General features: G+C 43.8%; 4 protein-coding genes and 1 long non-coding RNA gene across 5 annotated transcripts in view; 3 read left to right on the top strand and 2 right to left on the bottom strand.

Moving 5' to 3' along the window:
* LOC125439819 overlaps positions 1-3148 on the bottom strand; it is a 10151-nt gene extending 7003 nt beyond the window's left edge. The window contains exons 1-2 of the long non-coding RNA XR_007245588.1: positions 3121-3148; positions 138-143 (exon numbers count right to left, since the gene is read on the bottom strand). This is a non-coding gene — a long non-coding RNA (uncharacterized LOC125439819). The remainder of the gene's footprint in view (positions 1-137; positions 144-3120) is intronic.
* Positions 3149-7621: 4473 nt separating this feature from the next.
* On the top strand, positions 7622-18996 carry UCHL1 (ubiquitin C-terminal hydrolase L1). Its single transcript, XM_048510031.1, has 9 exons — positions 7622-7777; positions 8164-8175; positions 9218-9346; positions 10929-11079; positions 12402-12487; positions 13264-13311; positions 13711-13780; positions 16174-16232; positions 18560-18996. Exons 1-9 carry the CDS (start codon positions 7745-7747, stop codon positions 18644-18646), a joined length of 675 nt encoding a protein of 224 aa, XP_048365988.1. The 5' UTR covers positions 7622-7744; the 3' UTR covers positions 18647-18996.
* A 43259-nt stretch (positions 18997-62255) lies between these two features.
* Positions 62256-72374, top strand: GNPDA2 (glucosamine-6-phosphate deaminase 2). Its single transcript, XM_048509193.1, has 6 exons — positions 62256-62472; positions 65877-65978; positions 67263-67445; positions 68867-69051; positions 69220-69394; positions 71048-72374. Exons 1-6 carry the CDS (start codon positions 62349-62351, stop codon positions 71107-71109), a joined length of 831 nt encoding a protein of 276 aa, XP_048365150.1. The 5' UTR covers positions 62256-62348; the 3' UTR covers positions 71110-72374.
* A 1722-nt stretch (positions 72375-74096) lies between these two features.
* Positions 74097-103378, bottom strand: GUF1 (GTP binding elongation factor GUF1). The gene is made up of 18 exons (XM_048509194.1): positions 103064-103378; positions 102091-102505; positions 99332-99443; positions 97725-97873; positions 97018-97098; positions 95286-95363; positions 94849-94932; positions 93341-93405; positions 91481-91684; positions 88618-88702; positions 85169-85329; positions 84818-84950; positions 82259-82402; positions 79830-79963; positions 77954-78055; positions 77387-77506; positions 75407-75443; positions 74097-74415 (listed from the first exon to the last, which is right to left on the bottom strand). The coding sequence occupies exons 2-18, from the start codon at positions 102241-102243 to the stop codon at positions 74278-74280; spliced, it is 1980 nt and encodes a 659-aa protein (XP_048365151.1). The 5' UTR covers positions 102244-102505; positions 103064-103378; the 3' UTR covers positions 74097-74277.
* Positions 103379-113021: 9643 nt separating this feature from the next.
* On the top strand, positions 113022-142223 carry YIPF7 (Yip1 domain family member 7). Its single transcript, XM_048509600.1, has 6 exons — positions 113022-113086; positions 119164-119280; positions 122795-122958; positions 128348-128493; positions 133284-133465; positions 141284-142223. Exons 2-6 carry the CDS (start codon positions 119165-119167, stop codon positions 141444-141446), a joined length of 771 nt encoding a protein of 256 aa, XP_048365557.1. The 5' UTR covers positions 113022-113086; position 119164; the 3' UTR covers positions 141447-142223.
* Positions 142224-144179: the final 1956 nt, after the last annotated feature.

The raw sequence follows: 144179 nt of genomic DNA, 5'->3' as shown, positions 1-144179 counted from the left end.
CACGTCGGGTGAATGGAGCCAGAGCAAGTATATGTCAGACGGTGTTGCGTTCTGTTCATAATTTTGGGGGTCGGGGGATTCCACATGGGGACATCTCTTGTAAGCTGGAAGTTCTGTACAGGCGGGATGGGGTGCACTTGTCACTTTTGGGTATGGATCGGTGGCTCCATAGCCTTAGAATGGCTTTGTATGATTGGCTGAAAGTTTAGGAGGTGATGGTGGGAGCAAGGGGAAGGGTTTTCCCTTCCGTCCTTGCTCCGTGGTGGGTTGCGCATGGGGGATGATCCGCTGGTAGGGGGAGCTGGGGGAGCCTCCAGTCATGGCCACTTCACCGGTCTGGTCTTTGTCTCACTCCAATCTTTCGCTTGGTTTATTCCACCAGCAGCTGGGCTGATGAATTGGTTTGCTCTGGGGAACAGCACTAATGCTGCCCAGATGCTTGGATCACCCCCCCATGCTGCGCCATATAGTTTATCCTATGCTTTCTGTGAATAAAGTTCTTTGACTATGGCCAATTTTCTTATCCACTTAAATTGTGTTGGTGTGCTATTTTGGAAAGGGTAGCTGAGCGGGAAAGGCCTTACATCTACCTGCAAAGGGCACCAGTAGGATCCTAAGCCACTAATAGAAATGAGGCATGGTAGAAAGCTCCATACTGTAAAGCAGACCTTTGTAGGCATACATTTTATATGTGTAGGATTGATTGTGACATCATTTAGCAGGACAACCAGCAGTGACAGATCATGTGTTGGATTGATTATGACATCATTTAGCAGGTCTTGTTGCCACAGTGACAGATATGCTATAATGCTGGCTGTCCTGCTCAGTGTTGTGCTGCCATGCCCTGGATGCTAACATCACTTCCCACCAGAGCCCAGGTCCTGAGGTCATTGCAAGAGGCTGAAACCAGTTCACTGCTACACAAAGCCTGAAGAATGTTAGTGTGAAGGCAGTCTTAGAAAGCAAGACCCCGAGCTAAGGTACATACATTGCTTTCAAACAGTTGGGATTCAGGACAATGGATGCAGGGATGGGTGTTTACTGAACATTGCTGCAGGCCAGGAAGGGGGGGGGGTAGAATGTGCCAGCCGGACACCCAGCACAAGAAGGGTATTGCCCCCAGGAATATGTGGGCTGGTGGACCAGGGAATTTAGCGGCAGAAAACCCCACCATGGGCGCAGGGCCTGGGCTGGCTGGGAGTGACACCTTTCTTCGGGGCCTCTCCGGCACCCTCTTGCAGCTGTCAAACACCATAGGGTCTAGGATAATTCAAGCCCCTACCCTCGGACCAGTTTATAACCCACCAGCTGAAGCGGGGGCTCCCGCCCCTGGTGCTGCTGCAGGTTCAACCATCCCCAGTTCAGTAACCCCAGCAGAAAGTGGGGCCGGAGGAGGCATAGGTCCTTGCGGCGGTCCCGCTCATCCAGGTGATCACCTACTACATCATCTACGGGTGAGTCGTCGGACGAGGATTCAGCTCAGGCCGCCGGGGAGTTATGGGTACAAGGCGAAGGGGTGCCAACTTTGCCCAGCTGGCTGGCCAAGAGACACAGGGTCACGGGTTACAAGCGGTCATCTCTCCCAGATTCATCCGCGGGTATTCCAGCAGGATGGGATTCCAGGGATCCCCCAGGGTCCCATCTCCCCAGAAAGATCAGGGAACGAGCTTTAGATGGGTATTATATAAGATGCCTTAAGCCAGAGGGGGACCAAGGAGTGACCGATTCCCAAACAGATAAAAAGAAAGGCGTCAAAAAGGGTGCTGAACGCACCTTTGAGAACTGGCAGAGGGGGTTTGGAGAGTACTTAGCACTGATTGCGGCAGCGTACCTGTTAAGACCTTGGCATTTAACAGCACACATGAATCATGTGTTAAGAGTCAGGTCATTGGCAGGAGAGGCAGATGCCATATCTTGCAATGATGCGGTCAGGTGGAGCGCGTACCACAAAAGTGTCTTTTGTTGGGATCTGATCCATGACCAAACTTGGATGGTCATGGTTCACCCCACAATAAAAAGACAGGACGAAATTGGTCTTCAGGCAGAAGGGGGTCGCAGACCTTCGGGAAGCAGCAAGGTCCCAGTTAGGTGGCCCTGCTGGGATTTCAACAAAGGAGCCTGTCACAGGAGTAAATGCAAATATGAGCATGTTTGCAGCGGCTGTTTTGGCCCTCACACACACACGGGGACAATGCACCAAAGGGTAATCTCGGCAGCCTTTTTGCTCTGGCCAGAACCCTGGCTCCGGTAGTCTGCAGAAAGACGGCAGCAGCCAGGGAGGAGCAGCCATAGCGCAGAAAGTTTGAAGTTCCCCCAGTCTTATGCTCCTTGGCTCCTTCCCCAGTGCATGTTTCCCTCCTATGTCACTAGTTACGGGATTACCCACAATGCTCTGAAGCAGTTTACTTAGCTAAAGGTTTTTCTGAGGGTTTCCGGATCCCCTTTGAGGGTCCCAGGATCCAATGGTGCGCCAACTGCATTCTGCCCTACTCAACGCATACGAACCTGTTCCTTCTGCTGAAACCGCTAAAGGGAGAATAGGAATTAAACGCAGAAAGCGATTTACACATTGCATTAGAAAGAGACAACTACAGGAAGCTGCTGCAAAATATGCGAAAACCAACCGGCCAGTCCACATACAGGCTGTGAGGAAATATGCTGCATGTCACCCCAAAGTTCGCAAACAGGCTGTAAAGAAGTATGCTGAATGTCACCCCGAAGTTAACAAACAGGCTGTGAAAAAGTATTCCTTGACCAACCCTCACGTTAACCAGACCGCTACAGCCAAATACAATCAAAACAGATTACAGACCACATTATCACCTTGGACTAAGAAACATTTGTCGGGTTTTGAATATGGACATCAGATTGATTACTGTGGAGACAAGGTTATTGATCTCGGCCTTTGATGATCCTGTGCTTGGTGTTGTGCTCTGAAGTGGTGGGATGAGTCCCTAGGAATGTGCTGCAGTGGCGGTACAGTCCAGCTCCCTGCCCTTCAACCCTACCCTGAACCTCTTCACAGCCTTCTCACTCATCAGTATCCAATGGCAGAACATTTTCTTTCTGCTTCCCGGAAATACAACAGCTGCTTCCAAATGACGTCTTTTGGAGCCTGACAGGTGAAAGAGAGCAATTTCATGCCAACATTCAAAGTACACGGACAGGTCTACCTATGGCTAGGAAGCCTCATGGAGGGACCTCAGCAGCCATCATTTCTTCAGATATGCTTTGCTGGGGATGACAACAATGAGAGGGACATTCAATGTGGAATCTACCCAGGTGTTAAGCCCAAACTGGTTAGTCAGCTGCAGAAGCTCCTACACGAACTCAACAAATACATTCTGGAATTCAAGGCTGCGATTGATTCTGTCCCTAAAGACCAGAAGGATTTCCAAGTAGTGATCAATGCCAATCAAAAGCCTTCTGGAGAGCACCGAGGTCGTTTCAATGCCTCCATGACTAAAGAAGCTGCTGCTCTCATTGTCGGCCAGCTTTTCGAGAAAAGAGACATCATTCTCCACAGTAGAGACGGCAAGTTGATGCGGATCAGTGCACCGCTCATACGACACTCTTCAGTATCCTCTGATGTTTTGTAGTGGAGAAGATGGGTATTGCATCAACATACCTAAGCGTGACGTGAAAAGCAAGGCTCCTCTCAAGAAAACCATATCAGCTGCTGAGTTCTACAGCTACAGAATAATGGAGCGTGACGGTGAAGATTGCTACCTGCACCTGTTCCGCAGCCTTTTCAATCAATTCCTGATTGATATGTATGTGAAAATTGAGGCTGAAAGACTAACCTGGATTCGTCAAAACCAGACGACGCTGCAAAGTGAGGAATATGTGCACCATCACAAGAACTGATGCCCAGTCATCAGAGCTTGGCAAAATGGTTGTCTTACTGTCTTCTTTCACTGGAAGGCCCCATTACATGCATGAGCGATCTCAAGATGCTATGACATAGGTGCGTCACTTTGGACGACCTGATTTGTTCATTACATTCACCTGCAATCCGAAGTGGCCAGACATTGTGGAAGTCTTGAAGCAAGGTCAAAAATCTCATGATAGGCATGACATAATTGCTAGGGTTTTCCATGTGAAAGTTAAACATATGATGAAGCTTCTCACTAAAGGTTGCATCTTTGGCCGAACTCCGTGGAATGGCAGAAACGTGGACTCCCCCATGTTCACATTGTTCTGTGGCTGCAGGAGAAGATGAGACCCGAGTCTACTGACAAAGTCATAAGTGCTGAAGTACCCGATCCCCACCTAGACCCAGCCCTCTGTGAGATTATCAAAACGACAATAATCCAGGGCCCATGTGGGTCCCTCAACAAGAATTCATCTTGCATGGTGGATGGCGCCTGCACCAAGAAATACCCCTGGCCCTTTTTGAAGGACACTCAAACAGGACGGCTATCCTCAGTATCGTAGTAGGTCACCGGCAGACGGTGGGTTCACTGTCAACATTAGTGGAGTTGATATCGACAATCGCTGGGTCGTGCCATACAATCCTGTTGTCTCGAACCTTCAAAGCCCATATAAACGTTGAGTGCTGCACTTCAGTAAAATCCATAAAATACATTTGCAAGTATGTTAACAAAGGGTCTGACCAGGCGGCGTTCACCATTGAAGATCTGGACGAGGTGACAAGGTATGAGGCAGGACGATACATAAGCAGCTCTGAGGCAGCTTGGCGTATTCTCTGCTTCCCCATTCAGTAAAGGTTTCCCTCTGTTATGCATCTTGCCATACATCTCAAAAAAGGACAGAGAGTTTATTTCACTTCGGACAACGTTACTGAATGGATCAGCAACCCTCAGAAAACCACACTTCTAGCCTTTTTTGAGTTGTGCACAGTCGATGCCTTTGCAAGGACTCTTCTATATTGTGAAGTTCCAACTTTCTACGTATTGAGAGAAAACCAATTCTGCAAGAGGAAACAAGGGAAACCTGTACCATGTTATCCAGGGGTGAAGAAAGATCAGGTTTTGGGCAGGGTGTACACTGTTCATCATGGCCATTGTAGTCATCCCCGCAGGGTCGTCGCTAAGGAATAGGCGAGACGCGGAGGAGGTTTCATCTGGTGGAGAGCGTCAGCAACAGGAAGCGCGGGATTTCGTGATCCTGACAACTCTGCCCTGTGCTGGTCTCTGGCACCTTTTATTAGGGTTTCATTGTGGGCGTGTAAAGGAGGTGGGTAGGGAGATGAGCGGGAGACCGGGAGACCTGGAGATCATCATGTGATGCATGATCTCACCTGGCTACGTGCGGAGAGGAGCGTAAGCGTCTGAGCCTAATCCTCACCTGGGGGCAAGACCATTGTCCCTGCGCCCGGTGACTGAGCCAGACAGTTCATGACCCGTGACTCATAGGGGGATGAGGAGTGGGGGTGCGGTGCGACCAGAAGGCCGTAGGTCCGTTGGCGTTCCAACGTTCTACCACGGTGCTGCTGGGTCAGCAGTGCATTACTACAGCCATGCTGAGTGCTACTACTTACACCTCCTTCTACACAAAATTCAGGGACCCATGTCATTCACTGCTCTAAGAACTATGGCAGGGTTAATCCACCAGACATTCCAATCTGCATGTAGAGCACTTGGCTTGTTAGAGGACAATGCTCACTGGGACCGCACTTTGGAAGAAGCTTCAATCTCCAAATTTCCTAAAAAAAATTTGTGGGCTGTTTGCCATCATGTTACTGTTTTGCCAAGCAGGAGATCCTCTGAAACTGTGGGAGAAATATCGAGACAACCTTGGAGAAGATGTCAGAAGGCAAATGGAGAGAGAGTGCGGAGATGCTCAATTGGTCCTTGAAATAGCTCACAATCAAACCCTTATCCTTCTTGAGGATATGGTCATAGCCATGTCCGGGAAAACACTCTCACAATTCGGATTTCCACCACCTTCACAAGAGCACGCGCACACAGAGTTTGTCATGTGGAGGGTGGAAACACACACCCCACACACACATCTAGGCTGGCCTGGGCCACTGAGCATGATGTGCGTGCACCGGGTGGCTGTTGCCTGGGGGGGGGGCGCAGAAGAGGCAGAGATGCTAGAGAGGCACAGAGTTGTGTGCGCGGGACTTGCTGGAGGCTAGAGCAGGCTGGCCCTTGCTTGAGCAGGTGGGGCAGAGGAAGAGGGAGCCAACCAGTTTTTTCTAAGCTAAAACCGCAGCATTCAGGTTAAATTGCCGGGTTGGCCCTTTGCGATAAATAAGTGGGGTTTGGGTTGCAATTTGGGCACTCAGTCTCAAAAAGGTTCGCCATCACTGGCATAGCCCATCCCTTCCTTGCAGAGTCCGAAGTCTGCAATCTTCACAAAACTTTCAGTGTCTAACAGTAAGTTATCCAGATTCAAGTCCCAGATTCAAGGAGAAAAAAAGATCAAAACACAATGGTGATTTTGGGATAAACCTTAAGCAGATCTCCTCTGGAGTACATCCTAATTTAATCCATGGCCTTACTCACATGGAAGTGTTAGGGCTGCAGCTTCTGAGTCAATCTGAGAGCGGGGGAAATCATATGAGTTCACCAGAGTCTGTTTGGCCAAGAGCCTACACCGGCCTCTTAAGAATTGCCCCTCGTGATCCTGGGCAGAGAATACCGGGGTGTGTTATGAGTTTTCCAAACTGCCTATTTACTCCTAACGTTTCTCCCGCATCTATGGCAAAAGCTACCAGAAAGCACACAATAGTCAGTTAATTCCGGCTGTGAAAGTCTCTGACAATACAATACTGGAATATGCTTCTTGGGCATTACATTGCTTTGATGGTGCCCTGAAAAATATGGCTTGCTGGAGCAGCTGGGCTAGCCAGTCTGTATTTGCAAGCCTGCCCTCCTTCTTGCCGAAGGTGGCTGACCCATCTATCTCTAGAAGGGCCTATTATTTTTCCTGACCTCCTATGCTTTTTTTGTGGCTGACTGAAATTCAAAAAGTAACATTTTCTTCAGCATGTTTTCTAGAAGAAAAACTTTATCAGCAGAGTTTCTGCATCCCCCTTCCCCAGCAGCTTTTGAATCCGCAGGAACTCCACAATAGTAACTTACAACCCCCATCTGTTTATTTTCCAAGGAACAGCAGACAGCATTTGCAACAGGGTTTGGTCAAGTCATTTTATAAATGCAGCTCCTTTTAGCCAGCTTGTTCCTGTGGGATAAAAACTTGCTCATCTCCAAAAGCAACGCATGGTTTGCAAATGCCCCTGAAGGTTGAGCAAACTTCCCTGAACTGTTGGAGAATCACTTATTAACTATACAGAAGAGTCTGCTTCGTATTTTGCTGATTCCTGCTTTAAGCACCAGGGACGCTGCTTGCTATCACATTCTGCTCCTGTTGATCTCGACAGACTCCCCATGTGGTTTACTAGCAACTTCTACCTAAAGGATCAGCAGACTCAGGACCGTACTAAGCCTCAGCTCTGTTCTGGTGAGCACTCTGCTCCCCTCCAATGCGAAAATTAACGCAAAAGTTGCAAGTGCATAGGTTGCTGGCTTTTTCAAGGAGAAATAAGGGGAAGGGGAAAGGACGAACCATTCCCAAAAGTCAGGGGGTGAACTGCAAGGAACTGATTTCTCCTGGAGTGGTTTTGCCCCAGCTCTTCCCCCCTCCTTCCTGGCAATGAGTCAGCCTGGCGGCATTATATAGCAGTAGGCGGGTGGCAACTCAGCTTCGAGCACGGCGTCCTTTGCAGTTTCCTCTCGCTGTGTTTTGTTAAGCATCAGAGCTTCTCGGAACAATGGTGTGGCAACCCATGGAGATCAACCCAGAGGTAAGGCAAATGGCAATTCTTTGGAAGTCAGTATAACTGGGGAGGAGGCAGGTATTTTTCTAAAAGGGAGGTGCTCACGTGTTGGGGAGAGGAGAACAACAGAAATCCTAGGACTCTTAACTGCTCTTCAGGGGTAAGCGTCTGCTTTCAGCTGTGATGGTTTGAGGTGCCCTAGCAATGAGGGGTGGGGGCTGCTAACAGAAGAGGAGGACTGAAAAGGGTTCTGGGTTATGACTCCCCTGGAAATAAGAGAATGGGGGGGAAAATCTCTCTTTTAAAAGTATGGATTTGAAGCCGATCCTGACAATGGGAGATATGCTGGCCACAAGATGGGAGAGGGCCCCGCCCTTAGATAGGCTGACCGCTCTTATGCTTCTCTGTTCCAGATGCTGAACAAAGTGAGTGGCTATCCAGACTCCGGGAAGAATCAGATGCTCTTCTGCTAGATGGGCGTTTCCTCGCTCTCCGTTGCCTTCTGCTCCTTTTCCACAAAGCTCCTGCAGAGCTGCAAAGGGGGTGTCGAGGAAGCGACTGCATTTTGGACTCTTGCTCATCTTGCTCAACTCCTTCCCAGTGTTGGAAGTGGGCGGATTGGTGACTTGGGAAAAGGGGAGACGGTTGGGGGTGACGCCTCTCCCCCCGGGAAGCCTTAGGAAGCTGTCTGGCTGTTCTCGGGACGGGCAGCAGGTGGCGGTGCTGCCGCACGTTTTGTGCTGTGTCACACTGGAGCTATTGCTCGAAAGAGGGTCTGAGGATGATGGAAGGTCTGGCTGGAAAAGCCTCTTCTGTGTGTCTCCTCCTTTCTTTCCTACAGGAGTAGAGGGGCTTTTGCCCTTCACTGCTGGAAGACAGAAGAATTGCATCCTTTGTCCTGTGGATAGGACCTGACTCTTTCCCATAAGAACCTACTGACAATGTGGGCAGAGTCTCCTCCTTAAACATACCCCCCTTTCTATATGAGTGCTATTTCCAGCCCCTCCAGTACCACAACCACTCATCTGCCTACAGGCCACATGTTTTCCAATAGTTTACCTTGTGGGGAAAAACAAAGGTTCAGTATCTTACTGTTAACTGGGTGTGGTGGAGTACCAGCTTTTCCCTGTAGCTGTTGGGGTTTGGTACATAGCTGGGATATTTTGCAATTGCTCACAGGCTTCAAATGGCCTTGACACCTGCTTGGTATAACGTCAGAGGCTGAAAAGACACTTTGGAGTCCAGTCATACACAAACACAGCCTCCAATCCAAGACAGGTCAAGTTCACAATGTCGATTACTTGCCTTCGAGGACAAATGAATCAAGGTGGCTCAGGACTATCAACACTTCCTTGGACAAAATCTTTCCACGAGATGTGGTTCTGATCCACAGGAATGATAGCCATGTTTGGGAATGATGCTCTTATGTTTCTGGGCTCAGCACAGTGTCTTTCTCCTACCTTGCAGGTGCTGACTCGTCTAGGAGTGAGTCCGAACTGGCGGTTTGTGGATGTGCTAGGGTTTGAGGAAGATTCCTTGAACTCGGTGCCCAACCCTACTTGTGCACTGTTGCTGCTCTTTCCCCTTACTGCTCAGGTGAGTATAAAGTCCTGAACAACCCACTAGATAACATTTATAGCCCTCTTTTCACCCCACGTGGCTTAAAGAAATTCCCACCCATTTCACCCTGAAAACCACCTTGTGAGACAAGGGAGGCTGAGTTTGTGTGACTGGTCTAAGGTCACCAAGTAAGTTTCTATGATGGTGAGCCAGTGTGGGGTAGCGGTTAAGAGCACATGGACTCTAATCTGAAGAACCATGATTCCTAACTCCTCCACATGAACAGAGTTGAACCAGGTTTGTTTCCCCACTTTTACACATAAAGCCTATTGGGTGACCTTGGGCTAGGCACAGTTCTCTCAGAACTCTTTAAGTCCTGTCTACCCCACAAGGTGTTTGTTGTGGGGAGAGGAAGGGAAGGAGTTTGAAAGCTGCTTTGAATCTCAAAGCAATCAATATAGTTTCCCAACATAAACATTAAGCTTAGGATGAGCTCACTTGCTTGGGAGTGGGGGCATCACCCCAGAATTATGCATAATGGTCAAAAAGCTGGAGTGGGATGGCCTAATTCCTTCAGTCTAGGACAGCGATGGCAAACCTATGGCACGGGTGCCAGAGGTGGCACTCAGAGCCCTCTCTGTGGGCACACGCAAACAGAGTGCCCCCCCCCCCCACATCTAGGCTGACCTGGGCCGCTGGGCTTGATTATTAGCATTAAGCCTAAGACCTAGTTTTGGGGAAGTAGTGTAGGTAACCCTGTTAAGCGCTGTTAAACCCCACTGATTTTCATGCAAAGAACTAAAGCACGATCCTTTACCTGGGAGTAAGCTCAGTTGCTGGCAATGGGGCTTGCTTCGGAGTAAACCCTCCTAGGGTCATGATTCACCCGTTGGAAGAGTTGCACAGTTGCTTCAAAGCAAAGCCACCGACTACCACCAAGCTTACGCCTGAGTATCGCACACCTTGGAGCCAACCGTTTTTTTCTAAACGAAAACCTCAGTATTCAGGTTAAATTGCCATGTTGGCACTTTGTGATAAATCAGTGGGTTTTGGGTTGCAATTTGGGCACTCGGTCTCAAAAAGGTTTGCCATCGCTGGTCTAGGACATGAAGGCGGCTTTGTAACATCAAGAATTCCAGTGTGAAGTGACCTAAAGCAGAGACGAGGTGTGAAAATGTATCCTTCAAGCTTCAATTATCCCAACTGGCAGATAAGCTCATGTGATTCTAGTCATGTGACTTCAACAGTTGACTCTTGCTTGACTGAACGAAGCCGGCACTTGCAAAATCCTAACAGGTTTGCTATTGGCAGCCTCTGCACGGTGACTCTTCCTTGGTGGTCTCCCAGCCATATACCAACTAGGGCAGCCCCGGCTTAGCATCTGAGAACTGATGAAATCAGACCAGACTGGGCCATCCAGGTCAGGGATCCCCTCTTCTTAGGGGCAAACAAATGCACTGTCATGGATATGTGGATCCATGCATGGCATGAATGGGTTGCAGGTTTCCCAACCACATTAGGGGGAAATTCCTGCATACAAAACATGCGGCGTGCTAACCTGTTAACTGTTTCAGTTTGCTTGGAAATACTACACAACTATGTTTTTGGATTTATTTAGCATGAGAACTTCAGAAAAAAGCAGATTGAAGAAACTAAAGGTCAAGAAGTGAACTCCAAAGTCTATTTCCTGAAGCAGACTGCCAGCAATTCTTGCGGCACAGTTGGCCTTATACATGCGATAGCCAACAATCAAGATAAAATATCATTTGGTAAGTACTGTCTGCAAACCAGTACAAAGCTGCTGGACTTTAGACAGATGCCAGATGGGGGGGGGGAGGGGGGATTCAAATAATTTAACAACTGGTTCTGGTGGTGGGATTCAAATAATTTAACAACTGGTTGTATACAAGCACCATTTAAACAACCGGTTCTGCCAAAGTAGTGCAAACCTGCTGAATTCCACCCCGGGGGGGGGGGGGGCAGTTTCCGGAGACAAGCCTTAATAGGTCCTGGGTCCCCAGTGTGGGAGATAAGGTTCCTTTTTTTTTTGCTCTTGCTAAGTACTGCATCTGAACTAAGCTAGGCTGCCCAGACCAGGTATTTACTTATTTATATCCCACTTTTGCCCCCAATGGGGACCCAAAGCAGTTTACAATACCACTCCCCTCGCAAAAAGAAACAAGACAAGGGGGGAAATTCTGTGTGGAAATTCTCTTCGATCCCTCCCCTCCTCCAGTTCTAGGCTTCAATCCTCCAGCTGAGCCCAAAGGACAAGATTCCCAAAGTTTGTGTTTCTGGGCGTGCTGAGGACTTAAATACCTGTAAGCAGAGCAGAAACAAGTTCAGCCAGATCTTATCCAGCTGATGCTAGCCAGCTAGTAGGCTCTTCCCCACTTCCAGAGATTGTCTGCTCAAGATGAAGAGGCTGAGAATTTTCTAATATGACTACCTGAGTAGCGAGAAATAGAAAGACTCTAAGTTAGCCGTCTTCCAGGTGGGTCTAGCGCTCTTCTGGAATAGAGAGATCACTCCCTCAGGAGAAATGGCAGTTTCAAAGAGCAGACTCCGTGGCATCACATATCCCAAAATCTTCAGGAATTTCCTGAGCCAGAGTTGGCAAACTTATCTATCATACTGCAGAGATGTAGTTATGGGCTGCAAAGAGGGCTTGGCTTAGAGGAGGAAGAATGATACAAACTTGAAGCGTTGTGGTAGAATGGGAGTAAACTGAGGGGGCATTATGCTTGGGTCACAAATAGAAAGAATTAAATTTTTACCTCTAGCTTCAAAATAAACCTTGCATAAAGAATGGACAAGGTTGCCATACACCCCCTAAGTCACTGGCAACCCAGAAGAGCTTCATGCAAGTTTTATGAACTAATAATTCTTGTGTTTGAGAAGAACTTAGGTGGAATGACTAGTGCACAGAACCTTGCAAAGATCTGTGCAGCATCTATGCAACAATGCTGACTGTAGATTGTATAATAAAAGATGAAAAATACAGATGTATTGGAGGCTTGCAAAGGTATCAGAAGTCTGTTCCCGCCTCCTGTATTACTGCACTTATGTACATTTGTTTCATTATTTCCAGACAAAGGCTCTGCCCTAAAGGAGTTCCTCAGTGCAACAGCAGATCTTTCTCCAGATGAGAGGGCAAAACGACTTGAGAATAACAAGGTACGCACCTGGATGACTTGGGTGGTAGAACGTTAATAGCATCTAGCCCAGACCTGGGCATTATACGGCCCGCGGGCCACATCCGGCCCGCCGGATGACCCTGACTGCCCCCCCCCCCCGCCTTGCTGGAGAGCGAGGCGCCTTTGAAAGCCCCACAGAAGCCAGCAACCAAGGCAACCGGCTTCTGTGGGGCTTTCAAAAGCACCAGTCGATGAAAAAAGTAGGTCAAGGGACTTAAGTCTCCCCACTTGCTTGATTGTCACATTGGACAACTATGCAGGTAGGTTAAGCCTGTGATTCTTTGTGCCAAATAGTGTTGTATGCAGAACTGTTGCCACTGATTCCAAGTTGATCTGTGCACCTGTCTGTCACTTATCAGCCCCTATTATGCAGAATTGAGTTCAGCCTTTTGGCCCGGCCCTCCACAATATTTTCTGTTTCTTATGCGGCTCCATGGAAAAAATAATTGCCCACCCCTGATCTAGCCCCTGCTTTAATTCTAAATTCCTTAATTATAGGCTGTTGTGGCATTCTCTGATATCCAGGCTGTGTGGCCATGGTCTGGTAGGTTTTTCCCCTTAACATTTCTCCGGCATCTATGCTTGACATCTTCAGAGGCAGGTCATGGTAAGATGTGTTTCTCTCTGTGGCCCAGTGTGAAGGCCTCAGACACTCAGCCCAGAAAACCCACACCAACCAGTTGATTTTGGCCATGGAAGCCTTTGGTGATACATTGCACTGATATACTTTACACTTTCCTTCTCTCTCTTCTCCAGGCCATTCAAGAAGTCCACAATGCAGTAGCACAGGAAGGACAATGCCGGGTAAATGAACCCTCAATCAGAGAAATAAACATGATGCCATGCCTACCAAGGGTGCTTGCAAAGAAAATGGATCATAATACTCCTTGTCTCTAGATTCCGTATTGTCTTTAATCTGTGCTAAGGGTAACATGAACAGTTTTTTTGAAAAGAGTAGAAAAACACATCTGCTGTCAAGATGTGTCATGGTTGGAGGAATTCACAAAATGTATGAGTGGGAGATATCTCAAGCTCACATTCAGAATATGAGGAAAAGTTGCATGTTGACGCTGTATAAGCAAAGAAGTGTGGTAATCATGCTACTTACTAGCGTGGAAATACCGCAAAAGAACAGCCAAAAAAAGTCACCTGTATACGTTCTGTGCTGGTGTAACTACACTCCTCAATTTTCTCTTCCCTTAGGTTGAAGATGATAAAGTGAACTTCCATTTCGTTCTTTTTGCAAGTGTTGATGGCCACCTCTATGAACTGGGTAGGTTTGTCTAAAATTTATTTTTGGCTAACAGTAACAGCTTTGTTTCTCACAGGACTAAATCCTGGATACTCGGTGTATCCCTCAACTGCTAAATTGCAGTCAATGGGAGGTCTGCTTCATATTGTCTATGTGAATGGTCAAAAGAGCTGTCCAACTGGCCAGCCAAATATGGTTAAATGTTGGCCTGGGAGGACTGAGGGTCTATGAGAACATTAAAAAATATTGGAAAGGTTTTATACATAGATCATTAACAACAGTTAAAGGTTATGTCTCTTAAAAATGAGGTGGGATTATTATAATATAACAGCCCTGGGTAACATTTTTATAAGTGTGAATGACTCATAGTACAGTTCCATGCTTATATTCAGGGAGAGCTTTTCACTTAGAAACAACTGCAAAAAAACCAAGAGCAACTGTTAAATGTCATTCTTTTAAAGCCAGTGGGCTGCTTCTTCCTGCCTGGAGATGCACTTTTGATAGGAAATCAAATGAGAAGTTTTGCTACGGCTGCTAGGATTGTTCTCCCAAACCAACTCTAGCAGGAGTTGATGGGAATCCTAGTCCATGAACATCTGAAGAGCCAAAGTTGGTCACCTCTGCCCTAAGCTATGGGGCTTAGGAGTCAGCAGTTCTTCCTCATGTGCTTAATAATAAGCAGTTCCATAATGTACTTTTTAAAGAAGCTAAGCTTCTACATACACAATGGCAGCTTTGGAGTCACCAGAATTTTGGCAATCATTGGCATGTCAGCCCGATTTCAGGAGCCAGATCTTCAACCAACATATCTGAAGTTTAGGCCTTGTCCGTGCCCATAAATCAGTCAACAAAGGTGTGTCCTGAATGTGTGTTGTGAGACGGAGCAATCCTAAGCAGGCCTACTCAGAAGTAAATACCATGCTATTCAATGGGGCTTACTCCCAGGAAAGTGTCTTTAGAATTGCAGCCTGAATCTGTGTTGGTAGTAGCAGTCTGAGTAAAAGAGGAATTTCCTTCTGCCTTAGAGGCAGCAATACTTCCATGATCTGTATTTTGCATGAGTAGGTTCCAAAGTCGGTGGCCTTCCGGTAGCTCTCTTTAATACCCCCCACCCAAAGAGCCAACTCCCTTGAGCATACCTTTTTCAACATAAAGACGACAGGAGATCTGATAATTCATCTGCCATTTCCTGGACCATCTTTGTTCTATCTAGAATGTTCCATTTGAGTCCTAGAGCCTTGGGGAGAGAAGTAGGGAGGCCCCAGGATTCAAACAGAGTATTCTAGAACAAAGACAGCCAAGACAATGGCAGATGAATTCTCAAATCTTCTGTCATCTTTATGTTGAAAAAGGTATCGAGTGAGCCTATACCCTCTAAAACAGTCCTTGATTCAAGCAGCCAAAAGATTCAGGCCAACCCCTTTGGGGTGAAAGAGATTTTCTCTGAAGCTCTCCACATCCTGTGTTCAGAATATGGTCCTACATTGTTATCATCTGGTTCCCAGTATGAACATTTGTTAAAAATTAAATGACTTCTTGACAGGCTACTCGGAGAATGGCAATGTGATTTTGCAGAATGCGAATACAGACACCCACATTTCAAACTTGTTCCACATATTTTTTGCAGCAAGCTAAAGTTGCAAGAAGGGGGTAAGGGACTAATCCTTTTGTAATTGAAAGCCAGCATAGTGTAGCAGTTAAGATCCTTTTATCTTCAAGAACCAGTGTAGCGTAGTGGTTTAGAGCAGGTGGACTCTAATCTGGAGAATTGGGTTTGATTCCCCACTCCTCCACACGCTTAGCAGACTTTTATCTAGTGAACTGGGTTTGTTTCCCACTCCTCCACAAAAATCCTGCTGGGTGACCTTAGACTAGTCACAGCTGGTTCAGAACTCTCCCATCCCCACCTACCTCACAAGGTGTCTGTTGTGGGGAGGGGAAGGGAAATGAATTTAAAAGCCACCTCAATGAGGGGAAGGGAAATGAATTTAAAAGCCACCTTACAGGAGAGAAAGGTGGAGTATAAATCCAAATTCTTCTTCCTTTTCTTTTATTGCTTACAATTTTTCACTCCCAATTCCCTGCTCAATAGCCACAGAATTACAAGAAATAGGGGGGGAGGGGGTAAAAGGACATATACTACGAGAGAGCAGCAAGTTAAATTAGAAGCCTTTTCTTCTGACTGGAACATCTGGTAGCCAGGTGGGATGAGACGATTGGGTGGTAATGGAGTATCCAAGCTGGAAAATGCAGAGTTCACCTGTTGCTCTGCTGTGAAGCAGTCCCACAATCTTCCCCTCTCAGATGCTGACTAAATGTAGGCTTTTCTTCTGCCAACCACTTAACAAGAAACCCTCTCTACAGCAAATTCTTATGGTTCACTGGTATAAACCTGCTCCACATATTCCTTTCAGATGGACGACTGCCTTTCCCCATAGACCATGGAGCTAGTTCAGATAGTACCCTGCTGAAGGTAAGTTCTTTTTTCTAAGTGAATGCATCACTAGTCAATTTTATTTCCTGGCCAACAGCTAAGTTCCAAACTGTGATTGTATCATTCCTTTGATCTCCATATTTTGCTCATATATTTCCCTTCTGAAAACAAATGGGAGAATATGTCGTTTCATCAGAGAGAGATGGAGTCAGAGAGCTTTAAAACTGAGGGAGTAATTCCCATCAAGTCTACGTGGAACAAAGTCCCACTTTATTCAATGAATCCCACGAAACTATGGGCGTTTCCCCACTTGCCACGACCCCCCTATGCCGCGCGCTACTCTCAGCGTGCGTCATTTCTGGCACGCGCCCGGGCTTCCCCACGAGCACGGGGTCATCAAAAGGCACAGTTTGGAAGAGCGGCAGGAATGACGCGCACTGAGGGGGCGCAATGGCGGCAGCGTCGGGGCGGCTGCGTTGTTGCCGTCCCTGTAGTGGGGAGTGCCGGGGGACCCAGCGCTACTTGCCTACAGTAGCGCACAGCTACTGGTAAGTGGGAAAACGCCCTATATTTAGGTTTGCAGTCAGGCAACCCAATCCAGACAGGGGCAGGGAAGTGAGGCACAGGCAGGAGGAAAACTGTGAAATCCTTCTGCCCTTGAGAAACCCCATAGGACAGAGGTCTGGAACCTGCGGCTCTCCAGATGTTCATGGACTACAAATCCCAATTGGCCATGCTGGCACAGGCTGTTGGGAATTGTAGTTCATGAACATCTGGAGAGCTGCAGGTTGCAGACTCCTGCCATAGGTGAAAGGAAGTTGTGCTACAAAAACTATGGCACAAGTCTAGAGCCAGCTGCCGTGGCGTCCAAGGGCGAAAGCTGCCTGCAGTCATCTCCATCCCTGGGTCAACCTCTGGAATGCCCCCTTCTCTGTCAGCATACAATTCTATGCCAGATGGGTCCCGCAGCCACCTGTACTTCCACACTTTTACTACGAATAGTTGAAAAGTTCCACTAAAACCAAACATGTTGGGTCTTGCTTCATTAGAGCTAGAATTCACTCTGACCTTGCTTACTGAAATTCATACCAGGCACAACCACGTTCTGAAAAATTATTCTTCAAGGTCCTACCTGTTCTGACAATGAAAGGGGATTATCTAGTTAATGAGCCAGCTCTACTTCTTGTTTGCATTAATAACTTCGTCAGAAATGTTGTATTTTACATTTTAAATAACTTTATGGTGTGCATTTTAACAGTTTTGTACCACTGGAGAAGGCTCATTGGCCAAAATGTGTTTGGTTTTAATGGCGTTTTAAAAATCGTTTGTAATGTATTAGTTATGCTAATTTATCACATGTAGCCATTAAGTATTCATTCTGTTATTAGGCTTTTTGTTAACCTTTCTAGTTATCTGGCTTTTCTGAGCTGAAGTTTTTCTTTCCCTTTCTGTTTTGTTAAAATGAACACACATCTTCAGTGAAGGGATAGTCAGAGAGCCAGCATGGTGTAGTGGCTAAGAGCTGTGGACTCTAATCTAGAGAACTGGGTTTGATTTCTCACTCCTCCACCTGAAGACTGCTGGGTAGCCTTGAGCCAGTCACAGTTCTCTCAGGATTCTCTCAGTCCACATGGAGGCAGGCAATGGCAAAGCACCTACAAACATCTCTCACCTTGAAAACTTTTCGGGGTCAGGATAAGTCAGCTATGACGTGATGGCACTTTCCACAGCCACTTGTGAGAACTCTGTGCTTCAGGCTTCATATTAATCTACGTAGCTAAATCAGTGTTTTACCTTCACTTGGGTGACTGAGGCTAGCCTGATGTCTCCAGATCTTTGTCATGCGGAGGAAGGCAAAAGCAAACTACCTCTTAACATCTTTTGCCTTGAAAGCCCTCCTGAAGAAGAAGAGGAGGAGTTTGGATTTATATCCCCCCTTTCTCTCCTGTAGGAAACTCAAAGGGGCTTACAATCTCCTTGCCCTTCCCCCCTCACAACAAACACCCTGTGAGGTGGGTGGGGCTGAGAGAGCTCTGAAAAGCTGTGCCTAGCCCAAGGTCACCCAGCTGGCGTGTATGGGAGTGCACAGGCTAATCTGAATTCCCCAGATAAGCCTCCACAGCTCAGGCGGCAGAGCGGGGAATCAAACCCGGTTCCTCCAGATTAGAATGCACCTGCTCTTAACCACTACACCACTGCTGCTGCTCCCTGACTTGATGAGACTTTACACACATGCATGTTGGTGTTTTAACCAGGTAGCTCACTTTGCCAAGTGGCTCCCCAAAACGTCCTGTGCTCCAAGGTCACAATGACTGCTTAATCTCCTGCATGGAACACCAAGTTTCTAATTCTATGTTCCCTCTCAGGCCTCTGCAAAGATCTGCCGGCAATTCACAGAGCGTGAGCAAGGAGAGGTCCGCTTCTCTGCTGTAGCCTTGTGCAAGTCCGCGTGAAGAAGCTGAGAAGAACTAGTCTTGTAGCCCAACCCGAAAAGCAGATAAAACCTTTCAAAGCTTTAGTACTTGTCCCATGACAGCTGTTCTTGGTCCAGTTTAAAAATTCTCTTGCTGAAACTGTTAGCACCCCTCCACACACACACACAGTAGCAGCTTCTGTGGCTCTTGTCCTAAAGGTTACGCTCAAAATTTTCCACACTTCAGCTGCATCAGACGTTGAGGCTCTCGACTTCTAATGCATTCAAGAACACTTTCCATGGGGCTTATTTGACTTGTGCCTCCCAAGTTTCAGTTGCTGTGAATTACTGAAGACATCACACGAATAAACCTCTTCTTGCCTCTCAAAATGCAGTGTCTTTCTTGCTGATGTTGGATCTGTGAATGTTCGAAAGTAACAACTGCTATATTCTGTTTCACAGTTGGTCAATTGAGGTGCAGCGGTTGAGAAAATCGTACACTTCCGCATTATATAGTTCCAAATGAATATTATCATTCATTTTTACACACTGCTGCTGTCAAAACCATTACTTTTGTGCATTATTGAGCATGGTACTTTGATACAAAAGCATTTATGCCCAAACGTATTTTAACTTTCAAATGGACTTGGGCGGGGGGGGGGGGGGTACCCAGGTGGAGAATTCTACAGCAAAGAAGGTCCAGCATGCTTTATTCTGTGGTGGAGGAATATGCTATCTGCTCATATTTTTATGTGGACCAGTGTATAGTAAAGGGGGGCGGGGTCGGTCCACATTGCTCCTATTGACACAGAAGTATTTATGGGTGTTTTGCAGCTAGACAAGCCTGCAGCAGCTCCCATTAAGAACAAGGGTAAATAAAACAAACCAGCCCCATCCACCCCATTTTTAAAGGCAGAGCTAACTAAAGACACTAGAACAATAATTATGTCAAAAGTCTTCTCTCAGGTTCGCTGCTTTATAAGAGTTCTGCACCAGCTAAGAGGGACTTCCAACCCACCACGTTTTATCTGGTTTCCAGAAACTCAATGAATATATTTGCTTTGAAAGAAAAAAAACATTACTTCTCCCGAGGAAGACTACTCTGAAAACGCACTTTGAAATGTGCGAGGCGTTTGGGAAGTATTTATAATATGGAGAATGATTGTTCTTTACGAAACATTAATGGAATGAAATTTGAAGCTCATCATTTGACCATGCTCTACGCATAAAGTTTAAAAGTATTGAAGATACGGACTATTTATTTGGTTGAAGCATTTTTCATGCACTATTGAATTTGATATTGGATTACATTATCGGATGAATTTACTTGAAAATATAATTAATTTGTATGAAATGTGTTTGTTGGAATACATAATAAGAGGGAAAGAATATACGTGTATATAACTAGTGCCTTCACTTATTCGGTGCGTGACACGATTATTTGGTTTCTTCTCAGAAACAAGATAGTACCACCTAGTGGGCACCCTATAGCAGCTCCAAGTATTCAGCTGTTGCCTGCATTCTGCATTGTTGTCCTATATTTGGCCAGCATTCCTATTTTTGAAATGCAGAATTGAATACAGAAGATCAAGGAGTTGCCACCATTCTGGCTTTTATTTTGTAATCCTCACTGTTCACTGCAGAAATTAATTAGTTCTTTTTCAACCATAGCCTACCCAATATGACAGTCTTGGTCCTGCTAAAGCTTGCCTTTCCCCTATCATTTAGGCAGAGGCGTAGCAAGGGGGAAAAGTGCCCAGTGCACTGGTGCATCCTCCGCCCCTGCCACGCCAATGTCTGCCCGTCATGCCCTCGCCACGCCCCCACAAGTGCGCACGTCCGGTGCGTCCCCCCCACCCCTTTGGAGCTACACCTCTGCATTTAGGGAGCAAGCCTAAGAAGGTCTACTCAGGAGTAAGTCTCATGTTCTTCAATGAGGCTTTAAAATTATTTGATCAATAAAGTTACAGAAATGGAAAAGAAAGTTAAAATAAAAAATGAATAAACGTGGGCAAACATAATGATGTTAACAATAATAAAAGATTAAAAAAGCAAAAAGACTAACGAAAAGAAAAGCAAAGATAGAGGAGAAGCTGTTTCCAAGAGCTCAATGCCACACTCACACTGCTGATTCTGGGGGTTTTCAAAACTAGTGGGTCTAAAATCCAGATCCTTCCAGTGCCCCTGCCAAATATGAAGGTCCCCGATATCTGGGGAGCCGAGAGCTAAGAAAAACTTGCTCTGTAGCCGGCAAAAATAGCCCCTATTATGAATGCGTAGTCTAAGAGCACTCAAAGGCTCAACATGAGTGAAACACCATTACACCAGAACTGTTTGTTATCCAAGAAAGTGTCTTCATGACTATAGTTTTAGTCTATCCCCGCACTTTACTGGAATCGAGCTGAGTTCGAGCGTGGTTCCCTGAAAATGTAATAGTTCCCAACTGGAGTCGGAAATTTGACCGTTACACGGGGCGAAGCTGGTACAAAACCATGTTCCCAGTGGTTGTGCGGAGCACGTAGGTCGCATGCAGTTCGAACTTAGGTCGATAACACAAGTGCGGAATCGACCTGAGGGTTCTTGCCCTCAGTTCCAGTATATGTAGAGTGTGCCGTGGGCGGTCTGAGCTAGTGGCGGAAACTAGGGTTGTTGGGGAAAACGAAACTGAAACATACTGGGGGTTACAGGAAATTAAACCTGGTCCTGACAAGAGGAATCTGACCTAGGAGGAAAAGATAACTCAGACTGACCCCATCAGGGGGGTGGGGCCTGGGAATTGATAAAACTGATGGGAACAGAGGGGCAAACATTCTTTCTGCTGGGTCACTGAAGGGAGCAGACCTCTTGCCCAGACTATGGAGATAGCAGCCATTTTTGGACCATGTGCTCGCCCAAGAAGCTCACTCGGCCTTCCAGGTTATGAAAACTCTGTGAGAATTGTAACTTTCTAAGCTTTAAGAGCCCCCCTCCCCAATTTTAACAACTGCTAGGGTATGTTTAGATTAAGGGATGGAGGATTTGCGTTTATATCTAATTTGTTTTGGAAACCCTTGCTGATCTTGATTGGCACAGGGCAAGGTCCTGTCCACAGAGCAAAAGCTCTGACCGGTTACAAAAATAACCATCCAAAAGCTTCTTCAGTGTTCAGAGATTTATTGTTTTCTTTCAATTCTGCGCAGAAGAGGGAACTCTCCTCTGTTAGCAACAGGGAGGAGCTTCAAGGGGCTGTTGCTTGCGTTACAAAATTTATACCCTCTTACAAACATCCTTCCTTGTCTTCTGACCATTGGTTTGAGTCAAGAAGACGTACAGACCTGGTCATCTCATCCCACCTTTTACCACACCTTGCCCATTCCCATATTTGGTGAAACTTAAGTAAAAAAACCTTATGTAAAAGGTTTCTATAACAACTACTGGTTTCTATTTTACCTTTATCTGTATTTGTGAGCTTCTGCTAATTCCTTATCTCCTTGGTGGGGCCCTGTTTACCCAAACCACCTGAAAAACTCTAATCTAAGAAAGCCTCTGACCACAGTAGGAATCAGTGTCGCCCTTTTCCCAGAGAGTAACTTGTGCTTTCCCCTTTACCAAGTGACAAGGGTATACAGCCAAACCTGGTTCACACACCCACTTGCGATGATTATGGGCTAACCAAGTGCTCAGCAGCAACAGTGGAATTTACCTTGCCATTAGGCTTGGAGTTTTGGGTAACCCGAATCTCTGATTTGGCCCGAATCTGGCCTATTCTGACATATTCGGGCTACATGGGGCCCTCCTAAACAAGGAATCCCCACTCCCTGGGATTCCCCACCTTGCCCCAACAAGAATCTTCCTCAATATCTACCTTGTTTACATTGCTGTATGTGTGTGAGGACTCTCTTGTGTGATTGGCGCTCTGCTTAGGTGGTTCTCTGCTGTGCTTCAGTCTGAAGCAGGAAAGCTGTGGATGAAGGGGAAAAGATAACTTTAAGACTTGATTCTCCTGTGTCAAGACTCCTCCTTACAGGAGAGAAGGGAGTGGGGAAATTTCCCAACTCTGCTTGTTCTATTGACCTGGCTTCAGCAGGTCGCAGACTCAGTCCATTCCATTGCTTTTGTTGTTGTTTTTAATTTGTTGCCAGGAAAACGTAGAACACAGTAGGAGGGGAAAAGTTTAAACCAGCCAATGAAGCGTGAGTGTAACTGCTCAACACTGCTCCTTGGCCAATCAGGGAACGTTTTTATTCCCTGGGATTCTGGTAGCCTGCCTAACCACCCTGGCCAAAACAATTGCATGGGTGCTGGCCCATCTAGCTCATTCTGTGCCAAACAACTTATAGAGACAGTTCAAGACAGCCTTGAAATTGTTTCCTCCTCCTATCTGGTGACTGGAAAGCTTGCCTTCATGGGACATGCCAGCCAATCCGGCAGAGAAGGACATCTGGGAGAAGACAGCGAAGAGTTTGACTTAACAAACCAAACCAATTTGATTGTTCTGCTTTTACTAACAGTTGACTTAAAAACTTATTGTTTTCTTGTTGATGCTTGCCTTGGTATGGGGGAGGTGCTGTGGGGTGGGGAGGAGGGAGGTTAAACCACCAAAGGCTTATTAGAGTTCACCCTGTAAGTTGTTTCATTCATTGTTTCACTGTTCTGGTTTCTCTGTGTGTGTGTGTGTGTGGAGGGAGAGGTGAGCTTAGGCCTTAGGCCTAGGCCACAGACCTGCCTTACTATGGAAACACTGTGATTTTGTGATTTTACATTGTTCTCAGAGGTAGGATTCAGCCGGTTCACAACAGTTCTGTTGAACTGGTTGTTAAATTTTTCTCAGTTCGGCGAACCGGTTGTTAATCTCACCTGTCCGACCAATTTTTTTGTGTGTGCCGTTGCCCGTTAGTGGCATGAGACACATTTTTAAACTGAATATCCAATGAAATCCCGTTTGGAATGGGGAAGGGGCATACAGCACCTCAGTAGCGAGAGGAGTGGGTCTGCGCCTGGGCTAACAGGGGAAAGTGGGCATGTTTCATGCTGAAGTGGTCAGAGGCAGAGGTTATGAAGAACACAAGGAGATTATTGAGCTGGTTCCTGCCTGGCTATTAAAGTAAGTAACTCTTGGGACTTCCAGTTTGGCTAGAGTTCCGATAAGATGCATCCAGTAGGGCTGCTGTAAAACCCTTCAATTATCAGAACAATCCGAGAGATTTGGGGTTCACTTTGACCCCATAATAGGGGGGAGAACTACGATAAAAGGTGGAAGAGTCTAGTTCCGAGGTGCGAGAAGTGCGAAGGGCCGAGGAACAGCTTTCCATATGAACACATTGGAAGGGGTAAAGCAAGGAACGAAAGCCAAACTGAGTGATACAAGAACAAAGCTGCAAAATACGAAAACTCACTCCAACCTTTAAGAGAAATACAACCAATTGAACATGAACTTAGTGGGAAACTAACCATCAGTGACGTTTTCTGTTTCACTGAGCCACCAAGACTCTGGAGGAGAGCCGGCAGCCTAGGCACAGTTGAGAGGCAAGCAAGTAAGACAAAAGTGGATGATTTGGGGGTTGGGTGAAAGCTGTAAACAGAGAAATGTAAAAAGCTGTTTCAGTGTTTCTAGTTACTGACTACTGTAACCCTAGCCTTCATCCCCTGCCTTATAAAATATTGAAGTTCATATTATCTCTCAATACTATGTGCTGCTAAATGCCAGTTTCCATGTTTGTATGGGTGGATAGCAGAGTGTCCCAGCCAAGAGCAAGCCTAAGGCAAAACAGCCTGTTTTCAGAAAGTTAATCTATGAGTTACTCCAGTCGATTATCTGGACGTCTCATAACAAGCTACTAACGTTACACACATTGTCCTTATTTTACAATTACGTCTCATAACAAGGACATGCATCTTTGATTATCTTACCCTACCAGAATACTTCATTGACATAATGGAATCTGCACATCTCCTGAACACCACACCTCGCTAAGCTGTTTTTGGAAGCTCCCTGATACTGTGCTTTTGAGAAAACGTGTCTCCATACCATTGCTTTCTCCCTGCATGTCCTCAACCTACTGATATAATTTCCCTAATATCAATCAATCCCTTCCTAATCTGATGCCTCAGCCAAATTTGAATAACCTCAGTGGAGGCTCCAAAGAGTTACTCTGCATAAAGCCATTCTGTGCTTCCTGATTCAATCTAAGAGCAATTGACTCCATTGTCCTGGTACTTAGAATAATAGAGCTTTTTGATTAGCTCAAGCCAGCAAGTCCAGCATGGAAATTCAAAGTAAAACGAAACCTAAGCTTGAAGTTCCCGCCAAACCAGCGATCCACCCTATAAAAGAGCTACACACCTTAAGCTCAGTGCTCAATACTGGCTTGCACCTCTCTTGGTCTAGTTAGGTTGAGACACGATATCGTCCTTCGCCTGGATTCAGATGCTGGTCATTTGAATCCTTGCCTTCTACAAGATCTTCTTCAGCTGAATCTACGTAATGTATGATCCCCGCTTCCCCAACTCCCTGCGCTATCATCCAACCTATCTTCTCCTCCCTGTTTATATCCTAGGAACTGTGTGTATGTGCATTGACTTCTTACTGTGTGATTGCTTGCACACAATATTTATATAAAATATTTAAACTACAATTTGGTCTTTTGTGAATTCTCTGCAGATACGTTTCAAGCTGTTTCTGGTATACATAGTCTAAAAAGATCCCCTCCCAGCCTGCCTCTCGTATTGCCAAGCCGAGTAATTCCCCATTGCTCTGTAAAAATATAGTTCATAACTGTTAAGCTGGGTAACAGATTTGGTGGAGAATTCAGCGGGAAAGACCTGGTTCACCAGTTGGAGTAAGTGGACGCACGACTCCCCTGGGAATCAGATGTAAGAAATTGGCTTTGAAACCTCTGCAAGAGCTTTATTGAACTCTGTGTGTGTGTGTGCGTCTAGAGACGCAAAAAGGGAATTCTGTGTGGTTTTTCCTTCATCTCCTGATCTGCCTTGTCAAGACGCCCACAGCTGGCCACTAGCTCCGACAATGAGCCAGTCCGTATTGCAAGTGGGCGAGTCACAGATCGTATCCTGGCAATCTCTGCCGTGGGTGGTAGAAAACCATACTTTAGTCTAGGGGGTTGCGCGCGGAAGGGACAATCATACGGTTAGGGACCCTTTTTTTTGTGTTACAGCTAACTTGTCCTCCCTTCCCCTCCCCATTTTGAGAAAGGATCCATAGTGCTTGTTTTATTTCATGGTTGCCTGTAATTTCCGCCCGAAAGGCGAAGTACACAATAGAAAGAGAAAACCGCGAGCTGTGCTTAACTTTAAAATTTGAAAATCCGAGAGTCCGAAAGTCCATGAATCTTTTAAATTCCGCCCAAAAGGCGAAGTACAGTCGTCTGGACTGTAAAATTCCGAGAAAAAATAGTTTGTTTGTTCCGAGAATCTTTTTAGTTTAGCCCGATAAACAAGGTCCGATAGTCTGGACAACTGTAAAATTCCGAGAAAGAAATAGTTTGCTTGCTTCTTATTTTAGTGTTCTCTGAGCTGTCTGTCAGAGACATCCAGCCCGCTCAACTAGTTCACTGTTGTCAGCATTAAAGCAACACCAGCAACAAAACGTCCACTAAGGCACCTTCTTGTAGCACCAAAGACCCCCTTAAAGAGGAGCTGCGCTTTGGCACCAAAGCCCATAAGTGGATTGCACAACAGGGACCCGACCCTTGGGCGGCAGATGCATTTAACTGCCCAGACCTACTAGCAGCTTTCCTCGAAAATTTTACTATTGTGTGTAACTCAAAAAAAACGGAGTCACCCAAACAAGGCTGCTACTGCAGCATGGGGTCTCTTCAATGCCCTTCAGGCTTCCACCGACCAATTTAGACAAGCCTGCCACACCATTAAAACAATGCAGGAAGACCATGATAGAGAGCTCGCTGCCCTCAGAGAAGCCCAAGACACTGAGATTCAAACCCTTAGTAAGGCCCATGATAAAGAGCTGGCGGCCCTCCAAGAAATGAAAGATATAGAGATTCAGACCCTTAATAAAGACTGTGGAGAAATGTTTTTTTCCCCCGCCCTTCCTTTTGTCCCCAACCAGGCACCATAGAGCGGGTGGGCAGAAGTTGCAGTGAGCCTGGTAACAACATCAGGGGGAGCCAAAAAAAGGGAGGGAAAAAAGGAGAGATAAAACCAGCCAGAACCCTGTGGGTGGGTTCTTCTTGTTTTGCTGGGCTCTGGGAAGAGGAAGGCTCTGCCTGGGAGGGAAGGCAGCGGCCATTTTCCCCGCAGGCCGTGTGCTAGGCCCAGTGATGGGAGCTTCCTCATAAGCAATACCTACTTAAGCCAAGGACCTACTCTGCTGGGCAACAACTAGTAGGCAGGGTATGTGGTAGCGACAGGGCCTTGCAGTTTGCTTTTCTTTAGTTTGTTGTGTTCCTTGTTTTCTTTGGGGTGCTGTGCCAGAAAAGCTCTCTAAATTATTCTTCTGTTATTAAAGAATTGACTTTGTTAAATCTTTACCAGGAGTGGACCGTTCTCTGTACCACGTGTACCACCCCCCCCACCCCCCGTTTTGAACACGCTAGTGGGAGAGGAGACTGGGAAGTCCTGGTCCTTCCCAGTGGACAATCCAAAAACTGACCAGGTGGTGGCAGCGAACCCTGGAAATAAGATAGCCCTCTCCAGGGAAGGTTGGCAACTCTGGGAGAGGTCAGAGGGTGAAATAGGGCCTGCAAGCCATAGGCAAGCCTGTTTCGCCACAAAGACCATGACCAGAAAATCAGGGGAAAAGATATGGAAATTGAAACTCTTTAAAAGAAGCACGACAAGGAGATTCAAACTCAAGCCCATGAAATAGCAGCCTTTAACTGAGATAATATGACCCTCCTTGTAACCTCCCACACCCATCAAGCAGCCGCAGACAAGCTGACAAAAACTTGACAACTCCTCCAGGAGCGTGATCAGGAAGTTTCCAATCTAACTAAGCAGTTAACTGATACCCAGCCTGTGGCACGTTTTATGGCCCAAGAAAAGAAAGCAACAAAACAGGACGCTGATCATTCCCCCTGTCTCAGTGAAATTGCAGTCTTAAAACAAAAGTTGGCCCTGCAGAAGGCTGCTGTTGCCTCAATTCACCCCGACAGTCTCTTAGATTTCTTTGCATATGAGTCCCCAATAGAACCTGAAGTTCCCGAGGACGCCATGGCAACCTCCCCTCTTAACCCTGAGTGAGAGGAAGCAGCTCCTGTGAACCCCATTAGAGTTAGGCAGGTAGAGACTACTAGTCCTAGGAATACCGTAGTGCGCAAGGAAGTTTTGGAAAGAATCCCTTGGTCAGAAGCTGAAGTACAAGCCGTAGCTACGAGGCTAGGACCCCTGAATCAGACCACAGGCATTTCTTGGATTCTCCAGGTTTTTCTAAACTACCCTTCAGCTACTGGCACTGATCTCCACCAGTTAGCCCGACTCTGCATTAAAGGACCTGAGATTCATGCCATTAATGAGGCTCTCATTAATCAGGACCTGGAGAACCTCTTTATAGTACAATGGGCCAGGATAGTGACCCCCTACGTTTGGCACGACCGCACCCTAGAGGGTCTCTATATTTTGGAAACACAGGCTCCAGGCGAAAGCCCACTGGCCTATGGTGCCCGGAAACAATTCCTTGCTGTAATGGCCCAGTGTGTCCCGTCCACTGAACCCGGTGGGTATGATTATGATCAGGATGATTTCAAGAATTTATATAAAAATATTTAAACTACAATTTGGTCTTTTGTGAATTCTCTGCAGATATGTTTCAAGCCGTTTCTGGTATACAGTCTAAAAAGATCCCCTCCCAACCTGCCTCTCGTATTGCCAAACCGAGTAATTCCCCATTGCTCTGTAAAAATATAGTTCATAACTGTTAAGCTGGGTAACACTATCTTTGTGTAACTTTAGTAAATATCAGAAAATTACCTAGTAGAAAAGAAAAAAGTGAGTGCCCTATAAGGAAAAGAAAAGTAGAAAATTAATGCCGAGAGTGACAGAGGGGAAAGAAGGCTTTGATGCTAATTTCCAGTGACAGAGAGAAGTAGTAGAGAGGCAAACTACGGTACCTCCAGAATGGGGGTCGGCAACCCACGGCTTGCGAGCTGCAAGCGGCTCCCCCTGGCTTGTAGTGCGGCTCCTGGTGCAGCTGCCCCTTTCTCAAGCAAGCGAGCGAGCAGGCCTGAAGCAAGCAAGCGAGGCCTGAAGGAAGCCCAGGAAGCAATTAAAAGCAAGCGAGGCGAGGCGGGTGAGGCATGCGGGCAGGCGAGGGAGGCGCGGAGACAGCTCCTGTTGTGGCTGCCCCTTCCTGGGATTTTGCAACCTCCCATTGGCTTGTCCGAGGGTGGCCAGGAGTCCCCGCCCTGGACTTAGCAGCCCAGCCGCCTCGCCCAGGAAGCAATTTAAATTTTAAGACAAGGCAGGGAGGTGAGGCAAGGTCTGAAGCAAGCCGGGGAAGCAATTAAAGGCCGTGAGGCAAGGTGCGAGGCAAGGCGAGGTGAGGCAAGGCAGGCGGGGAAAACGGCTCCTGTTGTGGCGGTGGCAGTGGAAGCCGGCAGGAAACGGTTCCCGTTGTGGTGGTGGTGGCAGCAGCCGACGGGGAAACGGCTCCCGTTCTGGCTGCCCCTTCCTGGGGCCTTGCGACCTCCCATTGGCTTGTCCAGGGGTGGCTGGGAGTCCCTGGCCCGGACTTAGTGGCCCAGCCGCATTGCCCAGGGAACAATTTAAATTTTAAGCCAAGGCAGGGAGGCGAGGCCTGAAGCAAGCCCGGGAAGCAATTAAAGTCGGTGGGAAGCAGGTGGGGGGGGGGAACCACTCCCATTGTGGCTAGCGAGTGGGGGAACAAGAAGAGAAAGGAAGATCCCAGTTGCTTCTCTCCCGCTCCCTGCTTTGAGATCTGTACAATACCCTTGGAGCTGGGATCGCTGGTGATCCTCTGGCTGTCTCCAGGAAGGTAGAGTTAAAGGTGGCAGGGAAGAGGGAGGAAGGCTGGGAAACTGGGTTGGGGGGCGTGGAACAAGAGAAGGGTGCCCCTGGCTATCCTACAGTTTTCTGGGAGCTCAGCTGGGTGTCCCTTTGGGAGAAGAAAAGAGGGGGCTACACAGGCTCCCTCCTTACCATGATCTAGGCATGCCTTTCTGCCGTCTCCCAACCACCCCTTAACTGATAAAAACACATGAAATTGGGGTGGGGGAGAGACACTTGCTTTCTAAGAAAAAGGGGAGCAGAGCTTTTCTCTCTCTAATGTAGAGGGGCAGTTCAAGGGGATGATCTATTTTCTGTTCCCCTTCCCCGCTATGAATGCCTGCTGTCCTTGGCTGTTGATTTTTCAGGGGATGACATGATGGGGGTGGGTGGGCTTTTTGAGACTGTGGTATTATGATATCTGGGGTGTCTGAGACATTAGATCACTGGCTTGAAGTCCCTTGCTCTTGCCTTTACATATTGCTCATAAACGGGCCCCTTCTTTGGGTTGTGAAGTCTTCAGCTTCCCTAAGTGTGGGAAAAATAGTCCTGTGTCCCCCTTTTGGGATTGAGGCTATCTACATAGTCTTCTGGTTGCTTCATCTGTTCGTCTGCAGTTCCTGTCTCTTCGCTCCCCCCTCTTCTGATTTATTCAGGGTTAAAATGAGTTCTCCAACCCTGCTTGTTTCAGGGATGCATCCAGCATTTTTTGGTGGGGAGGGGGGAGAAATGACAAAGGGACACTTGTTTTTGGTGGAAGCTTGTGTTTTAAAACTTTTATTAATACCAAAAAGCTATTTAACAAGAAGCACGTTACGGAAGTTTAATTGTCATCACCTGATTTCATTTTTAGGGCCAGAGGCTTAATGAGGATCCGTATTTTCCAAGCAGCTTTTTTGTGCCACTGCAGTGCCACAGAGCATGGGATGTGTGATTGTTGTGTTCAGATATGTGGTCAGGGACTTCAGCTGTGATGTGCTGGGGATTTGGGGGTGACTTAGTGCAAAAATTATGAGGATCCATAAGGATCTGTGTTTTCCAAGCAGGTTTTTGTGCCACTGTGGCACCACAGAGCATGGGATGCATGATTGTTTTGGTGCTGTCTGTAGACTAAGACATGTTCTATAGTTTCATGGTGGTTTCAGTTCATTCCAATGCAAGAATCATATGAATTCACGAGGATCCATTTAAAATCATCTTGATCCGGCTTTAACCCAGATTTGTGAGTTGGGGCATATATGTGATTGTGACCTTGAGATGACCTGGTACAAAGATCATTCTTTGGTCGTGAGTGGGAGGGTGGCCGCCCAATTGGGGCGGAAAACTCAGATTTTGTCCTGGGCTTTATTTTCCCTAGCTAAACCTCTGCTGCCCCTTCCTGGGGCCTTGCAACCTCCCATTTGCTTGTCCAGGTGCGGTCGGGAGTCCCCGCCCCGGACTTAGCAGCCCAGCCACGCCGCCTGGGAGGCAATTTAAGCCAAGGCAGGGAGGTAATTTAAGCTGAGGCGAAGGGGTGGGGAGAAAGCTCCCGGCGTGGCTGCCCCTTCCTGCCCCTGACGATGACGCATTTTTATTTGTGCAGGAAGGTCTGCTGAACGTTGTGCGCGTGCTTCATTTGCTGGTTGCGCCACTCGCTTGAAGGCGCCCTCCTGCCTTCCTCACACTGCCGACCATTAAAGAGACCCCCCCACACCCCACCATGGACAAATACATCATTGTGCCGCCTGACTCGCCTTAGGTGCCCAAGCTGGATATTGGTGACAGTGAGAGGGACCCTTCGGGTGACGGTGAAGAGGCAGGGTGCAGCTGGCTGAGGCCTGAGAAGCCTGACGACATCGCAATGAAGGTATCGGAGGGGGCTGTGTGTGGAAGAACTAAGGGGGGCCTTCAGCAGTCTCTTGGTATGAGCCCATAAGGCAGCTTCACTCAAAGACAGTACCAACACAATATTGTGTCAAAGCACTCTGTGGTGTGACACAGTATAAAACAGTATCAGAACCAACAGGGCATAAATGGAAGCCTTCCATATTGCCTTGTGGCAGAATTCGCTTTCTGTATTTGATGAAGATGTAAGATGGCAAGTAGGGAGGGAATGCCACTGCTGCATACTCTATTCTCGCAGCACCTTCATAGTGTGCTGTACTTGAGGGTATTAGAGTACTGTACTAATGGATTCACATGGGGCAGACTGGAGGGTGGGTTTGGATGCCCATAGTTGGGCAAACCTGTTGACTGCTCCTGCTCCTCCCTCTTGCAGAAATTAAAGAAAAGAAAAATATCTGAAGAAAATAGAACATTTATTGATGCCTGGAGAGATTCATTTGTCCCAGCCCTCACAAAGGCGAGAAACACGTGAAGGTCCAAAGCAGGTCCAAAACGCCATGCATTTATGAAGACTTTCAACCCCAGGTAGGCCAAGTATGAAGAAATGTAGGAAAAGAAAAATATCTGAAGAAAACAGAACTTTTAATGATACCTGGACAGATTAATTTGCATTTACCTCTGACAAGAGTGGCCTACCAGTATGCCTAATTTGTGGAGAAAGACTGGCTAACAATAAAAGGTCAAATGTCGCAAGACATTTCCAAACTAAACACACAGCCTTTGCTGAAAAATATCCAGAGGGAGAAGAGAGAAAAAAAGCTGTTTCGGAGCTGATACAGAAGGCTCATCTGAGGAAAAATCAATTCAAGAAGTGGATGAAGTCTGCAAATTCAACTACATATGCAAGTTTTGTGGCCGCTCAGGAAACTTCAGTCAGGCATGGGAAGCCATTCACAGATGGAGAATATATGAAAGAGTCATTCATTAAGATTTCAGAACACCTATTTGCGGACTTTAAAAACAAGAGAGAAATTGTGCAGAAAATCAGAGAGATGCCTCTGTCTGTGAAGACTGTCAAAGAAAGAAGTATAAAAATGGCAGAAAATATAACAAAACATCAAACTAAAGACATCAGTTCAGCTGCAGTGTACTCAATCACCTGTGATGAGTCCAAAGACAAAAGTGACACTGAACAAATAGCACTGTTCTGCCGATATGTGAACTCTGCTGGACCACAGGAAGAAATGGTTGAGCTGATACCACTAAAATGCCAGACACAGAGGGAGGACATCTGTGAGGCTGTGCTTGATTTGTTTCAGAGCCAAAGAAATAAACACAACCTGCCTAGTGTCAGTGGCTACTGATGGGGCACCGAGTATGACTGGAGTGCACAGGGGCTTTTGAGGCCTTGCTGCAGAAGTCACTGGATGGAAAGCTGCTGCCGTTTCACTGCGTCCTGCACCAAGAGGCATTGTGCGCGCAAACTTTTCCTCCAGAATGCACAGAGGTCATGAATGTTGCCATTCAGATTATCAATAAAATAATCACAAAAGGTTTAAATCACCATCAGTTCCGTTGGTTAGTGGATGAGGTGGAGAGCACGTACTCTGATCTCCTGCTGCATAACAGAGTCCGGTGGCTGTTCAGAGGAGAAGTGTTGAAACGCTTTGTTGCATGTCTGGGAGAGGTAAAAACTTTCCTGAGCAGCAAAGGGCTTACCTTTCCTGAGCTGGAACAGCCAGAGTGGTGGAAAAGTGGCGGAGAGCAAATCGACTGGGTAGCCGATCTCTACTCTCGTCTCAGACGGCCAACAAGAAAGGAACCACTGCAAGTCGGGATTAGCCAGCGCCATACTTGCTGCCATAGAAGAATGAATTACCGAAAATATTAACATTACAGCTAGGTCCTTCATCTCCTGAAACGAAAACTAGCTGTAAGTAAAAGAAACTTGCATATGTAACCCATGCCATTTTAGTATTTTTTGGTTTTGTTGGATCTTAGGGCCCAGGGGATAAGAGCTCACTGAGCATGTGCAGTTGGTAAGCTTGCTTACTTATTACCAACTGCAAGAGCTCCACCCTCCTCAATTGATCTGGCCTGCAGTAGGAGAAGGAAGGCCTACAGCTTAATTGAGGGAATGACTTATCTTTTTACAGGTATGTGCTGGGCCCAATAAGAAAGGAAAATATATCAGAATTTCCCCAATGTCATGGAAATATTAGCTTGTTAACCATGTAACCCTCCTAAATTGATCTGGCTTGCAGTAGGAGAAGGAAGGCCTACAGCTTAATTGAAGGAATGACTTGTTTTTTTACAGGCCTAAATTGAGGGAAGACCTGCAGCAGCTACATCAGATGCAGAAGGCCAGATGGGAGAAAGAAGCCCTGCTTGATGAATAGTTTGGACTTTATTGCTATTCTTTCATTACTGGACACTGTTAGTGGTGGTAACTGTTCAGAGTGCTTTTTTCTTAAAACAGCACTGAAGATTTTGTACAATTGAGTTGTGCTGTATATATATATACTCACTATATATTCACTATTATTTATTCTTAAATGATAGAAAATTGTGTTAAGATTAAAAGTTTGTTCATTTGTTCAAGCAATTTCATACTGGTTTGTTAAGCCACAGGGTGCTGTCATATATTATTTCCTAAGTCTCCAATGTTGATTGATGTGGCCAAGGATAAGTAGGTTACACATACATTACCTCGCTTGGTGGAACGAACGGAGGGACGGAGTGCCAGGCAGTATGACAGTAAGCAGAAGACCACGGAAAGCATCCTGAGTGAAATAGGAATGTGTTTACTTTCTTTGTTTTCAATCTATATAAATAAAAATGTAAATGTTCGTTTGTTCAAAATCTTAAATCTCCAAAAGTTCTTCACCGATTGGTTTGAAATTTTGACACGTCGCATTCGAATATGCGCGTGTTCTTATATACCTACTATTATACTATGATACAGGTGTCACAGAGGTAATACCATGCTTTTTTAAAAAAGTGCCATCTGGTGGACGTTACAGCAACAAACGATGTACTCACTACCTTATGATTCCATCTCAATGTTTCTGATTTACGATCCATGTATGATTCCCAAATTTCCACTTTTACACTTCCACTTCAATGTTTCCAATTGCATTGTTACAGTTATTTTTCATAAATTCCGATGTTGCCTGTGCTCTGGTTGCCTGTGCTCATATTCGTTTGGGACTATATTCTAACGTGGGCAGTTTTCTCAACATCTACACCTCAACTGACCATATTAAACAACTTTCTCTGACACACAGTATAATCACAGATCTTCGTTTTGAAGCCTCGCCAATGCAGACTGGGAAATCTGGCAGGGAGAAGTCGAACGGGCACAGCGAATGCAAATGGGTATCTGTTTCAAACTCCATGGAGACCTGCAGCTTCTTGATATCTCTTGGACAATAAGTTTTCGCCTGCCTGGTCAGGAAGCCCACTGTCCCCAACTGTGTTTCCTTCAGCCCCCCCAAGATGTAGCTGGGGAAATCTGGGGGGTTAAAGCACCTCACGTTGCCCAAGGCCCGGTCAGTTCCAACGACGCAACATCCTTGCTTCTCCCAATGTTCTTTTGTGACCACCGTGCAATTTAGTGCCGACAAACCAGGATTCCAAGGGATATGCCATTTCAATTTGAGAGACTGCAATTCCCAATTCAATTGCCATTTTCAATCATCATCAGCAAAGCTCAGGGCCAATCTTTACAATTGTGCAGTTTACATCTAGACACGCATTGCTTCTCACATGGTCAATTATATGTTGCATGAGTGCCAGTGGGCTTCAAGAAGGTGAGAGGTAGGACTTCCGGTTCCAGAATGGTGGCTGCTGGACGTCTCTAGAAGTCATCTGGAGAAATCTTACCCAATCTTTACAATCCCTGAAACGGGGGAAAGAAATCTTCACTCATGTGGAAGCGGAGAGCGTGAGCTGCAGGCTGGAGGGAAAATTACTGAGTGTGGTTTCCCCTAACCCGTCTTACCAGCAAGAGAGGGTAAGCCATGATAATGGAGAAAGCACCATTAGAACTGCCAAAAAACTGAACGTGGAAAGGAAGAACTACTAGCAGATGGTCCTTCAACTAAAAAATCGCTAACTGAATGAAACGAAATAAATAACATTACCGTCAATTGGTGTGAAACTGATGCCGGCGCGTTGCAGAGAGGTGGACAGCGGGTAGAAGAGCGGCACTTGATCGCCGCAGAGAAAGCAACCGCAACCACAGCCGCAAGCGGGAGAACAATGTCAGCTGGACCAGAGTGACGAGCAGAGACGAGGTCGATGTGAAAGCCGGTGAGTGCGAGCAGAGGTGGGAGAAGGAGGGGTGAGCCATGTTGGAAGGAGCTGAAGCAGTGCCAATTGAGTAGCTCCTTTAAGGTTATGAATCCCCTCAACCCTGAGACCGCACTAAACAGGAAGAGCTTCTAGCAAGAGCCAATTAAACGCTAGAAAAAGACAGGAAATACTGCTACGTCTCTGAGAACGAGAGAGAGGTCAAGGGTTGAATAGTAACAGGAAGAAGAAACTCACGAGTTTAGAAGATATAAGGGCAGTGAAACATAAAGAACAAGTTATACCTCCTAGAAATGGTGGACTTTAACTAACTGACTGGGGAAAAACGATGTTAATAAAACAGGTACATTACAAACTTTATACCCCAAAGAAGCAAGGGAAGTGGAAAGCCCTTCTTATCAGATTATTACTTAAATCAAAGGAGACAAAAGAGAAAGTAAAGGACTGGAAATGACAACGCGAAAAAACGCAGTGGAAAATAAAATCTCTAAAGTGACAACAAATTTAACCATGAGTACACCGGATAGACAAAATGAAAGTGACTCCAGAACTGAACAATTGATTGATATTGTGAGAAATTTCCAAAGTGAGACTAAGGAGCAACTGGAAAAAATGAGACAAGAAATGAGACAGGAATTATCAGATACTAGGACAGAAATGAGACAAGAACTGATTGAAATTAAAAAAGACATGACCCAATTCAAAAGAACAGATGAAACACTAAACAAAATAAGGAAGTCATTAAAAGACAATTCTGAACAGATTAAAGAAGTTGATGGTAAACTTGAAACATTAAAGGAACAGTACGAAAAACAATCAGATGCCATGGCAGTGATGGAATATAGACAAAAGAAACCTATCTACGCATTAAGACTATATGGAATTAGTAGACTTGTTGCGTCAGAGGAATATTAACTTTAGGTGGAATATTCCGGAAGGACTTTTTTTCAGTTTAACTCAAAAAATTACAACATTACCAGCGTCCCTAAAGCCCAAGACTTCATGACAAGAAACAACTGAAAGCTTCTGCTAACTAAACCTAAGTGGTAAGAATGTCCTGTAAAATAATATCGTGGAATGTAAACGGGCTTAATAACCCAGTAAAAAGAAAAAATGTCTTTCATCAGCTCAGGAAGGGTAAATATGATATTATTTGTATCCAAGAGACTCATGTTAAACAAAAGGAAATAAAATACCTTGAAAATCCAAAAATTGGCAAATTATTTTATGCTGGCAATGAAAAAAAAAGAATGTAGTAAAAATTTGGAACCGAAGTTAATAATTGCAGACAGAAATGCCAGGTACTTAATTGTAGAAATTAATCTGAATAATGAAAAAATATTGGTAGTTGGGGGTATATGCCCCAAACACCAATAAAGCACAATGTTACCAAAGTCTGCACAAACAATTAATTCGATTACATCCATCCAATTGGATGATATTAGGAGATTATAATGGAGTGGTTGACCCACAAGTATAAAAAAGGAACAAAAAAGAAAAATGAGCTGATGAAGGAAGGTAAGTTACCAAAAACTTTTTTTAATATGATGAATGAATTGGACTTACAAGATGTATGGAGGGGGAAAGCAGGTAACTCCTTGGAATTCATTTTCTATTCTGGTAGGCACAAGTCCCACTCCAGAATAGACATGATATGGGCGTCTAAACTACTTAACATCTATACCAATAAAATTACAATTAACTGTAGAACTATCTCTGACCATAATCCCATTTGTTGGAACTTAAGAAGTAGGAAAAGAAATATTAACTTAAAAATAAAGGATTGGATATTAAGAAAAACAGCATGTGTAAAAGAAATAAGTAAAGAAATACAACAATACTGGGACCTAAATACAAACTCAATAGCAGATGAAGGAGTAATTTGGGATGCCCATAAAGCGGTGATTAGGGGATGTTGTCTAAGTGTAGAAATTAAAATGAAGAAACAAAGAGAACAGAAGAAAGGACTATTACAAGAAGCGCTGACAAAATTAGAAAAAGAATTAACACTTAAACCTGATAATAGAAAAATCAAAAATTGAATTAAATATTATAAGGAACAGTTAAATTTATTAGTAACAGAGGAGGTTACAAAAAACTTAATATATTTGAAACAGAAAAATTATGCTCTGGGAAATAAACCCAGTAAATGGTTGGCAGTCAAACTTAAGCAACAAAAAGAAAAAAATATGATAACTCGGATTTTATATGGTGAACAAATAATTACTAATAACGAACGAAGAAAAACTTTTGATTCAAGAATATTATAGACAATTATATGGAAATAATAATGAGAGGAAGCTTTTGGTTAAGGAAGATATATTTAAATATCTGGAGTCATGCTCAATGTTCAAAATATCCCCAAAAGATCAAGATATGCTAAATACTAAAATAACAATAGAAGAGGTAAAGGAAGCCATTTCTAAAATAAAAAAATAAATCACCTGGCAATGATGGGATTGCTGCATGCTGAATGAAATCATGAATGAAGTGTTAGAAGGCAAAATACTACCAGAATCATGGACACAAGCCATGATTATATTGATACCGAAATTAACAGAAGGCATCCCGGAAGTGAAAGTTTTCAGGCCAATCTCTCTACTAAACGTAGATTATAAAATACATACTTTAATAATGGTAGAGAGGCTGAAATACTAAATAAATATATAAATGATGACCAGACAGGTTTTTTACCGAACAGACTGATATGCCAAAATGTGATAGCGGTAATCGATATCATAGAAATTTTGAATTATAACCCACAATTGGAAATGGCTTGACGCAGAGAAGGCATTTGATAGAGTAAATTGGGGTTTTCTCCAAACCACTATGAAATATGTAGGAATAGAAGGTAACTTCTACAAGGGTATACAAAACAAAGTGCAAAAAGAAAAATCAAGGTAACAATAACTGTCATTCAAGAGACAAAGAAATGACAGTTAGCTTATATATAACGATAGATTATAAATATTACAGATCTTGGATTAATAGTTGAAGGAGAAGTCAAATTAAGATACATATATATATTGTATTGTATACATATTGTTATTGATGCTGTTGTATTGTTCTTTTTTCTTCTACTACTATCACCCTATCTTGTCCTTTAACCCTTTTTTTACTTTCTGTAACTCTCTTTTTAAAAAATCCTCAATAAAGTATATTATTAAAAAAATTATATGTTGCATATAAGTCAGCAAACCTCACACTTTCTATATCTGCACAGATAGTGTAACAACAAAAATATTGCATACCCACAAGCATTGTTACCTCAAACATTTTAGAAACGTGCGCTTTCACTTTTCTTTCTTTCCCATTTCACCACACTGGCCCACAGCAACGCATGGCCAGGTATGGCTAGTTTTACAATAAAATCTTTGAGAACTCAGCGACTTGGCGTATTTGGAGAAAAGGACCCATCCAGAACCACAGGAGTTGACCTCCCTGATCCTGGCTATTCATGATAAGCTCCTTCCAGGCTCCTTTGGAATTTTGGGAAGCTTTTAGTACCACTAGTAGTAGAATTTAGAGTAAACTGTAGTTTTCCTCTTCTAGAAAGTTTTACCTTGCATCTCCAGGTCAGTATAATTGAAGGCTAACCTCAGATAGATGCAGCGACAGGTCACCAGCTAATTTTTTTAAACAAGCCATTGTTCATTTAGCCAAGTCAAGTTAAGAGAACCTTTCTGTTTTACAGGGGAAAAAACTGGTGGGAGGGTTCCTAAAAAGCTGTTAAGAGTTGCTGTTAGGTGCCAGTTCAGGTAAGGTAGCCAGGGTGATTAAATACCTCCTCCTCAGTTGGAGAGGTTTTGTCCAAGGGGAAACAATGAGTGGCAGGAAGGGAACACAGGGGCCCTGGGGGGAAAGCAAATAAAACTAGAGGGGTGAAGGTGAGGGGGAGTGTTTTGGTCTTCCCCGGGCCTGTGAGGAGACCTGCCTCAAAGCCACCTTGTTCCACCACACTGGTGGCACCATGAGGGTGCCTTGCAAAGTGCACTTTGATGCAGAGGCAGCTACTAAGGCAGATCCACCCTTACAGGAGATGGCAGGATCTGGCACCGCACAGGAGCCTGTTGCGCAGCCTGATCCTCCTCAAGCTGATGATGTTCCCTCACTTCCCAGCAGCAGCAGCAGGAGGCTGAGCTGATCCTGGTGGTGCCCGTCGAGGAGAGGGATGACTCCTCTGAGCTGTTCATCCCGGAGACTAACAGAATGCTGGATGAAGAAGAAAAAGAAGAAGAGTTTGGATTTATATCCCCCCTTTCTCTCCTGTAAGAGGCTCAAAGGGGCTTATAATCTCCTTGCCCTTCCCCCCTCTCAACAAACACCCTGTGAGGTAGGTGGGGCTCAGAGAGCTCTGAGAAGCTGTGACTAGCCCAAGATCACCCAGCTGGCATGTGTGGGAGTGTACAGGCTAATCTGAATTCTCCAGATAAGCTACCACAGCTCAGGCAGCAGAGCTGGGAATCAAACCCGGTTCCTCCAGATTAGATACATGAGCTCATAACCTCCTACGCCACTGCGTAGGAACTAGGTGGGGATGTGGAGGGGACACCATCTTTCTTCCTGGGCCTTCCAGAGCCCAGCCCTCCGAGGGGACTCAGGAGTGGAGGCTAGAGTTGGAGGAGGAATGTCATGCCCCCACAGACCCTTTAAGATTTAGTTTCCCCACAATTAGTATGGGTTTAGCTATGTTTTGTACAGTATTCAGTGGGAGGGAACCGAATTTAGTTCTGTCCCTTTAAGAAGCCCTAGGGCTGGTGTTCTATGGCAGTTATTACCCAGCAACCCGTTTGGTTTTGGCAGTTAGGTGCCAACGGAAGCTGGGTGACAGCAACAAGTTAGACAGTCCAAGATGTTATAGACTCTCAGTATTTAAGTTAAACAGTCAAAGATGTTATAGATTCACAGTATAGATGTTATAGTCTCACAGTATTTACGTCAATAAATTCCAGACTCCAGAAAGTTTCTGCAACAAAGTAACATTTATTTAGTTAGACCCGGGAGGAGTCAGGGTCTGTCAACATTGTTACAATTAAAGCTTTAAGTATTGAACTGTTAACTGAATCAGTGAGTCTTACATTCTGCTTTGGCCGGGTGCAGGGCACCTAAATAACCACCTGGGGAGCAGAACAAAGTTTAACTTTGAATGTTTCCAGCTTCCTAAAAGGCCTAATTCGAAAGTTTCAGTTTCTGGTCAGAGAAGCAAGGCAGGGAGCCTTTGCAGTAAAGGAACAAAGAAAGTCTGCCTCGCAACAGTAAGAGATTGGTTCCTATAAGCCCTAAAGTAGCTGGGCATAGGAAAATTAAGAACATAAGAACATAAGAACATAAGAACAAGCCAGCTGGATCAGACCAGAGTCCATCTAGTCCAGCTCTCTGCTACTCGCAGTGGCCCACCAGGTGCCTTTGGGAGTTCACATGTAGGATGTGAAAGCAATGGCCTTCTGTGGCTGTTGCTCCCCGAAAGCACCTGGATTCTGTTAAGGCATTTGCAATCTCAGATCAAAGAGGATCAAGATTGGTAGCCATAAATCGACTTCTCTCCTCCATAAATCTGTCCAAGCCCCTTTTAAAGCTATCCAGGTTAGTGGCCATCACCACCTCCTGTGGCAGCATATTCCATAAAACACCAATCACATCGCTATATGTTGAAGAAGTGTTTCCTTTATTAGTTCCTGTAATTCTTCCCCCCCAGCATTTTTCAATGAATGCCCCCCCTGGTTCTAGGTATTGTTAGGAGAAAGAGAGAAAATTCTCTGTTGTCAACATTTTCTACCCCATGCATAATTCTTTATAGGACTTCAATCATATCCCCCCCCTCAGACGTCTCCTCTCCAAACTAAAGAGTCCCAAACGCTGCAGCCTTTTCCTCATAAGGAAGGTGCTGCAGTCCCTCAATCATCCTCGTCAGCCTCTTTCTCTGCATCTCTTCTTTTTTTTTTTTTTCTATCTCTTTCAATATCCTTTTGAGATGTGGGCTACCTCAGAACTGAACACAGTACTCCAAGTGCGCGTCGCGACCACAGCTTTATTATAAGGGCATGACAATCTTTGCAGCTTTTTATTCCCTACCCTCTTCCTAATTATCCCCAGCATAGAGTTTTTGCCTTTTTTCACAGCTGCCATACATTGAGTTGATATTTCCATGGGAACTATCAACTAAGACGCCTAAATCCCTTTCCTGGTCTGTGACTGATAGCACTGACCCCTGTAGCATGTATGTGAAGTTTGGATTTTTTGCCCCTATGTGCATCACTTTGCATTTTGCTACATTGAACTGCATTTTGCCATTTCTTAGCCCACTCACCCTAATTCTATCATCAAGGTCCGCTTGGAGCTCCTCGCAATCCTTTGTGGTTCTCACCACCCTACATAATTTGGTATCATCTGCAAACTTGGCCACCACGCTACCCACCCCTACTTCCAGGTCATTTATGAATAGGTTAAAGAGCACTGGTCCCACACGGATCCTTGGGGGACACCACTCCCTACATCTCTCCATTGTGAGAATTTCCCATTTACACCCACTCTTTGCTTCCTGTTTCTCAACCAGTTTTTAATCCATAGGAGGACTTCCCCTCTTATTCCTTCATTGCTGAGTTTTCTCAATAGTCTCTGGTGAGGAACTTTGTCAAAAGCCTTTTGGAAATCCAAGTAGACAATGTCCACTGGTTCCCCCTTATCCACATGCCTGTTTACATCCTCAAAGAACTCTAGTAATTGAAGTTTTCTTTGCTAGGAGCACTGGCAGAAGAGAGAGATTGGTTCCTATAAGCCCTAAAGTAGCTGGGCATAGGAAAATTGAAGTCTTCTTTGCTAGGAGCACCGGCGGAAGAGAGAGTTTGGTTCCTACAGTTCTAAAGTAGCTACATAGAAAGTTGAAGTCTTTGCTAGGAGCACTGGCAGAGAGATGGTTCCCTATAAGCCCTAAAGTAGCTGGGCATAGGAAAATTGAAGTCTTCTTTGCTAGGAGCACCGGCTAGAGAGAGTTTGTTCCCACAGTTTCTCCTAAAGTAGCTGGGCATAGGAAAGTTGAAGTCTTCTTTGCTAGGAGCACCGGCAGAAGAGAGAGATTGGTTCCTACAAGCCCTAAAGTAGCTGGGCATAGGAAAGTTGAAGTCTTCTTTGCTAGGAGCACTGGCAGAAGAGAGAGATTGGTTCCTACAAGCCCTAAAGTAGCTGGGCATAGGAAAATTGAAGTCTTCTTTGCTAGGAGCACCGGCAATGCAAGAAACAGAAGAAACTCACTCAGAGACAACAAGCTCTATTTCACAAAGCAATACTAGAAATAAAAAGCCCACTACCAAAATGTTAGCATCTTTACAAGAGCAGGTGAATGTATTGCAGCTCAAATGCTCTAAGGCATGGCAAGACCTCCTAGCTATTTATCAATCTGGAAAATGCCTTGTACAAGAAGAAGAAATATTAAGTTGTAAGGAGACCTTACAACAACGGTACCTTTTATGGAAAGGTCAGCTAAGAGATAATGCATTCCCTCCTAGAGCGTATGAATACATCAGAAGCCTTGAATATCAAGACAAAGACGGAGAAGGATCAGAGAGAAAAGGCAAACTTCTTTAACAACATTATGTGTGGTTTATCCAGTAAGTTGCAGCGGGTGCAAGCAAATCAACAATCAGAGATCCAGCACGCACAAGAAGAACAATCCACCAAAACAACTGTAGACACTACATCCCTATTCAGAGGCATAGGAAGAGGAATGTCACCTCACATTCCAAGAAAGGTTACACCTGAAGTGCCAAGCAAGTGTGGCAGTAAATCTGCAACTAAAACCTCGTCTTCCCACACATCCCACAGAGCAAGAAGCACTAAGTCAGGCTCAAATTATATACAGTGCCTCTTGTCGCTCCCAAAGATTGGCTATGGAAATGAAGATCCTGGAAGCCAAAGCCGATGCAGCGGCAAGCGGCTGCAGGAAACAAGTAGATTTCTTTAAAACGAAAAGAAGAAATCATTGAAGAACAAGCCTTCATTTGAAAACCCAGGAAGCGGCCCGCCCAGGCACATTAATCGCTCCAGTTGAAAGCTCCAGGAAGAGGCTCGACAAGCAAAAGTAGAAGCAGCCTTTGTCAACACTAAAACAAAGAGCAAAGGCAGAAAAGCTGATAACGAGCTCAAGTTTTGGAGCAAGGCCTTAAAGAGAGTTTATTTACCTTCTCGGCCTGAGGAAATAGAGGAAGAAGACCCTATGATGAAGGTATCTTCCTATTTAATCCAACAGACATCCAACTTTCTGGAGAAGTGACTCAAGCTGATTCGAAGAATACAGAGCGACAGAACAGCTGGCAGCTACAGAATCAGCAGAAACTACATGTCCCAGATGTCCAGAGTGTAGCAATCCATGGTCCAGTTCCAACCACAGCATAGCATGGTTGCAATCCTAGTAGTGGTGAGTCAGCAGACAGTACCACAAAAGCTGATGCTGCTCCCAAGTAATCAACGTAAGCAAAAGTCAGTTTAGCAAAATGAACAGAATGAGGGAGGAAAACCTTTACAAATCCAGTTGGGATGCCCAATTTCTCGACTCTACAGTTTTTAGACAGGAGCAGAAGCTCCTGCCAAGACACAGTTGTACCTGGAGTATCAGCTTCACAGGTATACTCTAATCTCGCATCATCGGGCAACAAATCCCATTATGCAACCTGGACATCCCAAATTGGTCAGATGTTTTGAAAGCTACTCCTTTCCAAGAAAATCCCAGTGAAGAGATTTTTTAGCGGACAGAGGCATCTCAGAAGTTTTCTGATAAGCTTCAGAAGACTACTTTTACTTTGGAAAATTACATTCCAGAGAGCTTCCTCAAAGGACCTGGAAATCCTAGATGTCGAGGAAGAGCTGACCTTTGCTTATAGCTTGGTTGGGAAACAACATCGCCAGCCATTAATTTACAAGAAGAGTCTATGCAGCACACGAAGAAACCCGCTCACATGGCTTTTAGAACGAAAGCATGGAGTAGATTAGACGAAAGATATGGAGCATCTTCAGCAAAATAGAAGCTTCGCACTTCTACAAAGCGTTTTCTTAAAATCCTTTTTCCCCTAAACTTGGTAAAATGAAAGATTGCCGTAAGAAACTGTGGGATTTGACAGGATCTGCTTTCAGAGATGGAGTTCGTGCAAAAAAAAGGAAAACCCCGAGCTGCCAGGACTCTGCATGTTTCTGGGACTCTCAGCATTTGACTCAAAGAGAAGTTATCGACAAGTTGCCTCTTCCCCTGAAAGAGCACAATGGGTAAAGAAGTTTTTAATTACAAAGAGAACCTGATCAGCAAAGCTGTATCCACCATATTCATATCTTGTAAGATTCTTATATCAAGAATGGCTAAAGAAAGAAATGATCCTCAAACAGGATTCCCCTTCCTTTTGTACCCAAGGTAAGTTAGAGAAGAGAAGAAGTCATTCCAAGAGTTTAAAGCTGTAAAACCCTCAAGTTATGGTTAGGAAGACAGAGAGACAAATACAAACTCAGCTAAACAATTCAAGCTAAGCCATTGGAAATTATGTGTCCAAGTTCATAAGAAATTCTCGCACCAACCTCTCTTAAATGACTGCAAAGAGTTCAGAGAAATGCCTTATGAAGAGCTACTTGTCCTACATAAGGCAACAGAAAACTGTGTTTTAAATGTTGCTCTTCCAAGAACCATTGGGCCAAGTGAATGCAAAAGAAAGGTAGCGCCAAGAATGCTCCAGTGAACAGCATTGTTCAGCATTACATCGCGACAAAACCACTTTCCAAGTTACCAAAGAAAGAGACCAAAGAGGCAGGAAACCATCCCTGAGAAACCATCACAACCTAAAGGTGGACATTGTGAACGGGCAACAGCTTACACATTACGCACTATCACTTCATCGGCGCGATGGAACAAAAAAGATAATGCATTCTCGCCATCCGCCACGATTTGTCTCGCAGATGTTTACTCAAAAAAGCTTCACCACATCAAGCCCAACGTATGTATATGTGGCATTAGGACGATTAATAAAGCGCATATCACTTCATTAGCCACTCCAGAGTTCTTGGAGATGTTTAACATACACTACAGAAGAGATAGCAGAATATGTCATGACCACATGTAGTGGAAATCAAATCATGACAGGAAGAACAGCAATTCAGGATTTGTTCTGCAATCAACTGATGGGACAGAGCAATTTAAACTACCTACTCTCCTTTTGAATGTCAACATATTCCTAGTAAAGACTTAAAAGACAAATCCCAACAAGAAGCATCGCCACTACCATCACAAGCACCTGGAGTCCATAGCAGACAAGCGATACCAGAGCTTGACCCAAATGCTAAGATTCTGCTGCTTATCGGCACAGATTGTCCCAGAGGTGTTCAGTGAAGTCAAAGAGCAAGTAAAAGGTCCCCCAGGAAATGCCATATATTTGCTCAGAGGTGTTAGGGGCTGGGTAACTGGACCATTCTAGGCTCCAGTTTGTTTTCGAATCCACAAAAAGAATACTCTGAACATGCACACACCTTCTGTATGGGTTTTATGCGCAAAATGGACGTACCCAATAATAACAGATGTTAGACTGCCCAAATCACATTCAGATACAACATCATAGCATAGAAGAGTTGGGGTCATCAGTGTTTAAAATTACAGTCCATGATGACCAGCCAGCCTTGTCCATAGAAGACAAACGTTTCCTAGCCATAACGGAAAGAGAGTGTCAGCAGGATGAGCAAGGAAATTGATCGCGACCTTTACCCTTCAGCTAAGAACTCCAGAGACAAGTTACCATAAATAATCGTGGTCATGGCACTGCAACGCTTGGAAAGCACTCCAAAGAAACATGGGGAAAAAAAAAAACACAGTTAAAGGAGGACGCTATTGCCTTCATTAACAATTCATGATAGAGAAGGGCCATGCCGGTGCTCCTTTGGCTGAAGACTCACCCAAGAATGTTGGTATTTACCATTTTTTGGAGTCTATCACCTCCCCAGAAGCCACATAAGGTGTACGAGTGGTGTTTGATTCTAGTGCATTATTTTAGTGGCACATCTCTTAATAGAGTTCTGCTGACAGGACCGGATTTAATTAACAATCTTATTGGAGTAATTGCTGCGCTTTTAGAAAGGAAGCTGCTGCAATTATGGCAGATATCTAACAAATGTTCTATTCCTTTTGGGTCAGAAAAGACCATAGAAATTATCTTCGCTTTCTGTGCCTGCTAAGGATCCATATCAGATGCCAGAGGTGCAAGAGTATGGCAATGCGTGTTCATGTTTTTTGTAACAGCCCCTTCACCTTCAGCTATTGCAAACTATGGACTTAAGAACATCGCAAAACTCTTAGAGCAGCAATATGGATCAGAAGTGAGTCAATTTGTTCACAGCAGAGACTTTTATGTAGATGATGCTTTTAAAATCTACACCCACCCCTGAAGAAGCACCAATCTTCTGGGGACAATTCAGCATATGTTGGCCAACACCAACATAAGATCACACAAAAATTGTTTCCGGAAGAAGTCCGTAAGTGCCGCAAGCCTTTCCCGAAGAAGATAAAGTAAAAGGAAATAGAAACTTTAGAATTCAGGACAGGAGTCCTCAACAATACAGCGAAGTTTGGCTACTGTGCCAGCTGCCAAAAAGGATGAGCTTTACCCTTCAAGTCTTGTACCTCAAAAGAAGAGCTGCACTCGGTAGGAGGCATGCTATCCACAATCAACAGTACTTTCGATCCCCTTGGGGTTGCAGCACCAGTCATTATCCAAGGCAAATGCTTGCTGAGAGAGCCAACTCAGGACATTAAAGACTGGGATCAATCTTTGTCAGACCTTGAAAGGTCCAAAACAAACTCCTGGAGGCCCGTCCTTTCAGCTTCGAAATTAAGCCAGTGTCCTGCTGGAGTTATGTGCTCATTTCACTCCAGTTCAGAACATCTGCAACTCCATATATTTCTTTCAGATGCTTCCAGTTCAAGCTGACTGCTGCAGTGGCCTATCTTAGGAGTGATCCGAGGTGATCAAGTGTACTTAGGTTTTATTTTAGGTTAAGTTAGCACAGAGGCAGGGCCATACCATACCCTTCCTCGCTTTGAACTTTGTGTCATGAAAGCTAGCCACACAACTTTTAGAAATTATCCAAAGGGAATTGGACTTTGTCCTTTCAGGAAGTAGTGCTCTATACAGATAGCAAAGTAGTGCTAGGATATATTAACAATATGTCAGCATCTTAGGATTCTTTATCGTGATATGTGAGTAATAGAGCGGATCAAATACGTAAGATCACCATACACCTAAGTCAGTGGCAACACAGACAAACATGAAAGGAGAGACTCCGCTCTTTGTGAAGGTGGATATCGTCTTGTGGAAAACGTCCATTTTCTGCTACTTAATGACTTTAACCCTGATTTTAAGAATGAAGATGGAGATTCTTCTTTATTCAGAGTTCCTGAACGTTGAACTTCAGTGAACCACAAGCAGTTTGAATTCTGCAATCAAGATTGTTAGAAGTTTATAGTTATAGTTAGCATAGATGTTTACAGTTAGCATAGTGGATATTATGTATTAGTGATAGATAGTTATTAAGAGTAGCACAGTAAGAATAGTTAAGTATAGTTAATGGAAGTTGATAAAGGTAAAACTTCCAGAGGAAGTTTTAGGCGGGAGTGTCATGCCCCCACAGACCCTTTAAGATTTAGTTTCCCCACAGTTAGTATGGGTTTAGCTATGTTTTGTACAGTATTCAGTGGGAGGGAACCGAATTTAGTTCTGTCCCTTTAAGAAGCCCTAGGGCTGGTGTTCTATGGCAGTTATTACCCAGCAACCCGTTTGGTTTTGGCAGTTAGGTGCCAACGGAAGCTGGGTGACAGCAACAAGTTAGACAGTCCAAGATGTTATAGACTCTCAGTATTTAAGTTAAACAGTCAAAGATGTTATAGATTCACAGTATAGATGTTATAGTCTCACAGTATTTACGTCAATAAATTCCAGACTCCAGAAAGTTTCTGCAACAAAGTAACCTTTATTTAGTTAGACCCGGGAGGAGTCAGGGTCTGTCAACATTGTTACAATTAAAGCTTTAAGTATTGAACTGTTAACTGAATCAGTGAGTCTTACATTCTGCTTTGGCCGGGTGCAGGGCACCTAAATAACCACCTGGGGAGCAGAACAAGGAAGACATGGAGGTGCACTCCACGGTGCTACCATCTCAACCCCCTCTCCCTCAGGCACTTATTCCTCAGCCCTCTAGACACAGCGTGTCTATCCAGAGCTGCTCACAGAAGGTGGCTCCAGGTGTACCCAGAGTTGGTGGCCAGCACAGGTCCACTTTAACATCCGCAGCCTGGAAGCACTTCCAGGTGGCGGCAGATGATCCCCGCTATGCACAGTGCCAGCTGTGTAAGGCACAGACCAGTCGTGGAAGAGACTTGCGTCATCTCACAATGTCTGGGCTTCGGAATCATCTGAAGAAGCACTACCAGGGTGTGCTTCTTCAGGAGGAGGGAGAGGCTGGTCAGGTGGCCAGGAGGCCATCAGCCAGGCCTGAGGGGAGTGGTTCATCAACCTCCCTTCATGGTCTCCCTGGTGCACATCGTGCTCCGGCTCCGGTAGGTGAGTGACACCAAGCAACTCTCACAGACACTAGTGTGTCAAGGAGTGCGAGGAGGGTGATAGCACGTAGGACTGATCGCACCATTGGCCTGATGGTGGCCATAGATGCTCAGTCCTACAGAATAGTAGAGCACGTTGAGTTCCGCATGGTTCTCCAATCGCTTGCCGCATGGTACTCGCCTCCCTCTCGGATCCGGCTGAGAGACCATGTTGCCTGTGGTATACAGGTCTGTGAGCGCCTATGTGAAGGAACAATTGCCCCACGCTCATGGGAGAAGTGTGTATTTCACTATGGACATCTGAACCTGTAGGCATGCGGAGAGTGCCTACCTTGCGCTCACAGCACACTGGTGGCATCCCAATGAATTTCTGGGTTGGGGGAAGGGTTCCAGAGGCAGGCAGGGACAGGGCCGACGGACCGGCAGTCACTGTGCTTTGCTCCACGCTGAGGTTCTCAACAAGGCACATATGTCGGACAACATTGCTGCGGCTGTCCAACCACAGCTACAGGAGTGGGTAGGCAGGGACCTCACCATGAGCTACGTGGTGACTGACGGCACAGCAAACATGATGGCAGCAGCAAGAGAATTGGACAAAAGCATTGGGCCACACAATTACTGTGCAGCCCACCTTCTGCACCTCGTGTTGAAGGATGCCTTTTGAAGTGAAAGTGAAATTATAACAAGACAATACACTGTGATGTGAAGATATGTGCAGAGAAAGTAAGGGAATGTGCAAACACAGAGACACTCTCACCAAACTTGGTTTTTACAGCATGGAACCTGCCATCTCTAGACTCTTGAGAATTACGATTTTTTAAAAAGAAAAAGAACATTTCTAAAATGTTTCCATCGCATGTTTCCAAAGTCCCTTTAACTTACCTCCTGTGGTTGACATATGCTTCGCTATGTTCTTCCCTGGCACTCTTCCCTGGGCCCCAGCAATGCCAGGGGAAAGGAGACAACGGTCTCATAGCGTTCTTCACAGAGGGAGGAGGCACTTCTGCGTTACGCTGCAAGCAGGCAGAGAGCAAGCATTGCTTAACAACGCGACATCTAATAAGTAATGTAATGCTGCAAGGATCACAGAAGTTGGTCTCCAAAATGTCAATGCCCCTCCGCAGAAGGGTCTCTCAGGAGGCCAGATAATCAGCAGCTATTTTAAGTGCCTCAGTGGATGCTGACCTTGCCGGCGGCCATTTTAGGCTCAGAAAAAAGGCACGTAAACGAGCACTATGACCGATGGATCGTTTTCCCAGGCGAGGGAATTGTTTGTGCGCTTCGCAACCGAGGCTACGAGAACTGCTTCATCTAGGGCTTCCACCACCCAACCTAGAAGCAGTTTGGAACGCCCGACGGAGCGCGTCAGTCCCAGCAGCCAGCTATGGGTGGCAGGGTTACCAGTTTCGGCTGGACACGGTTCCTCGCGTAAGTGCCCCAGATCACTAAGTGCAAAAAGGGGCAAGAATGCTTCGCGCACGAGATGGCCAGACCCTCCTTCGAAGCAAGAGGACGCAGAGCTGCAGGAACACAAGGTTAACCCCCAAAGGGCTGAAGGAGAGAACTCCCCATTCCAAGACAGGGAACAAGGGCTTGCAGTCCTTCCCAATACACTGCAAGCTTCGAGTAGCATATTACCTTTGGATTTTGCTGAGCTAATCACAGAGTCTACTACTCAGCGCCTTTCGCAGGACCACCCACAAGCCTCCCCGGGTCCTAGCTCCTCACAACTGACCCCCAGGGTTCACAGAGGCAGCACGCCCTCCCTTGAGTATAAGGAGGACTCAGCAGACATTGGTGAAGGCAAGTGCACTGAAGAGGGTCCACATTTTTCCGATGAGGAGGAGCCAGTGACAGATTCCTCTGATCAAACGCCCAGGCTCTTTAAGACAGAGGATCTTAACCTCTTGATAACCAAGACCATTTTGGCGCTGGATCTTCAGGATCCAGCAGATGTGGAGGACCACTCAGGTTCCATTCCACTGAAACCCATTAAGGGATGCCCCAAGGGCAGTTCGGATTTTTTTTCCCTTAGAGGAGTCAGGTAAAATCGTTTTCCCCTTACCTCAGGCTTTTGAACAGAAAATCAAAAGGGAATGGACCAATCCAGGTACCAGTAAGGCAGCTCCCCCTCTGGCTAAGTAGTACTACGTAGTGCCTGAATATGTCAATCAGTTGCAGCAAGTGCCCCTAGTTGACGCCCCCATAGTGGAATTACATTCACGAGGATTGGTATTCAAGGACGGGGAGGGCACTATCAAGGACAATCTGGACAGGAGGAAAGATCTCACCAACAGAAGAGCACACGAATGGCTGACTCTGACTATGAAAGTCCTCATATCTGCTACTACCATCACCATAGTCTGGATTAAGAGAGCCACCATAGTATGGATTAAGAGAGTTATGGACTTCTTGGCTCCAGAGGATAGGGCTGCTAGGGAAGGCTTGGATAGGATTATGATATCAACATCTTCTCTTGCTGACTGTTCTTTGGACGCCTTTACAATTGCGGCAAGGTCCATGGCATGTTCTGTAGCCACCAGGCATGTGCTGTGGTTCAGACCATGGGCAGTCGATGTCTATTCCAAGACTGTTGTTGCCAGTTATGCATTTCAGGGTTGCAAGTTGTTTGGCAACAAGCTTGAGCAGATCCTAGTTGAAGGCAAAGATAAGAAGGCCCTCCTGAGGTTTGTGAGATCAGAGCGATTTGCACCTAAACGTAATTTTCGCACACAACATTCCCTCCCCCGGGTGCGATGGCAAGCACAACAATGGCAGTTTCAGGGCAGAAACAAGTGTAGGGGTGGTTACAGGCCCTTTCCTAGGTCTGATAGGAATGCCAAGCCAGACAAAAGTCAGCATTCCTGACTACCTAGAGTTTCCAGTGGGAGGCAGGTTGTCCCAGTATTAAACACATTGGGACATATCAATCATGGACAAGTGGACAAAGGAGATAATTTTCTCCGGTTATGTGCTGGAATTCCAAGAGTTTCCATGTCAACAATTCGTTCCATCGCCACTGAGCAACAATTCGACCAAGCGTCAAAGAACACTCAAGGTGGTTCATCACCTCATCAATATTCAGCCAACTGAACTGGTACCTCAGGAGCAAAGAAAAAGCGGAGTTTACTCTCGTCTTTTTATGGTTCCCAGAAGAACGGGGAATTACATAGCTATTCGCCACCACGGGCCTATGTCGAGGCGGTCAGAAAGAACGCTTCACACAAAAGCCGTTTCCGTTGGGACTTGATCCACAACCAGACATGGATGGTGGTGGTACACCCCTCCATAAAAGGAGCCGGTGACAACAGCTTAAGTGATAAAGCACCGAAGTGTGCCCTGGCCGGAAAGGTCCCGTTAAAAGGGATATGTTGGGATTTTAACAGAGGTTTCTGTCAGCGGCCAAGGTGCAAATACGAGCACGTCGGTTCGAGTTGCTCTGGCTCACATGTCAAGGCTCAATGCATGAGGGGAACCTCTCAGCAGCCCTTTTGTCAGGGCCGGAACCCTGGCTCCGGCCCCATCCGAAGAGACAACAGTAGCCTATTTCAAGACAACTATGAAACTTTATGGCAAAACATAAAAAAGAAATTGGAAAACTGGAAACAAATAAATTTATCATTACTAGGAAGGATGGCCCTAATAAAAATGTCAGTTCTGTCAAAATTCATATATCTGTTCAATAATCTTCTGATTGACATAAACAAAAAGTATTTAATGAAATGGGAAAAAGAGATTTCAAAATTCATCTGGAATGGTAAAAGACCTAGAATAAAGCGTTAATAGAGAAAAGAAACTGGTTGTTATGTGGTAAGGTCAGAATGGGCTGGACTAGACGCTGTCGTGACCACTCGATGGCTGGGACATCGAGGCATGGTCTGGAACGCTCTGCTGCCCCTGATGTGCAAGTCAGTACTGTGTTATGGACCCCCGAATGCTGTGGTCCTACAATTGGGAGAGAACAACATCCCTGCCAAGAAGGGTGTGGTGTTGGTGAACCAAATAAAAGCTGACCTAGAAGTTCTGCATTGGCGGTTGCCAAAGTCCAAATGGTTTTGGTCTTGTTTATTAGAATGAAGGACATGGAGGAAAGCTGTGTCCCCTGGCAAAGTTAACCGAGCCAAAGGGAAGGCTTGCCAGGCTGCGCCCTGGTGGTGGAGAGGGATATGGGCGGAGTAGTTATCACGCACGTTGACATATCCCATGAGCTAGAGGTGCTGTTTCAGCCTGATAGAGTTCACCTGTCCAAATGGGGAATGGACATTTGGCTACCTGCCATAAGACACGCTTTGTTGCAGTGGCTACACGGAATGCAATAAGTTGGTGATTCCGGGGTCAGCAAGCTGTGGCAGTTGGGGCATAGGAGCACATTCTTTCCGGGGAGGCAGAGCTTGCATGCCAGACCTTCCCACATTGGGGGCCTCAATAAGAGGTCTGAGATAGTGGAGAGCTTGATAGTGCATGCCTTTGGGCCATGCGGATACCTTGCTACCAGGCAAGAAGGGGTGCCACTAAATGGGTATGCGCTTAAGTCGCACCTAGTAACTTTCTGTTCCCTTGGGGGATGTGCCGGACAGTTGTTGCTGTCCGAAGGGCCGAAGGGGTCAGCTGTGGCTGCTTATACCAGGCTCAGCGTTTGCTGCCTGGGGTCAGGATGTGCTCCATTATGCTCGCCTAGCTTCCTAGGTTGCAGTTATATGTAATAAATTGGGCTGCGGCCAATTACATATTCCAACTGATCAGAGGTGTCTATGGTTAATGGAGCGAACCTCCGCGTATCTGTATGCAAAGCAGTATGCACTTAGCACTACTGTATCCCCTTGATTTCATTTTCAAAGAGCTGGCTTGCAAATACCATAAATACCGGTAATTTTAATTTTTTCTTTATTTTCCAGTTCACCCAGAAGCTTCTATACTCTATGAATATGATGTTGGCAGATATTTAAAACAACCACCTCAAAATGACGAGAAGTTTAAAGTTCTCAGTGAACCTTGGATTCCTCCAATTTCCTATAAGTACAGAAAGAAACTTGTCATTTCAACGCCATTGGATGGCACAATACAATTGGCTAGTTTACACAGATTTACAAGGTACACTTTGCAAAGTTTGTGTCCTGTTTGGAAGTGGTTTTGGTGGTCGTGGTCAACAACAACTTGGGGCTCCTGTCAAGAAACCGTTCACGAATTGGAAGCACGTGAAAGAAACATTTGAGAAACATGAAAAAGCAGAATATCACCAATTTGCTATTGAACAAGCTGAAGGATTTTTTTCTGTGATGTCAGGAAAAAATCAAAATGTCATTGAAGCAATCAGTACAGAAAATCGAAAAACTGCTCTAGAAAATCGTACGAAACTCACTGCCATAGTGGAAACAGTTATTCTGTGTGGTCATCAAGAAATTGCCTTGAGAGGTGACTGCAAAGATGAACCTATCGGACTCACCGAGCCTCTTCACAATGATGGCAATTTCAAAGCGCTTCTTCGGTATCGAGCCCGCTCTGGCGATGAAGGCTTTTTAAAGCCATTTGCAAACTCAGCCTTCAAATCATAGGTCTATGTACACATCTCCTTTTATTCAAAACAAAATTGCTGAATTATGTGGTAAACAGTGCAAGAAAGTGTAATCAGGAGAATAAAAAATAAAGGACCAGAGTATTTCTCAGTTTTGGAGGATGAAACACAAGACAGCTCAAGATAGCAACTTTGTTTTTGTGTGTACATTATTTAGACAGCTCTTGCAAACTGGAGCAATGCAGGGAGCAAAGTGCCAGGCCCAGCAAGTCACACCAAAGCCAAGAGGCTGAAGCGGCGGATTGAAATTGCGCCAGTGAACAGGAATCCAAAAATTTTAAGTAATTATTGTCCAAAATCAATTCAATCAAATTAATTAAAAATGTGTAGGAGGTCGTTGATCTGTTCGTGCCAAGAGCGTATCAAACAGTATCATTCGAATTTCCTCATGGGGGATGACTGTATGATGCTACATCTAATGTAACCAAAGTAGTTCCTTCCTGACATTGGAGACCCCCTAATTTATTACTAAGATCTGCTGAGTCCCTAATATATGAATATGGCTGAATGGCAAAAAAGTTTTTCATATGATTTGGCAGACCCTGAGCACATACTTAAAAGGGTACAGGTTGATGATACGGACACTCGTTCGTGTTTAGATAATGATTGGGTATCATACATGAACCATAAAATTAGAACTCATCAACATGCAACATCTTTCATATGATTTGGCAGACCCTGAGCGCATACTTAAAAGGGTACAGGTTGATGATACGGACACTCGTTCGCGTTTAGATAATGATTGGGTATCATACATGAACCGTAAAATTAGAACTCATCAACATGCAACATCTTTAATTGAATATGTTAAATTGAACAGAATTCCCAGGGGACTTAGTGTCCAAAAAGTGTCCAAAAAGGTCCCACTCTTAGTGTCCGAAAAGGTCCCAAAATTAGAACTCATCAACATGCAACATTTTTCATATGATTTGGCAGACCCTGAGCGCATACTTAAAAGGGTACAGGTTGATGATACGGACACTCGTTCGCGTTTAGATAATGATTGGGTATCATACATGAACCGTAAAATTAGAACTCATCAACATGCAACATCTTTAATTGAATATGTTAAATTGAACAGAATTCCCAGGGGACTTAGTGTCCAAAAAGGTCCCACTCTTTTTACCAATTCAGAAACATTCAAGATTCGTTGGTCAAATATCCTCAACAAGTGCTTTCTCGATTTGAAAGCTATGGAAAATTCCAGTGTCAGTTAGCCTGCAACAGAAATGTAGCAAGTGTTAACCTTCAATACGATTGGTGGAGAACTTTAGACCAGAGGCTTGCTGCTTGGGCAGGAAAATGTATCCATTAGATGGAATCTAAGCCTGGAGTTGGTAAAAATCCTTATTTTTGATGATTCCTGGCTGTAATAAGCTATGTGCTTAACTATACTGTATAGAGCTGATAGAGAGTGTTATGTTTGATTAGAAGTGTTCTGTGTAGTTCTATTAGTCTGTTTAGGTAGTCGTATGTATACTTGCAACTACTCAAGTAAAAGCCTTCCTGTGGAATGAAGATCCTGTGTGGAGAGTGTTCTATTCCATATGTGACTAAAGGTTCCTGTGTTAGCAAGTAGACTACATCATTCTCTTCTTGCCAAGAATAATATTGCTGTAAAAATACTCTGCTGATACCTTGTTCTTTAGATCTTGTTAAAGAAGTTTTGGAAGAGTTTCATTTAATTTCAGGCTTAAAAGTTAATAAAGACAAATCCCAGATACTACTCAAAAATATTAATAGACTAGACAAGTTGCATTTTGAAGAAAGATGGGGGGACAGATCCAAACAAAAGTAAAATATTTAGATATTTATTTAACAACATTGAATTTAAAACTTTTTCAAAACAATTACGAGATTATTTGGAGAAAAATTAAAAGAGACATAAATATATGGAGCAGGTTACAATTATCATTACTGGGTAAAATTACAGCACTTAAAATTGAACTTGCTTGACTTTTTGCTTGAATTTTTATTTCAAAACTTGCCTATAATTAAATTTGACAATTAAATATAACCCTAACCATTTAAATTATGGCAAACTGATATATTGAAATTTCTCAGGGGCGGTAGAAAGCCCAGAGTTAGACACATGGTTCTGTCAGATCTCAAAAGTAGAGGAGGTCTGACGGCACCCAATATTAAAATGTACTATGAAGCATCTTATTTAGGATGGCTAAAAGACTGGATTTTCCTCACAAAGGAAAATTTGTCAGCCACATGCAGGAAATGCGAGAAAGAATTGGGGACATTCTATCATCAATGATGGTTATGTGAGAAGGTCAAAAAATTATGGTTAAGAATTCATGAAGAAGTTCAAAAAATTTTAAGAATTTCGATAAAATGTACTCCAGAAATATATATTTTGGGGATGTGCAAAGATATAAAAGGAAGAACAATATAGCTTTATTTCAATATTTAGGAACGGCGGCAAGATTGGTCTTAGCTAAAAATTGGAAGGATACAAAAATTCCTTCGATTCTAGATTGGCAAAGGAAAGTATTAGAACAAGTTAAGCTTGCAAAAATATTGGGATATGAAGATTTAGAAGATAACAAGAACTTTATGGATCAATGGGTCTCACTGGATTAATTCTATAGAAGAGAAACGCAATAAAAATATACGATATTACATGGAATTTAATTTTTATGCTAAGTATATTTGTTTTCTGTCTCTAAAATCGTTTTAGATTTTTAAAGGAAGAGTATGTACTAACAGAGGTCGAATTGTATACTTAAAACTAGTTAATCATTTTAGTTGATAAATTACTTATACAGATGTATTAAAAGGAATTGTAAAGATGGTTGATTTCAATTTTAAGTTATGTAATTAATTTTGGCACAAATAAAGGAAATGCACCAAAAAATTTTTTTAAAAAAAATGAAGCATACAAACACATTAAAACGGACATAGAAACCCTGGAGGCGTGATGCTAGCGATGCTGTGTTTTACAATGTTATCGAGGAAGCAAACAACTTTCTTGGCCCAACAGAAATTACAGTCTAACCTCTAGGACATCTTCCTGCATGTGTGAGGCCAGAACTCAAGTCCAGCCTGCTCAGCTGTTTTGAGAAAGATAGGTTAGAAACAAATTCCCAAAAAAGCAAAAGACATCTGACATCAGAAACAAACAGACAGTTTTTACTTAGCAGAATATAGAAAGTTACAGAATGTGAACTCTCCTGAGGGAGAGACACGCCCTGGGTGCTCTCAACTGAGAGACACGCCCACTATAGGAAGGACCTTAGTCTTTATAGATACAAAGATACATATGTCACAGTTCATCCCCTTATTCACGAACATAATCCATACCCCTTTCACGTGCTATAAGCATGAACCTTAAAATCCCATTGGATGGTTTCTGTCTCCTTTTCACATTAAGACAACCTCTATTCTACATGTCACATTCCTTCTGTTATTCAAATGCTGCATGCTGTTAGCTCATGTCCCTCTACCCATATGCAAACAGCTGCAATAAAACTAGCCTCTGCCTCCAAGAAAAACCTGTTTTCTAAGTTTGCTTCTTCAGAGAGATATTTCCTTAAGGTATGCAGGTTTGAATCTACATTCTTTGAGATCATAAAACTTTCCTTTTCCCAGTTTGAAATGTTAAAACATGATTTTAACTTTTAAAAGATTATACAATTATTGATTTTAACACAATAGAATTATAGTGAAATACTAATACATGTGAATCTCTCATTATCATTTCTGTGTAACATACATAGAAAAACACTTTTTAATTTAACTAATCACATTCTATAGCTAGTTCTAACCAAAAACAAAGTTATAAAATATATGTCTGCTGTCACGTTGGCCTTTAGTGACAAGATCTTAAAGATGTTAATCTTTGCTTGCCTGCATAATCACTAACAAGCTTCTAACATGCACTTTTGACCTGCTGCAAACAAGCAGTCCTACTAGTCACTTATACAGAAACTCCATTTTGATTCTTCATATCTTTGGTTCATACAACTTAATCAAATACAAATTTATAGACATTCTGGTCCATCCCCACACATGCATGGCCTGTCACTTACAACTACTACAAAATTTGTACTTAAATTTTGTAACATCCAAAACCTTGAAAGCAGAGTATGATTTGTGGAAAAGGAAGTGGGCGACAGCTGAATCTGCTGTGGGTGTTTTGGAGACTTAGGGCGAATGCAATGAGTTTTTCTTTCCTTATATTAAGACATTACTTGGAATTTTTGCGGAGATCCCAGCAACAACTGCAACATCTGAACAGACTTTCTCATCTTTAAAACGAATGAAGACATACTTAAGGAACAGAACCGGCCAGCAGAGACTGACGGGCCTAGTTCTGATGGCAGCTCACAGGGACATCATCATTTCTTCAACAGAAGTAATTGATAAACTTGCTTCTTGCTGGAAAGGCTGGATTTGATTTTATAGTTTTTAAACAAATTTATTTTTAAACTAGCGGGCCCGGCCATGCTTTGCTGTGGCTGAGTCGGGTGAAGTGGAAAAGGAAGAAAAGGGGAAGCGAAAGGTTCGAACATGTGTCATTGCACAATGATTGCAAGGGAGGGGAGAGGCAAGGGGCCCCTCGCTCCCCTCTCTCTTTCCCGTTCCCTTGCATGGCAACCCTGCAGGTCCCTCCCTAATGTTCCCCTTCCTCTGCTAGGGTGGGTGGGCCATGTCCAGGTGGGATGGTCCTGTCCCTTTCACTCCCTTCCCTTGCAGGCAAATTATCTAGCGTAAAACACGCTGGGAGGCATGAGGTACATTGTGTTCAAATTTCAGAGCGTTTGGTCCAGCAAACCCCTGGACCCTCCCTCACCTTCCCCTTCCTCCGCTAGGGTGGGTGGGCCATGTGCAGATAGCCCGCCCCATCCCTTGCACTCCATAAGGCAGTGGTTTTCAAGGAAAGCATGGTTGGTTCCCTTGTATCAGAGGGTGTTGCTTTGACGGCCAGCAGATGGCGCTGTTGCGGAACAGAACTGTGGTTCTAACTGTCACAGGTGTAGCATGTACACAATAACTGGCACAGTTGTGACATTTACACAACAGGAGGTGTGGAAACAGTATGGAAACCTGGCCGCACATGAATGTGACGTTGTATGAAAATTTCCAAGCAATCAGTCCAGTAGTTTGGGAGATTACCTGTCAGCAGAAAAATGAACTGATAGATTTTTATAGATATAGATTTTCCTTTTGATTTTTTTTCAAACCACATCCTATCACTACGTGGCTGTGCATTATGTTTGTCAGAAAAGCATTTCAATTTTGTTTTACCTATACCAGGGTGAGGGGGAATAAGATACCTGAACAAACCAGTTGCTCATTCACAGAACCCATCCCATAAAAAATCTATACCTATGTCCTTGCGAAGTAGTCATAGAACAGTCATTTGGAAGACAGTTTTCACGTCATCGCTCCATAAGAGGAAGCTACCACCCACCAAAAAGATTAATCACTAACAATCCTATTTTTTTAATCCCTTCATCCTAAAAAAGACTGGGAATTCCTGGTTTAGATACAGAAGTAAATGTTGCTTTTGACCATCCTAGCTGGGCATTTAGTACTTCTCTTTGCTTCTCTTCCTGGTTAAGACAGAAAAGTAAAGGTCACATTTTTATGCATCATAGCTGGGCATTTAGTACTTCAAAGTCCATTGCTTCTCTTCCTGGTTAAGACAGAAAAGTAAAGGTCACATTTTTATGCATCCTAGCTGGGGATTTGCTACTCCAGAGCCATGACAGAACAAGAGCGGAGGGGCGCTTTAACGTTAAGGACGTTTTTCAAGCCTCCACAACCAAAAAAGCACATCTGCAGGCACAACAGAAATGTGGGTATAATAAACTAACACCGGCAGCTGACCCTTTTTAGAACCGTCCTTGCTAAATAGCTGGCCTTTCCGTCCTCCTTTCTCCCCCACCACCATCCACCTCTCCCAACAAGGCACAACTGTGCAACATTGTTAGCTCTATAGCCTAGAATGCTGTTTTGATTTTATATCAACTGTTAGTTGCACACCGAAAAAAGATAAGCCAACTCTAAAGTTACACAGGGATCTGCTGCGAACTGTTCTCTGTATTTGAAAGGCTTTCTTGATTAACAAAACCAATTTTCATTATGGCTTGAATTCTACCAAAATATGCAGTAGTAGCCCATGCTAGAACATAAAATAAAATTAGACAAGGTTACAAGTGTTACGCAAGTGTAATATACAGGTGTAAATTCATGTGCTGAATGTATGGTCAGAAATAAACCTGCGTTTGCTGTAACTGTTAGGCCAGTAAAAAGAAAAATTGGTTTTTATACCCTGCTTTTCTCTAATAATAAATTTCAAAACAACAATCTCCTTCTTTCCCCACAACAGGCACCTTGTGAAGCCAGATATCTCCAGATGTTTCCCAAACTTAGAGCGGCAACCCTTTCTATTGCCCAACAGCTATCTAAACTATTTAGAAGGAAAAAAGTCTAATCCTGTCTGACTTTTGCTTCTCTATTTCTGTTAGAGAAAATTACCAGTTTCTGAGTGGTGGTTCTGAGCTAGTGTAGTATGGTAGTTAGAATGATGACCCAAACTCAAATCCCCTTTCTGCCATGGAAGCTTACTAGGTAACCTAGGCCTGATTTATTTTATAGGGGAGATGTTATGAGGAAATGAAGATGGATACAGTAGTGTTATAGCTCCTTTGGATCCCTACTGGTGGGTGGGAAGCGGGATATAAATATCTTAGTAAAAAAACGTGTTCATCATTATGACTGGTCTTGATAATCAGAATAAAGGAAGATTATGAAACTGCACATATACAGAACGTGTGCAAGATCTTAGTTTCCTATGTAAGAGGCCACATTATGCTGCGTCAGTTGAATAATACAGTATTTGTTATTAACAGCTAGTAAGCATCTAAAGTCTGCTGAAAACGTAACCGGACACGGGACTTCTGCTTCGGGGAGAAACTCACCACCCGGATTAAATGGCATACCAGAGGGCTTCGTTCATACGTTTTGTCTTTGCTAACTGCTTGGAACTGCAGAAACTGCAGGTTACAGTTCATAGGTAGTATGCTCCATTGGGCTCAGCAGGTCACAGGTTGCATGCCCGTTGTATTCTTATTGTAATAAGTGTGTGTGTCTCTTGTTTATTCGCCCCCAGAATTGCCTAGGGAAAAGGCTGAACGTACTGAAGCAGCTCTTCCCGCAGTTGCAAATGGACCCTGAGCCACGAGGCAGGGCCTTTTATAGGCTCTGCCTCGGGGCCTCTTTGATGACGTACACTCGGACAACGCGACAGCACGTCGCCAAGTGTGGCCCGCGACAGCACGTCGCCAAGTGTGGCCCGGCCCTCCGCGCACGCGCAGACGGGGTAGGAACTGTCTGGTCCTCTGCGCATGCGCGGAACGTCCGCTCATGCGCAGACTGGACCTTGACGCTGGCCGCAATTGGGCAGACGTCCCTCGCCGGGTCCCTCTCCCTCCCGCGACGGCGGCTGCGTCCTAGGCGCGGCCGCGTTTTCTCACGAAGATGAGGCTGGTAATCCTTGATAACTACGATCTAGCAAGTGAATGGGCTGCAAAGTATATTTGCAATCGCATCATCCAAGCCAAGCCCAGCCAAGCCAGGTATTTTACTCTTGGTTTACCAACAGGTAATATATACATATATATATTTGTCTTCCATTCTGAAAATTTTTGTAAAGTAGCTCAATGTTCCAGTTCGCTCATTTGGTGACTGTGGATTGTTTTTATTTTTTGTCTCAGCTAGCAAGCTGACCCACACGTCACCTTCTTTAATAACTGCTGGATTCAACAAATCTTTCCTGACTTCTGCTCGCTGAATGTAACAGTGGGACGTTTCTATTGCTATATTTTTCCGCATCCCCTGACAGTCCAGTTTCTGTTCCATGTTTGATTGACTTGTGTCCCAACTGGTTTAATGGACTTAGGGTGGTACTAAACGTTACACACTACCACAATCCAGAAGGCAACTTGTGGTTGAGAAAAACCATTCAGAGAAGGAGCTGTTTGGAACAGGGAAGTCGCTGGTAGGAAGATGTTTATCCTTTTTCCTACCTACCGGCCTTACACTACAGTCCCTAAGCTTCTTTCTCCCTTACCAGATATCCCTAAGACTCTTGTTGGTAAACAGCCAGTTGGGAAAAGGAGCAAATGCCTGAAAGCTCCCTTTCATTCATTGCTTTTTACTTCTCTCTGACAAAACTGTTAGGTTCCTATTGTGTGAATTTCTGCAGCAGAGGTATTTGAGGTCTGAGGTACGTTTTGAAAAGTTTCAATCAACTGGCAAGGCTAGAATTTATTCACAACCCCTCAAAACCAGGTTCACTGAGAACCACATTTCCATTGGCTTCAATGGGACTGAGGGCTAACCCTCAGCTTTAGCTGAACAAGTAAGATCCTCAGATAGTATAGTAACTGTCAGAGTCAAGCGGATGCCTTTTTATTGTTTTTCCTGTATTTGCAGGAAGAACTTTCAAGTAAAGGGGGAAAAGGATATACCCCAGTTAGTGTATTGTTTTTCTATTTAAAGGAAGGGGCTCATTTTTTTTAACACAAATTCATAAACATGAGGTGTCACTTTGACTCTGAAGTGATGTTATGTTTTCAGCCACCCCATTCTTTTGCATGTCCAGAACAGTTCTTTGTGCCAAAAAAGGAGTCTATTCATATATTTATTTATTTATTTATTTTATGGGATTTTTATACCGCCCAACCCCCGGAGGGCTACATATAGTACATATAGTATATACAGACAAAACCCCATTAAATTAAAATAATTTAAATTTAAAACACAGCGGTAGATTGGTCTCCCTGATGGATCTTTTGGGTATAACCCCTGTCGGCTTGCCTTGTTTCCCAAAAGAAACACTTGTAGAACGAGCAAATTATGGTGAAAAGAAAAGGAACTGCAGGTTGCTTACAAAGTTCTCTAAGAACTGAGGCCCTTTCCCCACTTCCCTTAAGCCCCGCGCTACTCGAGGAGAGTAGCGCGGGGTCCCTTGGCACTCCCCACTGAGAGGGGCGGCAACAGCGCAGCCGCCCCGAAGCTGCTGCTGTTGCGCCCCTCAGCGCGTGGCATCCCGGACGCTCTTCTGAACGGCACCTTTTGACGACCCCGCACAGAGCGCGGGGTCGTGGGGACGCCTGGGCGCGCGCCTGGGATGCCGCGCGCTGAGAGCAGCGCGCGGCATAGGGGGGATGGAAGCGAGTGGGGAAAGGCCCTGAGATTCATTCAGGCAGGTGTTGTCTGGCTGGAGACCAATATGCAATGTGCAGGTAAGGTTGTGGTGGGAAGTGCTATCCATTTGCAGCCAACTTAAGGCAGCCCCACAAGTTTTTCAGAGCAAGAGACGTACTGGTATTTTACAATTGCCTGCCTCTGTGTAGCAACTGTGGACTTCCTTGGTGGTCTCCCTGCTTAATTTCTGAGCTCTGACAAGGATGATCAGCCTAGCCTGGGCTGTGTGTAAAGCCCCATGAAACAAGTATCTTATTTTTAAATTTAAAGGAAACATCAGTGTTAGAATTTATCACTTCTTGAAATTGGTTCAGACCGTTCTACTTTCTGCAAGGGGGGGGGGTCTTCTGCCTCAGTTTCCTCTGCATCTAAACTTGGCCTGCTATGTGGAATAGCATGGAATTTGCTCCTAACTATGTATAGGATCAGGCAGGGAGAGTAACAATTGGTTTGGAATTGTAAGCAACACCATTTGTACTGTTCCAGCTTATCAAAAAGAGTTCCTGTTTTCTAATGTCCAGCACTAGGAAGTTACTGTCTTCAATTTATCTTGTGGCATTGCTTTTCAAATGTTTTAGCGTGCATTAGCTTTCCTTCTCTTCCTAAAAAAATCCTCTCATTGTAAAAAGGAGGCTTGTCAGTTTATTAATGCGCCTTCAGAAGCTTGGGTGTGGAGCAGAGTAAGAACAATAGAGTTGCTTACTCTTCACCTGATACTCTGTGTGTGTGTGGGAGGGAGGGAGGGAGAAGTCCTGTGAACTTCCGGAGAAACGGGTAAGCAAATGGCCTTGCAGAGTTACAGGCTTCAAGCCAGAGATGAAGTAAATGTGGCTGTGGCTGTCTTGGTTGATGGTAAATACAGATTCAGGAGTCCTGTGGTACAGAGTGTGAAGTTGCAGTACTGCAGACCAAGCTCCACTCATATCTGGAGCTTGATCCTGATAGAAGTCAGTTTCTGGTAGTCGGTTCAAGGGTGACTCAGCCTTCCATCCTTCCAAGGTTGGTAAAAGGAATATCCAGCATGCTGGGGGTAAAGTGAAGATGACTGGGAGGGCAATGGCAAACCACTGAAAAATTAATTTATGCTATGATTGGTGGCGAACCTATGGCACTCCAGATGTTCATGGACTACAATTCACATCAGCCCGGGAATTGTAGTTCATGAACATCTAGAGTGCCATAGGTTTGCCACCACTGCATGATAGTCAAAAGCAGACTCCCTCGTGACATTAATGGAAGTGGCTTTTTTGACTCACAAGGTCGAATTTTTTCTCACAACACTCCACAACTTAGAAGGAACATTGGTAATGACTCAGTTCTTGCACAGAAGGCTGCCTTTTCCTACCTAAGTACAGACTGACTATCTGTGGAGGTTTGCTTTTTAAAGTGAACAGGAACAAAGTTTATTCAAAGGGAGAGAAAATGAAGAGACTGAAGTAAATAATAGCGAACTTGGGCCCCTACCGCCTATGCAGAATAATATACCTTCAGTCCACTTTCAGTGCACTTTGCAGCTGGATTTTACTGTGTGAAATAGCAAAATCCACTTGCAAAGTATTGTTAAAGTGGATTAAGTGCATTATTCTGCATGTGCGGAAGGGGCCTGAGAGTTGTGACATGTCATGCCCAAGATGAACTCAGCTAGTCATTAACTTAGCCTAATCTACCTCACTGGTTAGTTGTTGTGAGGATTAAAAAATGGAGGAAGGAAGAAAATCTAAATAAATAGATGTTTGTGACCACAATGAAGGCATATCTTCTTGCAGAAACAATAATGAAATATTTTGTTTAACACAGGAAGTACACCTCTAGGCTGCTATCAGAAGCTGATTGAATATCATAAAAAAGGAGATCTCTCTTTCAAATATGTGAAGACATTCAATATGGATGAATATGTAGGTAGGTTCTTTCTCTTTCCACAGATATCCACTTTACTCGTGGTAGATTATCAAATCAAAAACATTTAATTGCATTAACTCAAAGTCACAGCAAACAAACTCCGCATGGTGTGGTTAACAGCAGGTACATTCTAATCTGGAGAACCGGGTTTGATTCCCCGCTCTGCCACTTGAGCTTTGGAGGTTTATCTGGTGAACTAGATTAGCTTATGCACTCCAACACATGCCAGCTGGGTGACCTTGAGTTAGTCACGGTTCCTTGGAGCTCTCAGCCCCACGTACCTCACAGGGCGTTTGTTATGAGGGGGGAAGGGAAAGGAGTTTGTAAGCCCTTTGAGTCTCCTTACAGCAGAGAAAGGGGGGATATAAATCCAACTCTTCTTCATATTGCATTGACTCAAAGTCATAGCAAAAAAACTGGCACTATAACATAGGCTCATTCCGCACATACAGAATAATGCACTTTCAAACTGCTTTCAGTGCTCTTTGAAGCTGTCCGGAATGGCAAAATCCACTTGCAAACAGTTGTGAAAGTGGTTTGAAAATGCATTATTTTGCGTGTGCGGAAGGGGCCTGAGTTTGTGTCTGTTTGCGCTATGATTTTATGATTGTATCCCAGTTACATTACCAGTTATAATTTAAAATTCACAACCATAATAGCAGATTTGTTTGGTAATACTTTCCCTAATGACGAACTACACCATAAAAATTACTTATAATAAACTGTTCATGAGTGGGACTGACCTCAAAAGGTCTTTACTTTCTTTTAGTCTTAACCATGGCGATAAGCTTTGCATTTGCAGTGTTATCCATGTATCTCTACCCAGCAGTAGCATGACAGTTTTATTTAAATCTGCTAACTGTAACAAGATATTTCCAAGGTACCTTCTTCGATCTGCTGTAAACCTTGGGCACTGAAGTCACATGGACCAGATCTTCAATAGATCTTTGGTCGCAAGAGCAAAACTTTTCATAAGTTAGCAGTCCTTCACTACTGGAATCCACCAATGTCTGGAACTAAAATAGGATAGGATTGGTTTAATGTGAACATTTATAGATCTGTGGCCCCTTCCGCACACACAAAATAATGCGTTTTCAAACCACTTTCACAACTGTTTGCAAGTGGATTTTGCCATTCCGCACAGCTTCAAAGAGCACTGAAAGCAGTTTGAAAGTGCATTATTCTGCATGTGCGGAATGAGCCTGTGAAACTTGTTTCCTTCCAGAGATGAACTGTAGTAGTGGGGGGGGAAAGCTAACCTCTTTGTCCAATCTTTGTTTCCAGGTCTTCCCAGAAATCATCCGGAGAGCTACCATTCTTACATGTTGAACAATTTTTTTAAGCATATTGATATAGATCCAGGCAACGCTCACATTCTGGATGGGAATGCTCCAGACTTAAAGGCAGAGTGCGAGGCGTTTGAAAGAAAGATTGAAGAAGCTGGAGGGATCGATCTGTTTGTTGGAGGTGACATCGTGTTGTTTTTCATTCTGATGTATGTTTTCTTTAAAAGAAAGAGTGAGTGATTAGCCCCAGGCCTGAGCGATTAACGCAGAAAGATCAGAGGGAAATTCAGGGAGGTGAAAATTTAATTGCACATTAAGGTGGCCATCTAGCTTCCCTTTCTTCTGCTTGCACTGTTTACACCAGGAGCCTCCAGTGTGGTTACCTTCGGTACCGTGGCACCCGTTAATACCTTTTCTGGTGCCTGCCAAGTGCTTTTAGGAAGTGGGCGGGGCCAGATGGAGCCTTTGCCCAGCACAGCTTCTGCCTGTCTATTGGAGATTTGGCTGCCTGTGTAATGTTGCTTTGCCACCTCAGTAGAGGGATCTGTGCTACTGAAGCTAAGCGGTGGCAATCATTTTTTGTCTGGCTCTGCCTCCTGCGGCAGTCATTTGGTTGCTGTGCTCACCATGCCATGTCAGATGTGCCCACAGGCTCACAAAGGTTGGGGACCCTGGCTTACACTCAAGGCATACTTATTTTATACTTGGAGTTTCAGGGTCGCTGCCTACCTAGAATACAAATGTCCAATCCCTTAATGCAGGGGTGTCCAACTCTGGTGCTTCAGATGTTCATGGACTACAATTCCCAGTCCATGGACTATATTTCCCAATTCCAATTGGCCATGCCAGCAGGGGCTGCTGGGAATTGTAGTTCATTAACATCTGAAGCCCCAGGGTTGGACACCCCTGCCTTAATGTAATGTTATTTGCTAGATGATGTTATTTACTTCTATGCCATGAAGAGCTTCAGCTACCCATGTCCATATATTAAGCCTCTGTTAGAGGCACAGGGCCCTGACCTGGATGGTCCAGGCTAGCCAGATCCCTTCAGAAGCTAAGCAGGGTGATCCCTGGTTAGGACTTAGATGGGAGTCCACCAAGGCTTGCTATGCAGAGGCAGACAATGGCAACCACCTCTGTTTGTCTTTTGCCTTGAAAAGCCAGTTGGGTCCCCATAAGTTAGCTGTAGCTTGACAGCACTGTCCACCACCAGAAGAGCAGGACATTTTCCCCAGGTTTTTTGGCAACATGGAGTATCTATTGTACAACTTCAGATGAAACTGTGAAGCTTGATTTGTTTATTCCAGACCTCTGTGTTTCTTCGTTGCAGCTTAGTTCTTCTTCCCATCTCCAGTATTTTCCTGTTCCATTTAAAACATATTTCTTACAACCCAAACTGTTTCAGAAGGCTGTTTGAAACATGACATAGGTTCAGTGCTGTTACTCCGAGGCAAAGTCTCTTAAGTGATATCTGTAATTAGTATTAGTCTTCAGTTCCATCTCAGTGTATAATTTGTCTCAGGTATGCTATCTTTAATAATACTTTACAAGGTTCTTGGAAGTACCTACTAATTGACTTCACTCTCTGTGTTCCCTTAAAAGGCATTGGTCCAGATGGCCACATTGCTTTTAATGAACCAGGCTCCAGTTTAGTATCGAGAACGAGACTGAAGACACTAGCGATGGACACCATTCTGGCAAATGCAAAATACTTTGACGGAGACCTATCTAAAGTTCCAACTATGGCCTTAACAGTTGGTGTGGGAACAGTGATGGATGCTAGAGAAGTAAGATCACTTTTGCTTTTGTCCTGACATGAGGAATGTAATTTAATTTAATGAAATATTCATACAACACTTTTTCCAACAATATTCTCCCCACTTTGATTTTATCCTCTCAAGGAAGCGGTCGTGTTTTGTAACAATTGCACATTTCGCTTTTGCCCCCCCTCCCAGGTCATGATTCTAATCACAGGAGCGCACAAAGCGTTTGCCCTGTACAAGGCGATTGAGGAAGGGGTCAATCATATGTGGACAGTGTCGGCTTTTCAGCAGCATCCTCATACCATCTTTGTCTGTGATGAAGATGCAACGTTAGAACTGCGAGTTAAAACTGTTAAATATTTTAAAGGTGAGCAAACCCTTCCTAAGAGGCCGAGAGCTAGCTCACACATTCCGTTCATTGCATTTTTATCCCATCTTCCAGTCTCTTCTCACAACTCGCTGAAAATAGGTTAGGGTGAGAGAGGAAGACTGGCCCAAGGACACCCCCACAGTCGAAGATGTATCTCTAACAGTCTGTTTCTTGCAGCAGACTCGACTGACTCCCCCCCTGCAAAGCATTGTGGTTGAGAGAATATGGAAGTTCTTTCTGTGGTGTCTCACTGATAAATGCAGTCTGTCAAGGTTTTGGTGCTAGCCTTCAAAGCCCTAAATGAATTGGGACCTGCGTATCTACGGGACCGACTCTTCTGTTATGTCCTTAAAAGGCCACTACATTTGGCAAATGAAAATCTGTTGATGATCCGTGGCCCAAGGGAAGTCTGGGTTGCCTTTTCAGCCCTGACCTCTGCCTGGTGGACTGCTCTGTCAGGAGAGACCTGCAGGACTTAATGCAATTCTGCCGGGCTTGTAAGACGGAACTGTTCCATCAGGCATATGGTTGAGGCAACCAAGATACTACATATGATTGAGGCAACCCAGTTCCTCCAGATTAGAATGCACCTGCTCTTAACCACTACGCCACTGCTGCTCCTATGCTAAAATCTGCTCCAACGCTACACTACACTGCTCCTACACTACGCTACGATAGATGTAATTGAATAGCCCCCCTCTTCCCTTTCCTTCCCCTCCCTCTTTCTCGCCCCTTTCCATTCCTTTTATGTTTCCGTAAAAGCATTTCCTTTCCCCCCCCCTTTCACTTGCTGATCATTTTGCTGGGGTTCACCTAAATTAAACAGTAAACCCCAAAACAGCATCACTTTCAATGTTAACTGGGGACCCCAGATTCTCCCTTTAAGGTGGATTTAAAAGGAGACTCTGGGCTCCCTAGTTTAAACACCATTGAAAGTGATGCTGAGAGTTCTTTGACAAAAATTTACCACATTTTAAAAAACCTCTTAACAGGCATACGGGTCTGATTCTAATAAGGACCCTTTCTTCTCCCTTTCAGTTTCCTGATTTAAAATGGCCCCAGGGATCTCTGTTTGCTTCTGAGGCAAACATGCAGATAGCTACCCTGTTTCCCCTAATATAAGACATCCCCGAAAAATAAGACGTAGAAGAGGGTTTGCTAAAGTGCGAAATATAAGGCATCCCCCGAAAGTAAGACATAGCAAAGTTTTTGTTTGGAAGCATGCCCGACGAACAGAACACAGGAAAAATAAGACATCCCCTGAAAATAAGACATAGCACATCTTTGGGAGCAAAAATTAATATAAGACACTGTCTTATATTCGGGGAAACACAGTATATGTTTTCCCCCAACTGGACAAATAGCCGTTCCCTAGGACAAGAAGGATGCATAAAAGGATATGAGGGCTTTAAACCCTTCTCCTCTGCCCCTCTACCTGATAACAGAAGTTTTAAAAAATGACTGTGGGCCTTACCTTTATTCATTCCCTAGCAACACTGTTTTCTATGCATGCTTATTAGTAAAAATGGAGGTTGTCATTATTAGAAGTATAAAATCCTCAAGTGGCAATTTTTCGGCATGGGTTAGAGTAACAAGATAGAATCTTGTATATTGGCACTGATGAGGTTGTTTTTGTCTCTTGTTTTGAAGGTTTAATGCATGTGCACAACAAACTTGTGGATCCGCTGCACAGTATGAAAGTGCAAGATTGAAGGAGAAACCCAAAGCTGGAATCAGCCTGTCCCTGGCAATGCGTTGGGTAGCAGATGAATTGACTGCTATGCAATATGCTGGAAACCGGTGAAAATAGAAAATCTTTGAGTACTGTGCTTCTTCCCTCCTTTATCAGAAGGTCCAACCTGTTCTCTCTTACATTCCTCCTAGCCCTGTAGCAAGCTGTGTTCTCTCTGCTTTCCTAACCAGATTTGTGTTGACTGTTGCACATTTGTTGTACGCTGTTAGAAACCAATGGAACCGTTCTGACTTTAAAGCACAGCCGTGTTTGAGCTTTCGACAGAGGAAGAACAACATTCTGTGCCACAAAATGTTACAAAATATTTCAGATGGCCTCAATGCTTATTTTTTGGGGGGTGGGAGGGCGGGTCTTGGGTTTTGTAATGTCTGCATAGAACCAGTTAATCAGGCACTTTATTATGAAATGTTTACACATGGACACCCCAATGGTTGGCTGCCTTAAAACTGTACACATCCATTGGGGCAACACCAGAGTAGCCTAGTTTGAAAGCAGTACCTGCAACCACAGAGCTTCCAGAATGGTAGGTGAGTTAGTTGTTGCGGTAAAATCAAAGACTCTTCTAGCACCTTAAAAGCTAGGGCTTGGGTTTTCTGCAGTGCCATTGGAAGAGGCAGACAGCTCTCTGTGAACCTTGCCAAAGTGATGCCGAGTTGTGAATCCATGTGAAGGAACTGCTGTTTTTCCTATCAGTGCATCTCCCAAATTACCTTTCGGAGGCTTGCAGGTGTCTGCAGAAGAGAAGAGGAGGTGAGAACAGTCCACTTTGGCATAGTAGGCATTGACCCCGACAGCTTTGTGCATGCAATTTTTTCCCCGTACCTTGCCCAAATTGCCGTTTTCACATGACTCACATCTGCCTAAATTTTATAGAGTTATGGAGGGTGGGCAGAGTATGAATGAGTTCTACGCGTTTTGAATTCTAGTGCAGCCTTTAATTCCCGAGAGTGTTTAGCATCACTAAACACAGTTCTGACTTGAGCTTAAGTAAAGCCTGTGTTGCTTTCTGCAGTTCTTCCTGTTGTTACTTCAGCCATGAATTGGCTTTGGATGGCAAGATGCTGTCTGAGGTCGGAGGCCAGTTTCTTTGTTGAGAACAGTATTTTCTGTAATAGGGACTGTGGTTGCTGCAACGTGTCAATTCCTTAAAGGCATTTGTCTGTGAAGGAGAAATTAATCCTACCATACCTCATTATGGAGCTTAATAAATCTTTTGCTGTTTGATGTTCTTGTCTCTTCTAGGCCTAATACAGAAACTTAGGACATTTGACTTAGTTGCGAGAACTGTATGCAAAAAGGGGGAGATGCAGAGAAGCTGCATTAGGAGCAGGAGAACTGAGCCCCCACAGACACAGACACCAGCCAGCAAGAGAGTGCACCTTATTAGAGGAAGAAGGGAGGAAACTGGGAAGATCCAGGAAAGGGCATACAACCTCAAAGCAGAGGGGCTTGAGATTTGAAGAGATCCAGGTGTCACTGCAGCAGATGTTCAAGGGAGCAGGCAAAGCAGGGGGGGAAATCCTGTAGAATGTAGCAGGGGTTCACAGGAAGAAGCCCAGGTTTCCTACCAGGAGAGGTCTACATTGGAGATCTAAGGAACAGCTTGTGGTCCTCTTCTGGATGGAATGTTCCAGCATGGGGAGGCTTGAAAAGACAAAAAGCCTCCCCACCACCAAGAAGCCTCTATGGCCCCAATGAACTTAAATCTGATATGAGAGCTAGAAGGCAGCCAACTAAGGTCAGCTCCTCCCCTGGCCACACCCCCAACAGCACTACCAGAGACCCTGGTGCAGCATTTAACACCATGCTCCAGCACCCGGTTGGGAGGGGGGGGATGGATGGACACAGTCAGGAGCATCCCCTGGCATTTAGGCTCTAAAAACAGGTGTCTTTTGAAAAAAAATAAGTCATGGTGCTTTGCCACAAGATAGAGCACTTTCTGCTGCTGGATAGATTTGTGCACTGATTGACAGTGCAGGCTGAAAGAATCGCCGCACTCTCCTCCAGGCAAGACTCTTCAGAAGAAGACGAGCCTTCTTTCTGAAGAGTCTTGTCTGGAGGAGCGTGCGGAATCCTTATAGTCTGCACTGTCAATCAATGCACAAATCTATCCATCAGCAGAAAGTTTCCTCTGCTCTTTTAAGTACTCTTTTGCATCTTGTGGCAAAGCACCGTGAAGAGGACAAACTACTTTCAAAGCTTACTCACAGCACTATATAAACACTGCAACAGTTTCCCCTCCCCTGAGGGTGGAGTAGAATAGCTATCAATTACAGCTGTTTGGGTTTAACCCAACATAAACAAAAGTGAAGAGGAAAGGGCTTACAGGACTGAATATACACACACACTGGGGCAAAATATATTGGTTTAAGGAACTTCCTGTAGCCATAGTACTAACATAAGGGAATAGACAGTGTCTTGCGGCTGCAGCAGTCTCATAAATGGTAGCCCATACAGTATGTCAGCATTCTGCAGCTTGCTTTTTGAGTCTGGAACAAAGAAGTAAGGAACAGGAGGCTTTGGGTAGCTTCTTGCCAGTTGACCTACTGCCGTGGTGGCGAACCTTTGGCACTCCAGATGTTATGGATTACAATTCCCATCAGCCCCTGCCAGCATGGCCAATTGACCATGCTGGCAGGGGCTGATGGGAATTGTAGTCCATAACATCTGGAGTGCCAAAGGTTCACCACCACTGACCTACTGACTGGCAGGCACATCCTGGCCCTCAAACCCTCCGCTTAGCCACAGTCAATCTTATATCTCTGGGCTTACCGATCCTTTCCCTTCTATGAACAGCATCACTTTCCCAAAGCAAAAAAAGCTTTTCCCACACCCAATTCATGGCAGCCCCCACTAACATTCCTCAGAATGCCAGAAGTGTCTGCAAGCTCTCTCACAATACGTAATGTGCCATAATAAAGAAAAATAAACGACAGGCTCTCTAGGTCCCCGGAATCAAGTTTCATTATGCAGTCAGTTCCAATTTGAAAACACTTCTGTGACATTTGTCCATGTGCATTTACACTGCATGTGAGATTCAAGACTTCTTGCCCAGTTTGCAAAAAGCACCAACCAGTGGGGCCCATTCTACCACTTCAGGCCAAAGTAGCCAGACGCAGCAAATGCGTTATGTGTCAGGCTGCCTCTTCAGAACACTGATGAATGCATCCTTGGGCACTTCCACGTTCCCAATTTTCCTCAGCTTCTTCTTTCCTTCAGCTTGCCTCTTCAACAGCTTCATTTTCCGTGAAATGTCTCCCCCGTACTGTTTTGAGAAAGAAAACACTTTAGTCTTTCCCGACTCTATGAACAACACATAAAACTGACAGTTTTCTACCATTCTTTCAAGGACTTTAGGGAAAGTTGGACAATCAGTGGAGAATTGTGATATTCTGTGTATCTGTAATTCCATATTGTTTTGAACTGATGCGAGAATCTTTTTGCCATCAAGTCACCGCTGACTTTATGGCAGCCCTATAGGGTTTTCAAGTCAAGAGATGTTCAGGTGTGGTTTACTAGTGCCTGCCACAGCATCGTAACCTGGTATTCCTTGGAGGTCTCCCATCCAAATACTAGCCAGGGCCGACCCTGCTTAGCTTCTGAGATCTGATTCAAGCAGGCTAGCCTTAGTTGCTAGTCTGCATTAAATAAGGATACTCTAACTTTTATAAAATCAGAACTTGAGAATGTTCATAGTAAAAAGAAACATGGGAAGCATGTTGGGCAAATGTTGAACTGACAAACCTTTGGGCTTTCTTGAATGTTTCTGCATCAACAGGAACCCAAAAAAATCCATGCACTCCAAAATATCTAATTTCTGGAACCCACGATAAGTTTTTTTTTGGGGGGGGGGGGGGGGGGGGGGGGGATTAAGCTTATAATATATTCTAAAGAGGGGGAAATGGTGCCAATAGATAAAGAAGAAGAGTTTGGATTTATACCCCACCTTTCTCTCCTGAAAGGAGACTCAAGGTGGCTGACAAGCTCCTTTCCCTTCCTCTCTCCACAACAGACACCGTGTGAAGTAGGTGGGGCTGAGAGAGTTCTGAGAGAACTGTGACTAGCCCAAGGTCGCCCAGCAGGAATGTAGGAGTGCGGAAACACATCTGGTTCACCAGATAAGCCACTGCCACTCAGGTGGAGCAGTGGGGAATCAAACTCAGTTCTCCAGGTTAGAATCCACCTGCTCTTAACCACTACACCACGCTGGTTTATTCCTGAAAAACCTATTTCATAAGTAAAAGACAAATACTTACACATTTTGCTAGGACGTTTTTCCTGTATGCTTTCACCCTGACAGAAAGAAGGTGGAGACAATTTCAACACTTAAAAAAAAATCTGAGTGTCAAGATACTTTGCAATGTGACCCAAAGTGCTATCCCAAAGGCTATGAATCTGTGCCTACAAAATGTGCCACTAAGTGACTAAGCAGAAATAGGCAAATCTACAATCACCAAGATAAGTAAGATTTATTTTGTACAAAATCAAAGGAAACTAAACTTGGCTTGTTTACTTATCAAGGCCCCTTCACAAATTCCAGCTCTACTTCTAGCACTCTTTTTAACAGTCCTCAATGAATCCTTTACCCATCACTCTAGTAGCTTCTCGGTAAGTGACAGGCTAGGCAAATAAAAGAGTGGGCGAAGCATGTGTGACAGGTACCCCAGGGACACAGAAGCCTGCCACAGAATCAGTTTCAACCAGTAAATAGGAGCAGTACAGGAGAAGTTAAAATCTGACACGCGGTGCAATCCACCGGGGGAGGAGGGGGAAAATCCCCCTCTGGACGCGGCACAGGCTTCTGTCAGCATAAATGCCCGCCTCTCTGGAGCCCTTATGTTGGTGGAGGGGCAAATCCATCATGGCCCAGCCATAACATCCAGCCGCGCACTTGCACAGCACCACCAGCTACACCAGCGTTCCAGGGGGTGGGGCCGATCTTAGCCTCCAAACCCCTCTCACCTCCCACACTCCAGTGGAGTTGCTGCCAGAGATATACTGCGATTTTCGCAGCATATCGCTATTTGCCCCTATGGGGGAGTTGGAGGGTTTTAAAAAACAACTCTTTTGGGGGCTTCCCACCCTGCAGAAAAGCCCTGTGGAGCAGGCAGAGCGGCGCTCAAGCAGCATTGTACCCGTCCGCCTCAGCTCTGAATTGAGCTGAGGGGAGAGGTTATCGGTCAGAAGAGGTTAGGTTTTGAAGCCCGAGAAGAGTTGCCTTCTGAAAGTGACCGACAAGCAGAAATAAAAGATCTAAGCAGATTTTAGATCTTTCAGTGAAAGTTCGTTATTGAGGGGACAGAAGTCCTATTGTAGGCCAGCGGTTTTCTGCTAGGCCTGGTATGTAATTTAGTTACAGCAAAAGTGCTGTAGTGACATGTTATAAACCTGCTTGAGAGAGAATTTCCCTCAGACGTGTACTGTGCAAAACCTAACATCTCTCAATGCTTGCTAAGTGTTAATGTTTACTTCAGTTGTGTGTGTTTTTTCTAAAACAAACATGGTACTTGTTCACTGTTGCAAAGAAATCATTTAATGCCTGTTAATTTTATCTCAGTTATCAATCCAGGCTTGGGTAAGCTACACTCAGGCTGTTCCCTATTCCCCTTGAATTTTTCTTCCCATTTGGAACTCCGGTGCAGTGCGGTAGGTGGGGAATTATATCGTGATAAAGGGCAAAATCCTTTCTGGGGTAGCATCTAGCCCCCAGAAAATCTGTCGCAATCGCACACAGGCGACCTCTAAAGACCAATGTTCTCTATAATTGACCAGCTAACTTGTTAGTCTCAAATGAAGGCCAGACCTTCTTAACAGGCTACATTTCTGGTGTGTTTTAACTGCAGTTATTTTTGAAAGCCACTGGGAGTCAGCAAAATCCACGCATCAATAGGGGGACAGCTTGCCTGAGAGAATTCTATATTCCGTCTGCTTCACACTTCCTCTATAAAAGGATTCCACTGATTTATTATCTTTCAAGAGGAGAACGCTTTTAACCCAGAATGTGAAACCTGTGTTGTGTCTATGGCCAGAAGGAAAATCCAGAAAAAATACATGTTATGTTAATGAAGGGGTGACTTGTACATGAATGATTTTAATTTTTCTTTAGTTATATTCTCTTAAGAAAATGGAATTTCAGTCAAGAGTGTCAAGAAAGCATTAGAAAATAACGTTTAAAATAGAGATGTGGTATGTCAGCAGTGACTTTTCAAACAAAAAAGGAGCAAGGTTAAACTCACGTTTCTCTTGCAATTATTTTGCTTCCAACCGCTGCTTGAATTGTAATTTCAAACATTTGTCTTGGAATAATATCTTTTAGGCGTTCACATAGAACTTTACCTACTTTGTACACTTTTTCGCTGAAACAAAAATAAATAAATAAATCCTTGCAGCTTCAGATAATCATCTAAACGCATCACTAACAATTTTAGAATGTACTTAATAATTAGCAAAAAAATGTAGATACAAGCCTTAATTAAGATGCCACAACGCAATCAAATCACTAATGAAAAGAGAATTAGCATACTGCTTGGAAATGTGTGCACGATAAAACTGAAAACACAATTGCAAAATGATCAAGCATAATCAAAACCAGAAAATTATACTTGGATAAGCTTTCCATCATCATTCTGATATTCCAATTCAAATTGGTTTGTATAAAACAGAGATGTGGAAAAAAATAAACATGCAATTGATACGGAAAAAAATGACATGCAATTGATACGGAAAAAAATTCATATTATTTGCATTAGGTTTCTAATGGATACTTATCATTCTCTGAAAGGATTACTGTTGAGTTTACTTACTTGTGAACAATAGTTATCAGTTCTTCTACAGCTTTTCCATTTAAAAGAATGTCCATCTTGACAAGATCTGCAGCCTGGTATCCCGCATCTTCATAGTCAAAACTAAAAATGGGGAGGGGGGAGAACCGGAGCATTCACCACTTCAAACAGCTTATTCCTTTAGCTTTTCAGGTACAACATTTGTATTGTAATTTTTGAAACTGAAGTGCAAAATGTTTGTCCTACAGCAAAGTGTTGCCCTCTCAAATATTGATTCAGACATATGTAATAGGTTTTTTTCCTGTTACCAATAGTTCAGTCACAGACCAAGGCAAGGTATTTACCCAACATCATGAGTAGCCGTCCCCACAGTTATCCATGTTCCAGTAGCTTCCAGATTAAGTTACCATGATGAATTTCTGTGTGGCTGCCTTTAAAGAGCTGCGTGGCATAGTGGTTAAGTGCTTGCACTGCCACTTCCACGGTCAGGAGCTCGAGCCCCCTGTGGGTCAGATATCCTGGCAGCTAGCTCATGGTCAACTCAGCCATCCATCCATTCCTTGGTCGGTAAATGAGTACCTAGCTCATAGATAGGGGGTAAAGAATAGCCGGGAAAAGAAATGGCAAACTACTCCACAAAAAGAGGCTTGCCTATGAAATCACTGCTCACAGTGATACCCCAGGGTCGGACACAACTGAAGGGGAAACTTTACCTTTGAAGACTGCTCAGAAACTTCAGATGGTTCAGAATAAAACAACCAGAATGCTATTTGAACATGGCCTTTCCCACACAAGTTGCTTAAAACATTTCAAGAATGTTTTCATTAAAAAACCCTTTACCACCATGTTTGTCAACACTCACCTTCTCCAAATGTCTCAAGGTTCTTTCCCTGCATGCGCTCTCTTGCTTCTCCACACACACACACCTGCATTGACTCTAGAGACCTTGAGTTTCTGTGGTAGTGATTCCCACCATACAATATATTATGTGATATGACGAGTTGCCCAGGCACCAAGTCAAAATCATTTTAATGTATCTGAGCTTTTGTTATCACTAATGCTTGTATTGCTACAGCAGTGGCGCAGTGGCGTAGGAGGTTAAGAGCTCGTGTATCTAATCTGGAGGAACCGGGTTTGATTCCCAGCTCTGCCGCCTGAGCTGTGGAGGTTTATCTGGGGAATTCAGATTAGCCTGTACACTCCCACACACGCCAGCTGGGTGACCTTGGGCTAGTCACAGATTCTCGGAGCTCTCTCAGCCCCACCTACCTCACAGGGTGTTTGTTGTGAGGGGGGAAGGGCAAGGAGAATGTAAGCCCCTTTGAGTCTCCTGCAGGTGAGAAAGGGGGGATATAAATCCAAACTCTTCTTCTTCTTCTTCTACTGAAGATTTATTATCTGTATCAACAGCCATTGTTCAACACTTTAATCATGAACCATTCTTCAAGCTTTATACAGGAAGGTGGCATAAAAGTAATTCAAATTAAAAAGTGAGGAACAATTTCAGTCATTGCTCCATCAGTTCTTATTCTGTAAGCAAGATTTCCTTTTCTGTGCCCCAGCCTGTTAAAATATTCCATCAGTTCCACTAGAGTTTGGTAGAGGACTTAAAATAAATACAGCAAACATATAGAAAGGAAATCATTTGTTTAGGATAGAAATACCTCAGAGGTAGTCTGCACCATTGGCTTGTCCTCAGGCATATAAGCAGATCTAGGAATCTCCCTCACTAAGCCTACCTGCTCCATGTAAGTAAGGTAACACCCCCAATACTACTGTATCATGGGAAAAGAAAGAGCCAATATTTTCTCCAAAGCCTAGAAAGTCCCCAGTAATTTGGCACATTATTTCCAGTGGTTATTTCAAAAGTCCCATTGACACTGAATATCTACCTTACCTGGCATATCCTGAGGAGAGGGATTTCAAAGCATCGTAGAAATCTACTACAATTTCATTCAGTGGGAAGAGATACTTCATCATGACTCTGTGAGCATCGATGTACACCAAGTCCTTCTGAACAGCCCTTCGACTCTATCAGGTGAAAGCAACAGTTTGAGATACAAGTGATGTTTTCCTTGGTAGAACACTTCAGCGAAATGTTAAACTCTGAGCAGGATGGGCCGTTTATAACCTCGTGGACTCAGTTATGAACTTATACCTAAGCCATTGCACAGAGAGCCAGCAAAATGTAGTGGTTAAGGTGCAGACTAGGATCTGGGAAACTCAGGTTTGAATCTCCAGTCTGCCATGGGAACTTGAACTTGAGCCAGTTGCACATTCGCAGCCTCGATCCTGGCGAGAATTTGGATGGGAGACCTCAAAGAGATTCCAGAGGCCTGATGTGAAGGCAGCCAATGGAGAACCATCTCTGAATGTTTCTTGCCTTAAAAACCCTACAGCAGTGGTGGCAAACCTTTGGCACTCCAGATGTTATGGACTACATTATCAAATTTATCAGCCCCGCCAGCATTGCCAATTGGCTTGGCAGGGCTGGTGGAATTGTAGTCCATAACATCTGGAGTGCCAAAGGTTCACCTACCAGCATTGCCAATTGGTCATGCTGGCGGGGCTAATTAGCCGCTATCTAGATATAAGGTCCCTACAACCCTACAGGGGTCATCATAAGTCAAGGCTGAAGCTTTGATAGCCATTTTTAAAAAGCCACCAGCACACCAGCTTTTTTTAAAAATGAAAGATATATCTGGTTATTCTGGATTCATCGCCAACATTTCTAACATTTTTTTGGCACCAATATTTGAAAGAAAATCACATGACAGTTTCAATTGGCAACCTAAATCTTTGCTTCCTGGGTAACAGCAGCTTTTTGAGGGATCCTGTAACACTGAAAGACAGAAATTGTAATGTCAATTCTAAGCTATTGGGTCAGAGATCTTCCTTTTTGCTTACGTTGTAAAGTACTATTTACGTTGATGGTGCAGCAGCAGCACCCCTGGGTGAGACCCAAAAGGTGCATATCCATGAATGGAAGTCTGAACAAAATGGCACCTTTAGATTCAAGCCGTTGTTATTAACGATAATGTTATGAACTGTAAAAAGACACTGTGCCCTATAGGAATTACGTGATTTCAAATAATCTTTCTGCTTGTTCTGTCCCAGCTACAAGTATGGATGAAGCAAATAAGGCATCGAGGAGTGGATCAGTTTGCGAAATCAGGCAAGATGTCACTCAAAAAGTCCAAAGACCTTTTGGCTTGGTGCAGCAGAAGCACCCGTGTCAGAATACAAGAAGTGCCTGTGCCTCATGAGCGTTCATGGAATATATTGTCAAAAGCTTTCACAGCCAGAATCAATTGGCTGTTGTGCGTTTTCCAGGCTGTATAGCTGTTTGGTAGCTTCAGCAGCTATTTTTTTGCCTGCATCTATGGCTGGCATCTTCAGAGGCATGTCACGGTAAGACGTGCCACACTGTGCCACAGAGAGAAACTCATCTTATCCTGTCTCCGAAGATTCCAACCATACAGCCTGGAAAACCCCCCATAGTCAGTGAATGGAATAATTCACTCAGTTCGAAAGTACAGTTCCAAAATAAAACAGGCAAGCTGGAAACAATTCAGAAAAGGACTCCACAGTGAGCTTCCTGAATTGGGCAATACAGCTGCAGAGGATTGATAGGCATATGTGTGCACACACATTCCACACAGGTTAATGAGGCCCAACATGTGGCAGAGGAATATACAATCCTACTATCATGTTTTTCTGTTACAGAGAATACCTGCATATTGCTGGGGATTTGGGACCATATCTTCGGTTACACATTTGGGACAGGAGCAAGTGCCTCCTATCCCAAATGTGTAACCTATGGTCCCAAATCCCCAGCAATATGAAGGTATTCTCCATAACAGAAAAAAGATGATAGTAGGATTGTATATTCCTCTGCCACAAAACTCAACATGTCTGACCTACTATGTCGTAGAATGCTACGCCTGGGTCCTCGCGTCAACCAGCTTGCAAAAGCCATGTATTGATTATAGGTGTTCAATGAACTATAAATGCTCTTGTACCAAAGTACCATGTTGAATAATGCACACAATAATGGTTTTGACAAAGGCAGCATGTAAAATTGAATGATAATTCTCATATTCAGGACTATGTTCTAATGCGGAAGCACGGAATTTTTTCCACTGCTAAACTTCAACTGACTGTACTAACATCTTTATCTGAGACAGAGATGTGTGCAGGGATCTTCCCGTTTCTTAAAGTGTTCCTGAACAGTTTGAAAACAACTGTAGCTGATTCTTTAAAATGAACACTGCCTCAATGCCTTCTATCCCAAAGCAAGTAAGCAATTGTAAGTTGTCAACGCACCTGGCACAGAGTGATTATTTTGCCAATATGTTCCTCCGGTGTTATGATGGTGCCCGTCACAGTAGGCTCCAAATATTCCGCCACTGCTGACTTATCAGGAAACTCAGTAGGATTTATGATGGTTATTTCCTCTTTCCTGTGTGCCTACACAAAGGGAGGGAAGCCATTTTGCACTGTTTTATTCAGGCTGCTGAGCACATTTCCTATCAAAAGCGAACACATAAAACAACAGAAGAAGAAGAAGAAGAAGAAGAGTTTGGATTTATATCCCCCCTTTCTCTCCTGCAGGAGACTCAAAGGGGCTTACAATCTCCTTGCCCTTCCCCCCTCACAACAAACACCCTGTGAGGTAGGTGGGGCTGAGAGAGCTCTGAGAAGCTGTGACTAGCCCAAGGTCACCCAGCTGGCATGTGTGGGAGTGCACAGGCTAATCTGAATTCCCCAGATAAGCATCCACAGCTCAGGCAGCAGAGCTGGGAATCAAACCCGATTCCTCCAGATTAGATACATGAGCTCTTAACCTCCTACGCCACTGCTGCTCACTGCAGACACAGTACTGCAAAAGAAACAGATTATGAAACAATGGCTGATTCCGCATGGGCCAAAAACAGCAGTGTGAAAATGGTGTGAAAACAGAATAAACCCTTTTACACCATTTTCACACTGTTTTCACACTGTTTTCACACTGCTGTTTTTGGCCCAAGCGGAATCAGCCATTGTTTCTCTAACTTATGATAACCACGGAGCACTCCTATTTCTGAATTAAAATTGGAGGCACAATTGATTCTTCCATCTGGAAAGCTTTACCTTTAAAGTGAATAAGAGTAAGAACTGATCTGCTTGAGATGACCCCACTGCTCATTTCTAGAAGGAAACTAAGCCCAGATGGACAATGTCTCAGAATAGGTCATCTGAGGACAGATTCCCAATGATCCCAAATCAATTCAGCTCCAAAACTGGGCAATCCTTTTGAGCAGCCCTCTCCAGGAACAGCGAGAGCGGGCCTGCAAATAATCAGGGAGAGGTCTGGGTGCTGAAGACAGCTGTAAAACACTGAAGAGCTGAAAATATGGAAACGTATTCCATCTGCAGCCACTCTTAGACCTTCTAACATTGTGTTCATGACAGCTCAACAACCACAAGGTAAAAAATTTTTAATCTCACCATTGTGCCTGTTACCACTTTGGCCCCTCCCACACATGCAGAATAATGCACTTTCAACTCACTTTCACAATTGTTTGAAAGTGGATTTTGCTATTCCGCACAGTGAAATTCAGCTGCACAGTGCATTGAAAGTGGATTGAAAGTACATTATTCTGCATGTGCTGAGGAGCCCATGTCTTTGCAAATGAATATTCTACCGTGGGGAATATAAGTAAGGAGCAGCAGTGGCGTAGGAGGTTAAGAGCTCGTATATCTGATCTGGAGGAACCGGGTTTGATTCCCAGCTCTGCCGCCTGAGCTGTGGAGGCTTATCTGGGGAATTCAGATTAGCCTGTACACTCCCACGCACACCAGCTGGGTGACCTTGGGCTAGTCACAGCTTCTCAGAGCTCTCTCAGCCCCACCTACCTCCCAGGGTGTTTGTTGTGAGGAGATTGTAAGCCCCTTTGAGTCTCCTGAAAGAGAGAAAGGGGGGATATAAATCCAAACTCTTCTTCTTCTCTTCTAAGTGGGAAAACTGCAGGCCACAGGAAACTGAGATAGCATTATTAGGTTAAATATCATGGGCTCAGAGTCTACATTCTGCCCATTTTGTGAGCAATGACCAAATCCAGCAGTTCTTTGATTAATACAGCAGAGTTATAAGAAGACAGTAACCAAGCTTTATATTCTGCTTAAGGTGTATTTTCGATTGGGTTTCAAAGGCTGATTCTGCATGGGCCAAAAACAGCAGTGTGAAAACAGTGTGAAAATGGTATAAAAAAAGAGAGGTTTAAAACGGATTGTAAAGGGTTTATAATTGCTTTTCCCGACTCCATTTTCACATTACACTGGCTGTTTCTTGGCCCGTCTTGGAATCAACCAAAGACATGGAGAATTACAACAGGAGTTCATGGTTATCGCAGCGAATCAAGGACAAATGTCTGGTTCAAAGTAATACCGGGCTAATTTTCATAGCTTCTGGGTTAACGTTAATGATGGTTTAGTATTATGTTTGAATCAAAGTAATCGTGGTTTCCACAAGCAGAAGTTGACCATGACACTGAAACTCAAATGAGTTTCTAATTGTGGCTTCAGTCTCAGATTCCCTTGGTATCTGAGGTATCTTGGTATCTGTGGTAAGCAGCAACAGCAAATAGGCCACTTTGAGTATAATGCTAAGCCACAATTAATGCACACCAGAGAAAGAAGGTGCAACAGCTGGGCAAGAGGACGTGCTTGTGCATTTCACAACTGGCCCAATGAAATATATAAAGGAGTCTGTGGCACTGTGGGGTGATGCCTTTTAAACCAAGCACATTTTCTGCATAAACTTTAGCTACAACGCTAGCATCATTTTATCTGATTGCCATGCCCTTGTGTGTCTTTAGGTTTCTTTAAAAAATATTGCATTACCTTTATCAATTTTGCTGACGAAAGAACTGCCTTATAGGGAACTGTGGGCGCTGTCAAGATGACGGATGCGTTGTATTCTTGTTCCAAACGCTGATTAAAAACTTCCATATGCAAAAGGCCAAGAAAACCCAACCTGTAAACAGAATGCTTCCACTTGTATAATTTTAAGATATCAATCTGCATGCTAGACTACATAATGTTAAAGGAATGATTTATCGGCAAACGCCAGGCAAGGCACATTAAACTTCCCAGCCAAATGAAATCTAGGCATGTTTCCCGCTGCCCTGCACCAAAAATAACCATATTAACAAACGGTGTCCAAAGCAGTCAGCTGAAGGCAATATGGCTCACCTCCACCCAGCTCCTAAGGCGACACTACTATCACGGTGAACAGTAACGCTGGAATCGTTAAGGGTCAATTTTTCTATCGCGCTTTTCAGATTGTTGTATTCCGACTGGTCTACTGGATACATGCCTGTCAAGAAATAAAGAATTAAGACTGATATAGGCAGCTAATCCATATCCTCATACACTGATTCAACAATTCAGAGCCCATTTTTCAACCAGATGTCTTTTTTTCTTCAACTGCACTTATACATCTGACATTAAAAAATCAGTTTTCAGAAGCCAGTGGAGCAGCTGCTGCTTCCAGGATAGTCTGCTGCCAATCTAAAAGTTACTGTTTTTTATTTATGTATTGAAGAAGAAGAGTTTGGATTTATACCTCCTCTCTTTCTCTCCTAAAAGAAGATTCAAGGGGGCTTACAAACTCCTTTCCTTTCCTCACCCCACAAGAGACACCTTGTGAGGTAGGTGGGGCTGAGAGTTCTGAACAAACTGTGTGTGACGATCTTGCCCTTGGATTGGGTGGTGAAATCCGGCAATCGTTTGTGGATTCTTTTCCCATCCAGCACTCCAGCCTGCTAAGTTTCACAAACTTTTGTTTCAAGTGAAAATAACAAAATCTTAGTACAGTTCTCTTAGCAAAATAAGTTCCTTTTAAATTTCATTTTCCTCTCTCCCAGGAGCACCTGGTAGAGAGATGCTTCCTAGTCAAACCCCTGAGATGGAATCCCCTAATCCTTTGTTTTCACCTTCCCAGGAAAACTCTGTTCCGGCCACAAGGTAATTTAGGCCTTTGAAGTGTACCCTTTGCATAGGCTTTCCTGTTCTCCATCCAGGAGATCAAAGATCCTTTTCACAGTCAGGTGTGACTTCCCTGTTTCAGCCATAGAATCTTTTCATCACACTGTGACTAACCCAGCAGGAATGTAAGAGTGTGGAAGCAAATCTGGTCCACCAGATAAGCCTCTGCCACTCATGTGGAGGAGAATGGAATCAAACCCGGTTCTCCAGATTAGTGTCTACCTGCTCTTAACTACACCACACTAGCTCTTTGAGTATATGTGACTGGCCCAAGGTCACCCACCAAGCAGCCATGGTGGAATGTGGGTTCAAAACTGGGTTTCCCAGATCCTAGTCCAACACTCTAACTACCACACCCCGCTGGATCTCTTTTCTGAACAAAGGAATTTCAAAAGAATCCAAAGTTAAATTGATGAATTAGAATTTATTAACAAGTTCAAGACCTGAGAATCCTTACTCATGATAGGTATAAATATTTTGCATATCCCTCCATGACTTTCTATTGTACCCGCTTATTGTGCACTAGACTTTGCCTCTTACCTTAACAAATAGAAATAGGGTAGCCCCTAGGATGTTCCTGGAGCGAACTGATTACTTCTCGTGATTTTAGTTCCATTTTAAACTGGAAGCTCTTGTAACATCTCCCCCTACCCAGGAATGACTTCCTGTTTTGAACATAAAACGCATCAAGCAAAAAGATGTACACTTCTACACGTCTGATGAAATGAATTCTGACTCATGCAAGATTGTGCTAGAATAAATGCTACAAGTATTTAAGGTGCCACTGGACTGATCTTTTATTTAGCTCATGAAAAATACTGTGGACTTGAAATGGTGTGACTTTAGTCTTTTTTCCCCTGCTTTTTTCCCCTGCAAAGCTAATTTGGGTTGATTTATACCACCCTATAGGGTTGTCTCCAAAACTCCACACCACTCCACCAGCCGATTTAGGGTGGCTGAGTGAGACTTCCCCAACTCACAACCCCTCTCCCCCAGTCATGGTCCTGAAGGTAAAGTGGACACCTGCAGAAGATAAATCAATGAAAACCACCCTCCCCTCCTCTGCCAATGAAAATTATATTCTAGCTGGAGAACTGTCTATTTTGAATATAACTCACACTTGCTAACAGTACTATATGGATGCCTACGGATCCAGTACCATACGGATGCCGAGCCATGAAAACAGTTGCTTGTGCGAGGCATGGCTGACAGTCACCACGGGCAATGAGCTAACCACTCTATTCAGGATCCCATCAGCAGCCAAACAGGAGGGGGAGGGGAGAGGTGGCATGCAAGGGAGGGGAGGGAAGGGGGCTCGGCATCTGGACATGGCCCACCCACCCTAGCGGAGGGAGAGGGAGGGGTGGCATGCAAGGGAGGGAAGGGGGGTGGGCCTCCAGCTAGAATAAGGTACAGAAAATCAACACCTGTAAGCAAATAGGACCCATTCCCCCGGGCGTTCTTTTTAGTAGTGTCCGTTCTTCTAATCCTAGGAGCTGTGTGGCTTTTAGTGCTGGGGCGGCTTGTACCTGCCACTCACACGGTCAGGAGTTTGAGCCCCCTGTGGGTCAGATATCCTGTAGCTGGCCTCCATGGCTCAACCTCCAGCCATCCATCCATTTCCCTTTGGTCGTAAAATGAGTACCCCCAGCACAGGGTCGGAACCCGCGCTCGGCGAGTCAGCAAACGCCCCTTTAGGAGGCCCAGGCGGCTCCACTCCTTCCTGGGCAGACCTCCCTCCCCCCCGCTGCAGAGACTGTCACTGCGGCTTCACCCGGACGGGGAGAGAAGAAAGCTGCCTCCCACCACTTCGAGAAGAAAGGCCCCACCCCCCCCAGAGAAGAAAGGCCCACCACCCCTAAGAGAAAAAGGGCCTGTACTCGGGAGAGAGAGGGAAGAAATGGCCTCCTGCGACTGGCCACCTGCCACTCTTAGGGCAGAGAGTGCTGCCTCTAGGGGAAGAGAAGAAAGTGGCCTCCAAGGCCACCGCTTCTGCCCTCCCCCAAAGTGAGAAAAGCTAGCACTAGCCGCTCCAAAAAAATCCCTAAAACAGCTCAGCCTCCTGGAGCTGGCAACGTAGGGGAATTTTGACAGGTCAAGAAGGGAGGGGGGCTGAGCTGCAACAGCGTGGAAGTGAAACCAGCCGGGCAGCAACAGAAGCAGCAGAGTTATCAAACAACAGCCCTGCCTCCCCCCCCCTAGGAGAGAAAAAAAGCTGCCTCCTGCTAGCTCCCCCTCCATTCACTTACAGAGGCTGGGGAGAGAGAAGGAAGTGGAATCCCCCCCCCCCCCAGGAAAAGTGGCTCCATGGAATTTTCTTCAAAATGGGGCCTAAATACTCTTTTGAGTCTCAAAAGGTTCCTTAATTCTGACCTAGCACATACAGCTAGAAAAAGAATAGCTTAAAAAGCAATGGCAAACTATCCCACAAAAGATGCTTGCCTATGAAATCACTGCTTGCAGCGGTACCCCAGGGTCGGACAGGACTGAAGGGGAAACTTTACCTTTTCTTCTAATCCTCATAAGTGTCTGAGCCCCCCCCCCTCCCGGCCATTGGCCTTCCCCGGCCCCTCTGAAGGAGTAGGCGCGTGACTCCCACCTGGTAAAGACCATTACTTCATGTGGACTGAAACCTGGGCAGTGGCTCCCACCACAGCATGCAAATAGAGAGTGTCTCCTATTTGGGCTTCCGTAATCTCTTTCATTCCAGCAATCAGATAGCCCACCTGGCCCGCATATCTAAATAAAATTGGCATCATGTGGAAATATGTATAATATGAAGAAGAGCAAGCACCTTACTCCTTAACTGGCATCTTTCCTGTCATGCATGCGATTCCAGGGCTGTGGCACCTATTTTTTTTATGAAACTGCTTCTCTTTTTTGCAGACAACTCAAGGGGAGCATAAGGTTATTGGCTGAAATGTTTCCGACAACAGGCAGTGACTCAAAGCCCTAACACAACAGCAAGCACAAAAGCACAACTCAGGTGCGAATAGTTAGTTCTATCAACTGGACTTAGCTCTAGTATGTTTGTCCTCCATGTTAAAGGAAAGACAATGTCTGAAAGAAAAGCTGTGCAAGTTTTATTGTTAGGATATTCTGACACAGTAAGCCTGTGAGTTTGCTTGTAGGTTTCTGTGTCGACCTGCAAACATCTTTTTCACTGGTCTAGCTAACACACAGTTTTAAGTCTTGAGGGGAATAACTTATGAATCAAAGGCTTTAAAACCAGGATAAATCTCAGAACAAACAAAACAGAGTTTCCAGCAGCTGTTCTTTGGGATTCTTAGAGGTGTCTAAGATCTTTCAGAGAAAATGAAGGTTTAATAAAGTCATGTGAAGTTCGTGTAATTTTGTCGAGGTATTTCAGGTCTGAATTGTGGTGAGACTATATTTTCTGAAAAGGCTTGTGGGAGAATTTTCCAAAACTGCATTTTTTCACTAAACACAAGCTGCAGTCTGTCTCAGAAAAAGATGTTAGTAAGGTCACATATTCTTTTGCCAAAGAACTCAGCATGATGGACCTTCTTTGTTGTAGAATGTTCTGCCTGGGTCCTAGTTTCTACCTAGCCCTGCTCTCTGCAACTGTTTGAAAATAAAAATACAATGGACTATAAATTCTCTTGTGTCAAAGTGCCATGTCCAATAATGCGCTAAATAATGGATTTGACTAAGGCAGTGCGTAAAAATGAGTGATAATTCTCATATTCATTCAGAATTATATTCTAATGAGGAAGCATACAATTTTCTCCATGGCTGCGCCTCAACTGATCTTGCTAACATCTTTATCTTAGACAGAATATAGGTAAGAGAAGGGATAACATGTATGTTTATTATTTGTAATTTTCAATTACATATGTTAATGTTTTCTGTATTTAAGTCTAGTAGCACCTTAAGAGGGAAACAGATTTTAGAGGGGGTATAAGCTTTTGAGAATCAAATCTTTGTCAACTTCCCAAAAATCTTGATGGTCTTTAAAGTGCTACCGGACTGTAATCTAGCTTTTTTACTGAAAACCATCATGGCTAACTTCTGAAACTGGTTTTTTGTATAATTGTGATCCTTGTTATTCTTGAACGGATTAAATAAACTAATGGTTTTAAATAAAGTTCTTAAAAGAGAATACATTGATCATTGACTGGGGAAAAAAGTTTTTAACGAGACCTGGAATAAACAAACTCCTGAGCTTCCTTCAGCCGAAAGGCTGATACCCTTACTGAACTATATCACTGAAGAGACTGATCGTTCTTCATACCACCTTCTGGTTGAGTGGTCAATGTGTTGCTTCAACAAGGTTAAAGAGCATTTTGGTTTCTGTGTGCCTGATTTAAGTTGGGAATTAACTCTGTTAACAAAGCAACCTTGCCAAGTGGCAGTCTCAGAAGACAAGCCACTTTGGATAAGACTCTGGAGAGGTAACTGTCTGGGCTCGGCTGCAGTGCCTGGACTTACCCCACTGAGTCCCGCACCATGAGAGGGCAGAAGGTATATAAGGGAGTGGGAAAGGGCGAGTCTGGAGCTGCCGCAGCAGCAGAGAATGTGGGTGATGGTGTGAAGAGACAAGGGAAAGGGACAGCTCAATGGTGGGAAGTGGGAAGGACGGAAGAGGACCCTGAAGCCCAGACCTCCTTTGAGAACCTAGACCCCGGTTCAAGCTGGTCCCCACCCTGTGCAGTAACAGGGTGGTAGTTGTTCACACAAGCTGTAAATACCTCTCCCTGTGAGGCCACAGGGGAGAGACAGAGCCCTGGAAACTCCTCTCCCTATGAAGCAACAAGGGAGAGAGAGAGGGAGGGTGTGAACTCTCAAGCCAGACAGGGGAAGGGAGGCAAGGAGACCTACTAGGAGGAGGGTGGTGTGGGCGAGGGCTGCCCGTACACCCAGCGCTTTGTGGGCACGGTGGTTTCTTGGCCCTTGGGCCAATTGGGAAAGTCATCGTCTGGGGAGACCAACCCCCAGGTTAGGGAGGAGGGAAGGATACACCGCCCAAAGGGCCCGGGCGAGGGGGGAGAATGCCACAGTAACATATCAGTTTCTTTTTTTAAAAGTGAAGGAATACAAACATCTCCACAGGCTCCAATAGGATTGTTATGCCCCCACCAGGAGATTCCCAACTTGGGCCCTTCCCCTGGTGCCATTCAGCTGGCCAGCAGGTGTCTTACCAATGGTGAACTGAGGCCAGGCCTCCATGTCGCCGGCAACACACTGACATCACCTCTAGTGCTCACCAGAAGTGATGTCGTTGTGTTGCCATGATATGGGGAAGCTCTGGAATTTGGGCAAAAACTCTATGGTGAAAACGGCTACCAAAGAGTTTTTGCCCAGACTCCAGAGCATCCCCACATCACTGGAGACCTGATGTCACTTCTGGTGAATATCAGAAGTGACGTCAACACGTCATTGACAACTTGAAGGCTAGCATGTTCTCCCCAACACCCTCTCCCTTGCCAGTTGCTGGGGGTACCTGGCAATCTTAGACCCCAAAAAGTCTTTTTTTGAAGAAGAAATTAACCTTACAATTTATAGGTTGGTTGTTCTCTGGGTGTCAAAATTCCTACTTCATTAACTTCATAAGTCTTTTTTGTGTAAACTGATGTTATCTTATGGCCCTTGTGGACCTCCCCGCCAAACAGCGCTATGTTAGCGATGACCCCTCGGTAATGGTCAAAGGTAGAATCGAACACCAGAGCCTTCAGCGGATCACGAGTGCTAGCACTGGGCCTGTTGTAGATGCAGAAAACAAATCTCAGTCGGAGGATCGCAAAGCAAAATCTCAGCATTACCTATCCCAAACTAGATGCATATTCTCAAAGGGCTCCTGTGTCTAGGGACCCAATTGCTAGACCAAAATAGTAATTAAAAAAGCATATAAAAGATGAAATTCACACATATAGGCTGTAGAACACTGTGGAACTGAGAGCCAGTGTGGCACAATGCAGAGCAGGGGTGGCCAACCTATGGTGCTCTGGATGTTCATGGACGACAATTCCCATCAGCCCCTGCCAGCATGGCCAATTGGCCATGGGAATGATGAGAATTGTAGTCCATGAACATCTGGAGCACCATAGGTTGGTCACCCCTGGCAATCTGGGACAAGGAATAAGAAGGCCCACATCCAGATGCCCACTCACTTGCAAGGCTCACTGGGTGGTCTTGGACCAGTCACATGGTCTCAGTCTAACTTACCTAGCAGGGATGTTGTGAAAAAATAGGGGAGGAAGAATCCTGTATGAGCTTCTTAGAAGGAGAGCAGGACAGAAAATGTGTTTAAATGACCATAGTTCTCCACACACTGATTGTTAATCACATTTAGATTACCAAAAAATAATTTTGAAAATAATGTTCTGCAAATTAAGGGTATTATTTATAGACTTCGGGTGATAACATGTAATCAGGATGAAGTAGAAAACTGGATATAAAACAAGTTATCCAAGCAGTATAAAATACCGTATATACTCGTGTATAAGTCGACCCGCATATAAGTCGAGGCACCTAATTTTACCACAAAAAACTGGGAAAACTTATTGACTCGCGTATAAGTCGAGGGTGGGAAATGCAGCAGCTGTTGGTAAATTTCAAAAATAAAAATAGATACCAATAAAATTACATCAATTGAGCCATCAGTAGGTTAAATGTTTTTGAATATTTATTTCAAAGAAAAACAGTAAACTGGCTCTGTAAATGGAAAAGAGGGTCAACAAGAACAATATGGTATCAACAATAACTTCAAAAGTACAAAAACCTTAGCTCAACCAGCAACCAAGCTAAAACACAAGAGTTAAAATCCTTCAAAACTGGATTCCTCATCATCATCTGTATGGCTAAATGTAACCCAACTTAGATTTTAAGAGGGAAATTATCAGAAATGGAAAATCTACTATTAGCTTCTATTGTAAACAATGGGGGATGGGGCACCCCCTTTGGGGGTCAATAACTTTGGATCCCCTGACCCAAACTTCACCAAACCTGGCTGGTATTAAAAAGAGACTCTCCTGATGAGACCAGCCAGGTTTGGTGAAGTTTGGTTCAGAGGGTCCAAAGTTATGGACCCTCAAAAGGGTAGCCCCATCTACTAATAGCTCCCATTGAAAACAATGGGGAATGGGGGCACCTCCTTTGGGGGTCCATAACTTTGGACCCCCTAAGCCAAACTTTACCAAACTTGGCTGGTATCATCAGGAGTGTTTTCTGAGGGTACCCTGAAAGTTTGGTGCCGCTAGCACTGCCCCCCCCCCCTGCTGGCCGGCAAAGTAAAAACACAAAAAAAATTTTAATGACCCGCATATACGTCGAGGGGAGCTTTTTCAGCATTAAAAATGTGCTGAAAAATTTGACTTATACATGAGTATATACGGTAGACAAGAAAACAAAACTTACGGGGGAATCCTTTCAATAATTGCTTGAAGTATTCCGTCAATATTTGTTCCAAGTTTAGCAGAAATCTAAAAAAAAAAATGTTAACAGTGAAAGTTGACCTGATTTCAGAGGATGCTAGGGAAATACAAAGGCCACATTCAAAAATTTAGGCTTAATTAAAACATCCAATTTGAAAATCTTAGCTATGCATATTAAATTGAATACATTATTCAGACTTACAGATGGTTAAGCAAGCACTGAATATCATCTCTAAGAGATTACTGCATATGTTTTAACCATCTTTCTACACTAAACAAAAAGCAGGATTTCATCCAAATGACTAGCATTCTCCTTGGCAAATCAGAGAGAACGTGCATAGAAAACGAAGTACAGAACACTGTGCATTGGAGTTGACATAATACTTGAGCACATGTAGAATAAACACTGGCTTCCGCCCACATAACCAGACATGCCACTTTATGCTAGAATCCCTTACCAGAACAATCAGCTTTCTTAGAGACAAATCTTGGACTCAGCCCCCTGACAACCAAGTCACTGGTGCTGCTGGAGATGGTCATACCAACCACTCATTAAGGAATTTGCAAACTAGCACAATCTGACTCACATTAACTTCAGAAGCTGTGGGCTAGAATTTCTACTCCACATTTCTGGCAAGGTACTGGGAATGCAGCCATTTCTTAAGCATAGAATTGATTCACTTTGCTCGATTAAGATGAGACTTACGGCCCAATCGGGGGGAAGGGGGGCGGGGTCAGCAAAGCACCTCTCAGATGTGGGTGCGGGGCCACACCAATGGATTTGTTCCATCCACCAGCGTAAGGGGGACCTGCCGAGAGGGCACAGATACCAGTCTCCAGGAGCCCACAGTTCCACAGTGGCAAAACCTAGATGTAAGCTATGCTGGCGTCTAAGTGGACACTGGAAAGCATGAGGTAATAAGTGGAGAGCCGGCCGGGGCGTTCCTTGCTTCCACCCAGAAACCAGGCCCAGCCAGGACCTTGGACATTCAGGTCACCTAGCTCTGTTTTTGGCCCCTTCCGCACACGCAAAATAATGCGTTTTCAAACCACTTTCACAACTGTTTGCAAGTGGATTTTGCTATTCCGCACAGCTTTAAAGAGCACTGAAAGCAGTTTGAAAGTGCATTATTTTGCATGTATGGAATGAGCCTTTGTTTTTTCCCCATACTGCCTGGAAGCCCTTTGGAGGCAGCAGAGTGGCAGCATCACCTCTGGGTGCTGGGGGCTTGTGGATTCAGCTGTAAGAATGTACAGGATGGATCCCAGTTCTTTTTGGTCACTCAAAAGATTGTGCTGGGAATCCTGGGAGGTGTGGGGGGGCGGTGGGGAGTGCACGGAACAGGGTTGCAAAAAGGAGGGGGACTGAGCGAGAAAACCTGGTTGAATCAAATTCCTCATTTTTTTATTATAAAAACAGCCTATGCAATTTTCATATAAAACAGCCTTCTCTTCTAGCTCTGTTGTTTGTTTGTTTTAAAATCACCTTACCCTAATACAGTCTTCTTTGGGAATATCAAACACTTTTTCAATCTGTTTTTCAACCCTCTCAGGATCGGCATTCTTTAGATCAATCTGTAAAACAATCTTACTGTTATGTGAGTTTGTCTACCAGAACAGCACACCAGGACAGAGAAGTGAGTTTTGAAACTGCCATCAAAATGACAGGACAGCCACACACACGCCAGCAATTAGAAAAATCTTTTTCACCATCTTTTACCAGCAATTTGGAAAATGCCTCCAATCTTCAAAAATAAGCCCAACTCGCTTTTGCAGCCAAAGAACAGGATATTTATTTATTTACCAAGAGAAACCTCAAGCCTTAGACATAATATCCAGGCCCAATGGTGTTAGACTCAAGTCAAAGATATACTAGGCTGCAGTGCTTCGGAGTTCATTGATGTAATATGAAGTTTCATAAGCATTACCTTATTTATTACAGGAATTATGGAGAGCTGCGCTTCGAAAGCAAGGTAAAAGTTTGCCACGGTTTGAGCTTGAATGCCCTAGGAAGACATTAAATATCGAACATCTTGAGCTTCTGAGCATATTTTTCAAAATACGGTAAAAACAGAGGACAAAAGGAAACTTGTTCATATGACAATACATGGTGTAATTTCTGCCATTTTACAGACAAGTAGTCCTATTTAGAATGCAAATGATAGACATTGAAAAATTAAGCATACAAAAAGACACTGGCAGGGAAGAACTGTGATATGTGGCCAGGGATATACTGCCCAGAGGGAAATATGGGGTCAAATGTCCCCAGGTTGCAGCCATTTAGTCACGTGGGGGGGGGGAATTGCCCCCCACACCGCTCCTTCTTCCCTTCAGGTCCATACACTAACTTCAAGACCTGCTGCAAAAAAAACACTGTTTAGTTGTGGTAGGGGAGGGCGGCCGCCCACGGTGGGTGGAGTGGGGGGGCAGAAAACTCAGATTTTGCATTGGGCTACATTTTCCCTAGATATGCCTCTGTATGTGGCCCTCAGGGCAAATCACAAAAACTTGCCTATGGCTAACCAAGAAACTGGTATCTCATAATTACAATGCAGGCACAAGCTGAGGAAGAGAAATAAATAGACTTTTCCAGCAACTAGCTTTCAGTTCTGGAAAAACTGCGACTGCCCTCAACCTAGGCCACCTGGGCCAAAGATACTGGAATCCTACATATTAACTGAGCTATTATTGTGTCCAAAAAGAAATTTAAAACTTATGCATTTTATGTGCTCTTCTCAGTTCTGCAATAATCTTAATTTTAATATGCTACCAGTCTAAATGCAACAAGCTTCACAGTACATTTAAATTTTGAAACTGAATTACACACTTTTCAGCCATTTTGGATTTCAGTACCTTGTATGTGTGGTTGTAAGCAACGCCCAGCAAAACTTACATTCTTGTAAATTCGCAGGAATTCCATGCAGAGTAACGCAACTGTACTCAATTAGTTCCAATTGCAATAACTCTACATAGAACTGCAGTGTTAAGAACCTATAATTTATGTATGTATGTATGTATTAATTAATTAATTAATTAATTAATTAATTAATTAATTATTGGGTTTTTTATACCGCCCTACCCTTGAAGGGCTCTGGGCGGTGAACAACATAAAACACGTAGATACAATAACCCTTAAGTACATTAAAACAATTTAAAACGCAGCAATCAGTAACAAACAATGACCGCAATAACCCTCATTAAAAACCTCCCAAAAGGGGGAAGAAAACGGGACCCATAGATGGTGAGGGACCCAGCAAGATAAAGAAGAAGAAGAGGAGTGCTAAATGTGTCAGATTGGATCGTACAGCCACTTCCCCCTTTGTTTTCCTTTGGTGGAGAAAGATTTCCTCCAATGGAGAAAGGTTTTTTCAGACTTGGGAGATCCAAGATCTAACCCCTAAGTCTGGCAGGAAAAGATCAGCCTCTCAAGACCAGCATAATTTCATAAAATTTCTGATTCACAATGAAATGCCTGCAGCGCACTCCAAATTGAACCTTTTCCCCTGCAACTTGTGTAGAATGACAAGCCAATCTTATCCTGAACCAATTATCTCTTTCTGCACTAGCAAAACTCCACGTTTCTCCGAGAGTAGAAACCACCAACGAAACCCCTTCTTCTGCGTATATGAAACTGCAAAAGAAAGTATTTAAGATGCCTACCTCGTTCGCATCCACAACAAGCAAGACACCTTGACAAGCAGACAATGATCGTGCTACTTCGTAGCTAAAATCTACATGGCCCTGCATAAATGTGGAAAAAAAAGAAACTTGTGATGCACAGATTCAACATGACTTACGGTAATATAGTCATCTGCAGTGCAGAACCCACCAACAACTTTCATGGTGCCTGCTTTCATGGCTTGGTCTTAGGGACTCTGTTCCCACAGCAAAGTGATAATCCCAGTCTTCTCTCACCTCAATGAAACAGGAAGCATTTTAGACAAACCTAGGAGACATCACCTTTGCGTCTGCAGGAAGCTCCCAGGTAACGTCATTGCAGGGAGATGCTCAGCCTCAACCCCGCCTTCATTGTAGAATTAGCAGCAGCACGTAATGGCTGCCATTTTGTGATAGAGCCCCCTCCCTGTTCTCACATTTAAAAGCCCCCTCCCTGTTCTCACAGGCTCAACACATCTGGGCAGCTCTGGTTTAATACGGCAGCACCAAGGCCTGACCATCAACTGGATGGTCAAGGACCTTGAACTAAACCCCACACATGCATGACGATTGACCATTGCTAACATACTGTAACAGGGCAGCCAGGCACGAAAGAAAACCAGAACTAGCTAAGAGCCATTGCTTCAGTTCAGTAGGGCTAGGATACAGGCCGACTCCCATTATTTAAGCAAAGCTGATGAGGAACTTACAGGCGTGTCGATGAGATTTAAAAGGTAATTTGTTCCTTCCTGCTTATAAAAAAGAGAGGCAGTCTGAGCTTTGACGGTGATCCCTCTTTCTCGCTCCACTTGCAACTTATCCAGCACTTGTTTATTATGGGCAGTTTTGGCAATCGTTCCTAGAGGGGAGAATGCATTTCAGCCAACAATATAACACTGTTAAGTGAGAAAACTTGGAGAGAGATTGGAAGAATATATAAAAAACAGATGCAAAGGCATACTGCATTGCCCTGGTTACAAAATGTTTTCTACATTTATCAAGACAACTATAGTGTTGTCGGTGATGCGGCTGGCCTCCACACGGGCCAGGGCATTTACGGCTCTGGCCCCGGCCTCTTCCTCCAGCTGTCCGGGCCCTGCGGGACCTCGGGGAGTTCTGCAGGGCCTGTAAGACAAGCTGTTCCGCCGGGCTTTTGGAGTGTCCAGCCGCTAATGGTGCCCCCTTTCTGTGGCCCTTGACATCTGGGCCACTTGTCACCTAACGAGACTCGCCATGCCTCCCTTTTTGGGGGGAAGGGACTTTTTATTATTGGAATGCTGGACGCCACTCTATTTTGTTGAGATTTTTATATAATTCTTGGAACAAAAATTTGTAATTTTTTATTGCTGCTTTTAAACGTTTACTTATTTTATATTGTATCCCTATATGCTGTACACCGCCCAGAGCCCTCCGGGGATGGGGCGGTATAAAAGCCTAATAAAATAAATAAATAAATAAAGTATAGAAAATTTGCAGTCATGTAAAAGGGCAAGTTTGCAGCCCAGTTGCACCTTAAGGATTTCCATATAAAGATTTCCATATAAAAATACTGGGGTGTGTGTGTGTGTGTGTGTGTGTGTGTGTGTGTGACACATCACCTACTACCTGATCCCTTTAAATTGAGATGCCAGGAATTGAACCTGCAGCCAGTTCCCTGTCACTGGAATGTAGCCCCTTTCCATTCCTCTCTGCCCAATACACTGCAATCTCTACAAGATTTATTTATTATTATTTTATTTATTATGTGATTTATAAACCGCCTCACCCCCAAAGGGGGTGGCAGTAATTCATCTGTGCAGCTAATGGCACAGTAAGGAAATACACCAGGCCAAAAACTTGTCAAATCCAGATGGTCATTCCAGGTAAGCAAGCAATAATCAAGGCAAAACAAGCCTAACCTACCTCACCAGACTGTTTTTGTGCAGATATAACAGAAGGAAAACAGTGTTATAAGCTGCCTCAGGTTCCCATGGGAAGGGGGGGAAGTCAGGGTGAGTGTGTAAAAATGCCATCAAGTTGCAGCTGACTTTTGGCAACCGAGTAGGAATTCCAAGGCAAGTGATTAACAGAGATGGTTTCCCATTGCCTTCCTCTGCATTGTGACCCACATGTGCCTAAATATCCATCCTTGCGCCCAGATCCTAACTGGGACGGACCCTGTTCCGCTTCGGAGATCTGACCATTTCCGCTTCCAACGCCATACCGGTCAGGGCAAAAGCAGGATATTAATCTCTAAAGAAGCATAAAGAACTCTGAGTTTATATGAAGTCAAATAAAGCATAGTGGTGCGAAAAATAACATAGCAATCTCATCTCACCTGTTATTTCCAACAGCCTGTCCGCTAGAGTACTTTTGCCATGGTCCACATGAGCAATAATGCTGAAATTTCTAATATTCTCTGCAGGAAACAGGGACATATCTGTGACATCCTGGAACATATACAGGGAAAAAGGTAAACAGTAATTAATAACCTGAATGGAGGCCAAACCCTATATAAAAATTCAATGCTGCGCTGTAAATACATTCATGAAACACAAAAATAGAATTTTATATTTACAGCTCCAAGATGGTATACATTTCGAAGTTGCAGTTCTCCTGTTAACCAAAGGGGAGAGCTGGAGCTTCATATACATTCAGTACCCCAACATAATATCTTATCCCTGTAAACTGTTTAGGTGAACACTTATTTGTGCAAGCTGATCAGTTTTGGATCCCATTCTTAGCCTACAATTCTATACACTGAAAGGCAATTCAGAAAAACACATACAGGATCAGGTTTTATATTTTCTTTCTACAATACTGACAGCAAATTTCCCTGAACTGTAAAGGAGGTCTTTATTGCAGTGACTCACTTCAACAAAAAAAGTATTTCTCTACTGGAGGAAAGCTTCTGAATATCTTTGCTCTTTACCCTGCCCTTGCTCCAAACAGTTTAGGACAGCATACACGATTCTCCTCTCTTGATTTTGAGAGCCAGCGTGGCATAGTAGCTAAGAGCAGTGGACTCTAATCTGGAGAACTGGGTTTGATTCCCTGCTCCCCCACATGAGAGGTGCACTCTTATCTCATGAAGCGGATTTGTTTCTCTGCTCATACACATGAAGCCTGCTGGATGACTTTGGGCTAGTCACAGTTGGCTCAGAAGTCTCTCAGCTTCACTTGCCTCACAGGATGTCTATTGTGGGGAGAGGAAGGAAAAGGAGTTTGTCAGCCGCCCTTACAGCAGAGAAAGGTGGGGTATAAATCCAAACTCCTCTTCTTCCTCTCTGAGGTAGGTGAAACTGAGAGACGACAACTGTCCCAAGATCATCTAGTGCAGAGGTCTGCAACCTGCAACTCTCCAGATGTTCAAGGACTACAAATCCCATCAGCCCCTGCCAGGGGCTGATGGGAATTGTAGTCCATGAATATCTGGAGATCCGCAGGTTGCAGATCCCTGATCTAGTGAGCTTCATAGCTGAGTACAGAATTGAACTCAGATTCTAGACTGACATTCTAATAACTCCACCCAACAAACCAAAGACTCCTCACACAGTAAAAAGGAGTCACTGGATCTTAACCACTATACCAACATATACAAAAAGAAAGGGAAGGACCCTGCCTCAGTGGTATATAAAGTCCCAGATTCTATACCTGGAATCTTCACATTTAAAGGAAAAATCTCATGGTTAGAGAGACTTTCACCTGAGAATAGAAAAAACAGTACAAGAATAGACAGTACAGGAGTAGACAGACCAGTGATTTTGGTTCAAAGGAAGCACACCTGTGAATACCTTGATTATATGATTATATATACATTATATGACCCAACAGGGCTTCTATGTTCATATTCAAGAAGGAAACATGGGCTGATTCCGCATGGGCCAAAAACAGTGGTGTGAAAACGGTGTAAGAGTTTAAAATGGCCCATGCAGAATCAGCCATACACATCTTAAGTCAGCTTTGATTTCCACCTCCATTCTGTTTTGACTTAACAAAATCTACCAGTTTTGTTTACATTAATACAGGCAAACATATCTGCATAAGGAACAGGTTGCAAATAAGCAATCATTAATAGCAATTCAACTGATATATTTCAGGCTGCCACATTTGAAATCAATAGGATTTCTTTCTGAATAAATATGCACAGCACTGGGATGCTACTATGAATCTTGCATTCTTCTTATACGGTCTAAAAATATGAGCTGAGAGAGGAGAAAAGCCCCTGATGGATCATAAACCATATATTGGTAACTGGGAAGTAATAGTAGATATCGTTTGCCTGATCTAATTTAAAGAAAAAAGTTTGAAGCCAGTGGCATTTTTAAGATGAACAAAGTTTTGCTCTTGGTATAAGTGACCCTTGATATGAACATGCATATGAAAGCTTATACCGAATGAAAACTCTGATGGTCTTAAAGGTGCCACTGGACTGCTTCAGACCAACACAGCTTCTCATCCGGATCTGATCTAATCTGATTCCAAATACCACCCAGCTAATCAAGTCCATCAACTTGCTAAGAAAAAAATTAGCTGGTTCTATTAATAATGTTTGTTTCTCAGCTACGTCATCAAAATGAAATGTCCTTCGCAGTTTTTAAATTAACATAAGAGTCCTTCATTATCAGATCAGTGGTCCTACTAGTCGAGCACTCTGCTTTGCCCAGCAGACGAGTTCCGTCGAGAGCCTACAAAGAAGGCACAGCGGCCAAGGTCTTCCTTCAGTGTGGCCTCCTAGCACTGGGTTTCATAAATAGGAAATAGGGTTTAATAAATGGAAAGTGCCATCAAATCACAGATGACTTCTGATGACCCCCCATAGGGTTTTCAAGGCAAGAGACTAACAGAGACGATTTGCCATTGCCTTCTGTTGCCCAACAACTCTGGCATTCCGTGATGGTCTCTTATCTAAGTACCAACTAGGGTTACCCTGTTTAGCTTCTGAGATCTGATGAGATCAGGTTAGCCTGGGCCATCCAGGTTAGGGCTTCAGAGGTTTCCTTCCTCTGAATGTGGATATGTCGACTGACCCATCTTCCACACATCGGTCTAATCCCTTTTAAAAGCATCCAAGGGCACAGCCAACATTCCACTCACCTTGACAGCTTCAGAACCATATTGCCTGACGAATGTGGGACAACGGACAGGACCTTTCTTTGGCCACACAGAAAGATACGACGCTACAGAGGCATGGCGTGAACTCTTCAGCCTGACAAACAGACACCATGTCCTTTCTGTAAGTATTAACATGATTGCAGAGTAGCTGCATGAATTACAATTCAAACTGGGGTGCAGCACACAAAGTTTCCAGAACTATGCAGACTCAGTGACAGATTCATCTTAGGGAACTCTTGTTGATATAAGCAGCCAAAGGAGTCCCTAACACAAACACATTTCCAAATATGGAGCAAAGTCATTCCTTAGGAAAAAAGAGTACTTTTGATAGGTGCCAGAAAGGTCCCGAAATCTCAGAATGCATTTTTTACACCAGAGGTCACTGGTTGATTGAGTCCTGTGGAAACAGAAAGTTTACACTTAAATTTTCAGAAATGTACCTAACCTGTTCTCAAAGTTCTTGCTTCCTTCCCTGTTTCAGCCAAAATACATGTATTTTCTAAAACAGGAACCAGTTTGTCCAAACCATAAGCAACTTGCAGGTAGCAGCAGATAAAAGAAGTATCCAGCAACATCATTACAAAAATGTATTGCAGTGTAAGTTTTCATGAGTCAGAGCTGACTTCATCAGATGTACTGAGTGTACATCTATTAGGCAGAAGTGTTTATATTCTGAGCTGCAGCCAGCAACAGAGGCAACAGTGAGCGAGATACGCTGCAGCTTCGAGTATAAATATACTGTCTTAACAGATTAACATTTCCTGCTTCTGATGAAGACTACTCTGACTCTCCAAAAAACAAGAATAGCTTCGCTGGACCAGTACACTAGCCCACCTGCTCCAGAACCCTCTTTCTCACAGCAGTCAACCAATTACTCTGAACCACAAACAATATATAATCAATAATGCCTTGTCCTGATGTGGCCTCCTAGCATGTTATTCAGAGGTTTACTTACTTGGGTTTTTGGAAGTTCCCATTAGCCTCCATGAATCTATCTAAACCCTTGAAAGTCATCTATGCTCCTGGGCATCACTACGAAGAGCTGGGAACACATTCCACAGTCTAATTTCATGTTGGGTAAGAAGTGAATGGCCATTAGCTTTCGTTTTTACAAAAAAGAGAGAAAAGGTTATTTCAGTTCACTTGCTCCATCCCATGAATCACTTTATCAACTTTTTTTTTCTAAACAGAGAAGGCCCATATTCTTCAACCTTTCCCCATGCAACAGCTCATGCTAGAATATATTTCGTTAGCTTGTAAAACTCCCGAAGACTTCTGTTTTATTTCGCTGCTGCAGACTCTCAGGTCTGCCCATTTAGCTTGATTTGCACGTTGCAGAGAAAGCACTCATGGTGCAGGAAACAAATGGGACATGGGTTTATTTAGGGTCCTCCATCCCCACAGCCCAGCGATTCAGGATATTTCACGTTTCCCTGTTTAAGTTTGCTTTCCCTAAAAATCACACTGAAGAGTCAAGAAGAGCAAGGGCATCCCGCTGGCTCTCTGCAAGCAGAACAAGCGCCATCTCCAACTCCGGCAAGGGGAAGGAGGACTTCTTCAAAGCAGCGAGGCCAGGAGGACATGCCCGGCGAGCTGCCCGTTGCAGGAGCACAGGCAGGGGGACGGAAAGCCGGCTTCACCGGCCGCGAGCCTCCACGAAGGGAAGAAGGGCTCACCTACCACGCCTGAGAAACTCGGGCATCACGTAAGTGGAACTAGCTGAGCAGGGGGAAAGAAACCGGAACGGGAGAGAAAGGAAACGGACACGGGTCCTCTCTGCGCAGTTAACTTGTTGGTAGCGGTCCTCCAGTAACTGAACCTGAGCGCTGCAGGAAATTGGAAGCGAGGATCGAATGCGATTTTTATTGGAATTTTTAGTTATACATATGCCTGCACACAACTCTTAAATAATTATTCAGAAGTGTTTATATAAAAAATCCTTCCTTTATATATGACCAAATAATTAAATCTTCACAGTGTTGTGGGTTTTTTATATAAAAAAAAGATTGTTTTAAATAAAAATCCAAAACAGTCTCTGGGCCGTCTATGGGTGCAGAATTGTGCCTCTCTGGGTCTCTAAACGTCTGTGGTGAAAACCCTCTATACTTTTTTGCATTGGAAGCCAGTGTTTCAGGGAGCCGCAGGTGCTGTGAGTGTGGTAGTGAGACTTTTTTGCATGCTGCTACTTTGCCTGGCCGCCAACCCCTGTCTGCGCCCCCTTCCCCCTTCTCTTCCTCCATAAGAGCATCTTTTCCAGGTAGCTGAAAATGGTCTTTGCAAGCATCTCTTCTCCAACATAGGGATTCTTTAAACCTCTCTTCATGCATTTATTATATTTTGTAGATAATGTGTAGCATAATATAACAAAATAAACAGAACTTGTAGATTGAGATTAAGTATTGCACCAAATTCTATATACAGTCCCTGATTTTCAGTGAGGCGTTTTGCTATTATTAACTGAAAGGAAGCATTAAAAAGTGTCTGCCTAGGAGAATCGCCAGAGACCCAAGAAGCAGTACGGTTTACAGCAGCTGCTCTCTCTTTTTAAAGGCCTGAAATTTCTGTTGAATGCAGATGTTTTTATCGTGCAGATTTTTATTTCTGCATAAAATCGCCAATATAACAACGAATGCCTGGTAACTCCACCACCCATCCTCTTCCCCAGCATAACCCATCAACAGCAACAAAAAACCCAAAGTGAGAGCTGCAAACACAAGCTAAGAATAAAGATTAAGGAAAGAAAAAAGAGAAGGAAGAAAGGGGAAAGTGAGAAGGGTGCACTTTAAATACGGCACAATTGCACGAATGACCAGTTGAATGAAGGACTGTTTGCAGGAGTCCTTCAATCAACAGCCAAAACACTCTATTTGGCAATGGATGTTTATAGAGATCTAATTATTAACTCTGAATCCCCTGAAGGAGGTATCCTTTTTTATAAGTTGATCTCATCAATAACTGTTATGAGGTGCTGTGTAGTTTCTAGGCTGCATGGCCGTGTTCTAGCAGCATTCTCTCCTGACGTTTCACCTGCATCTGTGGCCACAAAACGTCAGGAGAGAATGCTGCTAGAACCTCGGCCATACAACCCGGAAACCAAACAGCACCTCAGTGACGCCAGCTGTGAAAGCCTTCGACAATACGTAATAACTGATATGCTTAAAGCAGTTATATCAGAGGTGGGATCCAGCAGGTTCTCACAGGTTCCCGAGAGTAGGTTACTAATTATTTGTGTGTGCAGAGAGGGGGTTACTAATTGGTGATTTTGCCACGTGATTTTTGCCTTAGTTACGCCCCTCCTCTCAGGAGTAGCGCACAGAACTTGAAGCAGTCTAGCAGGAGGTGCACCAGCGTGCGTGGCAGCCTGCGCCTGCGTGCATTTGTTTCCTGCCCAAGGACCGGCGCAGCGGCTGTGTCCTTGCCACAGCCCCGCCCAGGAATGCCCCTCTCCCGGAATGCCTGGCCACACCCCCATCGTGCCCCTTTCAGCCCCATTGGCGCTATGCCACAGTTTGAATCCCACCACCATGGGAACCTGTTACTAACATTTTTGGATCCCACCACTGAGTTATATCCCCAAGGAATAATAGTAATCTATGTCACAGAGATTGGTTTGATAATGAATGCATTAATATAAATAAACTTATTCTATCGTATTATAGTCTCTGTCACAAGAATAGAGAACAAGCCATCTCTGTTAAACTCCTAGAACTAAAAAACAACCTATGCCACTTTGTGCGGAAGAAACATATAGATTATATAAATCAGGAATGGGAACGTCTGCTACAAGCTATTCTATCAAATGATTCTGGGCCCTTTGTGAACCATAGTAAATAGATCACAACATTCTCTTGCCCCTTTCCCAGCATATATTTCACCTAATGAATGGCATACTCAGAGAGATATTCTATAATGGGTCTACTAATGATACTGATGATCTAATTGTCTTTGATAAGCAAGCAAATTGGCCACCAGTCTCGACACTAGAAGTGCTAAACTTAATAACAGGATTAAAGTCGAGAAAAGCCCCAGGCCCTGCCATGATTCCGCCTGAAGTTCTTAAGATGAATCCAGAATGGTGGACTCACCTTCTAGCAATGTTGACATCCAGATTAACAACTCTGGCAAGATTCCTGAAGCATGGAAAAAAGCAATGGTAGTACCCATATATAAAAAGAGTAACTGCAGTAATCCAGCTATCGATCCATTAGCCTACTGTTAATTATAGGCAAATTATATATCAAACTTCTTGTCAAGCTGGAAACCTGGGTACAGCAAAATAAGATATTGGAACCAGAGCAGGTGGGTTTCTCTAGAAGAAAATTTACACTAGATCATGTTTCAATATTAACTTACTTGGCAAACAAATATGTTTGTTTACCAGCATTCCACCAGACGCTATGTTGCCTTTCTGGATTTGAAAGGCGCTTTTGATTCAGTGTCTAGAAACATATTATGGCAGAAACTAGGAAAATTAAATATTGATACTTAGCTTTTATTCTCAACACAACAGCTTTACTCCCATACCAGCTTTTGGGTCCAATGCTCGAAGGAGGGACATTTGATCAGTAATATACCAATTAATTGTGAAGTAAACCAGGGCTGTGTACTAGCGCCATTGTTATTTAACATCTTTATCCATGATCTTGGCTCAGAGCTTTTGAAAATAGATGGCCACAGTCCAAAATTAGGTACAATACATGTCCTTATACACTGCTATATGCGGATGATGCAGTATTAATATCACACTCTCACGTTGTGAGACCAACAAACTAACCTTGAATTATGAGAAATCCAAAATATTAATTTTTACTAAGAAACCCAAATTTTATAAATGGGAAATAGAGGGGCACTCTATTGAACAAGTGAACCATCTTAAATACTTGGGAGTCTGGCTTAGCTATAATTTGAGATGGTCTATTCATAAGAAACATGCTATTGCAACAGCTAACATTAACATAAATGTAATAACCTGCTTCTTCTACAGCAAGGGTAATCAATTCCTTCCTATATTGTTCGAAATTCAAAGCACCTAGGGAGAAATATTTAGCTCCCATAATTCTGAAATGCACTGGGATGTCAGATAGTCCTGATTTAAGCATGTATGAAATAGTAGCTGATTTCATAACAACAATATCAAGCTCATATGATGTTTAGACACTGTTTGTTTATCCTTTGTTGAGATTTTAGAATTTAATTCTGTATGTAATGTTTTTAATCTAATATGCCAGTAAAGGCTTTCTTCTTCTTCGACATCAAATGATACAAATAATATTATGAAACGACATTTGTTAAGCTTGTAATCAAATTGAGTACATTATATTCATTTTTATCCCACCTTTTCTCTCAACAGCTTAAGGCCCTTTCCGCACATGCAGAATAATCCACTTTCAATGCACTTTGCAGCTGTGCGGAATAGCAAAATCCACTTGCAAACAATTGTGAAAGTGGATTGAAAGTGCATTATTCTGCATGTGCAGAAGGGGCCTCATGGCTCACTTTCATTTCATCCTCACCACAACCCTGGGAGATAGGTTAGTTTCAGTATGACTGGACTCAGCTCACCCAATGAGCTTCCTGCTAGAATATGTATTTGTTTGATTGTTTTATAGCTGGCTTTTCTCAAGGAGGATATGAACTTGGTTCTTCCAGGTGCTTGAACCACTGCACAAGGAGTGTTGTTCTTTTACCCATTAAGGCAACCAATCATTGCTGAGAATATTAAGCAAGCAACATACAGTTAGTTTCAGCTACCCCACCACCCCAGCTATAAGATACATTTTATTGATGTCATGGGAAGTGGCCCCATTTTGTGAAATGTGGATTTGGAATAGCAAAGCAGCATAAGGGACGTGAATTGCAGGCAGTCACCCCCAGCTAGCAGAGATTTTTGGGATGCTCACCCTCTTGCTCAGGGCTTGATCATAAACATTTCCATGGCATAACAATCAGCATCCTGTCATGTGGTTACTGGGCGGAGAAACTCCAATGTGTTTTTTCCCCTGCATGTTTTTGTAAACAGCATACCACCAGTAGAAACCTGTGCCATGTTATAAACAAATGTTAGGCATTTGCTGAGTATTCTGAGAGGTAAACAAGCAATTTAAAGCAGGCACTCTAGCTCCACGCTGCAATAAGGCAAATGCACATTGATTTGGTTTCTGCGATCTTTTGTCAGGCAGGTGCTCCATGTTATACACTGATGGAATATTGAAAGCCACATCACTTCCTGTACGAATCCAAGAGCTGAAGTAATTCTATACATTATTGACAATCAACTAAAATTCTGTTGCCATCGCAGTCATATAACTGGCACTTAGCAGATGGAGGCAGGTGTTCCTTCTGACTGAATGCTGTGATTTTCGTTTCCACAAGACACTGGAATATAGAGCTTTCCTTCCAGTTGGATTGAATTCTCATTGGAAAAAGCAGCATTTGACATACCTCACTAACGCTAATCACCAACAAAATTACCCACAAACATAACCAGATCCAGGCAGAGTACAGGCTGAAACTAAATTGCACTCCAATGTGTCAAATGCAAAAACAAACATTTGTTCTGTAGGAACACCGCTGTATTATTAGCATGCACACTCTGTGGAATCCAGAGTGCACATTGCGGAGATAATCAGTACTGCTTTCAACAGGTATAATTTTATTTTATTTAAGGCAGAAGACAGACTACAGTGCTTGAACATCAACATCCATAATTAACGCACTATCGAGGACAGAATCTGAAAGATTCTCCAAACTGGAATAGTAAGATTATGGAGTCGATGCTTAGAGGCATCCTAGAAAGAAATTACCAGGCCCCTGAAATAAAGTGAGAAGAATTTTCCTGCGTAGCTGATCAAGTCAAACCCAACCATGAATACCAGCTTCCTAAAAAGAAAAAAGAAACCCTGAACTGTTCGTTCCACATTAGTGCAGAATTAAAACTGATAATGCAACAATATTTTTGAGGAACCATTCTTAATTTTATTGCTGATTGGAAAGGAAACCCTTTGCAACTAGATTTTTAATATTTCTACTATGTTCCTAATTTTAGTAAGCTTTTGTTTGCTTCCATTGCAAAGTATATAACATTGCACATAACAAGAACTTGAATTGGCTAGTCTTAGGAACGGGCAGAGAATGGCTGTTTAGCTTTGTTGATATAGATCTCTAAAAGGGGCAATACGCACAGCACATCCCCAAGAGACCTTTGCTCACAACATTAGGAATTTTATTGCACTCTGTTTTGGACAATCTGGACTTTTTTCCTATCTTTTTTGACAAAATAACCCTGAATGACAGGTAAAAAAAACTATCTTCACGTCAAAGACTTGCGATCTTGCACCCTGCTCTGCTAATAGATTGTGGGTTAAAGTCTCACAATCTCCCCCTTTTTTTAAAGAGCAGTCACATCTCATGACACCTATTTCTGTGGCAGGAGGGAATTTACATAAGCATGACCTGCTGCACCAAATGTAACTTTGCATTCCACTATGCTAATGAAATAATATTCAGATGCAATTCAATATTCAGCCTAGCCTTGGTTTTCTATCTTGCATTATTTTTCTGATGTGATTCTCAAGGTGGAATATGTATGAATTTTTAAAATGAGCAATGAAGAACCAAAAGGAGAAAGTAGACAGAGGGCTATTGTATAGGTTTTATTTTTAGCATACTAATAATAATGTTCAGTGGTATAAGAAAATGTTATGTTTCATGAAGGGAGGCTATGCAGAGGAATTTAACCAACAGGTAAAGGTACAAATCTCATCACACCTATGGTTGCAAGGCAAAGCCCAATAAATTGCAGTTGTATTGATGATATCAATGATTGCAGTTATATCAATATTGTGGCCCATCCCACAGATGATTCCCTTCCCTCCAAAAGAAGGAGGGTGGAAGTAGAGTGGGGGAGGTGTGATTGAGCCCAAAAGAACCCCTGCTTGTGCAGTTTCTTGCAAAAGCCAACTCTCTGTTATTATGTAGCGTTTGCTGAGAGCATCGATTTAGAAACAGCTGTCTCCATCACAGGAAGACATTTGGTTTCGAATCTGCCAATATTGCCTCCAGCCCCCATAGCAACCATTTTGTGGTTGGCAATGCCCCTCCCACAGCAGCCATTTTGTGGTAGCTCCCACGCAGTGTTCTGAAATTTCCAAAAGTGCACAGAGGATCAACAAGGCTGATGTCTCTGCACTACTCTTACAGCCGAATCCAGAGGCCCTGGTGGTGGGACACAGCACTGCTGTAGCACTGCCCCGCCACCTCCAGGAGGGCTTCTCAGCAGCAAGGGGAGGTGAAAAACAAAAGGAAGTCTCCTCTCTATTATGGGTTTATGTCGCCACCAGCACTGGCATTCCAGCAGGCAAAGGTTGGGCAAACAACTGTTGGTTTCACCCCTCGCCATGCCTCCAGAACTCCTCCACTATGTTGCTATGCCTGTGTGGAGGGCCCCTGCTATGCCACTGTGGAGAGCTGTGGCAGCCACCTGACAACATATTTGCCCCTCCACTAGGGTAAGTGCCTCAGGGAAGGCAAATCCACCGGCACAGCCCAGCGGCGCCTCCATAAGATGTTCCCCTCTCCTCTGGATTGGGGTGTAAATATATATTTTAAAAATGCCTATAATGACTACATGCCACAGGGTGATTCCACACTGGCCGGGTATTCCGGGGGTGGGGCATTAATTATTTCTCTGTTACTGTAAAAAATTCTTACTGTAAAAAAAAGTTCCTAATTTCCAGCTGGTATCTTTCTGTCCATAATTTAAACTCATTATAGCAAGTCCTATTGTCTACTGCCAACAGAAACAACTACTTCTCCTCTAATTGACTGCCTGTCAAATACTTAATACTTTCAAATACTTAATTTTGTTTCTAGAAATCAAAAGAAGGATACTTTCCTTAAACAAGGAACTTTACCATATTTCTAAAACATGTTTTTAAAACAGCCCAACAGGGAGAATTATCCCTTTTTCTACCTTCGCTAACCAGCCACATAGGAAACAACAGGACTTTATGATTTTTGGACCTAATGGAATTTCTAACGGAAAAGCAGACCCAATTAGTAACCCCCTGTCGGCACACACAAATAATTAGTAACCCTCTCGGGAACTGGTGAGAACCTGCTGGATCCCACCTCTGGGTACATGCAACAAATTCTGGTTCATCTACCAGACAAAAGTAATCCATCCCTGTTTGAGTGTAAATCTCAGTTTCTGCCTATATCTTATCACTTCTCTGCCTTCCAGTAGGGAGGACATTTTCTGTATACTGCTAAAGTGGCCCACAAGCCAGTTTTCCACTGGAAGAATCCATTTCTCTCTTCTTTTTGATTGCCCAATTATGACTTTTCCTCATGGTGGAGGGAATAGGAGAGAGGCTGATTTTTTTAAAGCTATTTAATTTAGCTTAAATTGGGCCCCACCCCTTGTTGACAACCTCATATTTGCTATCCCTGAAGCCAGGTGGCCGCAAAGAGCCAGGCGCCATTCAACAAACAGAACAAATTTAAATACTACTGCAAATCATCACCAGTCTGATCAGTGGTTAACAAACCAACTACAAACCCTAATTTGACATCTCAGTTTGGTGTCAACCAGCGTATGGCTGTTTGTTGGACCATCCAGAGTGGAACATCACATTCAATCATCTATAAACCAGGAAGTACCGTGATATTTGGATGCAGCCCAAATCAGCGTTGTTGTTTGTTTGCTTGTACCAGAGCAAGTATCTTGTTTGTGTATTGTTTACAGAGGTTTCACATGGTACACAGAGATGATCATGAACACACCTGCTGATAATGGTCCCCCCTCCTCACAATCCTGAACACATCTGGCATCATCTCCAGGTGGCGGATCCATTGACATTGTTGCCCATCTGCCAGCGCAGCAACAGAAACATTCACTTGTCAAGCTAAAGAGGGTCAGTTTCAAGCAGCACACTGGAACTGGATGCTTTTCAGATACCGCACAGTGAGGAGCTCCACTTTTGCCGGAACCAAAGCAGGAAGTAAAACACTAAACAGTGGTGTCATCTGCAATTTGGAGGGAATACTATCAGCTGTTCCCAGGATATATTTCCGGCAGCGAATTGGCTAAGATGCTCTCTTATGGATAATGAGCTGTATGCCTTATGGTAGTGAATTTCATTTGCAACTTTAAAATGGAGGTGGCATTGTTTAAACACGTCACATATGGAAAGAAATTTTTAAGCACTAAATGTTATAGATGAGGGGAGTTTTACTGCTAATGAATCTTTTTTTCCCCCTCTGCATAGTAATGTGACATTTGAAAGTGTGTTTTCCTTCTCGCATGGTCGCATTAATTTTTCAAGAAGGTTCTGAGTCTTAGAGACAGTTTGCGTATGATGTATTATAGCATGGCCCAGAGATAAATCAGAGGTTCAAAAAAGAGTGAATTGCATTACTGTTATTCTGACCCTGAATAAAATCCGGAATTCAAGCATGTTAAGACAAAAGGCGGAGAGTCCCTGCATTGGTGTGTGTCCACTTCCCAATTCCACTGTAGCAAATTGAAACACACACACTCTCCATCGCCACAAATTCCTGTTCTGTGAAGTCAGTGGACAAATAGGAGCAATAAAATTCAGGCCTGCAAGGGGACAGGTCACCCCCCTCTTCCAAAATCCCATGTTTTGTTCAGTTATTATTTATTTACCTTTGTATCTTTTTACCTTCGACAGCAAAGTTTTCACATTAAAAATTAAAATAATCCAATTTTAAAGCACAGGGTTTTTACCCCTTGTGAGATGGCTACTTTCTGTTTCATTTATTAATGTTGTTACCAAATAAATCATGTTTGTAATACTGTCCATGACACAGTATTTCCGTCACGCATCTGTTGGAAGGCCAAATTTAGGACTTTATATATAGTACATGCTCACCCTCCACTTAACTCACACTTGTCTTGTTTCTCTACATGTAAGCTGCACCGATGGTAGGAAATTTTCATCTACAATATTAAGAGGTACAGGCCTTAAATTAAAAATATTATTTAAGGGGCCTAGTTTTAACTTCTAGTTAGTAATAAATAACTATTTTGTTCACATGGCAGTAATTGATAGTAGTAACTAAGAGGGGTTTTTTTGTGCTTCTGAGAAATATCAAAAAGTATTATTTTAACTGAAAATTAAATTTTAAAATATGAACTAGAGAAGCTGTAAGAACGATTATGCTTCAGTTTGTCATTTTATATGTGCATAATTCATTGAGAAAGTCAGCTTTCTAATAAAAGTTTCCTAATTGACTTGGTTTACTAAAAATAAATCAGATGTTTGTTTTTAATTTGAAAACTTGTAAAATTTGTTTACTAGAATGAAACTGAGTTGCTATTTGGTGTTTGAAACATGAAGGCATCAGAGTAGAACTAATTAATTCAATCATAGGATATTGTTCCAAATTTCAGGTGTTTTCTTAAAAGATCTGTGTAAGAAACACTTCCCAGATTTTAAAACTTGTTGAAGTAATCCATGTATGATTTTTTTTGTTATGAATTTATGGATGCAAAGGTTAATGAGGCAGTCCACAGCCTAGGCTAGTGGTGGCGAACCTTTGGCACTCCAGATGTTATGGACTACAATTCCCATTAGCCCCTGCGAGCATGGCCAATTGGCCATGCTGTAAGGGGCTGAAGGGAATTGTAGTCCATAACATCTGGAGTGCCAAAGGTTCGACACCACAGCTAGGCAAACCTAAACCCAAAACTAAGGGGTTCTGTGTGATAACGCTCTCTTCTGTCCCCCCCACTCCTGTTCATTGTATTTTAACATACACACATGGATATACCACCCTGCCTACTTCCATATAAACCTACCTGACCACTCCAGTTGTTTTCATAGACCCTGCTTTGGGTACCCCTGGCATCTGAGCCTAGATAAGTTGCAACCAAAAAAGGACCTTCATGATCAGGGCACCCAAACTTTGCAACTCCCTCACTAGGGAGATTTGTGTTTCTCCCTCTATCATTGTCTACCCCCAACAGGTAAAGACTTTCTTGCTTTGTTTGGGGTTCCAAACTAGGATTCCAGACTCGAGTATAATCCTTGGAATTGTGCTTTGGAGAGAAGAGCAAACCATAATTTAAGAATATAAGCAGAACCCTGCTAGATCAGACCAGTGGTCCATTTAGTCCAGTATCCTGTCTCACACAGTGGCCAGCCAGTTCCTCTGGAGGTCCAACAACTGGAAATAGAGGCTGAGGGGTTTCGCTGCTGTTGCCTCTTGACACTGGTATTCAGAGATTTACTGCTTCCAATTGTGGCTAGTGGCCACTGATAGACCTGTCTAATTCCTTTTTAAAGCCATCTATGCCTATGGCCATCACCACAACTTCTGGCAGCAAATTATACATTTTGAACATTCATTGTATGAAAAAGTATTTCCTTTTGTCTGGCCTGAATCCCCTGCCCATCAGCTTCATTGGTTGCTCTCAAATTCTGGAATTTTGGAAGAGAAAGAAAAAGTTCTTTTTGTCACTGTCCATGCTGTAAATAATCTTGCCATGTTCCCCCTTAGGCGGATTCCGCATAAGCGGAGGCAATGGTGTTCCACCGGCATAGATTATGCCGGTGGAGCCCCGTGGCCATTCGCCTGCTGAGGTGTGAGCGACCCCAGAGCGGCCGCTGCCTACGGAGGTGCCCCTGGGGGGTTGAAGGGCAGTGGGCATGCCTCCCCATCCTTGCAGAGCTCCTCAGGGAGAGAAGGTAAGTCCAGGGGAAGATGGAGGCGCCAAAAAGTGGCGCCTCCAACTGAGCACCTGGAGGGAAACACTGTTTCCCAAATGCCTCACTCATGGAGTGAGGCAGGGAGACATCATTTCCCCAGAAAAAGCACGGCATTGCCTCATTTTGGAGGCAGCAGCCATGCAAACAACGCCCCAAGGAAAGCATTTTTACCGTCCTCGGGGCACTGTTTATGCCCCGTGCAGACTCTGCCTTAGTCTTTCCTTTTCTAAATTGAAAAGTTCCAGATTCTACAACCTCTCCTCAAAGAAAAGATGCTCTGAGCTCCAAATCATTTTGGTTACCCTTTTCTGTACTGTCTTCCAGCTGCGTGAGGTCCTTCTGTTGATATGGTGACCAGGATTGTGCACAGTATTCCAAAAGAGGCTGCATCATAGATCTATAAAGGGGCGTTATAATATTGGCCATTTTATTTTCAATCCCTTACTTAATATTTCCCAACACAGAGTTTGTTTGACTGCTGCAACACACTGGGTTGACACTTTTCATCTACTGTGACCCCGAGGTCTCTTTCCCTCTCGGTCTCAGAAAGTTCAGACCTCATTAGTATGTTCTTGAAGTTTGAACTTTTTGTTCCAATATACATCTCCTAACACTTAGTAGCACTGTTTTTACTTGCCATATAGTTGCCCACTCACCCATAGTTGAAGATTCTCCTCTTCCCAATCGTCCCTTTTTTCACCATTCTGATTAATTTTGTGTCGCCTACGAACTTGGCCATTACATTGCTCACTCCTGTCTCAAAATCATTTATGAACAAATTGAATAGCTCCATCACCAGTGGTGGGATCCAAAAATTTTAGTAACAGGTTCCCTCGCTAGCCCCCCACCAGCAAAGGGGGCAGAGGCATACCTAGGCAAACCTGAGCCCTGGGCAAAACCTGAGTTGGATGCCCCCCCCATGGGCAGCCACCCCACCATGACCCCCCCCCCAAAATTTTTGCACCACGTCATTTCTAAATCATCATCACATTATAGAAAATGCCCCAATTCACAAATCTGAACACAGCAATGGTGAAACACACAGGTTCTTTGATAGAGACTGGTGAGATAAAAGGTACGAAAGGCTGAGAATCAATGAATTGCAGTACCTGAAAGGGATTAACCCAGTTCAGGGAGTTACATTATTAGCCACAATTGCTATATGGAACCTTCTCTTTCAAAGGCAGTATGCCTCTCGGGGAGGCGAGGGCGTGGAGATGGAAAAGTGGACCCAATTAGTAACCCCCTCTCAGCACACACAAATAATTAGTAACCCACTCTCAGGAACTGGTGAGAACCTGCTGGATCCCACCTCTGTCCATCACCAATACCAATCCTTGTGGGACCACACTATTTACTTCCCCACCATTGTGAGAAATGCACATTTATTCCTACACCTTCCTGTCATGGCCATTTTTTCAGTACATAAGAGAACCTATTCTCCTATCCCATGACTGCTGAACTTACTCAGAATGGTCTTTGGTGAAAAACCTTTTAAAAACCTATTGAAAGTTCAAGTATATAATGTCTACTGGGTCACTGTTATCTACATACTTGCTCACTTTCTCAAAGGTTGGTGAGAGAGAACTTCCCTGTGAAAAAGCCATGCTGATTTTCCCTTGGTGGGCTTTGTCCCTCTGTGAGACTAATCATACTACCTTTTATTACAGTTTCTTCTAATTTGCCTTGGACAGACCTTAGGCTAACTGGTCTGTAATTTCCTGGTTCCTGTTTGGATCCCTTTTTTAAAAAAGAGATGTAATATTTGATACTCTACAGTCTTCAGGTGCAGTGGTTGAATTTATTGCTAAGTTACATACACAGGTTAATAGATCAACAATCTCATATTTGAGTTCCCTATGAGCCCTGGACACTTAATGGTTTTTAATTTTCCCACTAGGTCTAGAACTTCATCTCTTGTCTCCTCAATTTGATTTAGTTCTTCAGACTGCCTTCCTGAACATAGTTGCTGTGGTGTGGGCATATGCCCCATGCTTTCGCAATGAACATACGAGTAATTAATTCATTGAGCTTCTCTGCCATCTGCCCATCTTCTTTTAGAAATTCTTTTATTCTTTGGTCAACCAAAGGCCAAGTTTCCTGCCCTGAGTACATTTTAAAAAAATTAATGTTTGTACTGTTGCTTTCAAATTCTCTTTTTAATGCTTAATTATTAAGTTAACACTTCTTTTCCCAAAGCCTTTGGTCCCTTCGGTTCACTTCAGTGGGGCAGGCCTTCCACTTTTTAAAAGAAGCTCTTTTTAAAAACTTTTTATGGATTTCTTGACATGGGTAGTTAATTGCGCAGGCATTCTTTTAGACTTGGCAGAATATTCCTAACTTGGGCAATGCCTGAAATCTGGGCAAATTCCTAACTTGGGCAATGCCTGAAATCAGTTAAATAGTTTCCAAGTAGATTTTACCCTTTTCTGTTTCCCTTTAAGTGTCCTTTTAACTATTCCCTTCCTTTTTGTATAGTCCCCTCTTGTGAAATCAAATATTGCAGTTTTGGACTTCAGGGGGGTAACTTTCCATTGATGTGAATGCTGAACTTAATAGCATTGTAGTCACTTGGGTGCTGTGTGGTTTCCGGGCTGTATGGCCGTGTTCTAGCAGCATTCTCTCCTGAGGTTTCGCCTGCATCTGTGGCTGGCATCTTCAGAGGATCCTCTGAAGATGCCAGCCACAGATGGTGAACCTCAGGAGAGAATGCTGCTAGAACACGGCCATACAGCCCGGAAACCACACAGCACCCCAGTGATTCCGGCCGTGAAAGCCTTCGACAATACATTGTAGTCACTGTTCCCAACTGGTGCAACAACCTCTGCATCTCCCATCAGGTCTTGAGCTCCACTGAGAACCAAGTGCAACATCACTTCCCCTCTCACCGACTCTGTGACCAACAGGTCCAACACACAGTCATTTATGATGCCCAAGAATTTCATTTCCAAAGTATGACACAAGCACAGGTTTACCCAGTCAACATGAGGGTAGTTAAAGCCTCCCAGTACCACAGCATTATCTACTTCAGTCATCTTCCTTATTTCCTTCATCAGTCTCAAGGATTTGATCAGGTAGGTCCACCTCCACTTTTAAGTAAACCTTAAGGACCAGTAATTCCACCCATATCTCCAACAACCCTCAACTCCCTTGGTCCTCCTTTGTCATCCTACCCTCACTCCCGAGTTGCATAGTGCTCCTATCAATGGCCCTTTCCCCACTTACCTTAAGCCCCGCGCTACTCTCCTCAAGTAGTGCGGGATCCCCCGGCACTCCCCACTACAGGGGCGGCGATAACTAGCTGCCCCGACGCTGCCGCTTGCACTCCTCACAAGGCATCCCTGGCACTCCTCAAATGGCTTTGATGACCCTCTGTCAGACTTGTGGCACACTTAGAGATGCCAAGGCTGAGAGAGTAGCGCACAGCAAAGGGCAACAAAGGTAAGTGGGGAAACACCCAATATTACCCCGAGGGTTTACATTTATCATCCCTTTGGACAGACCTCTCCTGAACCAGAGACCAGTTGGCTTCTCTCCTGGGATTAGTTTAAAATTTGTGGTTCAAAGGTAAAAAATCAACTATGGTTTTACAAAGGGTCAATTCATACTCTAGTGCAGTGGTGGTGAACCTTTGGCACTCCAGATGTTATGGACTACAATTCCCATCAGCCCCTGCCAGCATGGACAATTGGCCATGCTGGCAGGGCTGATGGGAATTGTAGTCCATAACTCTAGTGTTTGTACTCAGGTAGGAGGAAAAAACCCAGCCCTGACCTGAAAACCCCCAGGCTAGCCTGATCTCATCAGATCTCAGTAGCTAAGCAGGGTCAGCCCTGCATAGTATTTGGATGGGTGACCTCCAAGGTCTTGACATGGAGGCAGACAATGGCAAACCACCTCTGACGTCTCTTGCCTCAAAAATCTTACAGGGTTGCCATAAGTCAGCTGTGACTTGATGAGGCAGAACAAAAATGTATCACCACTTGTGAGTGGCTTGAGCTCAGCAGGTCCACACTATATGATTCAGCTGTGCCTGCAGCGTCTGCTATATAAACTTTCTCTCTGTGCCAGCAGACAACAGATTGGATCCCATCCTAGCATAAGAGCGTCTTGCAGCAGAGAAAGGCTCCCTCTGCCAGACAAAAGCTTCTCATTGAATAGGTGGCGTAACAACACACAACCATATACCTTATTCCAAAGGGCTGTGCTGTTCATTTGCAGAGTTCTGGGATTTCTAACTTTCACTCCAAAAGACGTGTGAACAAAACATTAATCACATTAAATCTGTCATCATTACTAAAGAGCATTTCCTTCTCCTCAGAATGTCAGATTTTGAGCAATTTGACATAGACTTTTACCAGTCAAACTATACGGCTGATGATCAAGAACAAGATTTCAGTGGGTCTGGAACCCCTGGAAGTGTTTATGGAAGCACAAGGTAAGCGCTTAAATCAGAGGACAATTGAGATTCCTTTAAACATTGATAGCAATGCTCGACTTTAGCTGATGGGCTCCTTAATGGGACCAGGTTTTTGCAATTACCCGTTCCACTGATCTATAGCTCCAACTGCATTGGTTATTCCGAGCATATCATTTGAGATTCTTCTGTTGCTAGTAGTTTTCTTGATTGGGTCTTTGGACTGTTTTTCACAACATTCAGCACAGTTTACTGTTCATTTCACCAGGAGCGTATACCTCTGTAACATCTGAATACAGTCATTGCCAAGATATAGATATGCATCCCAGTCTCTAAAAATATGCACGTTCACAGCTTACAGATTTTCCTCATGGGAAAGTATTATGCTAATGTAACCTCAGCTTGTGGGTTCTGTGGGGCAGTACTTGGAAGGAGTTGCAAAGAACCAAATTTAAACAAAACAGTTTACTTCTCTTTACAAATAGCACTTTTTAAAACATTTAACATTTTACACTTTGGTGTCCTGTTAAGTTTGCATTTTCAAGTCCTTATATTTACAGTCTACTGATATTGCTAAGTCCACCTCTTCTTTGCTGGTGGTTGGTTTTGAAGACTTCAGGAGGCTTGGTGAATGGGCTTCAAGATGATGAAGGTTCCTAGAAAACTCTCACCATTTACCTACACAAAACCCTGAAACAATAGAATTCTAACATTTACAATATAGCAAAAACAAATAAAGCTCCCCTTCCCACTAGTTCCCCACAACATTGCAGTTACAGCTTTAAACAAGGTGTTAAGGGCTTAATAAAATCCCCAATCAAGGTCCCAGCCTGGTAGTCTCACTTCCTCCAACCTCATGAGTTCTGCAGCATTCTACTTCATTTCAGACTCCACCCCTTTCTGGGTCATCCCATTCTGACACAGGGGTTACACTAACACAGCTGTGAGACATACACACAACATCAAATAATTAGCAGGATTTGTCTAGATTCCATAGGGTCTGTAAGATGGGGTTGTTCTGCCAGGTGTTCAATTGAGGACAGTTTTCTTCCACCTATTAGCAGTGTCATCTTCTTCTTTTTTTTCATCAGTCTGCCATGTTGGTTGTTGGGTGCCAGATGATAATGCTTTATTCTGGTTCCCGAGCTAGGATATATCTTTTGGAGGGAGGGGTTGTACTTTAAGATTTTGCGACTGTTTCTTATCTCTATTGGTAGATTGTTTATTGAATGTTGTGAGCTGCCCCAAGCCTTGCGATCCAGGGGAGGACAGGGTATACGTTTGAAATAAAAATTTTAAAAATTACCGTTTAAAAAAATAAATCACAGACCAACTCACACCTGCAGATACTTTCCCTGTCTTCTTCCAGGTGCTACTGTGCTAATGTAACCTCAGCTTGTGGGTTCTGTGGGGCAGAACCTGGAATGAGTTTGCATCAACAATTTTTAAAAATAAAATGGTTTACTTCCTTAACACATAACATATAACATCAACATTTAACATGACACTTCAAGGTCCTGTTCAGGTTACATTTTCAAGTCCTTATATTTACAGTCTACTGATAATGCCAAGTCCATTTCTTCTTTGCAAGTGGGTTGGCTCCTGAAGACTCCAAGGGCTTGATGAACAGGCCTCAACATGATGAAGGTTTCCAAAAGAACTCTCACCCATTACAACCACAAAAAGAAACCCTTAACAAGGTGTTAAGGGCTTATAGAAATCAAGGTCCAAGTCTGGTAGCCTTGTCTCCTCCAACTACATGAGATCTGCTGCCTCGTGCTGCTCTGAGTCTCTACCCCTTACTGGGTCAACCCATTCTGAGCATGGGGGTTACACTAACATGTCCATGTAGAAACCACAAGAAATGAAACGGTTTCTTCCCCCAAACTAGACAACACCTGCTTATTAAGAGTTTAGATGGCTGTCCCCATTCAGGGGCTTACTCCATGCAATGTTAATAACACAGGGAGAAGGGGATAGAGGTGTGGTCCATTGCAGTTAAGTGTGAATCAGTCTGTAACAATATATTTTGATATATACTGGGTAGGATCTTCTCCCATAAGATCCTACCCAGTAGGATTATCAGCAGCTGCCTTGTCAGACAGATCTAGAGATAAGGTCTCTTTGGTAGTAGAACATCCTCCCAGTGTTTGGTGACTCAGCTACACTGTAGTCCTTAAAGCAACAAGTGAATACTATTTTATTCTTAAATCATTTTGGGTGCTGTGTGGTTTCCGGGCTGTGTGGCCATGTTCTAGCAGCATTCTCTCCTGACGTTTCGCCTGCATCTGTGGCTGGCATCTTCAGAGGATCTGATAGTTGGAAAGGAAAGCAAGGGGAGTATATATATACCTGTGTGAGTAAAGGCCAATAGGTGAGGGCATCTTAAATAGAATAGGAGTGGCAACTGGCAAGTGAGGCAACAATGAAGTGTAAGTATGTGAGTAACAAAGGAGATTGCAAGGTCAATAGGTGAGGCGTCTGAATAGAAGTAGTCTGGCCTTTGTTCCCTTTGATTGTCTGTACTCATCCTGTGTCTGTGGGGAGCTGATTAGTCACTGTCTCTGACTCTCTAGTGTTTTTTCAAAACTGGCAGCCAAATTCTGTTCATTTTCATGGTTTCTTCCTTCTGTTGAAATTGTCCATGCCAATGCTTGTGGATTTCAATGGTTTCTCTGTGTAGTCTGACGTAGTGGTTGTCAGAGTGGTCCAGAATTTCTGTGTTTTCAAATAATATTCTATGTCCAGATTGGTTTATTATGTGTTCTGCTATTGCTGATTTTTCTGGCTGAAATAGTCTGCAGTGCCTTTCGTGTTCTTTGATTCGTGTCTGAGTGTTGCGTTTGGTGGTTCCTATGTAGACTTGTCCACAGTTATATGGTATGCGGATTCCTACATGGTTTCCTTTCCAACTATCAGATCCTCTGAAGATGCCAGCCACAGATGCAGGTGAAACATCAGGAGAGAATGCTGCTAGAACACGACCATACAGCCCGGAAACCACAGCACCCCAGTGATTCCAGCCGTGAAAGCCTTTGACAATGCACTTAAACTATTTACTTCATGTGTGCTTAGTTCTGGTGTTTGTTATCACTGTTCATATTGAAATACATTTGAATTAACATGAATTAAATGTTTCAGTGGTATTCAATTTTATAACTGACTGTTTTAATGTTGTGATCATTTTGCCCATCGGTGGTTAAAAACAGATCTTTTAATTAAAAATAATAATATAGGAAGACTGAAAAAGTGGAATTATTCCATTCAGGTTATAGGGCCTAGCAGTGTAAAAGTGACATCTCCCCAACTTCTAAGAAGCTTAATTTTGGTAGCGTTGAATAACACAAATTGGTATTGAAGATATGTTTGCTGGTAAGGCCCAGTGATTGGAGATCCAATATATACATCCCTCAGTGACACCCTAAGACCTTGCCACCTTTCTAAGTTCATTTAAATCAAGAGCACTGGCTGATTCTAGGAAAATGTCATTCATGTTAGGTACTCTGTTCTTGTGTTATTGTTCTCTATATTGCAGGGAGCAAACAGGGGAGAAACGACAAGATGCATTCACTCGCCCAGAAATGCTATCATCTCCACAGTCCTACACAGGCCAGATTTTCCAGCCAGCACACCGTTCTGAATTCCCATCTAATAACACTTATCCTGACAGCTTTGATGAAGAACCTCCTTTGCTAGAAGGTACAAAATTAAATCACTTAATTGCCCTTTTTTTTTTGCATGTTCCAGCAGCTATGCATAAAACAGAATTTCTATGCACTCGTCTCACAGATTTCTGGGACATCAGCAAAGTGATTTATTTTTCTCATAGAGTAAACTTACATGTATAATGGCAAAGGATTTTCAATTTAAATAACATGCTTTCAAATATAAGCTGTTAACAGGAAGTTATTTAAGTGGTCTTACATTTCCAGGGGCAGGTGGAAGACAGACAGACTGACAGACAGACTGATCAACTGATTAACTGGGAGGGACTAGAAACCCCTTATTTTCTACTCTGTCAAGAAGCTCACTTGGAAGACTTTTAAGTCAATCACTATTGCTTCACATAGCCGACTCACAGTATTATTTTGAAGATAAAAGGGAGGCTGTGAGAAATTGCCTTGAGGTCCTTGAGGAAGAGTTGGATAAAAATTGAATATTTAAATACATTTTCTGCATTGATGATAACCTTGCAAAAGCAAACACTTTCCCTTGGAATGTGTTCCTTTCCCTCCTCCCAACTGGAGAAATCCACATTTTCCTACACAATAGGTTTGACAGTCCCCTGGCAAGGATGGAAATCCCCACCCCCACCCCCGTTCCTGTTTCCCGCCACCACTCACAGCAGCAATGGGAGAAAATAAAGTAAAAAATGGCTGACGTCAGAAGTAATGTCATATTATCACCAATGGCAATAATACAGTCTGTACCCAATGACTTAAACCACAACAACGTGAGTAATTTTAACCACAGTGTGAAATAAACAATTTCATAAACAATTTCATAAAGAATACTGGTTGTGGTGGGTTTTCCAAGCTGTGTGGCTGTGGTCTGGTAGATATAGATTACATAATGATATACAGAATTTCATGAATTTATGATCAATTTTGAAATAAGTACACAAATGTACAAGATAGCATTTCATATATCAGTAACTGTTTCAAAATAAACACAAAAGGTGGGGCTAGTTAACCTCCGGTGCTGGTTAACCTTGTAATGCCTTCTCAGGCCCCTCAATAGAATTCTTATTATTTGAGTTTACAGTCAAAAATTCTCCTCTTCATAACAATCTCTCTCTTGAAATATTTACAGCTAATAGTTCTCAACTTTTAAATCAATTCCTATTGCTTCACGTAGCTTACTTGCAGTGTTGTTTTGAAGATAAAAGGGCGGCTGCAAGAAATTGTCCTGAGGTCTTTGAGGAAGAGTTGGACAAAAATTGAATATTATTATCTGGATAATATTATCTGGAATAAAAATGGAATATGATAGCCCTCTTGTTGAGAACTACTAGCTGCAAATATTTCAAGAGAGAGATTGTTATGAAAAGGGCCCATAGGAGAATGTTATTAAACGTATATATTACTCTTCTTCCATTGTGAAACTCAAGGGACCATTAAAAAGGGAGGGCTCCCATGTAGGCACTGATAAGAACAAGACAGCAGGCTTATCCAGAAAGTGACATCACAACATCGGTGGGGTGATCCTAGAGCAGCACACTGGGGCAGTGACATCACTTCTGGGTTTACGCCAAAAGTGACATCACAGCATGAGTGTGATGTCCCCACTCCAACCCGCATCCTACTGCGTGCCAGCAAATGGCTGGTAATCCTACAAGATGGGCTCCTTTTCTGCAAAGCTTGTTTTTAGATCATAGGACCAGCGTTTGTTCAAGGTATTATTATTATTATTATTATTATTATTATTATTATTATTATTATTATTATTATTATTATTATATTATTATTATTATTATTATTATTATTATTAATTAGATTTTTATACCACCCTATCCCCGAGGGGCTCCGGGCGGTGTACAACAGTAAACATAATATAACATAAAATGGCTAAATCTTTAAAAACAGCGATAAAACAGTAAAAAGCTAAGATCTCATAAAATACAATATAAAAATACTATCATAAAAAATAGAAGGGCGTCCAGCAGCTCCATATTCAAAATCCTCTTCCTAAGAGGGAGGGAATGGCAGGTCCCGTTGAATGACAAACGGCCCAGATGTAGAGGGCCATGAAAGTGGGGGGGGGGAAGGGGGCACCATCAGCAGCCGGTTCCTCCAAAGGCCCGGCGGAACAGCTCCGTCTTACAGGCCCTGCGGAACTCACCAAGGTCCCGCAGGGCCCGGACAGTTGGAGGAAGAGCGTTCCACCAGGCTGGGGCCAGAGCTGTAAAGGCCCTGGCCCGTGTGGAGGCCAGCCGCATCACCGAGGGGCCAGGGACCACTAGTAGGTTGGCCTCAACTGATCGAAGAGGCTGTACAGGGACATATGGGGTGATGCGGTCTCGAAGATACGATGGTCCCAGGCAAGGTATACCCATCATCTCCAGGGCTTACAGTACTGCTGCCTGCTGGAAATGCTATGGGCTCAGGGAAGGATGCCAGTCCCCTGCTTGTGCTACTGATGGCTGGAAGTAAGCAATTCCTGTGGATCGTGAGAGTTTTTCTCCCTTTGGCACCCCCAACAGACACTTCAGTAAAATGGCCAGAGAACAGCCTCTCAGTCATATAGCACAGCCAAAACCCTAAGTAAAACTATGCTGAAAACAAATATTCTATCTTAGTCTGCCAAATCAGAGAAAGAAGGTAGGGGATAAAAATTGATTTGTTGTTTTGCATTTGTAACACAGACACATGTTTACGTTCGAAAGGGCAGCACCACAATTTGCATGGAAAATAAAGGCATTAAGTCATTTTTACGGCACATGCATCATATACTTTACTGCCTCTGGTTGACAGTGTCATGATAAATTCTGCATTCAGATTTCATAGCATTGCCTTTCCCTCTGTATTTATATTGCATAATCAGATATCATGTTAAGGTGCCTATAATTAATAAGCACTTGTTATAATCTTGTTTACACATCTTGCAATAAATTTGCCAGTTTTTTTTTTGAAAAGAATATTAAGCTGGCTTATTCTAATTCTAAAGAAAAACACAGGAAAGTTCCTGGGAGTCATGCTGTGTCTATATTTTTGAAATGGCATCCGACCAACTATGTCAGATTTTTTTTTAAAAAAAATGTTTAAAACCCTGTCTGTGAAACCCCTAGCGGAGATAAACTTCAGCCTCATCACACTGCATAAATGCCAGTAAGGTTTATATCTTCACAAGATCCCACTGACATAAATAAAACTAACACGAGGATATCTGCACTTCACCCTTCTTCAGGACTGCCAGCAGCATACTCGAGCTGGGGCAGCTGCTCAGATCCAGGGCTTCCAGTGGGCCCCACCATCAGCAGAGTGTGGTGATTCACAGTGGCAGGCTGTAATCTGGAGAAACAGGTCTGATTTCTCCACATGTGCTGCAGACTCGGATCTGGAGAACCAGATTTAATTGTCTGCTTTCCTGCACATGAAGCCTGTTGGGTGACCTTGGGCTAGTCACAGTTCTCTTAGAACTCTCTCGATCCCACCTACCTCACAAGGTGCCTGTTGTGAGGGGGAGGGAAGGTGATTGTAAGCCGCTTTGAGATTTCTTTTACCAGAGAGAAGCAGAGTATAAAAACCAACTGTCGTTCTTCTCCCCTGCTGCCCACCTGTGGCTCCTCCCCCCCCCCCACCATTTGTGGAGCTGCATGTCCACCTGCCACTAGAACCAGAAGGGATTCATTGAAAATGCTGGGGGGGGGGGGGAGAATTAGGACTAATAAAAGGAAACACTTCTTCACACAACGTGTGATTGGTGTTTGGAATATGCTGCCACAGGAGGTGGTGATGGCCACTAACCTGGATAGCTTTAAAAGGGGCTTGGACAGATTTATGGAGGAGAAGTCGATTTATGGCTACCAATCTTGATCCTCTTTGATCTGAGATTGCAAATGCCTTAACAGTCCAGGTGCTCGGGAACAACAGCCGCAGAAGGCCATTGCTTTCCCATCCTGCATGTGAGCTCCCAACCTGGTGGGCCACTGCGAGTTGCAGAGAGCTGGACTAGGAGGCCTTTGGTCTGATCCAGCTGGCTTGTTCTTATGTTCTTATGTTCTTATGCTGCTGGCTTCACATGATGTCCAGTGGTGTCAAGGGAAGGGTGTGTGGATGGTACATAGTTGCAGCATGCTCAGTTGGTAAATAAATAGTTCATGAGAAAGCTGAAAAACCAGGAAGTTGGCCCCAGAGCACATTTCCACTAGCAGGAGGCACTTCTATCACTTTCCTCCCCCCCACTTCCACTGATACCCCACAAACACTGCTTCTGGGGGACAGAGAACCCTCAGGAATGGCATGAGGGTTAACCTGGGGGTCTGCAGCAGGAAGGGGGAATTGCCATAAATTACTTCTCCCTTTTCATTAATTTGGATCCAGCCCAGGATATTTTCCCCACTTCCAGGGGCCCATTGAATTGATAAGGGTGGGTCATAAGCATTCCACCAGTGGTGGTAGTCTTTGGCACTCAGATGTTGCTAGATTCATATTTCCTATCAGTCTCCCGCCAGCATGGCCAATTGGCCATGCTGGTAGCGGCTGATGGGAATTGTAGTCCATAACATCTGGAGTGCCAAAGGTTTGCCACCACAGCTTTAGGCAGTGCTAGACCCCAACTTCCTGTTCTGATGTTGGTGCCAGAAGTGAGTCCGTTGTCTCCTCAAGGACCTGAAGATCACTGCGCGTCACCATTTTCTTGTTTGTCCCCTTGAAAACTGGCCATCAGCAAAAATAAAGGAGCCTCTTGTGCAACAAAATGCTAAAGCCAGGTTGTGAACGGCATGAATAATGGCAGTTCCCATTCCATAAGTAGCCCTTGGTGTCCATCAATATGGTCCTTCTGGGGGCCAGCCTGGTTTCATGTATATTTTTCTAACAGGTAAATAAAACAGCAGCATCTTTGAATCTCTTCAGGGTTATTTTTCCAGATATTGCAACAATTGGACAATCCTGATCCTTCTCTCTGTATGATAGTGGCAGACTTTCTCCTGGAAATTACTAAATGCCAGTAGATTTCCTTCGACTTAACATTTATTTCCTGTATTGTATATGCTTTTTAATCCGTTTTTTAAAATTGTTGTACTGTTGTCCATGCCAATAAAGGCTTGCTGCTGCTGCAGTTATTGAAAGTGTGCTTGAAAAGTTCTTACATTTTTTTAAAAAACGCAGTCCATCCACATGGAGTCACTGTTGACATCTGGTTTGTATCATTTTCCTTTTCATAACCGAGTAATCAATATTTCCCAATTTAGAGTCCAAATTAAGTCTTGGCTTTAGCGCATGAGTCGTTAGGGTAATTTGCTTACACCCAATTCTCTGTTTTATTATGCTGGGACCAAACGTTTCCCTGATGAACTCTTATACCAAGATTTTATTTTGGGATAATGGACAATTCTGAAACTTCCCCCCCCCCCCTCCTATTGCAGAACTGGGGATCAACTTCGATCACATCTGGCAAAAAACTCTGACAGTCCTCAACCCGATGAAGCCATCAGAGGCCAGCATTATGAATGAGACGGACGTGACGGGGCCGATGGTTTTCTGTTTGGCCCTCGGAGCCACACTACTGCTGGTATAGTGTAATAGAAACCGTAGGCATTCCAGTCATCACCTTATCTGTAGGTCAGTGTCTGTGGGATTGCAAAGGTGCTGAGCCATGTCTTCAATTTGTATGGGAAAGGGGTCTAAATACACCAGATTTCAGGAGATCCTCCTCCACTGCAAGGAGGGAGATGGAGAAAGAGAAAGAGGCACAGAGGAAAATGAGCACATAATGGAAATCCAAAATAGTTCTGCTGAACCTAATGGAGAAGTAACCGTCTCTCCACAGATTCATGGAGACCCACAACTATTCCCGGCAGATTTCCAGAAATTGCAGGAGTTCTTGTTCAGTCATTTGCATGCATCTCAAAAAATGTTTCCATAGGGTCACGAAAAGTTCAGTGAATTCTAAAAAAGAGAAAAGTATCCGTGAACTATGACACACATATTATATAGATGCCTTTTTCATTCTGTTTCTGACATTGTCCAAAATGATGTCTCTAATGAAAGGGAAGTGGATATATAGAGATATATGCCACGTGGCAAGGCAATTGGGCCTGATTTGTTCCAACTCCATCTTCTACCCTTTCTCCACATCCACTTCCACTCTGTGGAATGGATACAAATAATCTTTTCCACAGGTGAAAAAGGAGGGGATTCCCTTGACCACCTAAAAAAAGGCTGTGCTAGGGATATGGTTGAAGTCTATAAAATTATGCATGGGGTAGAAAATGTTGACAGAGATAAATTTTTCTCTCTTTCTCACCATACTAGAACCAGGGGGCATTCATTGAAAATGCTGGGGGGAAGAATTAGGACTAATAAAAGGAAACACTTCTTCACGCAACGTGTGATTGGTGTTTGGAATATGCTGCCACAGGAGGTGGTGATGACCACTAACCTGGATAGCTTTAAAAGGGGCTTGGACAGATTTATGGAGAAGAAGATCTATGGCTACCAATCTTGATCCTCTTTGATCTGAGATTGCAAATGCCTTAACAGTCCAGGTGCTCAGGAGCAACAGCCGCAGAAGGCCATTGCTTTCACCTCCTGCATGTGAGTTCCCAAAGGCACCTGGTGGGCCACTGCGAGTAGCAGAGAGCTGGACTAGATGGACTCTGGTCTGATCCAGCTGGCTTGTTCTTATGTTCTTATGTTCTTATGAAACATGGGACCTCCATGGTTAAAACCCATGTGGGACAAGGTCTGAAGAGAAGAGAACTGGGCCATGCTGAGAGCAGAAACTGCCTGGATCCAGCCTTCTTTTTGCTGCACCGAGTTTCCCCCTGTACATCCCGCAGTATATCACAGGGAGTTTTCATTTAGTGACTGTCCTGCCTCCTCCTTCTCCTGGCACGGCAATTTGTTAATCTTAGATTAAGCTGCTAAGCAGGGCCGTGCCGATTAATCAAACGCTCTGGAACAAACAAGTTAAAATATTAGCTGATTATTGCAGGCATTGTGTTTATGCGCGGCCCCTGCACGAAATATTGCAGATCAAACCTCCCTGCCCAAATTGAAAATGCTAAACCTATTGAAAACCTTTAATGACTGCCGAGGTGGTTGATAGTAATCTGTTACACTAATGGCATTGCATACCGTCATGTTGGCAGCAATGTTGGAAGTGCTAGAAATATGAGTGTTTGCAAAAGGCTGCTGCCTGTTCGTGTTCACTTGGAGAGAAGAGGTTCCACCTGACAGTGTTCCAACACCCTTCCTTCTGGAGTCAGTAGTAATAGACTTTGAATAAGGGCAGCCCTATTGGAGGGAGGAGGGCCAAATCCCCCTCTAAAGCTGGCATACCCTTGTGCTGGCATGGGTGCCCACTCCACTGGCACAAGGGGCAAGTGAGCTGGCAGAAGGAAAACTTACCTGGGCAACTGGGCACACTGCGGCTCCGCAGCACTCCACCCGGAAACCCCTGCCATCCCCCCTAGCGGAGAGAGGGACGAACAACCACAAGGTTTAGGGCCTCCCATGCAGAGGTGGGATCCAGCAGGTTCTCACAGGTTCCCGAGAGTAGGTTACTAATTATTTGTGTGTGCCGAGAGGGGGTTACTAATTGGTGATTTTGCCACGTGATTTTTGCCTTAGTTATGCCCCTCCTCTCAGCAGTAGCACGCAGAACTTGAAGCAGTCTAGCAGGAGGTGCACCGGCGCACCGCCTGCGCCTGCGTGCATTCGTTTCCCGCCCAAGGACTGGTGCAGTGGCTGCGTCCTTGCCACAGCCCCGCCCAGGAATGCCCCGCCCCCGGAATGCCCAGCCATGCCCCCGTAGTACCCCGCTCAGCCCCATTAGCACTACGCCACAGTTTGAATCCCACCACCATGGGAACCTGTTACTAAATTTTTTTGATCCCACCACTGCTCCCATGTGTTTGTTGATTTTACCTAAGGCTAGTGGACAAACAAGGTTGTGCACCTCTGACCTTTCATCTTTGAACTTCAGGAATGTGACTTGCAGTCTGAGAGGAAGCCTATTTGCTTGGCTACTGAACCAGCATTCATTGCTACTAATTCAACACACAAACTAAAATGCATAATGCATTCCTTACATTGATAATTTTGAGGTTCCATTTAAACATTACTTTAACTACGCACATCGTTTGGGAGGGAAATGCAGACCCAGACGGCACACCACAGGTTTTCCTGGGACTTGACAAAGACCAGCCCAGGTTTTGTTAAGTTTGATGAGACTAGTTATAATGAACTTTTGCTGAATATTGTACCCAGTATCTTTTATTGGGCCAACATGTTTCTAAAAATTTATTTCCCAATTTATAACCCACTTTAGACGCAAAGGACTCTCAAGGTGCCTCAGAAGTTGTGACAGTAATATCATCATTTAAACCTCAATTAAAAACCTTAATTAAGACATTCATATTATGCATTCTTCATTAGGCACAGAGGTTTGGAGCAATCAATAAACAGAAATATTATTACATCTCCAGGCTGATGACGGCTTGACTCAGTCTGCTGGTTCCATTCATCCCTCACCACCCTATTAAATGGTGTTTTAAATGGTGCGGTTATTAGAGAACTATCTTGAGGAAGATAATTTCCCTCAGCAGACATCCTGTCCAGAAGATTTTTCATCCGGAAATGTAGTTTTCCCACAACTTTTATTTCTGATTTGTTCTTGTGTCGTGTGTGTGTGTGTGTGTGTGTGTTGCTGGCCTTCAAAAATCTTTGATTTGCCTTTTAGAGTCTTTAATCTGTGTTCTGTGGATCCCTTGAGTATTGTAAGCACCCCCCAGAGATTCACTAAAGGGTACATCTCTCATCTCAGGCACTTCACTTCAGCCAAGTTACAGTTAATTATTAGTGCAACTGGTTGTGATTGAATTTTGGGGCAGTTCAATACAGTACTGACTATCAGTTTTATTTTATGGGTAAGGAAGATAGGTTTAGGCTTATACAGAGTTGGGATCCGAAAATTTTAGTAACAGGTTCCCATGGTGGTGGGATTCAAACTGTGGCGTAGCACCAATGGGGATGGGCGGGGCATGATGGGGGCGTGGCAGGGCATTCCAGGGGCGGGGCATTCCTGGGTGGGGCTGTGGCAGAAGAGACGCCCAACCGCTGGTATTATTGCCGGGTCCTTGGTAGGGAAACTTGGAATGCGGTATCGCGCAGAGGCATGCTAGGCTGCCACCTGCGCCCGGTGCACCTCCTGCTAGAGACTGCTTAGCTGAAGAGTTCTGCATGCTACTGCTGAGAGGAGGGGCGTAACTAAGGCAAAAATCACCAATTAGTAACCCCCTCTCGGAACACACAAATAATCAGTTACCTACTCTTGGGAACCTGTGAGAACCTGCTGGATCCCACCTCTGCTTATACATCACAATGTGATATTAGAGTTCCTCAACAAAATGCAGTCAGACACCAATGCCCAGATCATTACCCTGTCTTATTAGATGCTGTTAAATAAGAGTTTGAAGAAGAGTTTGGATTTATATCCCCCCTTTCTCTCCTGTAGGAGACTCAAAGGGGCTTACCAATCTCCTTGCCCTTCCGCCCTCCTTGCCCTTCCCCCCCGTGAGGTGGGTGGGGCTGAGAGAGCTCCGAAAAGCTGTGACTAGCCCAAGGTCACCCAGCTGGCATGTGTGGGAGTGCACAGGCTAATCTCAATTCCCCAGATAAGCCTCCACAGCTCAGGCGGCAGAGCGGGGAATCAAACCCAGTTCCTCCAGATTAGAATTTGCCACTACGCCACTGCTGCTCCTTTTTTGAACACTCCTTTTTTGCTCCTTTTTTGAACACTCAAAAACAATGAATAGTGTTTGATTACACAGGGTTTGATATGCTGTTGAGTTTAAAAAGTTACTTCCATGACAGTCTCATTTAAATAGATGTTTGGGGTTGAATACTATGAACCTGAACAGAAGGTGGTTACTGAAAATATCTCTTCCCTTTCTCTTATACCTCTTGAAATAATTTTTCTTTGGTTTGGGGACATTGGGGTAGAATGCAGAAAAAAGAGGGAATGTATAGACGTTTGCTTCTAATTCTTATATGAACTCTTGCTTCATTCACTGAATTCAGAAAGAGGAGAGGGGTTAATTCTGTGTATTTCTCTTCAATCTGCAGCCCCCACAACTACTATGTTCCAAAGGGGTGGCCAATCCACAGAAGCATTTCTCAAGGAGAACAGGGAACAATTGGTGCCACAAATTTCGTCCATTCATGGTCCAAAGGATCCAACCCATAAAAAGAATACAATGCCTGAGATATAAAAGAGAGACCCCCTCCCCGATCTCCTTTCAAGTCTGCCAATCGGTGGCCCAGTGACACTATCTTTATTTTTGTTCCTTTCCATAGGCAGGAAAAGTTCATTTTGGTTATGTGTATGGCATGAGTGCCATTGGATGCATCGCAGTCCATGCTTTGTTGAACCTCATGAGCATTGCAAGTGTTTCATACGGATGTGTGGCCAGTGTACTTGGTTACTGCCTCCTGCCTATGGTGATTCTGTCCAGCTATGCAGTGGTTTTCTCTCTACAGTAAGTAATGCATCATCTGGAATGATGGCAGGTTGCTTTAAATGGTTGGGGGCAGGGATGGCCCAACCATACAGGTAAACTAGGCATTCACTTAGGACACCAGAATTGAAAGGGGCACCCAACTAGATCCAAGTGATTTTATGTCATAATGTGTGTAGGTGTATTACTGCTAGATTTCTCTTCTTTTCTCTACAATGAATGTGAGGAATTCACAGAAATTATCATTTGCAAATGGTACCAAAATATTGGGATGCCTTTGGTTGGGACAGGTCGATCATATTCTCAATCTGGGTATATTTGGGACTGAGAACCCACATCAAAGTTTGAGTAAAATGACAGAGAAAGAAAATGAGGGGGAAGGGTTTAAAATGTTTAAGAATTATATTAATGGATCCAATCCTATAACATAATATAATTTATATTTCTTTATTTATATATTAGATTTTAAACCTCCCACCCCCGAAGGGCTCTGGGTGGTGTACAGTAGGCCAGGAACAACATTACACCCAACAGACCAGGAACAACATTATACACAATAAATAATTAAGTTTAGTTAAAACAATTTACAGAGTCTATAAAAACATAGCAGCATTAATATAGTTCAATAAAGTACAACAGTATTGCAAGAAGTGTGACGCCCGATCCCAAGGCTGGGAGGGGACAGCAGTGCTAATCTGATGTTATATTGGGCGTGCCAATGATGGAGTAGCACACAACACAGGGCCATCCTGGAGGGGGAATCCGTTGCCGGCCTCACCAAGGGCCCGATGGAACAAAACCGTTTTACAATACATTATAATATAATATTATAATATAATATAATATAATATAATATAATATACTATAATATAATATAATATAATAACTATAATAACTATAATATAATATAATATAATATAATATAATATACTATAATATAATATAATATAATAACTATAATAACTATAATATAATATAATATAATATAATATAATATAATATAATATAATATAATATAATATAATATAATATGAAGGCAATGGCAAACCACCTCTGCTTATCTTTTGCCTTGGAAGTTACTTTTGTCTTGGAAGTTACTTTTGTCAAGTAACTTGATGGCCCTTTATTGTTCTTCTTGTTGTTAATATTATTATATCACAACAGTGACCAGCCAGCTGTTCTCACAAGCCCACAAACAAGATATGATATTAGTGGCCATCCCCATTATCTGTCCCCACCATCCAGTGCTCAAAGATATGCTCCCTTTATGCATAATTATTAAAAATATTGAGAGTTGCAGTAATATAACAGCCAGACAAAACAACAACAGCTGCCACATTGTGTCTATAGTCATTGGTAACATCTGTACAAGTGACCACAATTACAGACAATCCCCTGGAACAAAGTCACAAGAACAGCATTTTATACAAGTGCGCTTTTACAAGTCTCGCGTACACAGGCTTATAGTGAGTAAAGATGTGAGACTTATCGCAGCAAAGTTAAATAAATAATAGCTAATAATAGCTAGTAGCTATGGAAAGACTTATCGCCCATGAATCTCTCTAATCTGTTATGTTAGAACAATCCAAGAAATACCTCCCACCTTACCTTCTGCTTATGCTTGACATTCTGCCTGTTGCATTTCTCCTCCTCTTTTATCCCACATCAAAATAGTAGTTTCTGGAAAACTGCAGCCAGAAATGAGAAAAAAAAACATTGTTATTTTTTTAAAAGATGCATATAAATGCATTTCACTGTCACAAGTGTTCATTTTTTAGGGTGTTCCAAAAGCAAAATAAGACTTTGTACCTTACTCCACATTTCCATGGAATGGTTCAAGCCACTCTTGGCCATAAATAAGCCCCTAAAGGATTTCTTGTTCCCTTTGTAGGGCAGACCGTGGTTTAGCTGCGGAAACCATTAATTCTATCCTGCCTTGGCAGCAATCAGCAAGTGTAATGGATTAACACAGCAGTGGCGTAGTCGCTAAGAGCAGTGGCTAAGAGCAGGTGCACTCTGATCTGGAGGAACCAGGTTTGATTCCCAGCTTTGCTGTTTGAGTTGTGGAGGCTTATCTGGGGAATTCAGATTAGCCTGTGCACTCCCACACACACCAGCTGGCTGACCTTGAGCTAGCCACAGCTTTTCGGACCTCTCTCAGCCCCACCCACCTCACAGGGTGTTTGTTGTGAGGGGGGAAGGGCAAGTAGATTGTAAGCCCCTTTGAGTTTCCTACAGGAGAGAAAGGGGGGGATATAAATACAAACTCTTCTTAATAATTTTTTATTTATACAGTGGTGTCTATGTGTGTTTAAAAGACAGATGGGACTCATTCCAAAGGACAGCTGTCAGACTGGCTTCAGAACTGCTGCTGATTTAATCCAATGGCCAAGCAATGAACCCATCCAGTGAATTAACTACAATTTTATTTTTGACATCCTTGGAACAGGGTCCCTTTTATTGCTCGTGTTACACTGTAAATCTCATAGCTCCAGATGAATGGTGATGGAAACAGCCATTAAGCCACAGCTGATTCGTGGTGACTCCACAGGGTTTTCAAGACAAGAGATGTTCAGAGGTGGTTTGTCAATGCCTGCCTCCCTATAGGTTGAGAGAACTGTGGCTAGCCCAAGATCACCCAGCAGGAGTGCGGGAGTGGAGAAGTGGGGAATCAAACCTGGTTCTCCAGATTGGATTTCACCTCTCTTAACCACTATGCAAAGCTGCCTTTTCTAGTTGAATAACTTATATAAATAAAGTCTTACAGAGACAGTGTGCATCATTTCAAATAAACTGTCTTATGAGCAGCAGATGAGCAGAGGAAGAGAAAGGAAGGCATTCTGAACAAGGGTACAAAATTCAATTCAATAATATTTAATACAAGAACATCATAAGTACAAACTCTGTTTGCATGCTCATTTAGACAACTGGTTTCTGACTAAAGACCCTTTCAAACAATTCCTTCTTCAATATGTACTGCTGACCCTATTGTACTCATGTTTCCAGAGCATCGTAAAAATCACAGGTCCTTTAAGAAATAAAAAAAATCTGAACATTTTTACAAACATTTGTGCATCATTGCAAATCAATACTTACTGTTGAATAGATTAGTGGTCTTCCGCCACTCCAGATCCAGGACAGGAAGTCATGTGGCATAAAAGGAAGAAGGGGATATGCGACAGGAAGAAGGGGAGCCAGGACTATAACCTTACCAGCATTAAGACCAGGACCATGGACAGCAGACTAAAAGAGCTGGGAACAGAAAATACTAGTCAAGCAACAGGAGAAGCAAAAGACCAGAGCCACGGAGGAATCCTTCCACTAGTGCAATGATGGCAAACTTTTTTGAGACCGAGTGCCCAAATTGCAACCCAAACCCCACTTATTTATTGCAAAGTGCCACCCTGGCAATTTAACCTGAATGCTGAGGTTTTAGTTTAGAAAAAAACGGTTGGCTCCCTCTTCCTCCACCCCACTGGCTTGAGCAGGGGCCAGCCTGCAGTACCCTCCAGCAAGTCCTGCACGCACCACTCTGCACCTCTCTAGCATCTCTGCCTCCTCTGTGCCCCCCCCCACCATCGGGCAGCAGCCACCCAGAGCACAGGCACCAGGCCCGCCAGCCGAGTCCTCCCTGCTCACCGCGGTGCGCGCACGTCGTGCTCAGTGGCCCAGGCCAGCCTAGATGTGTGTGGGGTAGTGGTGGTGGTGATTTTCTGCCCCTCACGATGAACTCTGTGTGCACGTGCCCACAGAGAGGGCTCCGAGTGCCACTTCTGGCACCCCGTGCCAAAGGTTCGCCATCACTGCACTAGTGAGCACCTTGCTTTCCTGCTCACCTTTCCTTTACACCTGCAGGGTAAGGAGCACAACCTTTCAAAGTAGCAACTCTATCTGCATTTGTGGCCGGGCAGAACACACCTGACAGAGCTGATTCATGAGTTGAAAGTCACTGAAACAAAGTGATGCAACCACTACACAACAGGTTTTTTTAAAGGAGCTGCAACTGCCTCTTTCTGCAGCCATTCATCAAACTTGAAGTACAGCGGATTCATTGTTCTTGAAAGTTCCTATAAAAGGTGTTTTTTCCCCTAATCAAAGTAGTGTTTGAAAATCAGAATAAAGCAAAAATTCCACCAAGGATAAATCTCTGTTTTGAGACAATCACTCTTCTAAAATCAAAACCCTCTCCAAGAGCCCAGTTACCTTAGAGTAGTCTGAACCTATCATATGTAAATACTCAGACACATGCAACGGTATCATCTGGTGCATGTATAAACAAAGCAACAGTTAGTAACAAATTAAAATTTAAAAGGAGTGGTCTGAAAACATGAACACTTTGAGACAATAAATCTTATACAACCAAGCAATAGTTTGCATTGGGTCTTTTCCTAGAATGTGTAAAGTACAGGGTCAGTGCAGGTGCTCAGGATTCCTTTATTGTATTAGATATTGATGAAATTGGGTCTCACAACACTTTGTTCTGATGTTCAGCTTTCTTTCCCTTGTTGCTTCTGTGACAAACTGGCATTGCCATTTCTAGCTGTCGCTAGTTCATTGGCTGGGATGGCATCCCTTCCTGAAACTCAAGTTTTTAAAGAGGCTGAAAGAAGGAGATGTGCTCAGGATTATTTTCCTTTTAGATTGACTTAGGGCCTTGTAAGTCAAGACACTGGGAGCTCCATAACCAGATTTTCCCAGTGTCTTTTTTATTTGTGACTAGCAGGCTTGAAACAGATGGACTGATAACCCTTCCCTATCACTGGGTTGTATCTCTGATCTGATAAATCCCTTGTGGACATACATGCACTTTGGATGTTTCTCCAACAGTGAGACCATTTTAGGTTGAAATAATATTGTGGACAAAAGGGTCGAACTGTCCTAAAGGTAAAGGTAGTCTCCTGTGCAAACGCCGATCATTATGTTTACTAGGTAAAGTATGTTACTCCCAGCAAACTGGGTACTCAGCAGCAGTGGCGTAGTGGTTAAGAGCAGGTGCATTCTAATCTGGAGGAACCGGGTTTGATTCCCCGCTCTGCCACCTGAGCTGTGGAGGCTTATCTGGGGAATTCAGATTAGCCTGTGCACTCCCACACACGCCAGCTGGGTGACCTTGGGCTAGTCACAGCTTTTCGGACCTCTCTCAGCCCCACCCACCTCACAGGGTGTTTGTTGTGAGAGTGGAAGGGCAAAGGGATTGTAAGCGCCTTTGAGTCTCCTACAGGAGAGAAAGGGGGGATATAAATCCAAACTCCTCCTCCTCCTCCTCCTCCTCCTCCTCCTCCTCTTCTTCTTCTTCTTCTTCTTCTTCTTCTTCATCATCATTTTACTGACCTCAGAAAGATGAAAGGCTGAGTCTGCAGTATGGCAGTGTACCAATCTGCACCACGGGGCTCTTTGAACTGTCTTGCCTCATACCCCATGCCAAATTGGATCCATCTGAAGCTACTACATTGGCAAGGAAAAAAGTAGGGTCCCCTGTGAGACTTTCCATGTGATGTGTACATAGGCCCCTGTGATGTTTGTGTGATAGATAAAGACGAGTAAAGGAAATGGAATTTGAACAAAGCATGTATCTGAGAGAACTACATTTAGGGGTGAGAAGGAGCACCAGGGAAAAGAAAATGCAAGAAATAAATTATTTGTAATTTCCCTTCCTTTTCCCCCCAAAGTCATCCATACTCATTAGATATTGGTGAAATTGCTGCTAGCTCCTTCCTTGTGGGACATGGGGGCAAGGGAATGCAGGTAATTAATGAATAAACAAATAGAAGCAAGCCTGTTACTTCTACAAAAGTAGTCCTAGGGAATATTAATGTGAAAGACTCCAAGTCAGTTCCTTAGTCCTTTGATCCCACAAGTATGCTCCTGTTGGGGGAAGGGGGTTGGGAGCTTTGAAAAAGGAATGACCAGTGGCCTGTCCAAATTACAATTCCCAGGACTCTTTGGGTGAACCAGCTTAGTTAATAGGGTTGCCAACCTCCACCTGGGTCCTGGAGAGCTCCCAGAATTATAACCGATCTCTAGACTCAGTTACCATGAAGAAAATGGGTGCTTTGGAAGATGGACTCTATGGCATTGTTCCCTAGCAAGGTTCCTCTCTAGGCTCCAGAAAACTCTGGAACTGGCAGCCCTGTTAGTGAGACCAGGTTATGAACCAGAGTGCCTGGTGAACACATTCAGGAAGTAGAATGGAATGTACCATTTCAAACTGGGGGTGATCAAGTTGTACATATAGGAAAAAAAGAAAGCTGCAGGAGGAAACATTCTATGCCCTCTCACTGCTTGCTCCACAGTCTTCTGCCTGCACTTGGCAATGGTAGTGCCTCTTCTCCCATCCCGGTCTTTTACCAACTGCATATGTCAACCAAGCCCAAAGGCTGTAGTGCAGAATTCATAGAGAACACAAAGATGGGCTGGGCTGGGGTTGTGCCCTAGTAACCAAAACTGTGAAGCAATACACAAACAATGGCTAGCAGTCAGTAGAACTGGACAGCTTAACGCTTTACTACATCAATAGTGTGAACAAAGTCTCCACAAGTATATATCAAGCATACCATCATTCATATCGTCTTCCAATCAACGTAAGCTTCTCTAAGTTAATTAGAAAACTCATGAGCTGCCAGAATCCAGCAATAGTATGCCAAAAGACATTTTGCACCAAGAGATAACAACACGGAGAATAACACGGCCGGAACCGAATCGTCTTTCTACGGGACACATCCTACATATATTGAAAGCACCACATGCCTATGAGCCTTGAAGATTCATCAAAGCCAGATAAATGCCAGATACTGGCAGCTCGTTGTGCGTTTTCCAGTTAGCTTAGAGAAGCTTACGTTGATTGGAAATTATGAATGATTGTGTGCTTTGACATATACTTGTGGAGACTAAGGCACTATCTCAGGGATCTGCGACCTGCGGCTCTCCAGATGTTCATGGACTACAAATCCCATCAGCCCCTGCCAGCATGGCCAATTGCCATGCTGGCAGGGGTTGATGGGATTTGTAGTCCATGAACATCTCGAGAGCCGCAGGTTGCAGACCCCTGAGGTTGCTGTTCCACAGCCCTGTTTGTAGATTTTGTTTACACTATTGATTTAATAAAGTGTTAAGCTGTTCAGTCCTACTGACTTCTAGCTGTTGTTTGTGCATTGCTCACAGTTTTGATTTGTACTGCATTTTTTATTTGTCTGTATCAAGTCTGTATAATTACTTTGCTTACATTGATGCTTACATTGTCTCCCACCCCTCCTGTCACATGCTTCTGGTTGTTCATCTTGCGATCCTAGCAAATTAGATAGCAGCTTGCTAATTTAATACGTGTTGCCACTTAGTCTTTTGAAATGATAAAACTGTTTTTCATCCAAAGCAAAAAGGTGCCGGTCCCCCACATCTCTTGGTTGGTATGCCTTAATGTTGTCTTGTGTACATTTGCTGCTATCCTCATATTGTAAAAGGTAGATTCTGCACGGCAGATTTTATAACAAGTTGCAATTGTTATAAATGAATTCATTTCCCATTTATTAAAAAGGGGAAATGAGTGCATTTATAACGACTGCAACTCGTTATAAATATGCTGTGAGGAATCCACCAAAGGCTTGCAAAACCAGAATCAACTGGCTGTTGTGGGTTTTCCAGTCTGCGGTGCTGTGGTCTGGTAGCTTTTGCCAAGAGCAAATACTCCCACACCATGGTCACACAACCTGGAAAACCTGCAACAGTCAGTTGCTGTGGTCCCCTGGCTGTCATTGTATGACTTGATTAGCAAGAAGCCTGAACCGTTGTCATGATTCCACTCTTCATCACTGACATTTTCCCTTTTGCTGCTGTTTCTTGCAGGGGCACTCTAGGAACATTGATAGCGCTGATCATTATTGGATGGTGCAGTCTGTCAGCTTCCAAAATATTCACTTCAGCTTTGGCTATGGAAGGCCAGCAACTCCTGGTGGCCTACCCCTGTGCTTTACTGTATGGCCTGTTTGCACTTCTGACTGTTTTCTAAACAGCCCAATTTGCCTAGTCTGCCCTGTCCATATAATTTCTAATTGCAAGATTGAAATCTCTGGGAAATCTTTTAGAGTAGCTGTAGACTGAGAAATGATCAAATGAAAACTCAGGACAAACAGCTGAAGAAGAAGGGTGATTATGCCATTTTGCCTTCCCTGAACCAGCTGGTTTGAGAAAAGAAAGAGAAAAGTCTTGAGCAAAGCCAGGATGAAATCTTTGGAAACCTGTAGTTACTGGCTAACAAAGCTCTGATGTCATCGTACTGAAACAAGCTCTCTCTGGCACGGATTCAGTTAACGAGGTACTATGGAATGTTTATAAATATTCCAAATGTGCAAAAGTTGCTTTTAAAAAACAGGCTGTGAGAATATTGTGCATGGGAGTAAGTAAGACTGTACGCTGTTAGCTGGAAGGGGTGCAGCAGAAAAATGAGTAGATAGTGCTCGCATCAGTTCAGACATATTACAAAACTGGGATTAATCGAACTCCAGTTAGTTTGTGAAACCAGCTGGTGTATTTCCAAAAGCTAGGCTCATTGTCTTCTCTTCGCCTTTCTCCTACCACCTCAGTGTAGACTGGCTGCTGTTCTTGCAAACAATGCAATGATGGGGAACGAGCCAGGACCTCTGTATTGGAGCACCACATAAAACCACAGTTAAGACATGCAGTGGTAATGAACAGTGTCATCTTTGAAGAAGAAGAAGAGTTTGGATTTATATCCCCCCTGTCTCTCCTGCAGGAGACTCAAAGGGGCTTACAATCTCCTTGCCCTTCCCCCCTCGCAACAAACACCCTGTGAGGGGGGTGGGGCTGAGAGAGCTCCGAGAAGCTGTGACTAGCCCAAGGTCACCCAGCTGGCATGTGTGGGAGTGCACAGGCTAATCTGAATTCCCCAGATAAGCCTCCACAGCTCAAGTGGCAGCGCAGGGAATCAAACCGGTTCCTCCAGATTAGATACACAAGCTCTTCACCTCCTACGCCACTGCTGGCAAAACTATACCCTTCTAAGTTCCATGTGAATGTGACAGTGTATGGCAGAAGATCTAACATGGAAGGGAGTCTACATACGCAAACATGTGTCACTTTCCAGTCATCCTAGTCAAGTCTTAATGGCTTCTATACACCCCCCCCCCTTCCCGGATAATGCATTATACTCCATTAACAAAATTAGATTATATGATTTACATTTTATTTGTTTAATGGATGGAAATGAAATAAAACCAGTAAGAGAAATGTTATTAATTGTTTAGTAAAAGCATGAAGCTATAAATGTTTGCTTTTAAAAGCATTTTGCTGAACTGACTGTAATATATATACAGCACTTGAAAACTTATTTGAAAAATACATTAAAAAGCATACCCCACAATTTGTAGCACATTGATCTGAAGTGCAAGTGTGTGAGGTTTGCAGTTCTTCAATTCTGGTGATCAGGGTTGTTTTTTTTCCATTTAAAAAATATTTATGCTGGAATTTTTTTTCTTGCTTCCCCAAAGAATCATGGTACATTCATGCACCCACTGGGGTTCCCACTGCTTTTATCTGATATCTCCCAGACTTACTTTGCTGTGCAATGTTGGGAGAGATCTCAGGACAGCCTAGATCCGTGGTGGTGAACCTTTGGCACTCCAGATGTTACGGACTACAATTCCCATCAGCCCCTGCCAGCATGGCCAATTGTCTATGCTGGCAGGGGCTGGTGGGAATTGTAGTCCATAACATCTGGAGTGCCAAAGGTTCGCCACCACTGGCCTAGATGGTGGCTGTGGAGGTGGAAAGGTTCAGATTTTCCCAGTCTCATATCCACAGCAGTAATTTCCTTCCCCCTCCCCGTTTTTTAACCAGAAATAAATTATTCTTATATCATTGTACTCTCTAAAGCCCCTTCTACACATACAGAATAATGCACTTTCAATCCACTTTCACAATGATTTGCAAGTGGATTTTGCTATTCTGCACAGTATAATCCCACTGCAAAGTGCATTGAAAGTGGATTGAAAGTGCATTATTCTGTGAAAAGGGGACCTCAGTTCCCAGCTTTTATTTTAAAAAAATATCTAGGCCTTTTGTTGCTGAGATATAAGGGGAAAGGGCAGTGGTGGGATTCAAAAAACTTAACAACAGGTTCCAATGGTGGTGGGGCCAATGGGGCCTGGTGGGGCATGATGCAGTGGGGGCGTGGCCTGGGCGATCTGGGGCGGGGCATTCCAGAGCTGGGTGGGCAGTGCTGCGGCAAGGGTATAATTTTTTTTAAATAAAACATTCCGTTCTCACTGGACACAGTGTGTAACAGACTTCCCTCTGTGATACACCTCTGAAGATGCCAGCCACAGATGCAGGTGAAATGTTAGGAACAAGATCCACCAGCCATACAGCCCGGAAAACCCACCACAACCAGTTGAATCCGGCTGTGAAAGCCTTCGACAATACAAGTTAATTTCCACTTTAATAGATCATTTCCACTACATGGGCTTCTGCCCACCAACTCTCTCTCCTAATTTTGTTATCACACCAACCCTATGAGGTAGGTTGTTAGTCTGAGAAACAGCTCCAAGTGGGTATTAAACATGTAAATCTTTTACAAATCACCCCCAGCGATTTTTTTGCTGAATTATTTTGTAAATTACCTGAAAATAGACTGTCACTTTCTCTTGAGGGATCCATACTACCTTTTCCCACACCTATACCATGCAGAATCTACCATATAAAGTTGCCATTTTCTCTGGTGAAA

The sequence above is a fragment of the Sphaerodactylus townsendi genome, linkage group LG10, assembly GCF_021028975.2.
Source record: "Sphaerodactylus townsendi isolate TG3544 linkage group LG10, MPM_Stown_v2.3, whole genome shotgun sequence".
In the NCBI taxonomy this organism is placed as follows: Eukaryota; Metazoa; Chordata; class Lepidosauria; order Squamata; family Sphaerodactylidae; genus Sphaerodactylus; species Sphaerodactylus townsendi.
Note: the sequence above shows the minus strand (reverse complement) of the source record. Positions and strands in the feature narration are given on the sequence as shown.

What these genes read in the sequence shown, in the direction of transcription:
- UCHL1 (XM_048510031.1), top strand. Translation starts at nt 7,745, where the DNA reads ATGGTGTGGCAACCCATGGAGATCAACCCAGAG. An exon ending in AACGACTTGAGAATAACAAG is followed by an intron (nt 12,488 to 13,263) that starts GTACGCACCTGG and finishes TCTCTTCTCCAG; the next exon opens with GCCATTCAAGAAGTCCACAA. An exon ending in CACAGGAAGGACAATGCCGG is followed by an intron (nt 13,312 to 13,710) that starts GTAAATGAACCC and finishes CTCTTCCCTTAG; the next exon opens with GTTGAAGATGATAAAGTGAA.
- YIPF7 (XM_048509600.1), top strand. Translation starts at nt 119,165, where the DNA reads ATGTCAGATTTTGAGCAATTTGACATAGACTTTTACCAGTCAAACTAT. An exon ending in AGAACCTCCTTTGCTAGAAG is followed by an intron (nt 122,959 to 128,347) that starts GTACAAAATTAA and finishes CTCCTATTGCAG; the next exon opens with AACTGGGGATCAACTTCGAT. An exon ending in TCGGAGCCACACTACTGCTG is followed by an intron (nt 128,494 to 133,283) that starts GTATAGTGTAAT and finishes TCCTTTCCATAG; the next exon opens with GCAGGAAAAGTTCATTTTGG.
- GUF1 (XM_048509194.1), bottom strand. Translation starts at nt 102,243, where the DNA reads ATGTTAATACTTACAGAAAGGACATGGTGTCTGTTTGTCAGGCTGAAG. An exon ending in TAATTCCTGTAATAAATAAG is followed by an intron (nt 94,933 to 95,285) that starts GTAATGCTTATG and finishes ATTGTTTTACAG; the next exon opens with ATTGATCTAAAGAATGCCGA. An exon ending in AAAATAATTGCAAGAGAAAC is followed by an intron (nt 75,444 to 77,386) that starts GTGAGTTTAACC and finishes TCTTTCTGTCAG; the next exon opens with GGTGAAAGCATACAGGAAAA.
- GNPDA2 (XM_048509193.1), top strand. Translation starts at nt 62,349, where the DNA reads ATGAGGCTGGTAATCCTTGATAACTACGATCTAGCAAGTGAATGGGCT. An exon ending in TACTCTTGGTTTACCAACAG is followed by an intron (nt 62,473 to 65,876) that starts GTAATATATACA and finishes TGTTTAACACAG; the next exon opens with GAAGTACACCTCTAGGCTGC. An exon ending in CAATATGGATGAATATGTAG is followed by an intron (nt 65,979 to 67,262) that starts GTAGGTTCTTTC and finishes CTTTGTTTCCAG; the next exon opens with GTCTTCCCAGAAATCATCCG.